Raw genomic sequence first — 124,382 nt, 5'->3', positions numbered from 1 at the left:
CTCCCGTCTGAGGTGTAAATTCATATTCATACGTAAGTGGTAATGATACAGTAACCTTCCAATTTCGGAATCATCAGGGTTGATACATTAAGTAGAAATATAAATTAATACATTAGTAGGCTAACTTGTAGGCATATCAACGTTCCGTGGGCTATTCAGCAGTTTAAAAAGCCAGCAGATGCAAATAAAAATGGAAGATTAACTTAATTGTTTATTGCGAAAAGTACAGAATATAGCTATTGTGATAATGCTATTTTATTTACAACAAACACTAACATTGCGGCACTTTGGAGTTGGTTGATATAAAACATATAAGGGACTACATTCTACAGTTAAAGTGCATAAATATTTAACATTTATGCTATAGCTCATCAACTGTAATGATCCCTATCCCAATTAGGCCTACTGCATATAAGTATCCATGCACAAGATACACTATTTACTAGTTATTTATACATACTACCACAGTTTTACACCACATATAGAAATACCATAGCACGTATAGAACACGAAAATACAATCACCATCAAGTTAATAAACAATTGCATAACGCTTACTTTTTTCCGATAATTAAAAACAATGTTTTGGTCCTAAGCAGTATTCGCCCTTCCTTTTTATTTGGTTAGGATAAATAAATAGCGTGAACTACTTCATAATAAATACAAGTGCTTTAAGCTAAAACTGTGGAAGCTTAGCCACCTCACAACTTGATTTCTCCAGTACCATTTTAAAATCGCATGCCCTATACATAAATAAGAGTTGTTAAAATAAAACAGAAAAACTATAAAAGTCATGAAATAGAATGAAGTGTCAAACGTGGTAGCCTACAGTCCAGACTGCAAAAATCAAATTTCACTGAGCGTTGAGTAGCTTCTCCAAAATGTTTAAAATGTATTCAACTTCGTTTGGCGTTAACTCCTCCAAATCCAGGAGATCCTCGGGAAGAAGCCTTCTGGTTCTAACTTTCTCCCCCCTCTCTGCATTTCGAAGCGAGGCTGTATGGATGTCCCTCAGCTTCATTTGGAGCCAGTCTTGCCTCTCTTGCACGTGCTTGTGTTCCCCAAGGTTGTGCATTAGTTGTACTTCACTAATGGATCTCTTTCTGTAAGAAACAATAAATACTAAGTTATATGTCTTATTTTAAACAGGACATTATTATCATTTGTAAGTAGGCTATAATATGGTATCATGTCATATCCAATCATATTACAATACAATATCATATAGTATATAATATAAAGTTATTTTCAGGTTCAAGGTTCCATCCTACATCACTGGTCGTCCTTCAGATTGCGTTGAATAGCATAAAATGCAGAGTGATATGAGTACCACTTTTACGTCCAAACCTCTGATGGGAAACATTTTGATAACCTGTCAAAGTAAGAAAATAGTTTAGAACATAAACTCATATCTGTAATACATTTGTCTTTGATAAGCAACCACTTTTACTACAAATAAAGTTAAATAGGCTATAGAATTCAACTTTGAACGTAGGATGTCATGCAGACAAAATAATGACAAATTTGATGAAGTTCAACTTGCCTCTTGTGCGATAGGCTTCTCTCTGGAAAGTTCTGATGTGGGGTGCAGAGGTGTAAACCCGGTTTGTAGATCAGCCTATCTGTTATGATTAGGGTAAGTCTCCCAAAGTTCCTTTTATAGCCCTCTGCCCATTGATGAGCCGCCTTCATTATTAGTGCTGATGTCACCCCTTGCCTTGATGGGTATAGGCATGCGCATGAAAACACCTCCGCAACTCCGAGCTTTCAGCACCTTTGCCCGGGGATAATTAATTGCGCTGCATTTGAAACTCTGCGCTACTGGGGATAACCCATTTTCAATAGCAAATATTTATAATAGACTACATGGATCAGACTTTCAGTGGTAATGTTTTGTTACTGACATAGGCCTATTGCAACTTTTGGGTGGATACCTAGTATACATTTTTATATTAAATTGGCTTAGTTGGCTTGTCAAATTGTGTACAGCCTAAAGTATATATTTATTTTGTATAGCTTTTAAAGTGGACTATACATTTATTGTATATTGTATTAAGTATATATTTTATATTTATTGTAGGCCTATATGACTTGTCAAATTGTGTATATATTGCTAATATTTTATATATGTATTGTATAGATTATCAATATTATGCAATACTTGTATTTCAGTCCTTGTGAGTCTAAATAGATGGATGTCGTCATCTCTTGATTTTTTCTGCCAAGACTCAAATGAGAAATTAACAGTAGACACATTATGACTATAGGGAATTATCAAGTTTCCCTGGGATACCAACTATCCACTCACTTTGAATCGCTTTTTTTTCTTCTCACTCCGACTATGACGTCAGAGTAACTTTCAGTGGGCCGAATGGTAATGAGTGAAATGTGACGGGAAAATACCAACGCACTTGGTTGATCATCCAAGGGGCTATGTTTTGGAAAGTTTGAAATGTACAGTTGGCGACTCTGTGTGTAACATATTTTCACAGTGGGACATCTAGTACGGGAGACCAGGGTTGGGTTGCAACACTTTTTTACCCACATGTATTTCTCAGCACCATCTTACAATAGTTTTTTTTAATATTATGAGAAAGAGCAAGGTCTTGGGTTGAAATGGGGACCCTTTTCTCCTCATATCTTCTTCCAACATAAGCCATCAAACACACTGTGTGACAACCAGCCTCATCACAGGGTTGGATGTCACACAGTATGGGTTTGGTTGTCTCAATGTTTGCTGGTAACCTATTCCTTTTGTAACAGGACATAAAGCAATATAGCAAACAATCTTTTAAAAAAGTCAATCCTTTCTTTGATCAAACAATATTCCTAACAAAATTCAGCATTTTATGCCTTGAGAATTACATTTTGCGTAAATTTGTGTGTATGCATGTGTTGGTGTGTGACAGAAAAAAATATGTTTGTGAGAGAGAGGCAACAAAGGGGGCTCTTTATAGCACAAGCACAAAATAACTTGGAATTTATTGTATACCGGCAGTGGCAATGTTTGGTAGTGACAACCAACCTGACATTTCATGTGACCACACTATAGCTCTCCATTTCCTCTTTTCAACAAACATCCCACTTGGCACAGACATCAATTCAATGTCTATTCCACGTTAATTCATTGAAATCACGTGGAAACAACGTTGATTCAACCAATGTGTGTGTGCCCAGTGGGATAATTTTTCATGGATACTCCCATTATTCAAACATTTACAAAGAAAATACCAATTTATTTTTTACTTTCACCTATGAAAAACACATACATTCCTCTCACCTCAATGTTTTATCATGCTGACATGAATTGACCAGGTGGATGAGCTCTTTCAAAGAATTCACACATATTAACCTTAAAATTAGTACACAGCGCCATTTAGATTGGAAGTAATTAGTACTGTGACAACCAACCGTTGAGACAACCAACCCCGGTCTCCCCTAATTCATGACTTAGCTCAGAGACATCGTTGCAGTGTTAAAGATTCAAATACAGCTCAGATGGAAACATAAACCATAAAGCCTAATAAAATGTTTCATGCTATATAGATTTTTTACATTTTTGTAATGCAAGTTCACTCAAATGCAAGCCTACACACCTCATTGATTCAACATCATTGCCTTATATGTCACATTTTCTGTAAGTCATGATAAAATAATACCAATAATTCATAAAAGTGGTTGAAAAATCATCTTCAAAGGTCAGTCTATCACATGCATCCCAAACCTGCAGAAACATTTTAAGAAGACCCCCCCACACCCACCCTGTCTGTCCAGTAATTTATGTGCAGTGTCAACTCCCTAACTAATATCAACTCTAGACCCCCTCCATCTTCCAGATGTATGGACAGAAGAAACCCCATTGGTCTTCATCTATCCAACTGATGAGCCACACATCAGCTCTATTGACACATGTTACGCCATATAATAGCCATAAGCCATTATAGCCATATGTCAAATCTCTCCCTTTCTGATGCCCCGGAGTCGAGATATCCTGCTGTAGCTACAGGTGTTTAGGATGATCCTTGGGACACGAGCAACCCTGTCCTACTTTTATTGGCGCTGGGCGGGCAATTGCACATTAGGTAACCATGAGGGAATCTTTCTAAATGTGGAAGAGGAATGGCTATGTCATGACACAGAGAATACATCCCAGAGAGGAACCAAACAGGTCCGACCTATAGATCTTCCCTCGTGGACTGGTTAGGGTTTCTGTCAAGGCTGCAGGCATGCATGCCCCCAAAAAGAACTTGCTGACAGAGAGTAGGCAGTCCTTGGCGTTATGTGAGGACATAAGCAACTTTCAGGTGCTTCTGGGCAAATAACATAATATTTGATATTGACTATGGGGGAGAAACAATGCAGCTTGGGTGTTGGAAAGTTCTGGAATATGTTTGAAGGTGCACTTTGGTTCATGCATAGTTGCACGCCTCAAGCAAGTTCAATGCACTCTTCCTTTTAAGAAAATTCTAATCCCTTTATTAGATTGGCATATCCATTTTAGTAAGTTGCTTTTTTGTTGACCAAATCAATGTCCTGAACTGCTAATATTGATAATGATGTTTCGAGACTGAAGCTCAATTTGCACAATGCACGTTTTTGATTTACTATCTAATCATTCTATAAAACAAACTTCCCAGGTGGTGGGCAATTAAAGTTGTTTACATACCAGTTCAACAAGATTGATGGCCAAGCTGACATGCACGTTAAAGATGTTGCCCTCTTACTGGTTTCTCTTGATACTATTATGGACCGCAGCAGGCATGTTTAGATGACACCCACCAAACAAAATGACCTTTGAACTTAGCATGAGATCCTAAACCATGTAGTTCTCATTACCTCATGTTGGTTCAATGCAAGCAATGTCACCGGTGGTATGTGACAGCATTGGGGTGCATGGAAATTCTACCGGGATTAAAGAGAAGGCATTGCTAACGACATCTACCCATACAATAATGACAATCATGACTAGCAGGTGCTTACTTATTAATAATTCAATCAATACAGTAAATAAAATCAGTAATTAGCATAGCAGTACTATTCATAGATTTCCTTTTGGTTTCATAGACTATTAAAAAAAAGCTGGAGGAGCCAGACTTAATGCATAACACCGCAGAGATACTCCTCACAAGTCATCAAAATAGTACATTATGGGTTAGTTTAAATTACACTTCATGATTTATGTTGTTTTAATTTTAAAGGATCTATAGATGGTCTATAGATCTATAGATGCATGTTTTGAAAGATGTATTGACATGAGATGATATTGATACCACAGGGAGTGACTATATGAGAATGTATACATGGAACGCACCTGTATGACTCAAAACGCGAAATGGTCATTTGTTAACTGTTTGTTGATTAGTATAGCCTACCTTTAGGATTTGCGGTGCAAGGCAAAAGTGTAACCAGGAGAACCTTTCAACGTGAAAATACAGTCACTTATCTCTGACACTACAGACACCACATTCGTCTTGCTCTAGTTAAGTCTGAATGGGCATCACTGTAACTCACGGCAAGCCAGCATCGACTTTGGTTGATGGTCTGCATTCCATCACCTTCTCGGATCCGGTGCTCTCTAGTACTAACTCTAGTCTGCAAACGCTTTGAAGCATGTAAAGCAGCCTCCAAAATTATTTTGTTGTGTGCAGTAGCATGTGGATAACCTTACACATTAGAGGATGCTTGCGGTTTCTCACCTTCATGGTGGGGGAGAAAGGTTTCATATCACGCATATAAATATAATTGATAGCTTTTTTCTTAAAAATAAATCTATTTCACCTTTATTTAACCAGGTAGGCAAGTTGAGAACAAGTTCTCATTTACAATTGCGCCCTGGCCAAGATAAAGCAAAGCAGTTCGACACATACAACAACACATGGAGTAAAACAAACATACAGTCAATAATACAGTAGAAAAAATAAGTCTACATACAATATGATGTGAGCAAATGAGGTGAGATAAGGGAGGTAAAGGCAAAAAAAAGGCCATGGTGGCAACACAGAGTATATTTGCAGTGGAAGCATGTGCAAAGTAGTAGAACATTTTTATATTTCACCTTTATTTAACCAGGTAGGCTAGTTGAGAACAAGTTCTCATTTACAACTGCGACCTCGCCAAGATAAAGCATAGCAGTGTGAACAGACAACACAGAGTTACACATGGAGGAAACAATAAACAAGTCAATAACACAGTAGAAAAAAAGAAAGAAAAAAATAGTCTATATACATTGTGTGCAAAAGGAATGAGGAGGTAGGCGAATAATTACAATTTAGCAGATTAACACTTGAGTGATAAATGATCAGATGGTCATGTGCAGGAAGATATACTGGTGTGCAAAAGAGCCGAAAAGTAAATAAATAAAAACAGTATGGGGATGAGGTAGGTGAATTGGGTGGGCTATTTACCGATAGACTATGTACAGCTGCCGCGATCGGTTAGCTGCTCAGATAGCAGATGTTTGAAGTTGGTGAGGGAGATAAAAGTCTCCAACTTCAGCGATTTTTGCAATTCGTTCCAGTCACAGGCAGCAGAGAACTGGAAGGAAATGCGGCCAAATGAGGTGTTGGCTTTAGGGATGATCAATGAGATACACCTGCTGGAGCGCGTGCTACGGGTGGTGGGTGTTGCCATCGTGACCTGTGAACTGAGATAAGGCGGAGCTTTACCTAGCATGGACTTGTAGATGACCTGGAGCCAGTGGGTCTGGCGACGAATATGTAGCGAGGACCAGCCGACTAGAGCATACAGGTCGCAGTGGTGGGTGGTATAAGGTGCTTTAGTAACAAAACGGATGGCACTGTGATAAACTGCATCCAGTTTGCTGAGTAGAGTATTGGAAGCTATCTTGTAGATGACATCGCCGAAGTCGAGGATCAGTAGGATAGTCAGTTTTACTAGGGTAAGTTTGGCGGTGTGAGTGAAGGAGGCTTTGTTGCGGAATAGAAAGCCGACTCTAGATTTGATTTTAGATTGGAGATGTTTGATATGAGTCTGGAAGGAGAGTTTACAGTCTAGCCAGACACCGAGGTACTTATAGATGTCCACATATTCTAGGTCGGAACCATCCAGGGTGGTGATGCTAGTCGGGCGTGCGGGTGCAGGCAGCGAACGGTTGAAAAGCATGCATAATGGGGTGAAATGGGGTGCAAAGGAGCAAAATAAATAAATAATTAAATACAGTAGGAGAAGAGGTTGTTGTTTCGGCTAAATTATAGATGGGCTATGTACAGGTGCAGTAATCTGTGAGCTGCTTTGACAGATGGTGCTTAAAGCTAGTGAGGGAGATAAGTGTTTCCAGTTTCAGAGATTTTTGTTGTTCGTTCCAGTCATTTGCAGCAGAGAACTGGAAGGAGAGGCGGCCAAAGGCGGAATTGGCTTTGGGGGTGACCAGAGAGATATACCTGCTGGAGCGCGTGCTACAGGTGGGTGTTGCTATGGTGACCAGCGAGCTGAGATAAGGGGGGACTTTACCTAGCAGGGTCTTGTAGATGACCTGGAGCCAGTGGGTTTGGCGACGAGTATGAAGCGAGGGCCAGCCAACGAGAGCGTACAGGTCACAGTGGAGGGTTGTATTTGGGGCTTTGGTGACAAAACGGATGGCACTGTGATAGACTGCATCCAATTTATTGAGTAGGGTATTGGAGGCTATTTTGTAAATGACATCGCCGAAGTCGAGGATCGGTAGGATGGTCAGTTTTACGAGGGTATGTTTGGCAGCATGAGTGAAGGATGCTTTGTTGCGAAATAGGAAGCCAATTCTAGATTTAACTCTGGATTGGAGATGTTTGATGTGAGTCTGGAAGGAGAGTTTACAGTCTAACCAGACACCAATATATTTGTAGTTGTCCACATATTCTAAGTCAGAACCATCCAGAGTAGTGATGCTGGATGGGCGGGCAGGTGCGGGCAGCAATCAGTTGAAGAGCATGCATTTAGTTTTACTTGTATATAAGAGCAGTTGGAGGCCATGGAAGGAGAGTTGTATGGCATTGACACTCGTCTGGAGGGTTGTTAACACAGTGTCCAAAGAAGGGCCAGAAGTATACAGAATGGTGTCGTCTGCGTAGAGGTGGATCAGAGACTCATCAGCAGCAAGAGCGACATCATTGATGTATACAGAGAAGAGAGTCGGTCCAAGAATTGAGCCCTGTGGAACCCCATAGAGACTGCCAGAGGCCCGGACAACAGGCCCTCCGATTTGACACACTGAACTCTATCAGAGAAGTAGTTGGTGAACCAGGGGAGGCAATCATTTGAGAAACCAAGGCTGTCGAGTCTGCTGATGAGGATGTGGTGATTGACAGATTCGAAAGCCTTGGCCAGGTGAATGAATACGGCGGCACAGTATTGTTTCTTATCGATGGCGGTTAAGATATTGTTTAGGACCTTGAGCGTGGCTGAGGTGCACCCATGACCAGCTCTGAAACCAGATTGCATAGCGGAGAAGGTGTGGTGGGATTCGAAATGGTCGGTAATCTGTTTGTTGACTTGGCTTTCGAAGACTTTAGAAAGTCAGGGTAGGATAGATATAGGTCTGTAGCAGTTTGGGTCAAGAGTGTTCCCCCCTTTGAAGAGGGGGATGACCGCGGCAGATTTCCAATCTTTGGGAATCTCAGACGACATAAAAGAGAGGTTGAACAGGCTAGTAATAGGGGTTGCAACAATTTCGGCAGATCATTTTAGAAAGAGGGGGTCCAGATTGTCTAGCCCGGCTGATTTGTAGGTGTACAGATTTTGCAGCTCTTTCAAAACATCAGCTGACTGGATTTGGGAGAAGGAGAAATTGGAAAGGCTTGGGCGAGTTGCTGTGGGGGGTGCAGTGCTGTTGACCGGGGTAGGGGTAGCCAGGTGGAAAGCATGGCCAGCCGTAGAAAAATGCTTATTAAAATTCTCAATTATAGTGGATTTATCGGTGGTGACAGTTTCCTATCCTCAGTGCAGTGGGCAGCTGGGAGGAGGTGCTCTTATTCTCCATGGACTTTACAGTGTCCCAGAACTTTTTTGAGTTTGTGTTGCAGGAAGAAAATTTCTGCTTGAAAAAGCTAGCCTTGGCTTTTCTAACTGCCTGTGTATATTGGTTTCTAACTTCCCTGAAAAGTTGCATATCACGGGGGCTGTTCGATGCTAATGCAGAACGCCACAGGATGTTTTTGTGTTGGTTAAGGGCAGTCAGGTCTGGAGAGAACCAAGGGCTATATCTGTTCCTCGTTCTAAATTTCTTGAATGGGGCATGCTTATTTAAGATGGTGAGGAAGGCATTTTAAAAAAATAACCAGGAATCCTCTACAGACGGGATGAGGTCAATATCCTTCCAGAATACCCGGGCCAGGTCGATTAGAAAGGCCTGCTCGCTGAAGTGTTTCAGGGAGCGTTTGACAGTGATGAGTGGAGATTGTTTGACCGCTGACCCATTACGGATGCAGGCAATGAAGCAGTGATCGCTGAGATCTTGGTTGAAAACAGCAGAGGTGTATTTAGAGGGCAAGTTGGTTAGGATGACATCTATGAGGTTGCCCGTGTTTACGGCTTTGGGCTGGTACCTGGTAGGTTCATTGATAATTTGTGTGAGATTGAGGGCATCAAGCTTAGATTGTAGGATGGCTGGGGTGTTAAGCATGCCCCAGTTTAGGTCACCTAGCAGCACAAGCTCTGAAGATAGATGGGGGGCAATCAGTTCACATATGGTGTCCAGAGCACAGCTGGGGGCAGAGGGTGGTCTATATGACGTACATATATATCTATGGTCAAAAGAAAATTGATGAGAAAAAACGTGTATGAGAATACTCCTTACAGAAGAAATCCAGATATATATGTACGTCATATCTGGATTTCTTCTGTTAGGAGTATTCTCATACACGTTTTTTCTCATCAATTCTCTTTTGACCAGACCTTTCCCACCAGCTTTGAAGACGCATGCAACTTGATTACATTAATACAGCAAGATAAAATAACATGTTTCCAAGTTACTTCAGAGCCACCAAAACAAATCTTGTATGCCTGACTCATTGACACTGTGTTGGTTGGAAGTGACCAATAAGCCAATCATACTAGCAGTAAAAAAAAAGCCTAAATATTCAAGACCTTATCTGTGGAAGCCATCTGAAATTAAAACAACAGCGTGCTGTGCAGATATCTGAATGACGGCAGAGACTTGCTGTGTTTCAGCAGGATTCACGTGTGACTGAGAAGGAAAAACGTTATTCTAAGCACAACATTAGACATTGAACATTTCCACTTCCTTTGACTCAGACTGGGGTTTGCGTCCAACAGCTGAGGGGAAGCCGGCATTTGTTCATTTAGAACGTCAGTACATGACCCTGAAGAAATCGACGGGGCCGGTCCGCACATCTTGGAGGAAAGGCATGGCATTATTGTATGAGATATAGTACAGTACTGTGTACTGGAACTCTGGGTCTCTGTGGTGCCATCTATTAAGGGCCTCATCCCAATTCATCACAACTGTGAAGCTGTTCGCCACACACTTTACTCTCACATGTCTGAATGATCTATGCGTGTACGACAACAGAAGCGTGTGCATTTTCAAAGGCTATCCCAGGGAAGCACGTGCGTCTCACGGTTCCGTTTGCAGCTGGTCACGGGTTGAGGGCTTTCATGCCAAGTGTTACGCAGAGAACAGGTAGTGGCCGCACCATTACAAGCACCTCCTCAGCAGTCAGCACCTTCACACCTGATGTAAGTTGCAGAAAGATCCCGCTGGGCTACCTTTGTACCCATAGGATTCCCATGGCAACACAACAGTCTTACCAGATGTGTTCGCAGAGCAAGCCAATGCATGCTTTTGATTCTGAAGACTCATTGAATGATGTCAAATATTTCCCACTGTTTCATCTCGTTTTTTAAATAATTGTCCCTGTCCTAAATTAGTCATGGATGGTCACCGACTGACCCATAGACCCAGACAGCGTGGGCACGTGGAACAAATGAATTGATGGAAGGCATCTGACAATAATGCAGCCCTGACCTTCCCTGTAATTCAGGGATCTAGGTAGAGCTGTAGCATCCGCTGCATATTTCACCACTACCTTGATAATGGCTCATGAGCACCACAATAAATAGCCTGGTTACTACTACTACTACTTAGACAGTAAGACAAACAGTCTGGTCACATTATATGCTATAGCATTAACAAGCTAGCATATTAGCACATCATTTTTTTTAAAGCAGGGGCCCACTTGTTTGGAGGATCTGATGCTATGAATTATATTATTCCATATCCGGAACCATTGCTGGAGTAGTGAAAAGGCTGTAGCTATATGCTGTGTTTTAACACTTAAGGGGTAAAGTTTGCTTCCAAAAATAAGCAAAGCCCATGGTTTTGACACATTCTTCATTGTACCTCCACAGATAAAGAGAATCCCTTGGGTGTGTTGAACATTTACAGGCAGAAGTAATGTAGCGCTCAGACGAATGGAGCATCAAGAGTGGAAAACAGATGAGAGTCTCTATCTGGAAGTCATCCACACATTAGTCAACCAATCATATGTGCAGTGTCTAAATATGTCAAATACATCCGATTCAAAACAGCCGTAAATGTGAATAACGTTACAAAGGCCTCAATGTCAGAAAATGAAATCCCATGTTGTTGACTAAGTGTTGATCTAGACACAGTGTGAAAAATACACAAATATTTCTAAACAGTAGCATAAAATCAACAGCAATCCTATCGATAAGAATATATCTCAACATTCAAGAAGATAAGGAATGTCATTTTCGGACAATGCTATGGCAGTCCTAACTAATAAAAACAGGCAGATTAATTTTGGCATTGCAATACCTAAATCAAACAAGGAGGTCATGGATAACTTAAAAACACAATTACATGTATTGCCATTCATACAATGTTGGCACTCTTCATGTCTACTACTTGTTAATGGCAGTCAATGGTCAGACACCGTAGCCGACGTGTTGTGTTTACAGAAACAGGGCCTTTAAATCACCCAAACGCCACCAACAAATCCTCGCTAGCAGGTCAGCCAACCGGACGTCAGTGTCAGCTGCCCTAGTGTAAAAACTGGAGCCATCGCTGCCTATTATCTAATCTATGCACCCATTAACACTTCAACAACTATGTTAGTTTCAGATATAAATACTTTCCTTCCATGTTATATTGCAGAGACGTTCCCATGTGTGACCAGGTGGTAGAAAGTCACAGTGTAAGCTGCAGTATTGTTTGTGTTCTAATTTGGGCAAGCAGGATATGAGGCAACAGTTTCAGAATATTTGTTCCACTGAACTTGGATCCTTTTCAAACCATAAATGTGGAGCAAACTCAAGAACCTTAATTATTTAATGTACCTCCATTATAATAAAACATGTATGGTAAATGTATGGTTTAATACAGTATCATTAGATGAATGATGCTAAACAAAATAGCGTAGTGGATGTAATGTTATTGCACCTGCTTTCCCCCCCCCTGGCTCTCTAACTACATCACAGGCACACCAAGTTGTCACCGGAAAGAGGAATTTCCTGAATAACAACCAAAAGCAGTTCTCAATGACTAAGCCTTGCGCCGTACAACGCTAGACGACTACTGTATCAATCTGATCCTACAAAGAGCACATTCTATTTTCACAGACAATATTCTCAATCACCCTTGATCATGACTTTTGTTGACTGACATCATCAAGGCCACAGGCAAGAGTTAAGAGCAACGTTTTTCCCACAATAAAAAGAGAAAGGAGTCCTCCCATTATTGTGAGCAAGGCATTCACCTCTCAGCCTGTGAAAACAGTAAGCACAGTAGGACTTGAAGGTGACTGACACTATGCTATGAGACTTGATGGAAGCTAGACTGGTGATTCATAAAGGACTGAATTGGTGCAAAAAGGTTACATCTGTATTTAACACCCTGCAGAACACCGAAGGGAAACTGGAAAGGTTGCCTATACAGTACACTGACCATATCAATTTGTAGGGTGATTCAGTATTTGGATATTGTATTAACTTATTATGAAATCTGCATTGAGATCTGCAGTGCATTCGGCAAGTATTCAGACCCCTTGACTTTTTCCACATTTTATTCCGTTACAGCCTTATTCTAAAATGAATTACATAGTTTTTTCCCCCTCATCAATCTACACACAATAATACTTAATGACAAAGCAAAAACTGGTTTGTAGAAATGTCAACAAATGTATAAAAAAATACAAACTGAAATATCACATTTACATAAGTAATCAGACCCTTTATTCAGTACTTGTTGAAGCACCTTTGGCAGCGATTACAGCCTCGAGTCTTCTTGGGGTTGACGCTACAAGCTTGACACACCTGTACTTGGGGAGTTTATCACATTTTTCTCTGCAGGTCCTCTCAAGCTCTGTCAGGTTGGATGGGGAGTGTCGCTGCACAGCTATTTTCAGGTCTCTCCAGAGATTCTGGCTGGGCCACTCAAGGACATTCAGAGACTTGTCACGAAGCCACTCCTGCGTTGTCTTGGCTGTGTGCTTAGGGTCATTGTCCTGTTGGAAGGTGAAACTTCGCCCCAGTCTGAGGTCCTGAGCGCTCGGGAGCAGGTTTTCATCAAGGATCTCTCAGTACTTTGCTCTGTTCATCAATCCCTCGATCCTGACTAGTCTCCCAGTCCCTGCCGCTGAAAAACATCCCAACAGCATGATGCTGCCACCACCATGCCTCACCGTAGGGATGGTATTGGCCAGGTGATGAGCGGTGCCTGGTTTCCTCCAGACATGACACTTGACATTCAGACCAGAGAATCTTGTTTCTCATGGTCTGAGAGTCCTGCTTTTTGGGAAACTCCAAGCGGACTGAGATGGTTGTCTTTCTAAAAGGTTCTCCCATTTCCACAGAGGAACTCTGGAGCTCTGTCAGTGTGACCATCGGGTTCTTGGTCACCTCCCTGGCCAAGGCCCTTCTCCCCCTGATTGCTCAGTTTGGCTGGCTCGCCAGCTCTAGGAAGAGTATTGGTGGTTCCAAACTGCTGATTGAGGCCACTGTGTTATTGGGGACCTTCAATGCTGCAGAAATTTGTTCGTACCCTACCCCAGATCTGTGCCTCTATACAATTCAGTCTCTGAGCTCAATGGACAATTCCTTCGACCTCATGGCTTGATTTTTGCTCTGACATGCACTGTCAAGTGTGGGACCTTATATAGACAGGTGAGTACCTTTCAAAATCATGTCCAATCAATTGAATTTACCACAGGTGGACTCCAATAAACTTGTAGAAACATCTCAAGGATGATCAATGGAAACAGGATGCACTTGAGCTTAATTTCAGGTCTCATAGTAAAGGGTCTGAATACTTATGGAAATAAGGTATTTATTTATATATTCTATTATACATTTGCAAATTTCTAAAAACCTGTTTACGCTTTGTCATTATGGGGTATTGTGTGTAAATTGATGAGGATTTGTATTAATTTAATCCATTTTAGAATAAGGCTGTAACATAACAAAATGTTACAGAATGCACTGTATATTGACATCTTCATTATTACAGGGTTTAGACATGGATTTAGAATTTTAGCTGTAACTTCATACCATGTCATCGTAATGCCAAACTGAGATTGCTTATGGTAGGCCTACTAGTTCCAAACACAGTTATATACAGACCAGTGTTGTGTAGTCATGGATGCCAAGGGAAGCCAGGCTTCCCCAAAACAATTACCAATATATATTTTTTTAAACATTCAATAATTGATCTTTCGTGTCTGTGTTTCATAATTTTCATTCAATTCGCAAGAGGCTGAATGTATATCAGTTGAGCTAAACTGAGCGAGCCCAACGGTGAATGGTCCTGGCGCACCAAAAAAAGTTGAGGGAAGTCAGCTTGGATTTGTCATCTCTTCTATAAAATCGCATTGAGAGCATATGTCATTGACAGAACAACTTGAATTGTTGCATATCGTTGTGTTGTTGTCCTCTGGTGGCTAGCTAGCTATCTAAAATAGTGGCTTTCCTAAATTAGCCATGGATGGAGATAGGGATTTGGACTTGTGGTTTTACTTAATTCTCCTTATAGAGGCGATCCTGATCCAAACATTAATTCATACATTGTTGTGCCTCTGGCCCGAGAGGATGGAAGTTCAATATGTAGCTAGATGTAGAAATCTAATGTTAACTAACGTTGCCCATGAATTGAAGTGAGGCTAGCGAGAAAGAATTTTAACCAGGTAGCCTAGGACAACAAAAAATAAAAGCGTGTACTTTATGACAGAGCGATAGACCGTTTCGTCAACATAAAAGAGAGGAGGATGGCATTGGCATTTCTCTACAAGTAGGGTGTGTCAACATGTTTTTCTAGAAGAAATCAGAACCATGGACAGCCTCATCATATTTAGCTTATGTTGATTGGACCAACTCGTTTTTGGTATATTTTCGTTGTCACTGTATTAGACTAAGCTCCTGTTTTCTTTGCGACTTGCAGTAACTCTCTGTGGTTCTAAATCAATTGTTGTTTAGTGGTCCAGAAAGTGTTTAGTGTCCGAAACATTCTCTTGCTTGACCATGGTGTAGGTCATGTTACATGTAGGTCTGTTACATGCTATGTTACATGCTATATGCTTTGCGGTCTTCAAAGGACAGAGGTTGCTGTCAGGTTTTGTGATAAAACAAAGGTGTGGTTGTTGGTGGTGGGGGGGTGCTTGGCTTCCCCAGTGATTTTACCCACGCACTGCTACTGAGACAAACCACCTTAAAATGAATCAGTTTGACACTTTAGATTGGCCGACATTATTCTTCAAATCTAATATTCTCGTTAGGTGACACTATTATTGAAACCTAATATTCTCGTTAGGTGAATTACCCTATAGCCAAATGTGCAGGTGAGTAATGGGCAAGATTCGCACACAGTAGGTGTGTCACGAGATCAGCCAGTAAGTCGCCTTGTCAAATGAAACAGCATGAGCACTAGAAAGAGGTGCTCTCTTTGAAGTTTCAAGTGGGCTGGTAGGAGTCTGACAATTCAAGTGTTGGGGCCGGAGGGTCACTTATGGAGGGGATTCATCGCCATGATTAATATCATTTCTGAAAACGTTGATTGGTATACATTTCAAAATTCATAATCTCAGTTTTCCATATTCCGGGCAATTTGGTGTATAGTAGCCTACATTTTTATAGCCTAAACAGTATATTTGTATAGCCTAAACAGCTCGTTGTGTCGTTGTAGTCAAATCAAATCAAATCAAATTTTATTTGTCACATACACATGGTTAGCAGATGTTAATGCGAGTGTAGCGAAATGCTTGTGCTTCTAGTTCCGACAATGCAGTAATAACCAACAAGTAATCTAACTAACAATTCCAAAACTACTGTCTTGTACACAGTGTAAGGGGATAAAGAATATGTACATAAGGATATATGAATGAGTGATGGTACAGAGCAGCATAGGCAAGATACAGTAGATGGTATCGAGTACAGTATATACATATGAGATGAGTATGTAAACAAAGTGGCATATTTAAAGTGGCTAGTGATACATGTATTACATAAGGATACAGTCGATGATATAGAGTACAGTATATACGTATGCATATGAGATGAATAATGTAGGGTAAGTAACATTATATAAGGTAGCATTGTTTAAAGTGGCTAGTGATATATTTACATCATTTCCCATCAATTCCCATTATTAAAGTGGCTGGAGTTGAGTCAGTGTCAGTGTGTTGGCAGCAGCCACTCAATGTTAGTGGTGGCTGTTTAACAGTCTGATGGCCTTGAGATAGAAGCTGTTTTTCAGTCTCTCGGTCCCAGCTTTGATGCACCTGTACTGACCTCGCCTTCTGGATGATAGCGGGGTGAACAGGCAGTGGCTCGGGTGGTTGATGTCCTTGATGATCTTTATGGCCTTCCTGTGACATCGGGTGGTGTAGGTGTCCTGGAGGGCAGGTAGTTTGCCCCCAGTGATGCGTTGTGCAGACCTCACTACCCTCTGGAGAGCCTTACGGTTGAGGGCGGAGCAGTTGCCGTATCAGGCGGTGATACAGCCCGCCAGGATGCTCTCGATTGTGCATCTGTAGAAGTTTGTGAGTGCTTTTGGTGACAAGCCAAATTTCTTCAGCCTCCTGAGGTTGAAGAGGCGCTGCTGCGCCTTCTTCACAATGCTGTCTGTGTGAGTGGACCAATTCAGTTTGTCTGTGATGTGTATGCCGAGGAACTTAAAACTTGCTACCCTCTCCACTACTGTTCCATCGATGTGGATAGGGGGGTGTTCCTTCTGCTGTTTCCTTAAGTCCACAATCATCTCCTTAGTTTTGTTGACGTTGAGTGTGAGGTTATTTTCCTGACACCACACTCAGTCAGTCTGTCTCCTTACTTTGTGAAGATCAAAGCCGATAATATTTTCGAAGTTAAGGCTACTGTTTTCTAAGTACTAGGCAACTGTAAGAAGTTCCATCATGAATACAAAAAATCTTTAATGTTTAATACGGGTGCTGTGTTACATTGTTTAAAGAAAGAATACTAGTAACAGCTCGCCAACATTGGAGGAATAGAAGGTGTCTTTAATATATGGTATTGTGGTAAACCGTGGGGTGTTGGGTTGAGCGTGCAGAGATTGACAGGGAGGCTTTAGTCCGAAAAACAACTTAAGACAGAAAATAAATATATCAAAGAAATAACTTAGGTTTAGCTTGGTCTCCCTTCCCTCCCGCGGTGTGCCATCGTGCTCCTTTTATTTAGCCTACACGGCTGGTTGGCACTTTCCTCTAATTACCTCCACATAGTTGTCCGTGTCCCAGCTCCCGTATTCCCAGCAGAGGGAGCCAAAGTTGCCTCACGTACCTCCCCTCTATGACCATTCCCCGGGGTAGACCTCCTGGGATACCACACTATAATAAAGTCAGAGAATTCTAATTTGACAAACAGCCTAAAAGCATATACAGTTGAAGTCTGAAGTTTACATACACCTTAGCAAAATACATTTAAACTCAGTTTTTCACAATTCCTGACATATAATCCTAGTAAAAATTCCCTGTTTTAGGTCAGTTAGGATCACCACTTTATTTTAAGAATAATAGTAGAGAGAAGGATTTATTTCAGCTTTTATTTATTTCATCACATTCCCAGAGGGTCAGAAGTTTACATACACTCAATTAGTATTTGGTAGCATTTCCTTTAAATTGTTTAAATTTGGTCAAACATTTTGGGTAGCCTTCCACAGTCTTCACACAATAAGTTGGGTGAATTTTGGCCCATTCCTCATGACAGAGCTGGTGTAACTGAGTCAGGTTTGTAGGTCTCTTTGCTCGCACACACTTTTTCAGTTCTGCCCACAAATTTTCTATAGGATTGAGGTCAGGGCTTTGTGATGGCCACTCCAATACCTTGACTTTGTTGTCCTTAAGCCATTTTGCCACAACTTTGGAAGTATGCTTGGGGTCATTGTACATTTGACCCATTTGGAACCAAGCTTTAACTTCCTGAATGATGTCTTGAGATGTTGCCTCAATATATCCACATAATTTTCCTTCCTCAGGATGCCATCTATTTTGTGAAGTGCACCAGTCCCTCCTGTAGCAAAGCACCCCCATAACATGATGCTGCCACCCCCGTGCTACACGGTTGAGATGGTGTTCTTCGGCTTGCAAGCATCCACCTTTTTCCTCCAAACATAACGATGGTCATTATGGCCAAAAAGTACGATCTTTGTCCCCATGTGCAGTTGCAAACCATAGTCTTGCTTTTTTATGGCGGTTTTAGAGCAGTGGCTTCTTCCTTGCTGAGCGGTCTTTCAGATGATGTCGATATAGGACTCGTTTTACTGTGGATATAGATACTTTTGTACCTGTTTCCTCCAGCATCTTCACAAGGTCCTTTGCTGTTGTTCTGGGATTGATTTGCACTTTTCGCACCAAAATACATTCACCTCTAGGAGACAGAACACGTCTCCTTCCTGAGCAGTATGACGGCTGCGTGGTCCCATAGTGTTTATACTTGCGTACTATTGTTTGTACAGATGAACGTGGTACCTTCAGGCGTTTGGAAATTGATCCCAAGGATGAATCAGACTTGAGGAGGTCGACAATTTCTTTCCTGAGGTCTTCAAGGTAGGCCTTGAAATACATCCACAGGTACACCTCCATTTGACTCAAATTATGTCAATTTAGCCTTTCAGAAGATTCTAAAGCCATGACATCATTTTCTGGAATTTTCCAAGCTGTTTAAAGGCACAGTCAACTTAGTGTATGTAAACTTCTGACCCACTGTAATTGTGATACAGTGAATTATATGTGAAATAATCTGTCTGTAACCAATTGTTGGAAAAATGACTTGTGTCATGCACAATGTAGATGTCCTAACCAACTCTACAATGAGATAGTTTGTTAACAAGAAATCTTTGGAGTGTTTGAAGAACGAGTTTTAATGACTCCAACCTAAGTGTCTGTAAACTTCCAACTTCAACTGTACAAATCCATTGTGAGAGGCTACCTCCAGCAGGCCTGGGGTCAATTCCATTTAAATTCCAGTCAATTCAGGAAATACACTGAAATGACACATTTCTTCAATGCTTTTCAAAGAGAAAAATGTGGAATTGGAATTTAGTTTACTTTCTGAATTGACTTGAAAAGGAATTGACCCCAACCCTGACCCCCTGACTATATACATGGGAGTTAGGTCTATGTAATGGAAATTAAATTATTGTATAATTATATTTTGATGTAAAAATATCACGAAGATCATTTACTCAAGACATTAATTCTCTTTTCCAGAGGGAGATGGCTGAAAGAGCGGAGACGGAGCACACAGAATCTGACACATTTTTTAATTTACCCAGGAGACAAAAAAATAAAAAAGACAAACATCTAAAAAAGGACGAAACCCAGAGGTGAAAGAGCCTGGGATTTAATAATTTTTTTAAAACCAAAAAGTCCAAAGGTAAGCACAAGAAGAACATTTCCCTGGGAAAGCCCTTAGGGTGACAGTGAGATACACTTTCCTGGGACTTTTGGGAGAGGGACAATACAATGGGACAGAGTATGGATAGGGACAAAAACAAACTCTCAAATGACTGCTGACGATGCCAACAGTGAAGATCTGTTCATAACTCAGAAGAAATTTAGAGTAGTACCATCTTCAGATCACTCTGGCAGTGGAGGCACGGGTGAAGCTATCGCCACATCAGTGCCCAGACATACCAAGTCACCTCTACAGCCAAAGAGGAGCCACTGTTCTGGAAGTCTACATATGAGGCAGCCACTCAAAGAGAGTACTTCTTTATCTCGGAGACCTCCACATTCCTCTGCTTTCACCAGTCGTGTGGAGCTGCCAAGTGCTCAGAGCAACCTACCGACCTGTCTGGCTAGAAGGATGAGAGCAAAGATTGGCCTACATTGCCCATCCTCACCTAGAAAGGTTAATGACAAGGAAACCAGGCTCCCACTTGGCCAAAAGTCAACAGACACAATATCCAGTAAGTAGAATGACCCATTCTGGTGGTGCAAGAGTCAGATTGAGACTGTATGAATCCTTCTTTAAGATGAAGGGCGAGGGGCAGTCTCCAAGACCACATTCTCCCTTGATGAAGCTAACACAGTCCAGTAGTGGGAAGAAAACAAAAAAGTAATGTGAAGATCACACCCACACATTCCTTTAGAGGGGACCCAAAGGTTCAACTAAAATGTAAAAAACAATCACATTGTATTAGTGATTGTAATCCACAAGAATACATTTGTTGATAGATGTTCTTGCTCATAGGTTTCCTCTCCAAAGGTTCAGTTCCATTAAAAACATTCATATGTATTGAATTTTATGGAAGAAATTGCATGTCACTCATCAAATAAAGTTTATTAATTTGTCATTGAATGTCATTCCATGTATTACTTACAGAATCATTTGCTGGTTTTGGTAGTGATAATATGCAACACATTCCAAAACATCCATGATATCCACTTTAGTACCAATAATCTAAAACGTTTATTTAATATTCACATTCTGCTGTAAAGGTATTAATGTAAAATGTACACTAGTTGTGCCTGAACAGCTCGATTCCCATCCATTTCCATAGATAGAAAAAGACAGACAGGAATGGTTAATGGTAACAGTAGACTGTAGAAACACACTGCTAGTGCTGGTGCAACCCTTTCAAAAATTATCATCTACTGTCACAGAATAGAAAAGTAAAAATAGGGAGACTATGCGAACCAGTACTGTAAGGGTAGACAGAGAAAACATCTCGACTTTTGGCTTACAAGTTATTTTATACACTGTTCATGGTCAATATCTTAAGTCTTTGGTGTTTTATGCTGGTTCCACTGGTGTTTCTGGATCGTTTTTAATCAATCTAGCATCTGTGGGGATCATGTTTGGAATTCCATCAATGATTGGGTATGCGATTCCAAGCTCCTCGTTGATGAGTTCATTGGTCTTTTCCTCGTACCTGAGTGAGTGAAGAGTATAACAATTAGCTAGCTTGTTGGCTGGCTATCTAGCTGATGCGTAGCTAACTCTGGCTGAAAAAAAGCTTTGTTTCTGTCTCAGCTAAGCCATGGCAAAACAATATTGTCGTTGGATGAAGTACATTAGTATTGAATTGGCTTTGTATAATAACTCACCTCAATTGCTTTTTGGATAGTGGACAAACCAGAAATTCGAGCAAGGAAGTGTCAAACGGTAGTGCGTCCTTCACATCTGTCAAATGCCTTGCCGATACAGGCAGAGGTCTTACGCCCCGTAAAAAAATCACATATTTGACAGACGTTTGAAAACGTAGAGTTTCATTACATAATCTTCTTAAAGCATTCTGAAACATGACTGAAGTAGCCCGTAGATGAGCCTTTTAGTGATGTTGTGAACGAAATGACCAACAGGTCAAGCGAATTTGGAAGAACACAGGTAGTAGTATTACTGTAGTGCATCCACAAATGCAGTCCTCAGTAACTCCGGTATTTGATTAAACTGTTCCGTCCTCTAGAAATACAACTGCCCATTTGAGACTTTCAACAGCAAATTGTGAAAATATTAAAAAGCATATTTTCAGAGACAGTGTCAAATTGTCAACAATATTAATTATTATTCACTACTGATACATGATAATATAGAACATTACAACGTTGACTTTTGACAAGTATTTTACTAACCACGAGATGGCAGCACGAACTCACGAAAGATTTTACTTATCACGCTGCCCAATTATATTGCGTGATTAATATCCCACAATATCTCCTTATACATTATATGGAAATGAGTCAAGTAGACACCATGTTTACTAACCACGAGATGGCAGCACGAACTCACAAAGGATTTTACTTATCACACTGCCCAACTATATTGTGCGATTAATATCCCACAATATCTCCTTATACATGATATGGAAATGAGTCAAGTAGACACCATGTTTACTAACCACGAGATGGCAGCACGAACTCACAAAGGATTTTACTTATCACACTGCCCAACTAACTATATTGTGTGATTAATATCCCACAATATCTCATTATATATACATGATATGGAAATGAGTCAAGAAGACACCATGTTTCATGCAAATAAATACATCATCACGGGCTTTATTGTTAAAATGCAGCTTTGACAGTTACACAGATGATATCCAAGATGGCGTAGCAGTCGGACTTGTGTTTTGTCTTGTCCCGTGTAAATAGTAGTTTTCCTCGCTTTTTCCGTATATATTTCTTATATATTTTAATTACTCTTTGCATCCTAAATATACTTTCCTGCAACCCGCCTCACCCAATGTGGCACGGATCTGCTATTTTTATACTTCAGAACCGGAACCCCCATCAGAGGTAGCCTGCCAACTAGCTACTAGCTTGTAGGCAGTTAGCCACTGCTAGCGGTCTTCACCGTTAACAAGGGCACCAGCCAGCTTCAGCTCGGGCAATACCTGCCAGTCTGCACAGCGCAATATCAACCCAGAGCATATTGTACTGCTTTTATTGCAAGCTCTGGACCAGTACACCGGATCATCGCAGCTAGCTAGCTGCAACCTGAGTGGCTACTGCTGGCTAACGCCTCTGTCCCGAAGCAAGCACCATTTAGCCTTGAGCTAGCCTCGAGCTAGGCCCATCTCGAAGAGATGAGGTCTACCAGCTAATTCTTGGGCTACAATACCTATTTTGCCAATTGGCCTGGATCCTTTTTGCCGACACGGAGCCCCGCGTATCCATCACGACTGGTCTGCCGACATAATCGTCCAAGGAGGTTTCAACAGGCCTTTCTGTTGTAACCGTGCTCCTACACCTGCATTGCTTGCTGTTTGGGGTTTTAGGCTGGGTTTCTGTACAGCACTTTGAGATATCAGCTTATGTACGAAGGGCTATATAAATACATTTGATTTGATTTGATTTAACATCGCCGTAGACACATCTGATATCCCCGGCCCGCTAGGTTTCTGAATCGCCATGTCTCCAGCTCGCCTAGCGTAGTAGCGAATACCGAACGGCTCCCTGACCCACCTATTGCTGCTCATTGGACCCTATGATCACTCGGCTACACATGCCTCTGCCTAATGTCAATATGCCTTGTCTCCTGCTGTTTAGGTTAGTTATTGTTTTATTTCACTGTAGAGCCCCCAGCCCCGCCCTACATGCCTTAGATAGCTCTTTTGTCCCACCCCCCACACATGCAGAGACCTCACCTGGCTTAACTGATGCCTCCAGAGACACTACCGCTCTCATCATAACTCAATGCCTATATTTACCTCCACTGTACTCACATCCTACCATACCCTTGTCTGTACGTTATGCCCTGAATCTATTCCACCACGCCCAGAAATCTGCTCCTTTTATTCTCTGTTCCCAACACACTAGACGACCAGTTATTATAGCCTTTAGCCGTACCCCTATCCTACTCTTACTATGTTCCTCTGGTGATGTAGAGGTTAGCCCAGGCCCTGTAGCCCCCAGCACCACACCTATTCCCAGGCCCCAGGCACTCTCATTTGTTGACTTCTGTAACCGTAAAAGCCGTGGTTTCATGCATGTTATCATCAGAAGCCACCTCCCTAAGTTTGTTTTATTCACTGCTTTAGCAAACTCCGCCAACCCTGATGTCCTAGCCGTGTCTGAATCCTGGCTTAGGAAGGCCACCAACAATTCTGAAATTTCCATCCCCAACTACAACATTTTCCGACAAGATAGAACTGCCAAAGGGGGCGGAGTTGCAATCTACTGCAGAATTCTGTCATACTATCCAGGTCTGTGCCCAAACAATTCAAGCTGCTACTTTTAAAAATCCACCTTTACAGAAATAAGTCTCTCACCATTGCCGCTTGATATAGACCCCCCTCAGCCCCAGCTGTGCCCTGGACACCATATGCGAATTGATTGCCCCGGATCTATCTTCAGAGTTTGTACTGTTAGGTGACCTAAACTGGGATATGCTTAACACCCCGGCCGTCCTACAATCTAAGCTAGACGCCCTCAATCTCATACAAATTATCAAGGAACCTACCAGGTACAACCCTAAATACATAACCATGGGCACCCTCATAGATATCATCCTGACCAATTTGCCCTCTAAATACACCTCTGCTGTCTTCAAACAGGATCTCAGCGATCACTGCCTCATTGCCTGCGTCCGTAATGGGTCCATGGTCAAACGACCACCCCTCATCACTGTCAAAAGCTCCATAAAACGAGCAGGCCTTTCTAATCGACCTGGCCTGGGTATCCTGGAAGGATATTGACCTCATCCCGTCAGTAGAGGATGCCTGGTTGCTCTTTAAAAGCACCATCTTAAATAAGCATGCCCCATTCAAAAAATGTAGAACTAAGAACAGATATAGCCCTTGGTTCACCCCAGACTTGACTGCCCTTGACCAGCACAAAAACATCCTGTGGCGTACTGAATTAGCATTGAATAGCCCCCGCAATATGCAACTTTTCAGGGAAGTCAGGAACCAATATACACAGTCCGTTAGGAAAGCTAAGGCTAGTTTTTTCAAACAGAAATTTGCATCCTGTAGCACTAATTCCAAAAGGTTTTGGGACACTGTAAAGTCCATGGAGAATAAGAGCACCTCCTCCCAGCTGCCCACTGCACTGAGGCTAGGAAACACTGTCACCACGATAAATCTACGAAAATCTATAATTTCAATAAGCATTTTTCTATGGCTGGCCATGCTTTCCACCTTGCTACCCCTACCCCGGTCAACAGCTCTGCACCCCCTGCAGAAACTTGTCCAGGTCCCCCACGCTTCTCCTTCACCCAAATCCAGAGAGCTGATGTTCTGAAAGAGCTGCAAAATCTGAATCCCTACAAATCAGCTGGGCTAGACAATCTGGACCCTCTCTTTCTAAAATTATCAGCCAAAATTGTTGCAACCCCTATTACTAGCCTGTTCAACCTCTCTTTCGTATCATCTGAGATCCCCAAAGATTGGGAATCTGCCGCGGTCATCCCCCTGTTCAAAGGGGGAGACAGTCTAGACCCAAACTGTTATAGACCTATATCCATCCTGACCTGCCATCCTGCCCTGCCTTAACAACAGATCACCGACCATTTCAAATCCCACCGTACCTTCTCCACTATGCAATCTGGTTTCCGAGCTGGTCATGGGTGCACCTCAGCCATGCTCAAGGTCCTAAACGATATCATAACCACCATCGATAAAAGACAGTACTGTGCAGCCGTCTTCATCGACCTGGCCAAGGCTTTCGACTCTGTTAACCACCACATTCTTATCGGCAGACTCAATAGCCTTGGTTTCTCAAATGACTGCCTCGTCTGGTTCACCAACTACTTCTCAGATAGAGAACTACGAATACTTAGGTGTCTGGTTATACTGTAAACTCTCCTTCTAGACTCACATTAAGCATCTACAATGCAAAATTAAATCTAGAATCGGCTTCCTATTTCGCAACAAAGCCTTCTTCACTCATGCTGCCAAACAAACCTTCGTAAAACTGACTATCCTACCGATCCTTGACTTCGGCGATGTCATTTACAAAATAGCCTCCAACACTCTACTCAGCAAACTGGATGTAGTCTATCACAGTACTGTATCACCCACTGGCTCCAGGTCATCTATAAGTCTTTGCTAGGTAAAGCCCGCCTTATCTCAGCTTACTGGTCACCATAGCAACACCCACCAATAGCACAAGCTCCAGCAGGGTATATTTCACTGGTCATCCCCAAAGCTAACACCTACCTTGGCCGCCTTTCCTTCCAGTTATCTGCTGCCAATGACTGGAACGAATTGCAAAAATCACTGAAGCTGGAGATTTATATCTCCCTCTCTAACTTTAAGCATCAGCTGTACACAGCCCATCTGTAAATAGCACACCCAACTACCTCATCCCCATATTGTTATAAAAATCAAAAAGTGTGACTGCACTGACTTCTTAATTGAAAATGTCTTAATAGTGTTTGTTTTGTGTAGAGATCTTCTTGGTCAATAAGCCCTTACACAGCCTGGAGGTCTGTTGGGTCATTGTCCTGTTGAAAAACAAATGATAGTCCCACTAAGCACAAACCAGATTGGATGGAGTATCGCTGCAGAATGAGGTGGTAGCCATGCTGGTTAAGTGTGCCTTGAATTCTAAAGAAATCACTGACAGTGTCCCCCGGAAAAGCACACCCACACCATCACTCCTCCTCCATGCTTCACGGTGGGAACCACACCTGCAGAGATCATCCATTCACCTACTCTGCGTCTCAAAAAGACATGGCGGTTGTAACAAAAAATCTCACATTTGGACTCATAAGACCAAAGGACGGATTTCCACTGGTCTAATGTCCATTGCTCGTGTTTCTTGGCACAAGCAAGTCTCTGCTTCTTATTGGTGTCCTTTAGTAGTGGTTTCTTTGCAGCAATTTGACCATGGAGGCCTGATTCCCGCAGTCTTCTCTGAACAGTTGATGTTGAGATGTGTCTGTTACTTGAACTCTGTGAAGCATTTATTTGGGCTGCAATCTGAGGTGCAGTTAACTCTAATGAACTTATCCTCTGCAGCAGAGGTAACTCTGGGTCTTCCTTTCTGGTGGCGGTCCTCATGAAAGCCAGTTTCATCATAGCGTTTTTTGCGACTGCTCTTTCAAAGTTCTTGACATTTTCCGGATTGACTGACATTCCCGTCTTAAAAAGTGATGATGGACTGTCATTTCACATTGCTTATTTGAGCTGTTCTTGCCATAATACGGACTTGTTTTTTTAAACCAAATAGTTTATCTTCTGTATACCAACCCTATCTTGTCACAACACAACTGATTGGCTCAAACGCATTAAGGAGGAAAGAAATTCCACAAATTAACCTTTAAGAAGGCACACCAGTTAATTGAAACACATTCCAGGTGACTACCTCATGAAGCTGCTTGAGAGAATGCCAAGTGTGTGCAAAGCTGTCATCAAGGCAAAGGGTGGCTACTTTGAAGAATCTCAAATATAAAATAATGTCTCCATTATTCTACAATGTAGAAAATAGTAAAATATAGAAAAACCCTTGAATGAGTAGGTGTGTCCAAACTTTTGACTGGTACTGTATATAATGGTGCGTATGGACAGTATATGTAAACATTCTTAAAGTGACCAGTGTTCGATGACTTCATGTACATAGGATAATGCATTCTGCAAGGTACAGGATAGAGTACCGGGTGGTAGCCGGCTAGTAACAGTGACTAAGGTTTAGGCCAGAGTATTGGGCAAAGTTAGAAACTTTGTATCAGTCAACTGTTTATCAGTCAAGGCAAAGGGTGGCTACTTTGATGCACCTTTACTGTATCCTCCTTGATGGTAGCAGGGTGCATAGCCCATATCTCGGGTGGCTGAGGCCCTTGATGATCTACTTGGCATTCCTGTGACACCAGGCAGTGTGCCCCCGATGATGAGTTGAGCAGACAACACCATCCTCTGGAGAGCCATGCGTTTGTGGACGGTGCAATTGCCGAACCAGGCGGTGATACAGCCAGACCATATCCTCTCAATGGTGCATCTGTAGATGTTTGTGAGGGTCTTAAGGGCCAAGCCAAATTTCTTTAGTCTCCTGAGATTGAAGACACGCTGTTGCAAGTTCGTCAACACTGTCTGTGTGAAGGGACCATTTCAGGTCATCAGTGATGTGAACGCAGAGGAACTTGAAGCTTGAGTAACAAGAGGACAAGTGTCTGCTTCAGGCAGGAACACCTAACTTGATGAGGCTGAGGCTCCTCTATGATTAAACTCTGTAAAGAAAATTCTGCTACCCAGTGGAATGGAGTCTGATGTCCTACTTCTGGTGAATTCGTGCATACCATAGCCTAGAGTTCATTGTGTGCAGATACAGGAGAAAAGGATCCATCTCTCAGCTAGCAGGCTATCAAAATCATTCGATATCTCTCACAAAATAGATAGATCAAGGGTCTTTAAAGTAAGTCTCTTTTAAAGTATGTTCACACAAAAAAAACAGATAGTGCCATTTTTGTCCCCTCCAATCAAGTCCCCTTAGCCTCTCTCTTGCAGAATAACATTTTGTCAGAACCTCCCTGCAACCTAAACATGTATTATGCTCCCAGAACAGGCAACGTTTTCACTTCTGTTCTCAGTACTTGAAAAAAAAAAGTTCAGTTTTAACGGTCAGGAAACTTATGGCTTTGTTCCCACAACCAATGTGCTGTTGAAATAACAGCAAATAAAAACTATGAGGCTTCCACAGAAAGTGTCTGGTTGAGAACAACATCCCTTCTCCACTTGAAATATTCAGGACATGAAGGCTCAAACATCAGTGCATTGAAGTCAATTTAATTAGAGTAGCTCAAAAGTGGATATTTCAGTGAGAACACAATAGAATTGTAAAAAATCTATCATACGGAAGCTACTATTACTGGACCTTTTAATCATGCTCCCTTTCCCAGCTGCTGCTATAAACAAGTCATTTATTTCTCTCAGCTTATACAGTGCATTAGGAAAGTATGCAGACCCCTTGACTTTTTCCACATTTTGTTACGTTACAGCCTTATTCTAAAATGGATTTTAAAAATCCTGATCAATCTACACACAATACCCCATAATGACAAAGCAAAAACACGTTTTTAGAAAGTTATGCAAATTTATAAAAATAAAAATCAGAAATGCGTTATTTACATAAGCGTTCAGATCCTTTGCTACGAGACTCAAATGAGCTCAGGTGCATCCTGTTTCCATTGATCATCCTTGAGATGTTTCTAAAACTTGGAGTCCACCTGTGGTAAATTCAATTGATTGGACATGATTTGGAAAGGCACACACCTTTCATTTGACAGTGCACGTCAGAGCAAAGAACCAAGCAATGAGGTCATTGGAATTGTCTGTAGAGCTCTGAGACAGGATTGTGTCAAGGCAAAGATCTGAGGAAGGGTACCAACACATTTCTGCAGCATTGAAGGTCCCCAATAACACAGTGGCCTCCATTATTCTTAAATGGAACAAGTTTGGAACTACCAAGACTCTTCCCAAACAAACTGAGCAATCGGCGGAAAAGGGCCTTGTGATGACCAAGAATCCAATGGTCTCTATGACAGAGCTCCAGAGTTCCTCTGTGGAGATTGGAGAACTTCCAGAAGAACAACCGTCCCTGCAGCACTCCACCAATCAGGTCTTTGTGGTAGTGGCCAGAAGTGGCACTTCTCAGTAAAAGGCACATGACAGCCGGCTTAGAGTTTGCCAAAAGACACCTAAAGGACTCTCAGACCATGAGAAACAAGATTCTCTGGTCTGATGAAACCAAGATTGAACTCTTTGGCCTGGTCCACTCACACAGACAGCATCGTGAAGAAGGCGCAGCAGCGCCTCTTCAACCTCAGGAGGCTGAAGAAATTCGGCTTGTCACCAAAAGCACTCACAAACTTCTACAGATGCACAATCGAGAGCATCCTGGCGGGCTGTATCACCGCCTGGTATGGCAACTGCACCGCCCTCAACCGTAAGGCTCTCCAGAGGGTAGTGAGGTCTGCACAACGCATCACCGGGGGCAAACTACCTGCCCTCCAGGACACCTACACCACCCGATGTCACAGGAAGGCCATAAAGATCATCAAGGACATCAACCACCCGAGCCACTGCCTGTTCACCCCGCTATCATCCAGAAGGCGAGGTCAGTACAGGTGCATCAAAGCTGGGACCGAGAGACTGAAAAACAGCTTCTATCTCAAGGCCATCAGACTGTTAAACAGCCACCACTAACACTGAGTGGCTGCTGCCAACACACTGACACTGACTCAACTCCAGCCACTTTAATAATGGGAATTGATGGGAATTGATGTAAATATATCACTAGCCACTTTAAACAATGCTACCTTATATAAATGTTACTTACCCTACATTATTCATCTCATACGCATACGTATATACTGTACTCTATATCATCGACGGTATCCTTATGTAATACATGTATCACTAGCCACTTTATACTATACTATGCCACTTTGTTTACATACTCATCTCATTTGTACATACTGTACCCGATACCATCTACTGTATCTTGCCTATGCTGCTCTGTACCATCACTCATTCATATATCCTTATGTACATATTCTTTATCCCCTTACACTGTGTACAAGACAGTAGTTTTGGAATTGTTAGTTAGATTACTTGTTATTACTGCATTGTCGGAACTAGAAGCACAAGCATTTCGCTACACTCGCATTAACATCTGCTAACCATGTGTATGTGACAAATAAAATTTGATTTGATTTGATTTGATTTGAATGCCAAGTGTCACGTCTGGAGGAAACCGGTCACCATCCCTACGGTGAAGCATGGTGGAGACCGCATCATGATGTGGGGATGTTTTCAGCAGTAGGGACTGGGAGACTTGTCAGGATCGAGGGAAAGATGAACGGAGCAAAGTACAAAAAAACCTGCTCCAAAGCCCTCAGGACCTCAGACTTGAGCAAAGGTTCCCCTTCCAACAGGATGACCCTAAGCAAACAGCCAAGACAATGCAGGAGTGGCTTTGGGACAAGTCTCTGAATGTCCTTGAGTGGCCCAGCCAGAACCCAGACTTAAACCCGATCAAACATCTCTGGAGAGACCTGAAAATAGCTGTGAAGCAACAATCCCCCTCCAACCAGACAGAGCTTGAGAGGATCTGCGCCAAGCTTGTAGTGTCATTTATTTAACTAGGAAAGTCAGTTAAGAACAAATTCTTATTTACAATGATGGGCCTACTGGAGAACAGTGGGTTAACTGCCTTGTTCAGGGGCAGAACGACAGATGTTTATATATGTTTTTACCTTGTCAGCTCAGGGATTTGATCCAGCAACCTTTCGGTTACTGACCCAACACTCTAACCACTAGGCTACCTGTCGCCTGTCATACCCTACACCCAAGGCTTTAAATCGCTGCCAAAGGTGCTTCAACAAAGTAATGAGTAAAGGGTCTGAATACTTATGTAAATATGACATTTCATATTTTTTGTTTCAAATTTGCCAAAATGGAGAAAAGTTTTTGCTTTGTCATAATGGGTTATTGTGTGTAGATTAACGAGGGGCGGAAAAAAACTATTTCATCCATTTTATAAGGCTGTAACGTAACAAAATTAGCAAAAAGTCTAGGGGTCTGTATACTTTCCGAATGCACTGTATGGGGGAAATAATTGCATTCCTTGCAAATAAAGCCTCACTATTTCTATGTGTTGTGAAAAATATATGTGGTATCAAATAAACTATTTGACTTCATCACCTACAGTATGATTTTATATTAAGGTGTCTTCACAAAAAACAAATCTGAGATGAACAATCTTGATCGACTTTAAATTAAGTATGAGGAATGATTCAGGAGATGGAAAACCACCCACACAAAATATGAATTGTCATCAGCATTTTTACTGTAGGTTTTTATAAATATCCAGTATACACTTATAAAATAGCTTGTATATTCTCCCAACATATTGGCAACAGTTCTTTGAAACCACCGACTTGATTTCATAATAACATTCAATCTACAAACCTGAGAAACAAACCAAACAAGAATAACAAAGGTTTTTCAAAAACATGCTACACAGTAGCATAAATTACAATGTATATTAGAGACAACGCAAGCCTGAATTCAGTGTGACAAAAGACAATCTGCTCAAAATACATTGAAACATGTAAGTCTCACTATAGACCCATTTATAGAGCCAGTTCAATCCCATATATTAACAAAGGACATTATTTACATTTATCAAATGATGTCTTTGAGTCTAAGAGACATCAAGGTACTAAAAGTGTCAGCATACTCATAATTCAATTTATGCCTCAATAAATAGATTTTTAAAGAAGCAAAGCTTCTATGTCTGTCAGTCACAGGTCCAGTGTTCACCATGGGCAGCTCTTTCCCCTGCAGGACTCAGGATCCCCTCATTGGAGAGTGTAGGTTGACAGTAGGTTGGTGATTGTCCATTTCTGACCAGAGCACTTCTGTATGGCCAGCTGGTAGCCAAACTCCGTTTCGCCGTTCTCTACCAGCTCCAGGCAACGTTTGGAATTCATGTTTTCTATGGAGCCTCCCTTTAGGACACAGAGCAAATACAAAATGTTGAGTTATGCAGTCATTTCCCTGTGCTGAAATGCATTGTGTCCAGTCATTTCCCTGTGATGAAATACATTGTGTCCAGTCATTTCCCTGTGATGAAATACATTTTGTCCATCAGGAGCTCCAACTTGTAATGGCAGGCCAATGAGGCCCTTTAAAATCAACATGATACATCTGTAATCACAGAGAGAAAATTCATGCAGATGGATCTTTTACATTTTAGTAATTTAGCAGACGCTTTTATCCAGTGCATAGATTTTCCAGTGCATAGATTTTCATACTTCTTCGTACTGGCCCTCCGTGGGAATCGAACTCACAACCCTGGCGTTTGCATGTGCCAAACTCCTCAGTCCCTGCAGGTGACAAAAGCATACCCATAAAATGATGCTGCCACCACATTACTTGAAATTGAAATTTGAACGGAACAAAACGTGACAATTGTGAAAGGGGTGTGTAGACTTTCTCTACCAACTGAGCCAGAAGGGAGGCCGTTTGATAATGTCACCTGGGGAATAACGAGAATCTATATAACTGAGGCTAGCCTACAATCACTAAGGATAACGATCTAAAAGCCTTCAACCCCAGGTTAATGTCTCTGTTAGGTCCTGCTTTTTCCTCGCCCTCTCTTGCACCCCAGTATCTCTACTTGCACATCATCATCTGCACATCTATCACTCCAGTGTTAATGCTAAATTGTAATGACATCGACTCTATGGCCTATTTATTGCCTCACCTCCCTAATCTTCTACATTTGCACACACTGTACATTGATTTTCCCATTGTGTTATTGACTGTACGTGTGTTTATGTGCAACTCTGTGTTGTTTTTGTCGCAAGGTTTTGCTTGATCTTGGCCAGGTCGCAGTTGTAAATGATAACTTGTTCTCAACTGGCCTACCTGCTTAAATAAATAAAGGTGAAATAAATAAGATATATATATATATATACACACACACATTACTGTAACAAAGTTAGACTTCTGCAGGTGCCAGTGGATGTGGAGGATTTGTCCATTGTAAAAAAATGGCTTGATTGTGTCTGCAGGAACCCTGAAGATCTCAGATTAAGTTAATCGAGGATGTTAAATGGCAACCACCAGATGAGAAAGAAACCACTTTAACAGCATCTGCAGTGGCATGCTACTCAAAGACAGATACAGTGCCTTGTGGAAGTCTACACACCCCTTTCACAATTGTCACATTTTGCTGCCTTCAAATGAAAATGCTTAGTAATGTGGTGGCAGCATAATTGTATGGTATGCTGGTCACCTGCAGAGACTGTAGAGTTTGTCAAGATCCAAAATAAATATGAAAAGAGCAAAGACCAGGTAAAAAAAAAAACTGCCTACGTCTTCTGAATGCCTAACCCTGGGATAGAGGTTTCTTTTTTGTGGGACAATTACACAAATTTGAATGCCAAAGACACCATAATGACTTTCCAATAGGTGTTGAGTGTTCCTGAAAAAGGTCCATTCTCAGGCGTGACAACCTTTTCATATGTGAGTTCCAAATATCTCTAATGGTCACCCCAGCGTGAGTCGTTTTACGCACGTGATGTCAGAAAGCACTCACTGTTCCAAAATGTGATTACTACGCAATAGGACAGTTAACACGGGCTGCCTGCTAATTATTTATAGGCTGTTTCAACATGTCAATTTCAAATGAATTTCCAACACGTATTTTCTAACAGTTTGAATTGAGGTGTGTTCCGCCTCCTCATTAATTCACATAGAAGTAGCCAATTTCAGCGTTGCAGACAATTATGTTTGATGCGTTACTGGGCCGGTGTTTGCGTAGACCAAGTATACAGATATTTGCGCAGTCTTGCACGAATTAGAACATTTTCTGAATTAATTAAATCGCTTTAGCCGTGATTGCAAAATTAATCAAGGCTCCCGTTATTTAGTTTAATAACTAAAATGCTTGACTGTATTTAAATACATTGATGACAAGTATGCTGTGTGATGCCGTGCACAAATTAATGAGTGATTGATTGATGTACTGTATATTGAAGTAGGCCTTTATGCCAATAAGTAAGTTATCCTATAACAGCTACAGTAAGAAATGCTTTTTCGTTTTTCTTGGAATAAAAAACATAATATTCATCAAATGAATTAGCTACATTTCTAAAAACCAATCCCCTATAGTCTGTTCAATTCAAGGCTCCCTTTGACTCTTAGGTCTACAGCTCCATGTCATTTCAATAACTTAGCTTCTCAAAGATGCCCTCTGGTGGGCAAACTAGCACTAACTACAATTAATAAACTGGTCTTGAACATCTCTAAAACGAAGAGAATTTTCTTTGGTACAAATAATTCCCTAAGTTCTAGACCTCAGCTGAATCTGGTAATGGATGGTGTGGCTGTTGAACAAGTTGAGCAGACTAAATTACTTGGTGTTACCTTAGATTGTAAAATGTCATGGTCAAAACATAGATTCAATGGTTGTAAACATGGGGAGAGGTCTGTCCGTAACAAAGAGATGCTCTGCTTCTTTGACACCACACTCCAAAAAGCAAGTTCTGCAGGCTCTAGTTTTGTCCAATCTTGATTATTGTCCAGTCGTGTGGTCGAGTGCTGGAAGGAAAGACCTAGTTAAGCTGTAGCTGGCCCAGAACAAAGGGGCACGTTTTGCTCTTAATTGTAATCAGAGGGCTGATATAAATACTATACATGCCAGTCTTTCTTGGCTAAGAGTTGAGGAGAGACTGACTATCGCTGTACATAACTACTGTAAATAAAAACAGCATCTACAGTGGTACAAATATAGTCTTGAATTTGATCAAATTAAAAACGCACATTATTTTCAATTTTTGTACTAACAAGTGGTTGCCATGGTGAATAATCCAATAATAATTGGTATGACACGGCTCTCGGAACTCATTAAGGAGGCGGCTTCTAAATGAAAATACCTGCAGATCAATAAAATGTCCCTGTAAATCTAATTCAATTTAGAGGATTGGAGGATTCTAAATTAATATCCAAGGGGATTTTATACAATTATAATGCAGGGTTAATAATAAATGTATATATATTTGTAGGGGTTGATGCATTCTTCTTCGGGAAAATCTGGTCTGTGATCTTGATTTAGAAATGTAAAACCTTACAGAGAATATCTAAAGGGGCTTTTATATAATTATAATGCAAGTTTAATAATAATAAAAAATGGTTGGATAACCGATAGAAGCTGCCTCTTATTGAGTAATATAATCATTAATTCAGAAGGTTTAACCCTGCAGTAGGTTATACATGCCCTCTGGGAATGTTAAAAAGTCCAAAAGGTTATGGGTTGAATTTTGGCTGTCAAAAGTATTCAAAATCAACCAATGTCAGCCTTTTAAATGCTTTATTATCCAAATGTTTGAAGTGCGTGTGGGCGATGGAGAGAAACAAAATGGTGCAGTTTGAGGCCATGAGGCGGAGAGTGATTTTTAAAATATATTTTACCTTATTTATACGGTTTTTTTTCTCATTGAGATAACATCTCTTTTCCAAGAGAGACCTGGTCCAATAGCAGCAGAGGGAACAACGTTTCAGACAAAACAAAAACAACTTACATACACTAACACAACATTAACAAAACGATAATCACACATACAGTACAACAAACATTTTACATTAAAAACACAAACGTCTCGACTAAAAACAGCTGGCCTAAAAACAACTACACTCTTCTATGATATATACATCGATCAAGTGATTAAACTCCACCAACGAAACTAGATCATTACATTTTAAAATGTTCAGGGGAGAATTCCAGGACCACGGAGCTAAGTAACTAAAACTATTTCTACCATGTCCTGTTCTAATTTTTGGTACTGTTAAAAGCAAATCAGAATGGGAACGTATTGATATTTATTTACTGACCTGACTAAAAAAGAACAGAGATAAAGTGGCATTTTACCCAATATGGCCTTATAAATCAGTGTATACCAGTGTTTAAGCCTACGCAAGGTCAATGACGAACAGCCAACAGCGCTGTAGAGATCACAATGATGTGTTAGACGTTTCTGATTTGTAAGGAACCTGAGGGCTGCATGATAAACTGAATCAAGTGCTCTCAGGGAAGTGGCTGAGGCCTGCATATATATAACATCACTAAAATCTAAAACCGACAGTAATGATGCGGGCGCTGGAGATGTGAGCAGGTGGGTCTGGGCAGGTGTGATGTAGTTGTCGTTTGTATGTGTAGGTGCCGAGGCTGCATAGAGCCTTGACTACATGAAACTCAATTCCACATCAAGTAACTGATGCAAGCAGTAAAATTTTATTTAAAAAAAAACAGATTAAAGAAACACCTTATAGAACCGCAGAGACTGTGAAGCAAAACAAACATAGGCACAGACACATGCATACACACATGATAATACACACACATATGGATTTAGTACTGTAGATATGTGGTAGTGGTGGAGTAAAGGCCTGACGGCACAGAGTGTGTTGTGAAATCTGTGAATGTATTGTAATGTTTTTAAAATTGTATAAACTGCCTTCATTTTGCTTGGCAGCTAATGGGGATCCATAATAAATACAAATATGACTGCACCATCAACTTGATTCTTTAGCAGACATCACTTGCTGATTATATTCAGTCAACACATATATCTTAAGAATATCATGGAATATAATTGAACATTTTTGTTTCTCTTAGAATAAAAACCTTTGTGTAACAACTGTTTTAGTAAGTAATATGCTAGTCTAGTTACAGCTTCTTCTGACCAAGTAGACAAAAACCAAGTGTCTTTTTTCGGGTGTGCGTGCAGGACAGAGGAATAGCAATTCTTACACTATTGTTCTAAATTCAATCTCCTTCATCATTCCATTTATTGAAATTCTATAATGAACAATTATAAGTTTCTAGCATTCATTCAGGGACATTCGCATTAGCGCCAAAAAGCATAATTATTGCTCTAACTCCCCCTTGTGGTGGTCTGGAGCAATGAAGCAGTTGCGCAGGGTAACGTAGTAAACCACAAATTACCTCTAAGTCCCGCAGCATCATCTCAAACCTTTTAATATTGAGGAACCACTGTATATGGTTGAATCATCAGCATACATGGACACACATGCTTTGTTTAATGCCAATGGCAGGTCATTGATAAAAATAGAAAAGAGTAGAGGGCCTAGAGAACTGCCCTGCAGTACACCACACTTTACATTTTTGACATTCGAGAAGCTTCCATTAAAGAAAACCCTTTGAGTTCTATTAGAGACTGTAGATAGCTCTGAATCCACGATATGGCAGAGATTGAAAAGCCATAACACATGTTTCCTCAACAACAGGTTATGGTCAATAATATCAAAGGCTGGACTGAAATCTAATAGTACATCTCCCACAATCTTTTTATTACCAATTTCTTTCAACCAATCATCAGTCATTTGTGTCAGTGCAGTACAGTGCAGTACATGTTGAGTGCCCTTCTCTGTAAGCATGCTGAAAGTCTGTTATTTTATTTACAGAGAAATAGCATTGTATTTGGTCAAACACAATTTTGTCCAACAGTTTGCTAAGAGCTGGCAGCAAGCTGATAAGTCTTCTGTTAGAACCAGTAAAGGCCGCTTTACCACTCTTGGCTAGCGGAATGACTTTAGCTTCTCTCCAGGCCTGAGGATAAAGACTTTCCTCTAAACTCAGATTAAAGATATGACGATAGGAGTGGCTAGAGAGTCAGCTACCATCCTCAGTAGCTTTCCATCTAAGTTGTCAATGCCAGAAGGTTTGTCCTTATTGACCAATAACAATTTTTTCCACCTCTCCAATAATAACTTTACAAAATTCAAATTGGAAATGTTTTTCTTTCATTATTATACTTTTTTTATACATGAGTACGATGGCTCACTGTTCGTTGTTGACATTTCCTGCATAAGTTTGCCCACTTTGACAATTAAATAATCATAAAAATAATTGCCAACATTAAATGGTTTTGTGATGAATAAGCCATCGATTTCAATGAAAGATGGAGTTGAATGTCTTTCTGCTCATAATTTAATTGAAAGTATTCCAAAGTATTTTCTCCATCATTCTTTATATCATTGATCTTGGCTTCATAATACCGTTTCTTCTTCTTTTTGTTGAGTTTAGTCACATAATTTCTCAATTTGCAGTAAGTCAGATGTGCAGCCAGACTTATAAGCCACTCTTTTTGCCCCATCTCTTTCAACCATACAGTTTTTCAATTCCTGATCAATCCAAGGAGCCTTAACAGTCAGTTTCTTAAAAGGTGCATGTTTATCAATAATTGGAAGAAGCAATTGCATACATTTATCAAGTTCAGCGCCTGGATGCTCCTTATTAATCACATCACACCAACAAATACTTTTTACATCATCCCCAGAAGAGTCACAGCAAAATATTTTGTATGATCTCTTATACACTATTTTAGGCCCAGCTTTTGGAACTTTGGCTTTCCTGGATATTGCCACTGTATTGTGAGCCAATACAGCTTTAGAACAAAGTTCTACAGTATTAGTAAAAATGTGATCGATACATGTGGATTATCTTGTTCCTGTAGTGTTTGTAAACACCCTGGTAGGTTGATCAATAACCTGAACCAGATTACAGGCTGGTTACAGTGAGAAGCTGCTTCTTGAGCAGACCGCTTGATGAAAACCAGTCAATATTCAGGTGTCCAAGAAAGTAGAGCTCTCTGTTTATATCACTTACACTATCAAGCATTTCACACATATTATTTAGATATTGACTGTTATACTAACTGTTAGCACTTGGTGGTCTAACACTCCAAAAGAAAAGGCTTTAGAACTGCCAAGTGAACATGCAACCACAACACAATAACAATTGAATAAGATGTTTTCAAAGCATTACAGGGATATGGCTCTGAATATATACAGCAACACCTCCCCCATTTCTGTCTCTTCTATAGGATGTTATATACTTGCATTGCTACTGCTGTATCATGAAATTAATTATTTTAGTGAGTCTCAGAAATGGCTAAAATATGAATGTTAGCAAGTTATTGATTTCATGAACCTTATTTCTAAGGCTACATATGTTAATATAGACTATTTTCAGCCCTTTCCTGGGTACTTCTTAGAGATAGACATAATATGGAAAAGAACAAACAAAGCAAGAGAAACAAATACACATTCAACAGTCCATTAATGAATTCAGCAGTCCATTAATTAACTTAAAGGGATACGGCGAGATTTCGAGATATAGGTCGTTTTTCTACTTACCCTGTCAGACGAACACATGGATACCATTTTTATGTCTCTACAAGTTTGGAGATTACTGAAGTTCGCATATAATTAGCCCAGCACAATTGCTGGAAGTAGATCGCTCCTCTCAAAATAGGGAAATAGACCTAACTACTCCAAAGCTGGGTGGTTGGTAATTTATAGTCTTACAAAGCTATACATATTAATCAATATTATAGCCTATATTCCCTTCTCTCTCCATTCGATTTGTATTTTTATTTTTTATTTCACCTTTATTTAACCAGGTAGGCTAGTTGAGAACAAGTTCTCATTTGCAACTGCGACCTGGCCAAGATAAAGCATAGCAGTGTGAACAGACAACACAGAGTTACACATGGAGTAAATAATAAACAAGTCAATAACACAGTAGAAAAAAAGAGAGTCTATATACATTGTGTGCAAAATGCATGAGGAGATAGGCAAATAATTACAATTTTGCAGATTAACACTGGAGTGATAAATGATCAGATGGTCATGTACAGGTAGAGATATTGGTGTGCAAAAGAGCAGAAAAGTAAATAAATAAAAACAGTATGGGGATGAGGTAGGTAAAATTGGGTGGGCTATTTACCGATAGACTATGTACAGCAGCAGCGATCGGTTAGCTGTTCAGATAGCAGATGTTTGAAGTTGGTGAGGGAGATAAAAGTCTCCAACTTCAGCGATTTTTGCAATTCGTTCCAGTCACATGCTGCAGAGAACTGGAACGAAAGGCGGCCAAATGAGGTGTTGGCTTTAGGGATGATCAGTGAGATACACCTGCTGGAGCGCGTGCTACGGGTGAGTGTTGCCATCGTGACCAGTGAACTGAGATAAGGCGGAGCTTTACCTAGCATGGACTTGTAGATGACCTGGAACCAGTGGGTCTGGCGACAAATATGCAGCGAGGGCCAGCCGACTAGATCATACAGGTCGCAGTGGTGGGTGGTATAAGGTGCTTTAGTGACAAAACGAATAGGCTATGAATACATGACTGAAGGGTACGCTTCATCATTTTATGCATGGCTTTCTCCCAATCAAACAATGAATGTAACAGACTTCCATCTCAAAAAGTTATTTGAATAGCCTAAAAACGTAAGGTAGCCAAGAGTACTAATAATGAGGGAGAACAAACAATATCAACAGCTTATAGAAAAATCTAATGACAAGTTTAATCAAGTTTAAGCTTATTAAGAAAGAAATTATCCATGCAGGCCGAAATGGGCAATAGCCTATCTTCCTACTAGGCATATCATAAAAGCTTCCAGACAAATTTAAAGTTATAAACAGGAGCTTATTTCCCAAATATTCTAGCCTATGAAGGTGTTGTCCTAAAGGTGTGGCTTTCAAAAATAACAAGAATAAAAGTCCATAGTTTAAGCCTAAGCATAGACTATTCTCAATAATAGCTTTATGAGAGATGGAACGATATTATTTATTTTTCTATTACTTTATGAGGCAAATAAAGCAATTATTATCCAGTTCTGAAGACAGTAGACTGCTTCTATCCAGCCCATGATGTAGGCCTATAAACTAGCTTACTACGTTAAGATGGCCCGTTCTTCATCAGACAATTAATTCTCCATCATGTGTGCGCCACACAGACAGACACAGACGCACACACAAACCTGTTTTGCTCCTCCACCAGAAAGGAATACTAGAATAGATCTGCCATTGCCTGCACTTAGCCTTTGTGCGGCGTTTAACAACATTATCTGTCATCATGATTCATCCAGTTGCATTCTATTATTGGGGTGGCCAATAGGGCGATAGCATGGTATATCTGCCCTTAAAACCTTGTTCTGAACATCTCCAAAACAAAGGTCATGTGGTTTGGTAAGAAGAATGCCCTTCTCCCCACAGGTGTGATTACTACCTCTGATGGTTTAGAGCTTGAGGTAGTCACCTCATACAAGTACTTGGGAGTATGGATAGACGGAACACTGTCCTTCTCTCAGCACATATCAAAGCTACAGGCTAAAGTTAAATCTAGACTTGGTTTCCTCTATTGTAATCGCTCCTCTTTCCCGCCACCTGCCAAACTAACCCTGATTCAGATGACCATCCTACCCATGCTAGATTACGGAGACATAATTTATATATAGGCAGGTAAGGGTGTACTCGAGCGGCTAGATGTGCTTTAACATACGGCCATCAGATTTGCCACCAATGCTCCTTATAGGACACATCACTGCACTCTATACTAATCTGTAAACTGCTCATCTCTGTATACCTGTGGCAAGAACCACTGGTTGATGCTGATTTACAAAATCCTCTTAGGCCTCACTCCCCCCTATCGGGTGCATCTACTGCAGCCCTCATCCTCCACATACAACACCCGTTCTGCCAGTCACATTCTGTTAAAGGTCACCAAAGCACACACATTCCTGGGTCGCTCCTCTTTTCAGTTCGCTGCAGCTAGCGACTGGAACGAGCTGCAACAAACACTCAAACTGGACAGTTTTATCTCCATCTCTTCATTCAAAGACACAATCATGGACACACTTACTGACAGTTGTGGCTGCTTTGCGTCATGTATCGTTGTCTCTACCTTCTTGCCCTTTGTGCTGTTGTCATTGCCCAATAACGTTTGTACCATGTTGTGCTGCTACCATGTTGTGCTGCTGCAATGCTGTGCTGCTGCAATGTTGTGCTGCTACCACGCTATGTTGTCGTCTTAGGTCTCTCTTTATGTAATGTTGTCGTGATGTGTGTTTTGTTCTATATTTTTATTACATTTATTTTTAATTCCAGGCCCCATCCATGCAGGAGTCCTTTGGCCTTTTGGTAGGCCGTCATTGTAAAAAATGTTTTATGGGTACATAATCATAATAGGACAAAGGTTGACATCGCCCAATCCTAGTTGCGATATCTAAACATCTATGCGACAAAGGGGACAGAGAATCTCTGTCTGCAACCACGTGCTCTCACTACTGGTGTCCCCCAGGGCTCAGTTCTAGGTCATCCTCTTTTCACCAAGTCACTAAGCTCAGTCATATCCTCACATGGTCTCTCCCATCATTGCTATGTGGATGACATTCAACTACTTTTCGCTTTCCCCCCTTCTGACATTCAGCTGGTGACATGCATCTCTGCATGCCTGGCAGACATCTCAGCTTGGATGTTGGCCCACCAACATAAAGCTTAATCTCAACTAGACCGAGCTACTCATCCTCCAATGGAAAGCCTGCCATCAAACCCCTGCAACTTGTCCAGAACGCCGCAGCCCACCTGGTGTTCAAACTTCCCAAGTTCTCCCACATCACCCCCCCTCCTCCACCCCACCCCACTCCACACTACACTGGCTTCCAGTCGAAGCTCACATCATCTTTAAGACCCTGGTGCTTGCCTTTGGAGCAGCAAGGGAACTGCCACTCCCTACCTTCAGGCTATGTTCAAACCCTACACCCCAAATCGAGTACTCTGAGGGCAGCTCCTGCTCAGCCCAGTCAAAGAGCTTCTCCGCCCTTGCACCCTAATGGTAGAATGAGCTTCCCCCTAACTTCAGGACAGTGGAGTCCCTGCCCATCTTCCGAAAACATCTGAAACTCTGCCTCTAAAGATTCTTAAATAAATCCCACAGCGTGGTTATGACGGAAGATTCAGCTGTTATAATCCAAATGATGTAAAAAATATCACTATTACATCATGTCAATGCCATTATGACATAATTTCGCTCCCAAGGCAAAGCCTATAAAACGTGAGTCCAGCCACTCAGTGGGTATAACAATAATCATGCCCAGTCCGCAGGAGGCGTAGAGCACCTTGGACCATGAGGCGCAAGAGGAGAGTTGGCAGGAGACGTTAGGTCCCTTAATAATCAATAGCTCCCTGTTAGATACAGTGCATTCAGAGAGTTTTCAGACCCCTTGACTTCTTCCACATTTTGTTACGTTACTGCATTATTCTGAAATTTATTAAATTGTATCAATCTACACACAATACCCCATAATGACAAAGCAAAAACAGCTTTTTAGGATCTTTTGCTAATTCCTTTAATAAAAAATACATTATTCTTGGGTATGACGCTACAAGCTTGGCACACCTGTACTTGGGGAGTTTATTCCATTCTTCTCTGCAGATCCGTTCAAGCTCTTTCAGGTTGGATGGGGAGTATCGTTGCACAGCTATTTTCAGGTCTCTCCAGAGATGTTCGATCAGGTTCAAGTCTGGGCCACTCAAGTACATTGAGACTTGTTCCGAAGTCACTCCTGCATTGTCTTGGCTGTATGCTTAGGGTCATTGCCCTGTTGGAAGGTGAACTGTCGCCCCAGTCTGAGGCCCTGAGCGCTGTGGAGCAGGTTTTCATCAAGGATCTCTGTACTTTGTACATCCCCACAGCATGAGGCTGCCACCTCCATGCTTCACCATAGGGATGTTGCCAGGTTTCCTCCAGACTTGACTCTTGGCATTCAGTCCAAAGAGTTCCATCTTATTTTCATCAGACCAGAGAATCTTGTTTCTCATGGTCGGAGTCCTTTAGGTACCCTTTGGCACTCCAAGCAGGCTGTCATGTGCCTTTTACTGAGGGGTGAGTTCTGTCTAGCCACTCTACCATAAAGGCCTGATTGGTGGCGTATGCAGAGATGGTTGTCCTTCTAGAAGGTTATCCCATCTCCACAGAGGAACTCTGGGGCTCTGTCAGAGTGACCATCAGGTTCTTGGTTACCTCCCTGAACAAGGTCCTTCTCTCTCGATTGCTCCGTTTGGTCAGGCGGCCAGCTCTAGGAAGTGTCTTTGTGGTTCCAAACGTATTCCATTTAAGAATGATGGAGGCCACTGTGTTCTTGGGAACCTTCAATGCTGCAGACATTTACCCTCCCTCAGATCTGTGCCTTGACACAATCCTATCTCGGAGCTCTATGGACAATTCCTTCAACCTCATGGCTTGGTTTTTTCTCTGACATGCACTGTCAACTGTGTGACCTTATATAAACGGGTGTGTGCCTTTCCAAATCATGTCCAATCAATTGAATTTACCACAGGTGGCCTCCAATTAAGTTGTAGAAACATCAAGGATCCATTTTAGAATAAGGCTGTAACGTAACAAAATGTGGAAAAAGTCAAGTGATCTGAACAATTTCTGAATGTACTGTAAGTGTCCTTTAGGCTGCAAAGCTCAATGGGCAAAAGTTCTTAATAATTTGGCTATATATTTAGCCTCCAAATATAGATTTAATATACATGTAGGCATAGATTATTCTCGGTTTAACAAACAATAGCCAAACTTCTAGGATTCTCTGCACTCCACACTCACTAATTTCAATTTAAATGTATGACTTAGGTCAATAGGCAAAACAACTTATGTTCACAGTTCAGATTTGCAAGCAGTGCTTCAGTGTCCTCAAATACAAACTGAACTGATCAGAATGAAATAGTTTTCTTTTCCGTTTGTAAGGTATTCTAATCAACTGCGCTGCTGCGCTTATAATCTATGGGCGGTGCGTAAAACTTCAACTGCATATCTCATGACTAAAGCCTTTCTGCCCCTAAACAAATTCAAAATCCTTTCAAATAATGCTGTAAAATAAAGTACATGAGTCAAATAAGTACTAGATCTAAAACATAGGCAACAAATGCGAGCTGGTAGATTAGTCAGCCAGGCAAGGTGGAAATGTAACTCCAAGCTTGAATGTGCGCCGTGCACAACGGACATGCAGGGACAGCCCTAGCCTATAATACCATAACTATTTAGTCGTATTTCACTACCCTTTGTTGTGACAGTTGGAAATAGGGTCTCAGCTTTCTGTAGGCACTGCATTTATCTCCAAACTCTCAATATTGACCGTTGTAGCGCCGCTTTTTATTTTTAACCAAATTATCTTTGATATATAGCCCCTATAGGCTACATAGCACGGGAAGCGCACAACTACTATTTGAGGTGATTGCATAGGCCGACATTGCCTTCAGAAAGTATTCACATCTAGGGCTGTTACGGTGACCGTAAAACCACACAGGCGATCACGGGTCATGACGGCAGTCAAATTCCACGTGACCGCTTAGTCATGGTAATTGGGCTTCTCCAAGCTCTGATGCTGCTGAAGTCCATTAGTAGTCTATCAAACTTGCTAACTGCCTGGTACTAAGCATTGTATTGACTGTTAAACAGCCATCACTAACATTGAGTAGCCACTTTAATAATGAAAAAATTGATGTAATAAATGTATCATTAGCCACTTTAAATAATGTTTACATACCCTACATTACTCATCTCATATGTATATACTGTACTCTATACCATCTTGCCTATGCCGTTCGGCCATCGCTCATTCATATATTTTTATGTACCTACTCTTATTCAGTCCTTTACACTTGTGTGTATAAGGTAGTTGTTGTGAAATTGTTAGGTTAGATTACTTGTTAGATATTACTGCATGGTCGGAACTAGAAGCGCAAGCATTTCTCTCCTCTAGCATTAACATCTGCTCACCATGTGTATATGACAAATATAATATTTTTTGATGTCACGGTGATTTGATAATCAATGAAATGCAAATGTAATGGAAAATCTAATCAAACAGTTCATGAAAGCCCATGAGCTCATGTTGCGCAACTTTTCTATAGGCAATGCAATTGCGTGAAAAAACAGTCATGGTCTCTATTAAAAAGAGGATCCCATCAGCTTTCTATAGGCTAGACCTACTACATTTATTTCTCAACTTTCCTAATATTAAGCACATTGCTTATAATTACAACAGGCCTATAGCCTACCTGGCTGGCATGAAAATGAACCTTGGGAAACGCGTCCTCCATTCGCTATTTAAGAGCATATATTACATGTATTTTTCAACCCTGTTTCAAGACAGGTGCATTATATGGTCCTTTCCAAAATCTAATCAAATTTCACACGTATATTATTTGATATATGTAAAGACAAGATTAAATCAAGAATAGTCTGATGGGTGACAATATTAGCCTAACACTTGTGAACTTCTACAGATGCACAATCGAGAGCATCCTGTCGGGCTGTATCACCGCCTGGTACGGCAACTGCTCCGCCCACAACCGTAAGGCTCTCCAGAGGGTAGTGAGGTCTGCACAACGCATCACCGGGGGCAAACTACCTGCCCTCCAGGACACCTACACCACCCGATGTCACAGGAAGGCCATAAAGATCATCAAGGACAACAACCACCCGAGCCACTGCCTGTTCACCCCGCTATCATCCAGAAGGCGAGGTCAGTACAGGTGCATCAAAGCTGGGACCGAGAGACTGAAAAACAGCTTCTATCTCAAGGCCATCAGACTGTTAAACAGCCACCATTAACATTGAATGGCTGCTGCCAACACACTGACTCAACTCCAGCCACTTTAATAATGGGAATTGATGGGAAATGATGTAAAATATATCACTAGCCACTTTAAACAATGCTACCTAATATAATGTTTACATACCCTACATTATTCATCTCATATGTATACGTATATACTGTACTCTATATCATCTACTGCATCTTTATATAATACATGTATCACTAGCCACTTTAACTATGCCACTTTGTTTACATACTCATCTCATATGTATATACTGTACTCAATACCATCTACTGTATCTTGCCTATGCCGCTCTGTACCATCACTCATTCATATATCTTTATGTACATATTCTTTATCCCCTTACACTTGTGTCTGTCTATAAGGTAGTAGTTTTGGAATTGTTAGCTAGATTACTTGTTGGTTATTACTGCATTGTCGGAACTAGAAGCACAAGCATTTCGCTACACTCGCATTAACATCTGCTAACCATGTGTATGTGACAAATAAAATTTGATTTGATTTGATGCCCAGCTTCAGTCAAGAAACAGCCATGCATTTTTTATGCAACTTTTTCAAATTCTAGCCCATACGCCTATATGTTTTGAAAAGGTTTGTATCACAACTAAAGCGGCCAAATAACTTACTAAAATTAAGCAAATTAATTTGCTTTACAACGGGTGTAGAGCCTAACTGGCATAGATAGACACGTGTGTTTCAAGTTTGGGGAAGATAATTTTTCACCATATAAATGCACCTTTATAATGAAAGCATTACATGCATAATCACATTTGCGGTCCCTTTTGAGAATGGTGTTTTCCTGCTAATGGAACATTTGCGTTTATAGCCTACGGCCGTGTGCGCATTGCTGCGCTTATAATGTGAAAATATAGCCTAATAATTTATAAACAGTTTAAGCTAAATGTTTGGATCTGTTGAGTCAGGCTCATTGCTGAATACAGGTTTTTTGATGCTGGTGGTTGTATTAATTTAGGATCTACCGCATCCCACAACTGTCCCAGACTATGTTTGGAATATTTATTTCTAGCTTTTAATATAATAGGTCAACTTTTGTACTATGGGGGATAGTATATTGACAAAAGGCTAGTGATGTTTCTGTTCATTAGGCCTATTCATCTTTTTGGCTGACAAAAAATAAATGACAGTTCTTCCTATAACTTCAATATTCGCCTCGGAATTGGATAAGGAAGCGCGCAGTTGCGTCCCTGATGTGTCCGTCTTCACTTGTAGCCTGTGAGAAAGACCTGTGTGAGAGGTGCTTCGGCACGCAGCCGGGAGAAGGGAATTATAATTGTTATATTCAGTCCAAGGCATGGATTTTTTTTATGGGGCATTACAGCCACACAAAGGGGATGCAGCCGGGAAAATCGAGGAATTATTAAATGTTTTTCAAATTGTGAATGAGAGAGAGTGATGAAGTGTTTACCACCTTCGTATTAAACTAAGCAGAGCTCATGACTTTCATGCAACTTTTTTCATATCATTATTAGAGTCGCATCATGCAGCCTTAGCAGCCATCATGCAGCCTTATCACCGCCTGGTACGGAAACTGCACAGCACGCAACAGCAGGGCTCTCCAGAGGGTGGTGCTGTCTGCCCAATGCATCACCGGGGGCAAACTACCTGCCCTCCAGGACACTTACAGCACCCGATGTCACAGGAAGGCCAAAAAGATCATCAAGGACAACAACCACCCGAGCCACTGCCTGTTCACCCCGCTATCATCCAGAAGGCGAGGTCAGTACAGGTGCATCAAAGATGGGACCGAGAGACTGAAAAACAGCTTCTATCTCAAGGCCATCAGATTGTTAAATACTGTTAAAATAGCCATCACTAGCACATTAGAGGCTGCTGCCCTAAATACATAGACTTGGAATCATTGGCCACTTTAATAATGGAACACTAGTCACTTTAATAATGTTTACATATTTTGCATTACTCATCTCATATGTATATACTGTATTATATCCTATTCTACTGTATCTTAGACTATGCCACTCTGACATTGCTCGCCCAAATATGTATATATTCTTAATTCCATTCCTTTACATTAGTGTTAGATATTACTGTTAGATATTACTGCACTGTTAGACCTAGAAACACAAGCATTTCACTACACCCGCAATAACATCTGCTAAACACGTGTATGTGCAAATCAGTTTTGATTGATGTCAAAGTGGAATTATGTTTTTCAGCATTTTTACAAATTAATTAATAATGATAAGCTGAAATGTCTTGATTCACTAAGTATTAGTGCCAGCGTGGCCTAGTGGGCAGCAGCGTAGCCTAGTGGTTAGAGCGTTGGACTAATAAACAAAAGGTTGCAAGTTTGAATCCCTGAGCGGACAAGGTACAAATCTGTCGTTCTGCCCCTGAACAAGGCAGTTAATCCACTGTTCCTAGGCCGTCATTGAAAGTAAGATTTTGTTCTTAACTAGTTAAATAAAGGTAAAATAAAAATAAAAATTCAACCCCTTTGTTGTGGCTAGTCGAAATAAGTTCAGGAGTAAAAATGTGCTTAACAAGTCACATAATGAGTTGCATGGACTCATTCTGTGTGCAATAATAGTGTTCATCTCTGTACCCGACACATCCAGATAATTGTAAGGTTCCTCAGTCGAGCAGTGAATTTCAAGCACAGATTCAACCACAAAGACCAGGTAGGATTTCCAATCCCTCGCAAAGAAGGGCACCTATTGGTAGATTTTTTATTTTAAAGCAGACATTGAAAATCCCTTTGATCATGGCGAACTTATTAATTACACTTTGGATGGTGTATCAATAGAAATATAAAAGTATCCTTCCTAACTCAGTTGCCAGAGGGGAAGGATATCACTCAGGGATTTCACCATAAGGCCAATGATGACTTTAAAACAGTTAAGAGTTTAATGGCTTTAACAGGAGAAAACTGACAATGGATCAAAAACATTGTATTGTAGTTACTCCACAATACTAACCTAATTGAGAGAGTAAAAAGAGTAAAAAGAAGGAAGCCTGTACAAAATATAAATATTCCAAAACATGCATCCTGTTTGCAACAAGGAATTAAAGTAACACTGCAAATAATGTGCCAAAGCATTTCACTTTTTGTCCTGAATACAAAGTGGTGTCAAATCCAATACAATCATATTACTGAGTACCACTCTCCAAATTTCAAGCATGGTGGTGGCTGCATCGTGTTATGGGTATGCGTTACGGACTGAGGAGTAAAAAAAAATGTGAAGGGAGCTAAGCACAGGCAAAATCCTAGTGGAAAACCTAGTTCAGTCTGCTTTCCACCAGACACAGAGAATAATTCACCTTTCAATGACCTAAAACTCAAGGCCAAAGTTTTACTTAAAGCTTCTTTAACCGCAACGAGATCGGTGTACCTATACCGGGATGGTTGATGCGAACGTGTGCTAGTGTGACTAGAATGACGTAAGTAACAGCAAACTATGGGGAAAAAGTTTACATTCTTGTTAATCTAACTGCACTCTACCATTTACAGTAGCTATTACAGCGAAAACATACCATGCTATTGTTTAAGGAGAGTGCACAAGAACAAAAACGTATCACAGCAACTGGTTTGATACATTCACCTCTGAAGGTAAATAATGTACTTGCATTCAGTAATCTTGCTCTGATTTGTCATCCTGAGAGTCCCAGAGATAAAATGTGACAGTTTTGTTTGATAAAATCCATTTTTATATTCAAATGTAGGAACTGGGTTATACAGTTTGAACTCGTGCAGCCTCTGGCTCCACACCCACCTCACCCAGCCATCTAGATGTGTGAAAGTTAGTGTATAAGCTAATGATCCATCATGTATGACATTCCTGGAAGTGTGTCAACTAAAATGTTGTATCATATAATTTCTGTATGTTCTTTATAGTTAGAAAATGTATAGAAAATGTATCAATTGCAGTATTGCAATGCTTCACTGGAACAATCTGAAACGTTGCACACACTGCTGCCATCGAGTGGGCAAAATCTAAATTGCGCCTAAACTGCAATATTATATTATGGCCTTTCTCTTACATTTCAAAGATGATTGAACAATTTTTGGGGGGAATATGCATGTTTTTTTGTTTGTATTATCTTTTACCAGATCTAATGTGTTATATTCTCCTATATTAATTTCCACAAACTTCAAAGTGTTTCCTTTCAAATTGTATCAATAATATGCATGTCCTTGCTTCAGGTCCTGAGCTACAGGCAGTTACATTTGGGTATGTCATGTTAGGTGAAAATTTTAAAAAGGGTCAGATCCTTAAAAGGTTTTAAAATCTATGGAAAGACAAATGCTTGTCTAGCAATGATCAACAACGAATTTGACAGAGCTTGAAGAATTTGTAAAAAAATATATATATTTTTTTAAATGGGCAAATATTGTACAATCCAGGTATAGAAACCTCTTAAAGAACCTACCCAGAAAGACTCAAAGCTGTAATCGCTGTCAAAAGGTGTTTCTAACATGTATGGACTTATGTATGAATACTTATGTACATGAGATATTTCTGGATTTAATTTTAAATAAATGTGCAAACGTTTCTAGACATGTTTTCACTTTCTCATTATTGGGTATTGTGGATGGGGGAGAAAAAAACATGTTGAATTCAGGCTGTAACACAACACAATGTGAAATAAGTCAAGGGGTATGAATACTTTCTGAAGGCACTGTATATAAAGGCGGCATCATTGGTAGTAGGCCTATGTTGGAATGTTTAAGACATTAAATGTACTATTAGAATAATAAATTAGGCATATACAGCTAGCTAGCCCCTATTGATCTAGCAAGGTTTTGAGTTTCCACTGTCCTCAGATGTTGATTAGCCTCAAGTGAAACCTTAACAGAAACAAAACATTTTATTTGCAGGAGGGGAAATTGCATTGATCAAATGATTTGTTTCCAATTATTAACCGGCAGTAGGTACGAGGTAACACTATCCCATATTCTGTGGCTAAGTTTAGTTTAGTTTATTAATTTGACCATTTAAAAAAAACAAGCACACATACAACTTGAAAAAGCCATACATGCACATGATTAAAATCATTGAGGATAACACACAAAGTCTGGGAATTATTTCCATTGTGGTCCTCTTGAGACAAGATGGCTAGGCAAGACCGAACACAGTATGGCAGTGAAATAATAAAACAAAAACAGAGAAGAAAAACATCTAATCGATCCAGTTACATCATAGGAGTTATTCATATGGGCACAGAAGACATCAAACATATTTTTACTTTATTTTTAAAGCTGCCCAGAGAGGACGTTGTTTTTAATGGGCAGAGTCAACTCATTCCATTCTGAGGCTCCAGTATACAAGAAAGTACCTTTCCCAGCATTACTCCGGAACCTGTATAAGCACACATCAGCAACACCTGATCTGGTGCTATGATTGTGTGCATTCCTAACACGAGGAAAGTAATCAGTTAGATATCTGAGCGCAGGACCATAAATACTCCTGTAAACCAAACCTAGTCTAATCTGGGACACCCAAGCCTCAACAGGCAGAGAGTTTAGTTCCTGAAACAAGCTCTTGCCTATGTGAGTACGTGAACTCACCTTCAATACTACCCTGATCAGATTATTCTGGGCAATCTGGACCGTCCCCTTCATAAATTTAGATAAACCCCCAAACCAGGAAGTACTAGCATAGTCAAAATGGCATTGAATGAGGGCAGTAGCTAGCACATTCATGGAGTCCTTATCAAGCAGCTTGGACTTTCTAGCCAAAAACGTAGTCCTGGCATTAACCTTCCCTAGCACTTTATTGGCCATGCTCACACCTCCCAAGCTTCCATCAAGGATACATCCCAAGTAGCTAACAGAGGTTTTAGTAGTCAGCACCTCGCCCCTTAACTCCACACTGATTTCAGAGGACCTACTCAATTTAGGTCTGGATCCAAAAACAATTGATCAGTTTTCCCTAAGTGCAGAGATAGCTTATTATCTCCAAGCCATTTGCGAATGTTAGTAAACTCTGCGCTAAGTATGCTCCCCAACATAGTTTTACTTTTGTGAGACACCAGAAGTGTAGAGTCATCCGCATAAAGAAAAAGAAGGCAAGAACAAGCATCTTTCATTTCGTTAATATACATAAAAACAGCAGAGGCCCAAGCACGCTCCCCTGCAGAACGCCACAACTCATTGTTTCTGCCTGAGACAGTGAAACATTAACCTCTACTACTTGCTCCCTACCTGATAAATAGGACTTTACCCAGCCTAGAGGGATACTGCTTAACCCCAGTGCCTCCAGTTTGGAGATTAAGACAGTGGTTAACTGTATCAAAGGCCTTCTGTAGGTCAAGCAGTACCCCTCCACACAGATTTACCTCATCAATCTCTTTCCTGAGGAAGTCAGTCAAGTAAAGTTGACATGAATCAGTGGAGTATGTTTTTCTAAAAACCCGACTTAAAATCATACATCAGACCCTGTTTGTTAACATGTTCCTACATTTGCTCATGTACAACTCTCTCCAGGATCTTTGATGTTACACAGAGGATAGATACAGGCCTATAATTCCCAGGGTCAGACTTTATCCCCCTCTTATACAGAGGTATAACTTTAGCTTGTTTCATGTTCCTGGGAAAGGTACCTTGTTCAAGAGAGAGATTAACGATATGCGTAATACAAGGGCCAATTTGAACAGCAGAATCTATAAGAAACCTTGCAGGAATATTATCCAGGCCTGTGGCTTTGGAGCGTTTAAGCTCTGCCAGCATACTGACTAGTTTGGCTGTTGCTACCTTTGCAAAAGGAAGAGAGTTTGGCTGAACCCCTAACTCTACATAATACTTCTGGACTTGGTTGCTTCCATACAAACCAGAACTGGTGGGCAGCTTGCTAACCAGCTTGCTGGCAACAGAAGTAAAAAAAATAAAAAAATAAAAAGAGTTGAATTCATTGGCAACCTCTACTTTTTCATATACCATCTCCCCCCTGATGTTCAGTCCAATACTGTTTAGTTTGTTTTTGGTAGTACTACCACAGCCTAGTTCCTTAAATGATTTGCAAAGCTTTTTAGGGTCATTTTTGTTCTCAATTATTTTCTCAAAGTAAACCCTCTTAGCTTCATCCATCCTGCTCGATTCTTCATTTCTGTTCAAGGCAATCAGGCTAGTTTGTTACTTGGTTGATTCCACCTACTATGACATCATCTTGGTTGGTTGTCCCTACTATTACATAATCTTTGACATAATGACATCGATGATTTCCCAGACCTGGAACAAACTTTAAAACTGTTCTTGAGCTGTGTTTATCAGATCATCTGCAGAGATATAGCTCGTCAACGATTGTATTGGTGTGTATTCTCCCAAAAATGGTTATTCTACGGAGAATGTTATATAAATACCAGAATTCGTACAGTGCCTTGCGAAAGTATTCGGCCCCCTTGAACTTTGCGACCTTTTGCCACATTTCTGGCTTCAAACAAAGATATAAAACTGTATTTTTTTGTGAAGAATCAACAACAAGTGGGACACAATCATGAAGTGGAACGACATTTATTGGATATTTCAAACCTTTTTTAACAAATCAAAAACTGAAAAATTGGGCGTGCAAAATTATTCAGCCCCCTTAAGTTAATACTTTGTAGCGCCACCTTTTGCTGCGATTACAGCTGTAAGTCGCTTGGGGTATGTCTATCAGTTTTGCACATCGAGAGACTGACATTCTTTCCCATTCCTCCTTGCAAAACAGCTCGAGCTCAGTGAGGTTGGATGGAGAGCATTTGTGAACAGCAGTTTTCAGTTCTTTCCACAGATTCTCGATTGGATTCAGGTCTGGACTTTGACCTGGCCATTCTAACACCTGGATATGTTTATTTTTTGAACCATTCCATTGTAGATTTTGCTTTATGTTTTGGATCATTGTCTTGTTGGAAGACAAATCTCCGTCCCAGTCTCAGGTCTTTTGCAGACTCCATCAGGTTTTCTTCCAGAATGGTCCTGTATTTGGCTCCATCCATCTTCCCATCAATTTTAACCATCTTCCCTGTCCCTGCTGAAGAAAAGCAGGCCCAAACCATGATGCTGCCACCACCATGTTTGACAGTGGGGATGGTGTGTTCAGGGTGTTGCTTTTACGCCAAACATAACGTTTTGCATGGTTGCCAAAAAGTTCAATTTTGGTTTCATCTGACCAGAGCACCTTCTTCCACATGTTTGGTGTGTCTCCCAGGTGGCTTGTGGCAAACTTTAAACAACACTTTTTATGGATATCTTTAAGAAATGGCTTTCTTCTTGCCACTCTTCCATAAAGGCCAGATTTGTGCAATATACGACTGATTGTTGTCCTTTGGACAGAGTCTCCCACCTCAGCTGTAGATCTCTGCAGTTCATCCAGAGTGATCATGGGCCTCTTGGCTGCATCTCTGATCAGTCTTCTCCTTGTATGAGCTGAAAGTTTAGAGGGACGGCCAGGTCTTGGTAGATTTGCAGTGGTCTGATACTCCTTCCATTTCAATATTATCGCTTGCACAGTGCTCCTTGGGATGTTTAAAGCTTGGGAAATCTTTTTGTATCCAAATCCGACTTTAAACTTCTTCACAACAGTATCTCGGACCTGCCTGGTGTGTTCCTTGTTCTTCATGATGCTCTCTGCGCTTTTAACGGACCTCTGGGACTATCACAGTGCAGGTGCATTTATACGGAGACTTGATTACACACAGGTGGATTGTATTTATCATCATTAGTCATTTAGGTCAACATTGGATCATTCAGAGATCCTCACTGAACTTCTGGAGAGAGTTTGCTGCACTGAAAGTAAAGGGGCTGAATAATTTTGCACGCCCAATTTTTAAGTTTTTGTTTGTTAAAAAAGTTTGAAATATCCAATAAATGTCGTTCCACTTCATAATTGTGTCCCACTTGTTGTTGATTCTTCACAAAAAAAATACAGTTTTATATCTTTATGTTTGAAGCCTGAAATGTGGCAAAAGGTCGCAAAGTTCAAGGGGGCCGAATACTTTCGCAAGGCACTGTATAATACCCTCCAATATTCTATATGTGCATCTTATGATGGTATTTTGGTTGCTATAACATTTGGTTTGAAGTGACATTGGGCATGATTATTGAAGCATCCTGCCATGGGCCCTACCACTCCCATTGTTTCACTAGTAGCGATGCTAACGCTGGCTAAGTGTTTTCAACTTGAATGTGAAAAGATTGATCCGCTAAAGGTTCCTTAATGAGATACCAAATAAAACAGATTTTAGCATTGAAAGTAGAGTTTTGTTGTGATCATCTTACGAGAATACTATAGTACACTGTTTCTATGTCTTTTTCAATGTGCTATGGGAAGGGTTTCTATAAATAACCCATTGATGATCAAGTTGTCACTTGCAAAACATAAGGCAAGTTCACAACGGTTAACCCACAGTTTCCCAAACTCAGTCCCCGGGACCCCAAGGGGTGCATATTTCGTTTTTGCCCTAGCACTACACAGCTGATTCAAATAATTAAATCTTGATGATTAGTTGATTCATCTGAGCACCCCTTGGGGTCCCCGAGGACCGAATCTGGGAAACACTGGGTTAGCCCCTTTTAACAATTGATCAAATGCAAAACAGTCCAATGATTGCATATTGCTGTAAGTCTCAAACAAATTACATTAGATTTTCATCTCTCAGCAGTGCATCTCGTAATTTATGCTGCTACAAACCATTGTGCCCAGACAGGAACTATTGAACTCCAATACCAGAGGGCCCTAAACCTAAATCCCTTAAATAATTCATTTAATTTGATAATTAAATCTCTTCACTCAGATAGGAATGATTTATTGCAGACTGTTTACCCTGCACACATTTTTGCCTTTGTGCAGTGTGCTCAGGAGTGTGGGTCAAATAGGCTGTGAGGCCTATGTGACCTGTGCTCGGATTCTGTAAAGGTACTTCAGGGAGCGTTCACAATGTGTTTTACCTGCTGCTGGTTTGAAAGTAGAATCAAAACTTTCCCAAAGTCACAAGTATCAATATTGTCCACACACTGTTTGTAATGAAATAGCCATTTATTTTACATTACAACAAAGTGTGAAACTTTTAGATAGGATTGATCATTTTCAATTCCATGCACAGAAGGTATCCAATATAAAAAAATGGACATTGGTACGTGTTAGACATTTCATGGGTCTTTATTTGGTAGAATTATATCCGTAAGAGTTCTCAGCAGAAAGCATTGGATATGAATATAGGTAAAAACAACACATTCTTCTAAAAACATCTGTTTTTGAACCGTCTGTGTAGGGTAGACGGAGGCTGAAGCAGCTGTGGTAGTAAATTATTATGTATAGCTGAGTATCCTTGCTGACTTGTCTCCAGCTAAGCAGCTCTGGCATGTGAGGCCTGGCTCAGTGTGCTGTAGTAAGGACAAGCACTCTAACCTGACAGAACAGCTCACACTCCGCGTTGCCTGTCCCACCTCCCTTGGGGCATCTTCCCGGTAATATTCACTCCACCCTCCCAACTGAATTAAACATGTGTTTACAGCAAGTGCGCATCATGCCTTGGTTATTGTGCTTAACATTTCTGTAATTCCCGTTTTATTGCGGATTTGAAGTGGTGTCTATAAAGGGGCAAATCAAATGGACCAATAAAATAAGAAGCTGATAAAAATCGATGTGGCTTCTCATAGATTTACGACGCAACATTTCCCTCAGGGTCAAACACAGTTCAATATCTCGAAAGATCCCTTATAAATAATTCTCAGCTCCTGACTGTCCGTTTCAGATTAAATCTCTCTCTCGTCATAAAGGACCCCTGGCTTCAAAAACACACACTAAGCTTTCCACTGGATGTTAAAGCAGGAGTCCTTGTGCCCTCCCAAGAGGCAGTCCCACAACTTTTGATCAAACAGCCACCGGCAGCATTACTTTGGTGGTCCACTACTCCACAGTGACAGTTATTCATGGGATTGTAGGTTGAATACTAACTAACCACTCTCTGTTCTTCAGTTACCATCACTACCTTCTTGAAACAAAGCTTGGTAGATCATTATTTGGGTTCCTGGATCCTTTCACAGCATTATAAGGCTGCGTTGAGACAATGACTTATCAATGATCCAAGCCCAGCTCAGTTAATCCTTACCATTATGTCCCGGAGTTGTCATGATGCTTCAACAAAATGTACATTATCCCAGGTGCGTTGGTAGACACAATGTAAGTAACCTAATTTATGTCCCTCTAACTGCCCTGAATGCCTCTGCTGATCCTACAGCTATTGTATGCAGTTATCATGTGCATATGAGCAAGAGTTATACTGAGGTGGTGTGCCCTAGTAGGAAGTCCACTTTGTGCAGCTCACCCTGCACTAACATAAATAACAAGAGCATGTCTACTTCTGCTAAGCTTCCCAGTAAAGAAATTGAAATAATCAAACATCCCAGAAAAGTGCTAAAAATAGCCCATGTTAAAATATGTAGCTTAAAACCTCAAGGATCCGCCCCTTTTTTAAATTCTTGCCTAAAATGACATACCCAAATCTAACTGCCTGTAGCTCAGGACCTGAAGCAAGGATATGCATTTGAAAATAAACACTTGTACATCTGTGGAAATGTGAAATTAATGTAGGAGAATATAACACATTAGATATGATAAAAAGATAAAACCTGCGTTTTTTGTACCATCATCTTTGAAATGCAAGAGAAAGGCCCTAATGCATTATTCCAGCCCAGGCGCAGGGGAAATCAATAATGTGCTGGTAACAGATGACATTCATATTTGTACGATCTCTGAAACTCACTTAGAACACCTTTGGTGATACAGTGGTAGCAATACAGTGGTTCCTCCAATAAAGGTTTTGTGATTGTGCTGCGGGACTTAGAGGTAGTTTGTGGTTTAGTACGGTACCCTGCATCACCAATTCATTGCTCCAGACCAGCACAAGGGGGAGTTAGAGCACTGATTATGCTTTTGGGTCCTACTGTGTCTCTAACTGACAATGAATGGGCGACATAAACCTAAATAGAAAGGGATAATTTTGCACGACTTCAGTATTACTTAAATTGTTGTTACACTAAGGTTTTTATTATTTTATTTTGTTAGGACTTTTTTCTCTCTTACTGTAGTACTGTAGCCCACTCCCGACCAGTTACATTGTACAGCGCCTGAGTGGTGCAACAGTCTAAGCGGTGTTGCTATATATATGCAGGTTCGATACCCACCACCCGGAGACCCGTGAGGCGGCTTTTGGTTTAAATTTAGAATCCTCAAATCCTCTAAAATGTAATTATTGGCGGTGAGTAATGTTATATTTTTCGATATGCTGTAGGCCTACTGTAGGCGACATGAGTCTCACTAGTGTTGAGTAATGTGCTGTTAAAAGTGGTGTAGGTCTTATTTATTTAGAGAGCATATTGAAGTTAGAAGCAATAGGATTTGAAGCAATAGCCTACAACTATTTTAGCACTGTTTCCCGCTGCTCTAAGACAAGCATGGGGACTGGTCTTGATAAATCAATGAGATTTTATTCTGACTAAATCTCTGTTTGGGTATTGGTTAGACTACAATTATACAATTAGGGTGTTGAAATGTTATGCTCTTAGTGTAACCTTTAACTAGGCAAGTCAGTTAAGAACAAATTCTTATTTACAAGGACAGCCTACTCCTCCTCCATCCCCACCTTGGAATTGAACCCCGGTCTCCCGCACGACACGGGGATTCTTTAGCTAAATAGTCAAGTACTGAAGCCTACTCCCAAACCTTACGTTGTACAGTGCCATATTTTCCGTTCCATCCTAACAGAAACCCAGAGGGTTTTACGTTTTTCTTGGAATAGAAACACTATAATATGAATCAAAATAATTAAGCAAAATTTCTTAAAATCAGTCCCATATACTATGTTCTTCCAATTTTTAAAATGTTATTCTCTTGTACAGCCACTAATGAAAGGCTATTAAATGTTTCTCAAAAGATGCCCGATGGTGGTCAAACTAGATTTAATGGCACCAGTGGTTCACACTTAAATAACGTATCATAGAATTGTGCGGCACCATGCAAGCTGCGCAGCAGTACGCTGCAACTTTTAAAGGACAAACCGCTGTACATGGTTATAACAGAAAATACAGAAATGCCAATGGTGGAGGTGTTCCTGTAAAGCTTAGAGATGGCTACAGCTTTATCTGCCTCATCTAAAGGCCATTCTTGACAGAAGCTCCTATGGACCACCAAGTGCTAACAGTCAGTATTTGGATAAGTTGTGTGAAATGCTTGATAATGTATGTGATATCAACAGACCGGTATATTTTCTGGGTGATTTAGATATTGACTGGCTTTCATCAAGCTGCCCACTCAAGAAAATGCAACCAGTGCCTGCAACCTGACTCAGGTTATCACTCAACCTACCAGGGTATTTACAAAGAGCACAGGAATGAAATCATATATATGTATTAATGCTGCAGAAATTTGGTTGAAAGCCGTATCCAAATCCATCGGATATAGTTGACTTATCTAGGAAACCAAAGTTCCAAAGGCTGGGCCTTATATCGTGTATAAGAGGTCTTATAAGTTCTGTAGTGAACCCTACAGCATGTTGTTGATGTACTTATGAAATTGCTTAGTCCAGTTACTAATAAACATGCACCTATTAACAAAATGACTGTAAAAAATTAAATTCCTGTATATTGATGAGGAATTTAAAAATGGTATGGTTAAGAGGGATGAGGCAAAAGTAATCGCAAATAAGTCTGGCTGCACAACCAATTGGCGGCAGGTAGCCCAGCGGTTAGAGTGTTGGACCGAAAGGTTGGAAGATCGAATCCCTGAGCTGACAAGGTAAAAATAAATCTGTCGTTCTGCCCCCGAACAAGGCAGTTAACCCACTGTTCCTAGGCCGTCATTGAAAATAAGAATTTGTTCTTAACTGAATTGCCTAGTTAAATAAAAAGGAAAAAAAATAATGATGCCCATCATAAGACTTGTTCTAATCATAGTCACACACCTCATGTAACCTAGCTCATAATGTGTTAATAAGTTTTGTATCACAACTAAAGTGGCCAAATAACTTCCTAAAATTAAGCAGAATCCGCTTTACAATGGTGTAGAATCTAACTGGCATACATGAGCAGCCCGTGAGTTTCAAGTTTGGGGAAGATCATTTTCACCATAAAAATGCACCTTTATCATAAAAGCATTACATGCATAATCACATTTGTGGTCACATTTGATAATGGTGTTTTCCTGCTAATGGAACATTCAAGCTTATAGCCTACTGCCATGTGCGCATTGCTGAAATAGCCTAATAGATTATCAACATTTAAAGCTAAACGTTCTCATCCGTTGTGTCATCTACATTGAGTACATTTTTGGGGGGAATGCTAGTGGTTGTATTAATTTGAGATCTTTCGCATCCCACAACTGTCCCAGACAATGTTTGGAATATTTATTTTATCACACAGAATATATAAACTTTTGTACTATGGGGGATAGTAGATTGAACAGCTTTTGCTGTTCAGTAGCCTACTCATCTTGTTGGCTGACGAAAAGTAGATGCGGACAGTTCTTCTAACAGCTTCAACGTGCACTTCGGAATTGGCTATGGACGAATAAAGTTGTGTCCCTGATGTGTCTGGCAGGTTGCATAAAGTTTAATGACACTTTTTTATTTTCAAGTCCTCCTACTGTATTAATCCAGATGTTCCTACCACGATAACGCATCACTCATTTGACTGTCTTTGAATCTAAACATTCCTCTCACTATTAAAAATGAGGGGCCCTTATTTGAACCTTGAGGAACACCTAATTGTGATGCTCTCAACATTACAAAAGGCCAAAGAAGTACATTTTCAGTGTGATCATGAGGGTGACATTAGGCCTAATTAGAGAGATTTAATGCCAGCGTCTGCAGTGGAGAACAAGGAGAGTCGTTAGGCGATGTTCATTTTTCTCGCCTAACGTGTTTAATGAGACCGGGTTCAATGACCTACTATGGCTTTTCATTTGGCGCTGACGCTTTTTGGCAACACTCCGTAATGAGAATCAAGGCCACTTGAATGCAGGCCGGTGAACCACACTTTTAACCCACTAACAGGCCAATCTCTTCACATCTGCTCCTCTTCTCGAAATGCTCAACAGCCCAATGCAGTGTCTTATTAGCCTGGTTCATCTACCACATTTGTAACTTTGCTAGTGACCAGTGTTGGAGGTAACAAGTTACAAAGTAACGCTTTACAGTAGTATTACTTTTTCCTCTAATAAGTAACATAATAGAGTACTGTTCCAATTTGAGTAATAGTACTACAGTTACTGATCAAAGATATGCAGTCATTATTTCATTACTTTTGTTTTCATTCCCTTCCTAATCTAATGAAAGTTAATGATCCAAATAAATATTTGTGCTGGGTTGACGGTAGCTGGGTGGTACTAAAAACAAATTTAAAAAAAGATGACCATGGTAAAATATACGGTGTCCGATAAATATATATAGCATGTACAGTGCCTACGGAAAGTAATCTGATCCCTTAATATTTTCCACATTTTGTAACATTAAAGCCTTATTCTAAAATGGATTAAATGTTTTTTTTCTCAGAAATCTTCACAATATACCCCATAATGACAAAGCGAAAACAGGTTTAGACATTTTTGCAAATTTATTAAAAAAACAACAGAAATACCTTATTTACATAAGTATTCAGGCCCTTTGCTAGGAGATTGGAAATTGAGCTCAGGTGCATTCTGTTTTTATTTGCTATTTGGTATTTTATTAGGATCCCCATTAGCTGTTACAAAAGCAGCAGCTAACCTTCCTGGGGGCCACACAAAACATGAAACATAATACAGAATTACATAATGCAGAACATCATTAGACAAGAACAACAAGGACAGAACTACATTCATTTGTATAAAGGCACACATAGCCTACATATCAATGCATACACAAAACTATCCAGGTCAAATAAGGGAGAGGCGTTGTGCCGCGAGGTGTTTCTTTATCTGTTTTTTTTTAAACAATGTTTGCTGTTTATTTGAGCAATATGAAATGGAAATGGAAGGCTCCATATAATACCGTACGTTTTCTTGAATTTGTTCTGGATTTGGGGACTATGAAAAGAACCCTGGTGGCATAAGCGTGTGTGTCAGAGCTGTGTGTAAGTTGACTAAGCAAACAATTTGGGATTTTCAAAAGTGATGCAGTCAACTCTTAGCTAAGAGAGACTGGCATGCATAGTATTAATATTAGCCCCTTGATTACAATTAAGAGGAAAATGTGCCGCTCTGTTCTGGGCCAGCTGCAGCTTAACTAGGTCTTTCCTTGCAGCACTGGATCACACGACTGGACAATAATCAAGATTAGACAAAACTAGAGCCTGCAGAACTTGCTTTTTGGAGTGTGGTGTCAAAAAAGCAGAGCATCTCTTTATTATGGACAGACCTCTCCCCATCTTTAAAACCACTGAATCTATATGTTTTGACAGTTTACAATCTAAGGTAACGCCAAGTAATTTAGTCTCCTCAACTTGTTCAACAGCCACACCATTCATTACCAGATTCAGTTGAGGTCTAGCACTTAATGAATGATTTGTACCAAATACAATGCTCTTAGTTTTAGAGATGTTCAGGACAAGTTTATTACTGGCCACCCATTCCAAAACAGACTGCAACTCTTTGTTAAGGGTTTCAGTGACTTCATTGGCTGTGGCTGCTGATGCGTATATGGTTGAATCATCAGCATACATGGACACACACACTTTGTTTAATGCCAATGGCAGGTCATTGGTAAAAATATAAAAGAGTAGAGGGCCAAGAGAGCTGCCCTGCGGTACACCACACTTTACATGTTTGACATTAGAGACACTTCCATTAAAGAAAACCCTTTGAGTTCTATTAGATACTGTAGATAGCTCTGATATGGCAGAGGTTGAAAAGCCATAACATGTTTTCTCAACAACAGGTTATGGTCAATAATATCAAAGGCTGCACTGAAAACTAATAGTACAGCTCCCACAATCTTATTATTATAAATTTCTTTCAACCAATCATCAGTCATTTGAATCAGTGCAGTACATGTTGAGTGCCCTTCTCTATAAGCATGCTGAAAGTATGTTGTTAATTTGTATACAGAGAAATAGCATTGTATTTGGTCAAACACAATTTTATACAACCGTTTGCTAAGAGCTGGCAGCAAGCTTATAGGTTTGCTGTTAGAACCAGTGAAGGCCGCTTTACCACTCTTGGGTAGCGGAATTACTTTGGCTTCCCTCCAGGCCTGAGGACAAACTTTCCTCTAGGCTCAGATTTAAAATATGACAGATAGGAGTGGCTAGAGAGTCAGCTACAATCCTCAGTAGCTTTCCATCTAAGTTGTCAATACCAGGAGGTTTGTCATTATTGATTGTTAACAATAATTTTTGCATCTCCCACACTAACTTTACAAAATTCAAACTTGCACTGCTTTTCTTTCATTATTTTTGTAATTTTTTATACATTAAACATAATTGCTCATTGTTTGTCGTGGGCATTTCCTGCATAAGTTTGCCCACTTTCCCAATGAAATAATCATAAATATAATTGCCAACATCAAATGGTTGTGATTAGTAAGCCATCTGATTCAATGAAAGGTGGAGTTAAATGTCTTTCTGCTTATAATTTTCTGCCCATAAGTACAAAGTTTTTTTCCATCATTCTTTATATCATTGATCTCGGTTCATAATAAAGTTTCTTCCTCTTTTTGTTGAGTTTAGTCACATACCTTCTCAATTTGCAGTAAGTAAGTCAGTCAGATGTACAACCAGACATATTAGCCACTCCTTTTGCACCATCTTTTCTCAAATCCTCATCAATCCATGGAGCCTTAACAGTTCTAACAGTCAGTTTCTTATTGATCATCCTTGAGATGTTTCTACAACTTGGAGTCCACCTGTGGTAAATTCAATTGATTGGACATTTTTTGGAAAAGGCAAGCACCTGTCTATATAAGGCCCCACACTTGACAGTGCATGTCAGAGCAAAGCCAAGCCATGAGGTCTTTGGAATTGTCTGTAGTGCTACGAGACAGGATTGTGTCGAGGCACAGATCTGGGGAAGGGTACCAAAACATTTCTGCAGCATTGAAGGTCTCCAAGAACACAGTGGCCTCCATCATTCTTCAAAAAATGGAAGAAGTTTGGAACCACCAAGATTTTTCCTAGAAATGGTCGCCCGGCCAAACTGAGCAATCGGGGGAGAAGGGCCTTGGTCAGCGAGGTGACCGAGAATCCATAGAGTTCCTCTATGGAGATGGAAGAACCTTCCAGAAGGACAACCATCTCTGCAACACTCCACCAATCAAGCCTTTATGGTAGAGTGGCCAGACGGAAGCCACTCCTCAGTAAAAAGGCACATGACAGCCATCTTGGAGTTTGCCAAAAGGCACCTAAAGACTCAGACCACGAGAAACACATTTCTCTGGTCTGATGAAACCAAGATTGAACTCTTTGGCCTGAATGCCAAGTGTCACGTCTGGAGGAAACCAAGCACCATCCCTACGGGGAAGCATGGTGGTGGCAGCATCATACTGTGGGATGTTTTTCAGTGGCAAGAACTGGGAGACTAGTCAAAATCGAGGGAAAGATGAACGGAGCTAAGTACAGAGAGATCCGTGATGAAAACCTGCTCCAGAGCGCTCTGGACCTCAGATTGGATGAAGGTTCACCTTCCAACAGGACAACAACCTAAGCACACAGACAAGACAACGCAGGAGTGGCTTCGGGACAAGTCTCAATGTCCTTGAGAGGCCCAGCCAGAGCCCGGACTTGAACCCGATCGAACATCTCTGGAGAGACCTGAAAAAAGATGCTCAGCTACCCATCCAACCTGACAGAGCTTGAGAGGATCTGCAGAAAAGAATGGGAGAAACTCCCCAAATACAGGTGTGCCAAGCTTGTAGCGTCATACCCAAGAAGACTTGATGCTGTAATCGCTACCAAAGGTGCTTCAACTAAGTCCTGAGTAAAGGGTATGAATACTTATGTAAATGTCATATTTCTGTTTTTATTTTAATCAATTTTCAAAATATTCTTAAAACATGTTTTTGCTTTGTCATTATGGGGTATTGTGTGTAGATTGATGAGTGGGGGGGAACTTTTTCATAAGTTTTACAATAAGGCTGTAAAGTAACAAAAATGTGGAAAAATGTGGAAATACTTGTGAATACTTTCCGAAGGCACTGTATAAACTGGAAGTAGAAGCCTAAATATTGTTGTCCATTCGTTTAATCCATTTAGGAGAGGAATGGTAAGAGAAGACAGGAGTAGCCGTTACCTGAGTAAACAGCCAGGCGAGCTTCATGCGCTTGGCTGTGGCGTAGCTGCACTCCAGGAGCCGCGGCCGGTTATTCACATCCACCAGGCACTTGTTGTCATCGTCATCGATGGTGGGGCTCAGGACCCCCAGGTGAAGCTGATGTGAGTTTGTGTAGTACACGTTCTGGAGAAGGAAAATACAAAAAAGGACAAGTACCAGATGAGTGTCAAGCAAACAGAATGGAACAAGGAACAGAAATGGCATCTGAATGGAGGCATTGAAGGCAAGCATCATGGAGGTAATTGGGTGGGATTATGTTTGTCTGTCACAAACAAGACATTTAGAGAAGCAATTATCCAAATGTAAAGCAACGTTTGAGCCTTTAATCTGTGATCTCGTATCCTGGAAGCGTATAGCGGACGTGGGATACGGTGATAAGTGGTTATTAAACAGGAGTCGGTCTATAGATTGACATTCCTTTCCAACAGAAGGCTTAATGGTGTTTCCTCACCATTCAGAGCTGGTGACAGAATCTCATTAGTCTGAATCCCTGTGAAGAGAGGACTCTGTCCTGCGTTACCTGCCAGGTCCTTTGATGGGTCCTAATGGTGTTTATTGTAATAAAGCCACAGCTTGAAGTGTTTACACACTTTACAAAACAACTTGTAATTCAAAAGAGCAAGTAGTAGAAAGGAATTCATAAAAATGCATACATTGGACATTTTTCCAATACAATTTGTGGTTTCACTTTACAATAAGTGTCCCTAATATCATCCAATTACATGGTACATCGGTAAAGTGAAATTACAATGTAGGTACTGCACTTGTTGGTACATAGCAAACCTGTTATTCCTGTACAACGGTTTGTGGCATGCACTCATTCAAGGATTGACAAATACAATTATGATATACTGGGTGAGTGTAGGTTTAGCCACAATTAAATATAGTTTGCTGTGCAATCTAATGCACAAAAATGACAAATACCATTCAAATTCGTCGCTGACCATGACAGTGGCCATCTCTTTCACACAGCCAGCCACATTAAAATGCTTTCCGATAAGAAAGAGGAATCTAGTGGAGTGATTATTTACAGAGGCTTAATTGTAGTGGGACATCCTAATTGCTGGTGTTTGGCAGCCCCACCTGTTCTAACAGTGAAGAGGTGGTGGCAGGACAGAGACAACAGCTGTGCTGAATAAAATAGCCATGTTATCTGCATATGTGATGAAGAGGTTTCTCAATGTGGGCTGAGCAAGGAGGTTAACCCTAGCAGCTGGGATGGGGAGTGAAGAGAGAGGGGACATCACTATAGTTAGCAACATGGCTCAGAAATACAGATATGCATCTGTTGGTCACAGAGACCTTAAACTAGTAGCCAGCTTATCTTCATGATGTGTTGTTCCTTCTCTCTTTCTAGAAGCAATCAGTTACAAGGCAAAAATACAGATTGAGGCCTTCAATCAAACTGAGGACTGAGAAATATATGTGCACCAGACAGGTCAAGGTTTCTTGCATGCATGGCTTTGAGATGTAAGTTGGGTTGTTTGGATGACCCAATTGCTGGGTTGCAGGCATTGGGTCAATAGTTGTGTTGTGTAACTACATCAAGTTTGGGTTGTTGGTGCTGGGTCATTAAGGTTGGGCAATGGATATTTGACCCAGCCAGTGGGTTAATTATCCTGCCACAAGTGCATGAAGTCCACAGAATACTTGCAAGTATTCTAGTTCTAATGCGATTCAGTGACTGACGAGTGGAAACCGGCATTGTTATTTCGACAGACTAAGGGTGTTTTGGCTGAATTAAATCCTTGAAAACGGTATGCAACAAAATGTTACGAATTATACATTTGATGGTAATTCAGGTTATAGGTTGTCCTATCACAATCAGGTAGGTAGCGTTACCTAGCTAGCCATTTTCTGTGCTAATAGCTGACACTTCTTCTGGACTGTCTCGGACATTGTTTCACATGTTAGCTGGCTAGCTAGCTAAGTTAACATGGTTAGATTTGACATATTCTAATTTAACCAAGCTATTTGCTGGCTTGTCTCATGCTCGCATGGTTATTGATTGAGTTAGCTAGTGTTACTGTACTGGTTTTCAATGGTCTCTGACAGTGGGAGTATTAGTCGAACTTGTGAAGTTGAGGAAGATGGATGCAAATTCTGTTAGCTAGCTAGCTATGTTTCTAATATTTCTGTACTTAAATGCAGAGGTCAAGGCCAATGAATGGACAACAATGTAAAAATAAACTGAATGAGTGGAACCTGGCCTCTGATTCCAAAGTAAGTAAAAGTGAGAAATTTATTTTTGAAAGTGGGGACAGAGCTTTGGGAAGGAAAGAAACACTGATTTTCATTGACCCTGTGGAAAAACAGCATCTACGTCTTCCACATTGTCATTGATAACCAATAGTACAGCCTTAATGGAAACATAAAACATTAAAACTTCACCAGAGCCTCTTAACAACCATGCAGCCACTTTGGGACTAGTTACAGTACATGCACAGCTACCATAGATTGTCTGGCATTCATTTCACCATACTTGCTTTATTGGTAATTTCACAGACATTCTGTCACAGTGACCAACCTGACACACAATACACACATATTACAGGCTGGGAGCAGCTCATGGGCACTTCGGGACAAAGAGCCTTGCTTAAAAGGCACAACGGCAGTAGTTAGTATCCAGAGATATTGTAGCTGGTAAACCTTTGGCTGACGGATCACTCTTTGCCAATTTCCCTGCAGGCAGCTTGGGGGTTCGAATATCAGCCTGCCTTTCTAACCTCGAAACTACTAACGCCTCTATTAATTTTGCGCTTTCCTCACTCCCTTGCCTTTGTACAACTATTTGATCTGGCTTATCAACCCTTCCCTCAAAGTATTTAATTTAGAAATGTGGTTGAAACTTTCCCTTAAAATCTCCCCCCTAGCAGTTAAGCCTAGCGGTTAAGAGTGTTGGGCCAGTTACGGATAGGTCGCTGGTTTGAATCCCCGAGCTAGCAAGGTGGACAAATCTGCCATTCTGCCCTTGAGCAAGGCAGTTAACCCCCAACAACAGCTACTGCTGCCCGGGTGCCAAAGACGTGGCGGTCAATTAAGGGGACCCCCCCCCCGATTTAGAGGGGTTGGGTTAAATGCGGAAGACACATTTTGGTTTACTACATTCAGTTGTGCAACTGATTAAGTACCCGCTTTCCCTTTTACCCTCTCATTTGGAACGGAAGAGATGGACCAGGAAACGCTCTTGCTTTTGGACGACTCGACTATAGCCTGAAGTTAAAGAAGAACATAAAAATCTTACATGCAGTGAGTGTTCTGTAAATTACACCTTTTTTTTAATACACGAGGGGAAGTCCTCGAGACATAGACATGAATACTCAGGACTGTGGACACACCAAGCTTGAGCAGTAGCTGGCTCTTGCCAGGTACATGTTGAAAGATTTATGTATTTTGAAAACTGATTGTTAAAAGGAATTTATAATTCATTGAATACTTTGTGCTCACAACAGAGTCAAATGTGAGAGGGTAGCCCAGATGACCAAGTGGCTGAACATCTGGCCGGCAAACCAGGTTGCAGAGTACACAAAGGAGGCCGTGATCCAGAGGGCTCAGTGGACCAGACAGAATGGGGCCAAGACAGTCGAGATAGTCAGAGAGTATCCGTGTCTGCTTGATACTCCAGGCATGGTGGGTCATTTTCACAAAAACAGACTTTAATTTGATTCTGTTTTCTAGGATTAACTAGCCTGGGCTGGCAAAGCAACGTTTGACCTTGAAGACTGATCCAGTTACCTTTTATTTAAATCTGAAGCCTAATAAACTGCATGCTTCCCGAGTCGTAGTGGGAGGACAACAACATATTATCGCGTGAGTTTCCGCCGCCATTTCTCGCACAATTCATTTAAAATTACACAAAAATATCCCACCATGTCAAAACATGAAAAAAAAAATCTTTAGCCATTTATAGAATTGTACCGGGATTTTATGTTTCCATCAGCCCAGTCGTGACTTTTTTCATGCGTCAGAATTCATCTGCATGAAATGGTTGACTGGAAACGTGGTTAGTGTTGTGTAAATTAACCTTTGAGCCCCAGCCTCAAATGAATGAAAGATGTAGGCATCAAACAGAGATTGGATGTTGATGTAAATGGCTATAAGATATACTAAATTAATTGTGTGTGGTGGCATTGTCAGTGTGCCTCGATGGTTTGCACAAGTCCTTATATTCTAAAAATCACATGATTTCACTAAGGTGGAGGTGACCAGACCATACCCATTTGCGTTGGCTCTTGGGAACTGCTCACAGGTGTTTACAGTCATTAGTGGACTGGCATTGGAGCAAGATGCACTGCTTGGGGCACTGGATGTGTCCTATTATGTGTTTGATTTTATAGTTAGCTTTTCTATGCCTTTGTTCCTGCTTTTTGCCTATTGTACAGATTGTGGCTCGTTTTCCTTTAGTTCAATTACTGAAGCGCATTCTGGTATGCTTTTATTCTTTCACACCAATTTACTTTTAATACAAATGGTAGATTTTGGAGATTGTGAAGTGCTTTATGAACAAAATACACTTATTAAGTAATGAGTCATTAGTCCATGTCCTTAGTAGAGTGACATTCAAATGTAATATTTTACACTTGTTCTGTGTAACAATGTTTTAACTCTATCCAAATGTAGACCATTATTGTATGGCAAAACAGCATGGTGTGTGTGTGTGCTGTCACCTAAGATATCCGAAGTGTGCCAAAGAATGTGATTATCTATTGATTAGCTCTGGCATCAGAGCTATCAGACAGATTTGTGTTAATACCACTTAAGACAGACAATGTCACACACACGCATGCTTTGTTTTTCTCCGATTGCAATCTGTGTGTGCACACCAAGTTCAACTGAGGCATTAGTCTGATGTTTGGACCTTAGAGAATATGAATAAATTCTAATAAGCATTCCTAGCTTATTAAATATTATCTTGTGAAATATACTGAACAAAAAAACGAAACGCAACATGTAAAGTATTGGTCCCATGTTTCATGAATTGAAATAAAAGATCCCAAAATATTTTACGTCTAGTTCCTCATTTAGACCTCTTGAAGACATAGTGTTGAGGAAATGTATCCAAAAGGACTCGTCTAAGGAGGAAATTGTCAATATCCCCCCCCCCCCATATGGCATTTTCACATGTTCAATGCCCAGATAGGGGAGAAAGGACAAGTTGTGCTTTGCCTGGGAAAAATGCAGCGCAAGAGGACTTTTGATATCATTATGTCTAATGCAACTCCTGTCTTCCGTGGTTCATGTTTTAAGCACTCTAGTCTTTCCCCACATATGACAATCTGCATGGACACCAGATCAAATAAATGACATTTGTGGTGTTGCAGGATATTTTGCCTTTGATATCTCTTTGTCAGTCTCTGGGTGATAAAAAAAAGCATTTATTTGATTATTATAATGATATCAAAAGTCCTCTTGCTGTGCATTTAGTTGGATGTGCATATTTTTCTCTCCTTTCAACTAAACTCTGGGTGCCATAAATGAGATCAAGCTCTGCATCTCGTTTTTCACAATAATGTGAATATTATGTACAGCTGCATCCCATGATTGTAAGATATTTGTGCTGTAAACATTCACTGGTTTCAATGGATTTTTCTAGGGAGAGATACAGTAACTCCATATCTCGATGCAAGGTTCAGAGACCTTGTGATTATGTTAATCTGTTGTTGATAAGATTGCACCCAGTCTTAATGGGCCTCAATGGAGGTGTCTTTGAAATGAGCTTGACTTAATGAAATGACAACCATTTTCATGTCTTAATTTCACATTCCCCTTTCACAATACCTCAGAATACTAAAAAATAGTGTTATTTTCACACGTTTGACTTAGTTGATGCACCATCTCCTTCTGAGCAGAAAACAAGTTCAATGAAAACTGCTTGGGGATACAATTTATTAGCTCTGGGAAAAAAAGATGTGACATTTTTCAATAAGAAAGTTAATATTTTGATCCCAGTTGTGATCAATTATTTGCTTTTCGAATACGTGTGAAGTTGTTCTGGAAGAATAGTTTGTTTATATGTAAAATAACTCAGATTTTTGTTTTAATCATTTCTATTCCAATGTCAGACGAAAACATAAATCATTGTCTTCAGTGCTTTAAAGCGAGGTTTTTCTAAAGTATAAGGGCTGCTTAAATAAATATTTTCTCTGTCTCCAAAGACAGACTGTTTTTCATTCAGATGGTTGACATACTGTACAAGTCAAAAGTTTGGACACCTACTCATTCCAGGGTTTTTATTTATTTTTTACTATTTTCTACATTGTAGAATTTTGGTGAAGACATCAAAACTATGAAATAACACATATGGAATCATGTAGTAACCAAAAAAGTTTTAAAAATGTATTTGAGATTCTTGAAAGTAGCCACCCTTTGCCTTGATGACAACTTTGCCAATTCTTGGCATTCTCTCAACCAGTTTCATGAGGTAGTCACCTGGAACACATTTCAATTAGCAGGTGTGCCTTTTTTATAGAAAATATAGGTCATTTGTGGAATTTCTTTCCTTTTTAATGCACTTGAGCCAATCAGTTGTGTTGTGACAAGGTAGGAGTGATATACAGAAGATAGGGCTATTTGGTAAAAGACCAAATCCATATTATGGTAAGAACAGCTCAAATAAGCAAAGAGAAACAACAGTCCATCATTCCTTTGGCATGAATGTCAGTCAATACAGAACATTTCAAGAAGTTTCTTCAAGTGCAATCGCAAAAACATCAAGCTCTATGATATAACTGGCTCTCACGAGGACCGCCACAGGAAAGGAAGACTGAGTTACCTCTGCTGCAGAGGATAAGTTCATTAGTTACCAGCCTCAGAAATTGCCGCCCAAATAAATGCTTCAGAGAGTTCAATTAATTAACAGACAAATCTCAACATCAACTGTTCAGAGGAGACTGCGTGAATCAGGCCTTCATGGTCGAATTTCTGCAAAGAAACCACTACTAAAGGACACCAATAAGAAGAGACTTGCTTGTGCCAAGAAACACAGCAATGGACATTAGACCGGAAATCTGTGTCTGTTGTGTGTAGAGTGATGAGGATAAAACAAAAACAAAAAATGTCATCCATTTTAGAATAAAGGCTGTAACGTAAACATTTTTGAAAAAAGTGAAGGGCTCTGAATATATTGTCCGAATGCACTGCACAATATTGCGGAGACGACTCTATTACAGAAGCATATATGATATCCATTATCTTTAAGATTTCAATACACTTATTCTGGCCTACACTCATATTGTTACCGATACCACAGCATTTCAGTCTCTTTAAGATTCATCGAAAATAACTTCTACATTTTTTATACTGAGCCGTGTGGAACAAAGGCCTCTCTGTACGAGGAATAGAAAGGGAGCATGTCAATCCCTAACATATAAAAATCTCATTGCGTATTCATTGCGAGAAGAGACTCAATCCCGATGGAACGTTTCTGTTAAATGTAACAATTCTGGAATAACAGACAGACGGAAAGTAATTCAGAGCGATGGGCTAGAACAAAAGGCCCTTGTGTTAGCAGAGAGCTCTTTATTAATGTTCCTCTTTGTTTTTCAGCAAGCTGAAGTTGATGGCACAGGAGCTCCTGCTTTCTATTACTGAGCTACTGTACATATGATGCTTCATTAGGTTAAATGTCAAGAATTGTGTGCGTGTTGGTTCTTATATCCTTGCGGGGACCGAAAATCCCCCAAACGTCCCATAAGGGTGGTAAAACAAGTAAAATTCTCCCTCATGGGAACATTTCCCACATCCCAATAATGACAAAGGCTATTTTAAACTTAGGGGTTGGGTTTATGGTTAGGAGTTAAGTTGAGGGTTTGGGTTAAAGGGATTTTGGAAATCTACTTCCCCAGAGTCAGATGAACTCGTGGATACCATTTTTATGTCTCTGCGTGCAGTTTGAAGGAAGTTGCTAGCGCAATTGCTAACTAGTGTAAGCGCAATGACTGGAAGTCATTATGCTAACGCTAGTTAGTTTTGCCAGCCAGTACTATCTTTAACTTCCTTCATACTGGACACAGAGACATAACAATTGTATCCACGAGTTCATCTGACTCTGGGGAAGTAGATCAAAGGGTCTAATTGCCAAAACCCCAAAGTATGGTTCATGGTTAAGGAAAAGAATATTTTGAATGGAAACAAATTTTAGGTCCCCACAAGTATAGAAGAACAAAACATGTTGTTTGTAGCACTCCAGTAACTGTCAGGATTTGTACATTACACAGCCAACATGTACTAATCCCTCTTCAATTAACTCAGCAAGGACTTCATTGCAAATATGTATATATATATATCTTTCTCCTCCTGAGTCACTTTTCTGTTCGTATGCAAGGAAGAGATGGTGCTGTCAATTATCCGAGCCAACTCTCAATCCTTCATTATGAAACTAATTTCACACAGATATATCATATCAATGCATCTAAAGTTAATTAGCAAAGATGCCAAAGTAACTTTCAACAAGTGTGTAACAGACGACTGAAAACAACCACCCCTTTGGATTAATAAACATTGTAAGACTCCAACCATCTGCCTCCTGTGTCTGCATTTGGGTCTCGCCTTGTGCCTTGATACCACCTTTGGTAGTACTACAGTATAGATCAAACCAGTCAAGGCAGAATTACACATTTCTTTCAGTGTTTTTTCTGTAGTTCGGTCTCCCTTTCACTCTCTGCAGTAACCTGTAGAGTGCTCTTTGATAAGATCCTTTGATAAGAAATATGGATCCCTAAAAGGTTTCTCCCACCCAGTGCAGTGCCAATTGGGATTTTCTCCATATCTCCACACAGTCTAGTCTGGTCTCCTAGGTAACACCAGTTCTAATGGGGCGATTCCAAGCCAACTGGAGCGAAAAATATTTTTGGTATCTCAGATTGTTGTTTTAGCAATTTACACATATAAACTTAATTGGGTGGAAGGATGTTCGACATGCTTTTTACATTTGCATCACAAACCATACATTAGAATTTTTTTTAAGCGGCCATTTTAGGTATTTTTTATACCTACAGTATACATGCCTCCTATAAGACCCTATAATCTGTGAACCGCGCATTATACAGACAACATCTTGGTATCAATATACTCCTTATAATGTTCTCTCAAATATGTATTATGTCTAGATTCTGAAATAAAAACGTTGACATTCATTTATTCAATAAAAAAGATCATAAAATGACCCTTTTTGATATTTCTTACTTAAAAGAAATTATATTTGGAACAATATACCATTCAAACATCACATTTCCTGGGGGAGCTCTGGTACTTTTATTGATATAACCCATTTTATACATAGATTTACATAATAGGTAACTAACCAAATCACAAGCCTCCTTTAGGATTGCACATTCAGCAAATCACCAGCAGAGAGACTTCACTTTGAATATGTTTACCATTCACTGTGTTGGTAGTGCTAATATAATGTTTCATAACTTCAGAATTAGCACAGAGCCCATTCTGGAAATGTGATGTACATGTAGAGTACGTTGTTCCAAACAATAGGTCTTAAAATGAACTAAATCAAAAGGTTGTATTTCAGGGAGTAACATTAACTTGCTTGACCAAGCTGAAGGTCAAGTAACTTTGTTAAAAGCTAATTGCTTTGTGGACTTCACTGAACATAGGTTGCCCTCTGGCTTTGTGATGAAACAAAAGGTGTGGTTGAATTTATTCTGCCACTGTCATCTTCTTGTATGGGCCTTAGTTCATATGCCTTGCCACCATGATATAGGCCTAAAAGGTTACAGAGCAAACAACGCAATTTTCACAACACATATGTTGTAATATGGCTTTTCTTCTGGCTTGGCTTCCCTAGAGATTTTACCCACACATCGCTTCTGGAGGCGAGACATTTCCTAGTGGCATGGCAGACCATCCGTTCCCACAGGAAATACTCTTCTACCTCCTCCATAGTAGACAAGCCATCACTCTGATTGGTTGCTGGTTCATGGTCAATGACATTCACCGCTGTCATAACTCTCCTGTGAAGATCTGAAGGATCAGGTTGCAGTGGGTCCGCTCTACAGTGCCCTCTCTCTCTCTCCCGCTTTATGGCGGTCGTAAAATACACTGCCTCTGGGCTCAGTAGTAATGAAGATTGGAATGTAACTGTGGAACACAGAGAGACACTTGGACATCAAAAAGGTTGAATAATTGAACAGTATTTCTGTATTCCAAGCAGTTGGAGTAGTCCGTGGACACTTAAGGGACAATCATGTTGAGTTTGTTTCATTTGGTGACCTCATGAAGGACAGGAGACACACATTACTGTTCCTTTCTTTGTATACACTTCTCAATTATGGGGATTGCATCTGAATGTTGTATAAAATAAATGATTGAGTATAGGAATACTTTTGAAAATATGAAATGTGATGTTAGCCTTCTAAATGAGAGTTTGGGTTTTCATATAAAGTTATAACTAGTCAGTGACCACACCCCGTGAGCACAGACATTTACACCGGTGTCATGGAACGCCCCCTTTTCTACTCCAGAATAAAAGGAAGTGTGACAAAATGTACATTTAGTTAAGTTAACGACGGGACCGGGTCCCCATGTTGAAATGGCTACTACTCTCTGGAGACCAAAACATTATAAATATGTTTACCTTTATTTAAGTAGGCAAGTCAGTCAAGAACAAATTCTTACCTTCAATGACAGCCTACCGGGGAACAATGGGTTAACTGCCTTGTTCAGGGACAGAATGACAGATTTTTACCTTGTCAGCTCGGGGATTCGATCCAGCAGCCTTTCGGTTACTGACCCAACGCTCTAACCACTGTGCTGGGTGACGCTGGTGTGTGAAGTGATTCAAACTACTCTAGAGACCAGAAATGGTTGGCAACTCTAACAAAGGACATGACCAGAAAAAGTGGAGATCATCCCCACGCTGAAATGGTGAAATAATCTACAAACTAAAGATATTTACAAGTGTAAATATGTAAAAATGTGTAAATTGCTATTTATTTTCGAATGAGTGGCTGTTCATGTTAAAAGTATTAGCATTGTTTAGCTATCAACTGTATTACAGTGGGCCCACTGAGTTTCCCCGCTCTTGAGCTGTCCCCAACCCTTTCCTTTTTCTACCAAGCCGTCATATCGATTTCGTCCACGAGGGACTTGAATTTGTGTCATGTTAGTAACCAATGTATAACCTATTGTGTGTGTGTGTTTATGTAATTCTGCGATTGATTAGTTAGCTTGTAAATAAATAATTAAGCCAATTTGTATATCGCTGATTCATGATTTGATGCTAAGGTTATTGCAGATAAAGGGTTTGCGACGTTTAGGAATGATGAGGTAATAATACATTTTTTAAATTATTTTACCCCTTTTTCTCCCCAATTTCGTGGTATCCAATTGGTAGTAGTTATAGTCTTGTCTCATCGCTGCAACTCCCGTACGGACTCGGGAACGGCGAAGGTCGAGAGCCATGCGTCCTCCGATACACAACCCAACCTAGCCGCACTGCTTCTTGACACAATGCACATCCAACCCGGAAGCCAGCCGCACCAATGTGTCGGAGGAAACACTGTACACCTGGCAACCTGGTCAGCGTGTACTGCGCCCAGGCCCGCCACAGGAGTCGCTAGTGCACGATGAGACAAGGATATCCCTGCCGGCCAAACCATCCCTAACCCGGACGACGCTGGGCCAATTGTGTGCCGCCCCATGGGCCTCCCGGTCGCGGCCGGCTGCGAAAGACCACTGCCCCGGTAATAATACATTAATAGAAGACTGTAATCGATAAGATAAAATATCTGAAGAGTTCTATTCGGGAAATTTAGACTCAAACATTTTCCCAAGGAGCCCCAACTTCCTAGTTAATTACTATTCAGTGATTTGTTTAATTACGGAATAATTACACAGAGAATTGGTTTGATAATTGAACAGCCTTCACTTTTAATGATAGTCAACGCTACAACACCACCTTTCACCTCCATCCATACCCAGATAATGCTCTGATAGAGTTTGTATAGGCTTACACACTGATGGAGTGCAATGGTATTTTATCCTAACCCCTAACACTCCATCATAGTACAGAGGCAGGATTCAGCCTGAATACCCAATGTAAAACATAATCTCTGTTTGTATTCTACAGTCATTCCTGTAGAGTTACTGTCTAGAACTAAACTGCATTTTGGACTTCAGCACCTTCGCAATTGATAATCTCATATTTTGGGTTTCAGCAACAAACAAAAAAATCACATGAAAGTGTTATACATAATAATTCAGTTATCTATCATGAGCCAAATGTACTCAGTCTCAGGGAAAAAATGAAAAATGTATAACGACAGCGAGACAGAATAGTGAAAGTGCAGCAGTTTGGAGAGCTACAGTAGCCGTGTAGATTGATTTCCATCTATGGTTTAACATTTCAGGCACCAGTCGATTATATTGACTTCCCCGGCAATAGTGGAACATAGTGTCCTCAGAAAAACTCAAGATGCCGTACCAGACTGTCTTGTTGCAATTATGAATTATGCAATGTGACTATGTAGACGGCCAGACATTCATGGTTTATGTTGCGTTAAAATCCAGCACATTACCAAAGAGGTAAAAGGAACAAGTCGTATAAAAGCACAAGGCATTGAGAAACACCTTTTCCAAGAGCTTTTACATTCAACGGACAAGGAAACATGGATGAATAGCTCGAGTCATAGTTAGAGCAACAATCTTATTTTGTAAGTGGGGAAAAGACCCAGGAATAATTGCTGTGGTGTTTGCGTTAGGACCAGGACAGAGTTGGGAGTGACCTTACAGATAGAGGGGTTAGAGGGCACTCGCCTGTGGTGTCATCCCATGACAGAGGTACAGGATGGGGATGTTGTCCGAGTCAGGCCCCTGGTCTAGACACAGGTCATTCCTCAGCATGTTCTTTACCTGGAAGAGACAGACAGAGAGGAGGAAAATAATGCAATAACCAGGAAAGAGGGACTGAGACGGATTAAGACCGCAGAAGCTCGTTAATGGACAATCTGTTTTCTGAAAAGCCGTTAAAGCTCGGCCTTCTTCCATCTGGCAAACGCCAATGGATAATTAGTCCTTTAACAATAGAATGATACAGCACAAAACTGGTTTGTGTGACGAACAGTTTGACAAATGGAAGCACTTTAGGCTAATTACGGTTAGCCTCGAAAAAGACAAAACACAATAGTGTAAACAATTGGCTTCCATTATCCTCACATCAACAAGGGAAGAAATAGGTTTTTCCACTAAATAATTGCGACAAAAATAGTCCTGCAGCATCTGTTTGACCACAAATTGAGAGTCGGGAGAAATGTGCAGTTTGGAGCAGGGTTTTAGAGCTACAGCTACAAAAAGAAATAACAAATACACTTTTCTACTACTATTTATTTTTCTATATTCTGTCATTTTTTCAATAAATGACTGTGGAATAATGTCCTTGTTATGTTAATGTCATTCTCAACAGTGCACTTCAGATTATCATGTTCATTTTTCAGAAAACAATCATGTGAGATTTAGTGGTCACATCCTTGTCAAATATGTATTCATATGCGTTTCACCAAGTTGTTTTGATAGCTGCCAACATAATCACATGCACAGCTTGACTCCCACACATGCTCAGTAGTGTCATGGTTTGGCATCAAACAATTCAAACACAGTTGTGATGTGAAGTGCTCATCAAACAACCAAGCAAAGCGTTGAGAGGGGCGGGCAGCTTATTCTTGGACAATGTCATTACTCATACTTCAATAAAACTGACCTATTTTTTGATTTCAGGCATCTTCAAACTTTCTTTGCTTCAGTAGAGGTATTGTCCACAAGCTGTGGCTTGAAATGGACTCCTAGGATAGTAATGTTTTATGTTCTCGCTAAGATATTGCAAAAGACTGTATCAGCATTTACAGTACGCACGCCTCACACTACATGCACACTATAGCATCACGTTTTATGACTGACATTGTCAGTATACCGATGATAAACTAGTCCTCACGTGACATTTTTTCTTAATTACAAAATGCCCCGAGATTTCGCAAGTGGAAAAGGGACTTTAATACATGAAAATGTCATAACATACTCACCACTCCATAAGCAACAGTGTCACTATAGGTTCTCATCTCAGAGTAGATGTTGGCCAAGAACCACCTGAAAGATTTACACTGCAGTCTGTTCCTCAAAGCCTTCCTCTCCGTGAGGTCCCCTATGTCAATCCCCGAGTCCTAGAAAGAGACACATGGATACCCACGACAACTTATTATTATTATATGTATTTTTTTTTTACATAGAACATTTATGGAATACACATTTAGACTGAAATGACTCGGGCCTGGAGTTTTCCTGGCCAGGCCGCATTTTCAGGAATAACTCAGGAGGCTATGGTCTTTACCTGTGGAGGAATGTTCCAGGCCATGTAAACGTGGTTCTTGTATTCGTCCATCCACACCTCGGCCACCCTCAGCGCATTCCGCCGCACATGAGCAGTCAGATCTTGAGTGTAGGGCTTGTGAGCACGCTCGATATGGGCTATCCGAGAACAGGGTAGGACCTCCACACTGCCCCCACACTGCCATACCTGAAGTTACACACAAAAATGGTCCAAATAAAATATATATTTTTTTAAATAGGTAGGAAGCTGAGTTCTAGCCCTGGAAGTGTTTAGAGCTCAGTAGTACACATAGGGTTAGAAACAAGGAGGAAGTCAGTATCCAGATTTCCATCCTTTTTATGCAAGTACATGTCGGATAAAAATATGTTACGACAGGCCTGATGGAAACAGCGAATTTGTCGGTAAACTCTTTGTGTCATTAAAATGTATTATGTAAATGCCTTTATGCGCAAATATTGATATAATAACCATATCAAAGTAAACTTGGAGTCACGTGATATGTTGTGTAGTCCTCCCACTACGACTCGGGAAAGAATGCAGTTTATTAAGCTACAGATGAAATAAGTTATGATAAACTTCACAGGGTGAGAAAATGCGCATATTGTTTTCATGCAGACTTTAGAATATTTCGCTTGGAAATTTGTCGCCAAATGGATAGAAACCTAGCTAGTGTCAGTAAATGACCTGTGACATATTGACTGTCTGCCACGTCTCACTCAAATCATCAGACAACTGTGGTGCTACCACACTCATAGTATGAACGCTTTTAAGTGCACAACCATCTCCAAATGGCTTTTACAAATCACCATATTTTGTAAAGCGACTTACTATACAGCGTTATGAGGAGCTTTTATTTAGCATACAATGTACAGTGAGGGACAAAAGTATTTGATCCCCTGCTGATTTTGTATGTTTGCCCACTGACAAAGAAATGATCAGTCTATAATTTTAATGGTTGGTTAATTTGAACAGTGAGAGACAGAATAACAACAAAATAATCAGAAAAACACATGTCAAAAATGTTATAAATTGATTTGCATTTTAATGAGGGAAATAAGTATTTGACCACTCTGCAGAACATGACTTACAGTACTTGGTGGCAAAACCCTTGTTGGCAATCACATATGTCAGACGTTTCTTGTAGTTGGCCACCAGGTTTGCACACATCTCAGGAGGGATTTTGTCCCACTCCTCTTTGCAGATCTTCTCCAAGTCATTAAGGTTTCGAGGCTGACGTTTGGCAACTCGAACCTTCAGCTCCCTCCACAGATTTTCTATGGGATTAAGGTCTGGAGACTGGCTAGGCCACTCCAGGACCTTAATGTGCTTCTTCTTGAGCCACTCCTTTGTTGCCTTGGCCGTGTGTTTGGGGTCATTGTCATGCTGGAATACCCATCCATGACCCATTTTCAATGCCCTGGCTGAGGGAAGGAGGTTCTCACCCAAGATTTGACGGTACATGGCCCCGTCCATTTGATGCTGTGAAGTTGTCCTGTCCCCTTAGCATAAAAACACCCCCAAAGCATAATGTTTCCACCTCCATGTTTGACGGTGGGGATGGTGTTCTTGGGGACATAGGCAGCATTCCTCCTCCTCCAAACACGGCGAGTTGAGTTGATGCCAAAGAGCTCCATTTTGGTCTCATCTGACCACAACACTTTCACCCAGTTGTCCTCTGAATCAATCAGATGTTTATTGGCAAACTTCAGACGGGCATGTATAGGTGCTTTCTTGAGCAGGGGGACCTTGCGGGCGCTGCAGGATCATGTAGTTCTGGGCTGATTCCTCACAGTTCTCATGATTATTGCAACTCCACAAGGTGAGATCTTGCATGGAGCCCCAGGCCGAGGGAGATTGACAGTTATTTTGTGTTTCTTCCATTTGCGAATAATCGCACCAACTGTTGTCACCTTCTCACCAAGCTGCTTGGCGATGGTCTTGTAGCCCATTCCAGCCATGTGTAGGTCTACAATCTTGTTCCTGACATCCTTGGAGAGCTCTTTGGTCTTGGCCATGGTGGAGGGTTTGGAATCTGATTGATTGATTGCTTCTGTGGACAGGTGAGATTAGGAGCACTCCCTTTAAGAGTGTGCACCTGGGAGCCAGAAATCTTTCTGATTGAGAGGGGGTCAAATACTTATTTCCCTCATTAACATGCATTTTTCTGGATTTTTTTGTTGTTATTCTGGCTCGCACTGTTCAAATAAACCTACCATTAAAATTATAGACTGATCATTTTTTTTGTCAGTGGGCAAAAGTACAAAATCAGCAGGGGATCAAATACTTTTTCCCCCTCACTGTATACTGTGTAATATCAGCCTTCGTGTGTTTGTATGTTTATTTCGTCCACCCACAGTACTCTTGCTGAGTAGAGCCCTCAAGAACTCTCCCTTTTCTTCTCTCAGAGAAATCCTTCTTATGGGGATTATAATGGGGCACCACATGCCTACAATTTTGGACTGGAGACAACTATCTGCAGACAACATTACACCTGGCTGTAGAAGGTATGACGAATAGTGGCTGAGACTAGAAATATATCAGTTATGAGTGCTGACTGGTTTTTCCCTGACGTTCATTGTCAAACTAAACACACAACCTGGTCAGGAGCTCAAAGGAAAAATGTGCTAATTGAGATGTTGAGTGGGGCCTAACTAACAAATGCATTGTAAATTGTGAAGTCTGCCTGCTGAGATAAAATGCTAAAATAATCAAATGGCAGTAAATAAAACACAAACATAATGAAGATAGATCTATAAATAAAGTATTTCTTAAAGCACAGCATGTGGTTATTGGGTACCAGGGAGGAAGAATCTGTAGAAAAACAGAAAAATCCCATCCCTTGTTTTGGCAGGCCTAAATACAACTATTCATTAAGGTGGATGTAATGCCCAGATGTGCAGTTCCTGATTCTGTCAAGAAAATGCCTCATTTACATAATAACTGACAACGGACGATCCATGACTGGATGTCTGTTATCTGCAACATTAGAGGTGATTATGTAAGCACTTGCACGCATAGATTCTGTTAAGAGAGCGCAGATAAGCCATTCCATAGAGGATTTCAAGTTAGCCATACACTCAACACAACAATAAAATCGGTCGGTCCCTGAACTTTTGCCGTACTGTATTGAAAAGTCACTCCAGCATACTTGTGATCTTTATGCTCCTCCGATTCAATGGATTTCTATACCATAATTTCAGTCAATAGGATTATATAGAGAGTCCTCAAACTTTTTCCATATTTCCACACAATAAGTATTTCCCATTCAGCCAGGTCCCTAATGCAATATAGTTGCTAGAGAGCACATTTCACCCTCCGGCAGGATGAAGTTAGGCAATCAGAAAAGCTACTGTATGATACAGTCTATGGAGTGACAGGTTGAACCACAGCTGATATGACCCATTATCATTATATTAACACCCAGTCTTCAAGGGATTTTTGACACCTACCAAAGATAAGGCTGTTCCCTTCCCACTTGATGCCACAGGACCACAAAGCTGCAAGGGAAAGGAGGCACAAATACCCACACAAGACGCACTGTGTGGGTCTCACTAATGTGGAGTGTGCATGTACAGTGGGGAGAACAAGTATTTGATAACCTGCAAAATCGGCAGTGTTTCCTACTTACAAAGCATGTAGAGGTCTGTAATTTTTATCATAGGTACACTTCAACTGTGAGAGACGGAATCATCTCAAGGTCCTGGAGTGGCCTAGCCAGTCTCCAGACCTGAACCCAATAGAAAATCTTTGGAGGGAGCTGAAAGTCCGTATTGCCCAGCGACAGCCCGAAACCTGAAGGATCTGGAGAAGGTCTGTATGGAGGAGTGGGCCAAAATCCCTGCTGCAGTGTGTGCAAACCTGGTCAAGAACTACAGGAAACGTATGATCTCTGTAATTGCAAACAAAGGTTTCTGTACCAAATATTAAGTTCTGCTTTTCTGATGTATCAAATACTTATGTCATGCAATAAAATGCAAATTAATTACTTAAAAATCATACAATGTGATTTTCTGGATTTTTGTTTTAGATTCCGTCTCTCACAGTTGAAGTGTACCTATGAAAAAATTACAGACCTCTACATGCTTTGTAAGTAGGGAAACCTGCTAAATCGGCAGTGTATCAAATACACTTGTTCTCCCCACTGTATGTCCCATAGTCATTTCTAAGGGTTCGTTTGATGTACTTTTAGCTCTTTGGAAGTGTGCAAGTTGCTGAGCTGGTTGAGTTTCAGCTCGCTATGTGGCGGGGAGGGGCTGAGCTGAGCTGACTGGCTGTATCGTCCAGCAACAGACAGCAGTGCAGCAGGGACTCACATACAGCAGCAGCAGATTGTTACACACACTAATGAGTCCAAGAGTCCTCAATATAGGCCAAATCCTAAATTGATATTCCGGGTTTGTACGTAACTCAGGTTGTGTAAATTATTGTTACAGGTTTTGGTTTTTCCATTTATATTTCCATTTATATTTCGAGGTTGGACCTGTGCGGGCTTGTCATCTCGTTAGTCAGAAGGCATTTCACCTGTGCTGGCACAGGGGATATTTAAGAGCAGGTGGCACATGGCTCCAGTTGGCTAAGAGATGTAGAGGGTTAACACCGTTAATTGGCTCGCTCTATTTAGATTTATTTTTTTTTATAAAAAAAATGTATTTTCTTCCCTGTATTTTGCTCAACTTTTTGGTTTGCTTCCTGTTTTTAAGTTTTGGTTGCTGGTATTGACTCTTAGCATAGATGTGGGGATCTCAAGTTAGGATTTGGCATATTACTGAGCGGATTATAATTTTGCACTCCACTCACCCTGATGCCAAGCTCCACATTTTCTCCACCATAGACCTCCATTCCCTCATCCAATAGGCCAATCTCCTCAAAGTACTTCCTGTCCACCACAAAACAGCCAATAAGAGCTGGGCTCCTGGTACAAAGAAATCAAAAGAGAGATAACAGTCAATTATGCAGTTCTATGAACTACTTCCTAGTACTTTCTAGCGTATTTGTAACACCTCTGAGCTCAGCTGGAGATTTTCCACATTTGATTTCTTGATATGTTTTCAATAATAAACCTGTTTATTTTTTGTTGTTGTCAAGAATGAGGATTACCCACATGTTACTAAGTAACATCTGTCTAAAAACAACCAGGAGAAAGAAAACAAGAGCTTTGATCTACATCAAACTGATGCAACAGGTTTACACACATTGTTCTTACTGGTTCTGTCATTAAGATGAGAAAAAAGAAGGAACCCGCACGCACACTGCTCGATATTAAAGAGCATTGATACTAAGCTTTACGTATGGGCCTCACGGCCTTCATCAGAGCTTTTCTGTTATTAAAATAAAATAAGCCACAGACACAACATTGTGAGGGTTTCTCAATGCAACACAGTGCCTGTGAAATAGCACAAGACAACTGTTGATTCCTAAGTCTTTGCTGACAATGACCTGATAGGGGCGGTGTGGTTGTACTGGGTCCACCAGGCTTTGGGCGGGTTCAGGTAGCGACACCACAGCTCCCAGTCAAAGCCCTGAGCAGACAGCGGATACTCCTCGATCTCAAACGTATCATACTTGATGTTGTCAAACGACGGCGAGACGATGCGCGTTCTGTCTTCCTTGATCCTGAGAAGAATGGGCTCGGCCCTGCAGGGAAGACAAGGCATAGTGGGACATTGTGTTGCTGTGAGATACATTTGGTGTCTTTTTCAATGAAAACAATATGAGGGTGAACACAAGCACTTCCTTAACATCACAGGAGATATGGGGAAACAGCGGGAATGAGGGTCTTTCATTCTGGCCACTAATTGTTAAATGGCTCATTACGGAATCTCGGCCTATGGCTATAGCTTCCAGTATCCTGGGCCACACACAGAATATTAAGCTGATTCGGAGTTTGAGACGTGTTGATTTGGTGAGGGAAACAAATGAGGTTGGATAAATATGGCCATGTATTGTATGTCAGATCACAATCCAGACATGAGTAAAAGCTACAGCTAAGGAAATACACTTCTTATCACAACATTGAGTGCCTAGTGAAAGTTTGGGCTGCCTTCAATAAAACATTTTTTTTTTAAATGGATTCAATTCGATTTTTTCCCCTACAGATCTACACAACCTACTCCATATTTTCAAAGTGAAAGAAAATTGTACAACACCCCACCTCCCATGTCCTGATTGCACATGTCTTTTGGCAGCCATTACAGCTGTGAATAATTTATACTGAATAAAAATAAAACGCAAACATGCAACAATTAACATAAAAGGAAATCAGTCAATTGAAATAAATTCACTAGGCCCTAATCTATGGATTTCACATGACTGGGCAGGGCCACAGCTAATCAGAAAGAGTTTTTCTACACAAAAGCCTTTATTAAAGACAGAAATACTCCAGTTTCATCAGCTGTCTGGGTGGCTGGCTTCAGACAATCCCGCCGGTAAAGAAGCCGGAAGTGGAGGACCTGGGCTGGCATGGTTACACATGGTCTGTGTGTGAGGCTGGTTGGACGTACTGCCAAATTCTCTAAAACGACATTGGAGGCGGCTTATGGTATAGAAAGAAACAATCCAGTTCTCTGAAAAACAGCTCTGGTGGATATTCCTGCAGTCAGCATGCCAACTGCATGCTCCCTCAAAACTTGAGACATCTGTGGCATTGTGTTGTCTTTACAAACCTGCATATTTCAGTGGCATTTCATTGTCCCCAGCACAAGGTGCACCTGTGTAGTGATCATGTTGTTTAATCAGCTCCTTGATATTCCACAACCGGAAGGTTGCGAGTTCAAACCCCCGAGCTGACAAGGTACAAATCTGTCGTTCTGCCCCTGAACAGGCAGTTAACCCACTGTTCCCAGGCCGTCATTGAAAATAAGAATTTGTTCTTAACTGACTTGCCTGGCTAAATAAAGGTAAAATAAAATAAAATAAATAAACTGTCAGGTGGATGGATTGTCTTGGCAAAGGAGAAATGCTCACTAACAGGGATGTAAACATATTTGTGAACTAAATTTGAAAGAAATAAGCTTTTGTGCATGAAGAACATTTCTGGGATCTTTTATTTCAGCTCATGAAACCAACACTTTACGTTGAGTTTATATTTTTGTTCAGTATATATTTTTGTTCAGTATATAAGATTCTACCAACTTTGCACAACACTTATGGCAACATACTGTATTATCCATTGTTTTTGGTAAAATTGCTCAAGATCAGTAAATTTGGTTGGGAATCTATTGTGGTGGCAGCATCATGTTACGGGTATGCTTGTCACCGGGAGGGACTGGGGAGTTTGTCAGGATCAAAATAAATATGAAAGGAGCAGAGCCCAGGTAAAAAGTTAGAGCTAAACCCACCATTGTCTTCTGAAAACCTAACACTGGCTTAGTTTTATTTTTTTTAAACGGGACAATTACACACATTTTAACACCAAAGACAAACCAGAATGGTTTCCAAGAGGTGGTGAGTGTTCTTGAATGGTCCAGTCTCAGTCCTGACTTAAACCCGCTTGAAAATCAGAGACAAGGTTTGAATTTTCTTGTCCATACATTTTTACATTTAATCCAGAGTGACAAAGTAGTGAGTGCATACATTTTCATAGTTCTGGTATATATCCCAATCAAATTTACTGAGCTTGAGTAATGTTGAATACAATCTATGGATCCTTATAAGAGTTGTGCAAGGTTGGTAAAATTAGATTCAAAATGATTCACAGTTGTGGTCATGGATGCCAAAGGTGCTTCACCAATTAACTCTGGAGACTCTAGGATGTGAAGACATTCGCAATCAATACATATTTGTTTTTTTTATTCATTTACAAAATTTTCTATAAAATGTTTATTAGTTTGAAAATCTAATTTAATCTGTGAACAACAGATGCATATATCTATTCCCAGTCATGTGAAATCAATAGTGTCAGGCCTAATTTATTTATTTAATTTGACTGATTTCCTTACATGAACTGTAACTCAGTAAAATCTTGGAAATTGTCGCGTTTATATTTTTGTTCAGTGTCGTTCTACTCACTAAAAAGTCATTTGAAGTCTTCTACATGGGTGTTTTGAGTTATCCATTATAGACAAGATAGACAGAAAATCTGTTGCTGACTGGCACTTAACTGGTATTAGACAAAATGTGCGCAGTTTCTGATAATTTAATGTAGAATAGAGTGATGTGATAAATAAATATAGCAGTCAGTCACCCTCTCGTTTAATGACAGACATTTTTCAATCAATCATTCAAAATTAAAAAGTTAGCGCTCCACAAAAACGTATGGAGGTCATCAGCAGACAGCACAAATAGCATCAGACTTGTTCTATATAAAAGGCCTCAGATCAACGTTAAAATGAATAGTCAACATGTTTGTCTGCATAAAAGACCGGCTGAGAGCCTCATGCGCTCTCCTTTTCAAGCACTGCCGTTGCATTGAGCCAAATTATTTCATTAGTCGAAGACACAATATCTGGTAGCTCAGAAGAGTGAGGCCTCTGAAATGTCTGTTCCGAGAGCTGTGCCAAAGCACCTCGAGTTTTTTGGGATTGAGCCCAGGCTCTTCAGAGATATATGTGTCGGTCGGTCGACCTGTCAAGCTGTGAAGAGAATGATTAACAGGCACATAAACTGTCAGACGACAGAAAGCCCTGTTTCACTACATTGCCATGAACAACACCTTGATGAAAAACACATCTCAACTCCAGTCAGCAGTACGTCAACCCTTTGAGCACTCCAGCGCTGAGGGCAGTCACATATATTATTCTGACAACCCTCTCATCTAATCAGTTATGTAATAGCTCTATTAAGTAATTACTGAGAAAATGCAGCACATATCAATTATACCGCACATACAGCAAAGATCATAACTAGACATGAAATGTTTTAAGCTGTTGGATAGACTGGAACATTCACGCGGCATTCCAGTCCCTTACCATCCAATGTTGAACTCCACGTGGGCATCGAACAGGGCCACGACGGGGGCGCTGGCGGCCCTCCACCCACTGACCCGGGAGCGGATCAGCCCCTCCTGCTTGTCGTGGCGGACCACCTTGATGAAGTCTGGCCGCTGGGAGTTGGTTTCCTTCACAAAGTTCTGCAGGTTCTCCTTCAGCTCAGCTACAGAAAACATTCATAGACAGTACAGAAAGAGAAAAATGGAGAGACATTTTACAGAGTCTGTCTGACCTTAACAAGAACCACAGTGGCTGAAACATTGTTGACTGCAACAATGGGAAGCCTTGAAACCGCGTGCAGGTATTTCTCATTATGTCAAATCAAATGTTATTGGTCACATGCACGTGTTTAGCAGATGTTATAGCAAGTGTAGCGAAATGCTTGTGTTAATACACACACATCTAAGTAAAGGAATGGAATTAAGAACTATTTGGACGAGCAATGTCAGAGACTCAGACTAAGATATAGTAGAATATAATATCCTGCACCTGTGAAATCTGCTGAAGGCATGTACCTTGGACTATTGACTAACCACACAATTGAAAAGTGCTTTACAGTCCCAAATTCTATTTATTCCACGGTGTAAAGGGGATTTCAAATAATATTGCGGTTGTGATTATTGATGTCTATCAGCATCGTCTGGTTGAAGGAAGTCAATTCTGCCTTCCCACAAGCTCCATCTGCCACCTGTTTGTTTTAATTTGCTAGGTGGACGTGTCGGCAGTGTCTCACCATGGCAACCAGATGGAGTGATTGGGACATGAAGGGCGAGGACCGGACATCAATGTCTGTTTTCATTACAGTGGTGTTGGAGTTCATGGGAAAATGGCTTTCAGACATGTTTTGGATGGCAATATTGATCATACAACCATGGCTATTAAGTTATATCCAGTGATAGTTAGCGGTAAAAATACAGTAATTAAACTTTTTTATGCCTTTTTCTCCCCAATTTCGTGGTATCCAATTGGTAGTTACAGTCTTGTCTGTATGGGAGAAGCAGCGATGAGACTTGGGAGAGGCGAAGGTTGAGAGCCGTGCATCCTCCGAAACACAACCAAGCCGCACTGCTTCTTGACACAATGACCACTTAAACCAGGAGCCAGCCGCAACCGTGTCAGCGTGCACTGCGCCCAGCCCGCCACAGGAGTCGCTAGTGCGCGATGGGACAAGGACATCCCTGCCAGCCGAACCCTCCCCTAACCCGGGCGACGCTGGGCCAAATTGTACGCCGCCCGATGGGTCTCCAGGTCTCGACCGGCTGCAACAGAGCCTGGACTCGAACCCAGAATGTCTAGTGGCACAGCTAGCACTGCGATGCACTACCTTAGACCACTGCGCCACTCGGGAGGCCCACAGTCATTTAACTTGTTAAGAAATGAAAAGGACAAATAAAAGGACTAAGGTCGATTTGGTTACTGGGATTGTCATGGGAAGTAATCCCAGCTGACCCTATGAGACACCCCACTCAGGATGGAGAGCCGTTAGCCAGACTCCTGAAACTGTACAGAACGGGAAGAGTCACATTGTTCAAAGTGAGCCAACTGCCAAGGAATTAATTAGAATACCAATGGCCACAAAGGAAACTTTTACAGATTAATTTCCTGCATCTCAGCTATTCAGCTCCGTTTTCAGACAATTTACATTACAGAAGCGCCTCTCTTTTTAATGTAATGATTCAACATTTACATCCTGAAATAGGAGTCCTCAATAAAAATATACATTCAAAAGAAAGTTGTTGTTTTTTTATCCCTCTGCCGGACTCTTTTGACCCTCATCTGTCATCTCAACAGATATGTTCAGTAAAGTACGCAGCTAAAAACACCTTCATATGAAATGATCAGTCTAGGTCAAATGGAGCCTTTAAAATCTTCTCACTTCCCTCTGGCTCTATAGCTGATCAACATGCAGGTCTGTCCTGCTGAAATAACTAGGCTAACAAATAACTTAATTCGGAGCCGTGTGAAAGTAATCCATTAAATTGGCAGGCAACACCAGCGCATTTTTTAAAAGATATTGTAAATGTGTATGGAGTAAGATACGTTTCATGAGTTTATTACCAGTAATAAGATTATAGAGAAACTCCTGATGCACTGTCGGTCCTCAAGAATGTCAAGTGTGAATTGATATACAGTGCTTTCAGAAAGTATTCACACCCCTTGACTTTTTCCACATTTTGTGTTACTTCCTGGATTTAGAAGTGGTTTAATTTAAGATAGTAAGCAGTCTGAATGGATTCCTGTATACAATGCAGTGTGTATACTTTGTAAGCTACATTTAGTAGGAATATAGGAGTTACCAGTTACCCGACTTGCCTAGTTAAATAAAGGTTAAATAAAACAAATATATAGGAGTTACCATTGTTGCTGTTGTCGTCGACCAGGATGATCTCCTTGAGGAGGTGGGAGGGAGTCCTGTTCATGGCTGTGTGGATGGAGCGCAGGATGACCGACAGGGCCTCATTCACAAAGATAAATATGATACTTACTTGTGGGAGATTGGTGGGGTACGACATGTTTCTGCACCTGAGGAGAAACAGCAAACAGACAAGATATGAACAAGAAAACGTGTTTTTTAATGGACAATAAAAAAGGAACCAACAAAAGAGTCAAAAGGTCATGTACCCATCGGGTCTGAGGTCGGGGATGGGTCTGGCCAGAGAGAGGCGGTCACTGAGGTAACCGTTGTAGCCGTAGTACTGGAACTTCTTCAGCGCCACACGGCGACTCTCAGGACCAAGGTCATGACCCCAGCGGACAAACAGGGAGGATTCGGAGAGGGACTCCACTTTTTCATCACTACCCTTCTGGGGCACCTCTGTAGGCGAGAGTGAGAGAAAGGAGAGTGGTGAAATGGTGTGTGCCTGGGATATAGAAATAATAATGTTTACATTCATGCCGCATACTGCAGCTTACATGAAAAAGATTTATACCAGTGGGGAAAAAGTCACTGTATTCAGCACGATCACATACTGTAGCAGGCACACTTCCTGGAATGCATTAGCATTTGAATTGATCCATCTAAAACGCTGCAATGTGTTACTGCAGCCTTGGACTACTGATACCAGTCTTGGACTACTGATACCAGTCTTGGACTACTGATACCAGTCTTGGACTACTGCTACCAGTCTTGCATATTCCTACTTTTCCTGTGGTCTACTGAAAGCAGCAAAACAAAAACCGGTTAGTCCTACTAGATCACATTGTCTGGACAAGACAACTGTTTCTTCTTCACTCAATACCAGTATTGCGAGCTGAAAGAACGTAACGCAATGGAATTTATGATGCCGGGAAACGTCCTCACAAACCACAGCGAGTGATGAAGGACTCGGTGCAGGTAAATACTGAATGCTAATTGTCGGCGGAGTTATTTAATTATAACCACTGCATTGCATTCTCTCTCAGCACCAACTCGATCTCTGCCACCACTGGGATCCCAGAATTTGCTACTCTGAGGGTACAACTTCATCCGAGGGGGAGGATGTTGACATGAAGGGGTCCTCACAGCACCACAACACTCAGATTCTGATCAAATGTATATTTCTATGGATAGGTGTGGTTTCTGAGTTAATATTCAATGACAATGTCTCTGACAGAATTGGAGCCTGAATCAACAATCTTTCGCACACAGTGTTAAATTAATTTAAATGGAGTCAGATCATCAGTATTTACAGGCTTTATGGATAACATAAAATCAAGAGTTGCAAAGAAAGAGCCATATCTCATACTGGCCAATAAAAAGAAAACATTAAGATGGGCAAAAGAACACAGACACTTGACAGAGGAACTCTGCCCAGAAGGCCAGCATCCCGAAGTCGCCTCTTCACTGTTGATGTTGAGACTGTTTTTTTGCAAGTACTATTTAATGAAGCTGCCAGTTGAGGACTTGTCTGTTTCTCAAACTAGACACTAATGTAATGTCCTTTTTCTCAGTTGTGCACCAGGGCCTCCCACTCTTTCTATTCTGGTTAGAGCCAGTTTGCTCCGTTCTGTGAAGGGAGTAGTACACAGCGTTGTACGAGAACTTCAATTTCTTGCATGGAATAGCCTTAATTTCTCACAACAAGAATAGACTGACGAGTTTCAGAAGAAAGTTCTTCGTTTGTGGCCATTTTGATCCTGTAATCGAACCCACAAATTCTGATGGTCCAGATACTCAAGTAGTCTAAAGAAGTTGTATTGCCTCTAATCATCACAACAGTTTTCAGCTGTGCTAACATAATTGTAAAAGGGTTTTCTAATGATCAATTAGCTAATACAAGCTAATCATTTTAAAAAGGCTAACAACATGCAATTGGAACACAGGAGTGATGGTTGCTGATAAATGGGACTCTGTAGCCTATGTACAGTTGAAGTCGGAAGTTTACATACACCTTAGCCAAATACATTTAAACTCAGTTTTTCACAATTCCTGACATTTAATCCTGGTAAAAATTCCCTGTCTTAAGTGAGTTAGGATCACCACTTTACTTTAAGAATGTGAAAAGGAGAAAGAATGATTCATTTCAGCTTTTATTTCTTTCATCATATTTCCAGTGGGTCAGAAGTTTACATAGGTCAAATGTTTTGGGTAGCCTTCCACAAGCTTCCAAAAATAAGTTGGGTAAATTTGGCCCATTCCTCCTGACAGAGCTGGTGTAACTGAGTCAGGTTTGTAGGGCTCCTTGCTCACACACGCCTTTTCAGTTCTCAATCACAGAAAATTTGTGGGCAGGTCAGGGCTTTGTGATGGCCACTCCAATACCTTGACTTTGTTGTCCTTAAGCCATTTTGCACAACATCGTAAGTTGACTGATGTCTTGAGATGTTGCTTCAATATATCCACCTAATTTTCCATGCTCATGATGCCATCTATTTTGTGAAGTGCACCAGTCCCTCCTGCAGCAAAGCACCCCCACAACATGATGCTGCCACCCCCGTGCTTCACAGTTGGGATGGTGTTCTTCGGCTTGCAAGCCTCCCCCTTTTTCCTCCAAATATATCGATGTTCATTACAGCCAAACAGTTCTATTTTTGTTTCATCAGACCAGAGGACATTTCTCCAAAAAGTATGATTTTTGTCCCCATGTGCAGTTGCAAACCGTAGTCTGGCTTTTATATGGCAGTTTTGGAGCAGTGGCTTCTTCCTTGCTGAGCGGCCTCTCAGGTTGTGTCGATATAGGACTCGTTTTGCTGTGGATATAAATAATTGTGTACCCGTTTCCTCCAGCATCTTCACAAGGTCCTTTGCTGTTGTTCTGGGATTGATTTGCACTTTTCGCACCAAAGTACGTTCATCTCCACGCGGCAGAACGCGCCTCCTTCGTGAGCGGTATGACGGCTGCATGGTCCCATGGTGTTCACACTTGCGTACTATTGTTTGTACAGATGAACGTGATACCTTCAGGTGTTTGGAAATTGCTCCCAAGGATGAACCAGACTTGTGGTCAACAGTTTTTTTTTCTGAGGTCTTGGCTGGTTTCTTTGGATTTTCTCATGGAGGTCAAGCAAAGAGGCAATGAGTTTGAAGGTAGGCCTTGAAATACATCCACAGGTATACCTCCAATTGATGCAAATTATGTCAATTAGCCTATCAGAAGCTTCTAAAGCCATGACATAATTTCTGGAATTTTCCAAGCTGTTTAAAGGCACAGTCAACTTAGTGTATGTAAACTTCTGACCCACAGTAATTGTGATAGTGAATTATAACTGAAATAATCTGTCTGTAAACAATTGTTGGAAAAATTGTGTCATGCACAAAGTAGCTGTCCTAACCGACTTGCCAAAACTATAGTTTGTTAACAAGAAATTTGTGGAGTGGTTGAAAAACGAGTTAATGACTCCAACCTAAGTGTATGTAAACTTCTACTGTACTGTAGATATACCATAAAATAAGAAAATCTGCCGTTTCCAGCTACAATAGTCATTTACAACATTAACAATGTCTACACTGTATTTCTGATCAATTTGATGTTATTTTTAAACAAAAAAAATCAAAAGCAAGGACATTTCTAAGTGACCCCAAACTTTTGCACAGTAGTGTACTAATATATATATTTTAGGGGGTAGATCAGCTTTAATACCGCAGATGGATTGTAGCTTCCATCAATATAATTGTCTGCATTTCCAATCCCCCATATTTTTTATTGAATATTGTTAGTAAAAGCCTATTTCTCAACTTGAGACCATTATTACCGATAGCATGCTGTGGAAATTACACCATGACATTTAAACTGAGGCAAAATAAAATATGCAGGCACCTATAGTAATTATTTCCTATTATCCATTTGTGCAATAAGCAGTTTCTCCCGGAGTCTTGAAAACAGAAAAATTATCAGTGTCGTAAAGTCCTTGCGGCACAGAGAACAATATTTGCCCACAACAGAAAACATGATTGTAGCTTTGTGAAATAGTGAGTGCAATATGTGCATCTAGTCTTGTGTAGAACACAAATACCACAAGAAATCAAAAACAGAATGTTTCTACGGCATGCATTCAAGTCTTTTTCTCCATACTGTCAACAACAGTACGTCTATGGGAAATGGACTAGATTCCGTAGCTTTTCAATGCTCAAATGAAGGTAAAGGAGATGTGTGCATTCCACATGATGAGTTTCAGTATTCAATTATACAATCTGCTCAATGTACGAGATGAAATCATTTGACACAATCCTATTTCCAGTAAATTTGTGTAATAATGTAAAGCTCAGAAAAAGTAATTGCCTCTCCACTTTGGTAATGGCATTCACTGTGTACTTGGGGGGGGGAACACAGTTCAGTGTCTTTTTTCACCTCAAATTTATTAGCAGCCGTAATAACAGGGTAAATGTTTACCCTGCGTTCTGGCCTGGCCTAGGCCCCCCCAACACAACACACCTCTGGGCCATAGTGGACCTCTGGTTAATCATGTGGAAAAAGAGGAGCCGTCTAGGCACGTGTGAAGGTTTCAATAGACAGGAGTGTTTTGGACTGGGAAAAGTAGCCACTTCGCGTGAGTCTTAAGTAATTTAGTAATGAAGTACAAATACAGTAATGGGATTATAGCTTGTCTCGGAGGCCTACTACGTAGGAGTCGGATTATCGTACTGCCTTAAAGTTGTGGGGGTAGATATCCTCCCTCTGAACCTTGTACAGTACCCCTAACCCCTTAGATCACTGAGAGGCTAGAGTCTTTCATATACAGTGCCTTGCGAAAGTATTCGGCCCCCTTGAACTTTGCGACCTTTTGCCACATTTCAGGCTTCAAACATAAAGATATAAAACTGTATTTTTTTGTGAGGAATCAACAACAAGTGGGACACAATCATGAAGTGGAATGACATTTATTGGATATTTCTAACTTTTTTAACAAATCAAAAACTGAAAAATTGGGCGTGCAAAATTATTCAGCCCCTTTACTTTCAGTGCAGCAAACTCTCTCCAGAAGTTCAGCGAGGATCTCTGAATGATCCAATGTTGACCTAAATGACTAATGATGATAAATACAATCCACCTGTGTGTAATCAAGTCTCCGTATAAATGCACCTGTACTGTGATAGTCTCAGAGGTCCGTTAAAAGCGCAGAGAGCATCATGAAGAACAAGGAACACACCAGGCAGGTCCGAGATACTGTTGTGAAGACGTTTAAGGCCGGATTTGGATACAAAAATATTTCCCAAGCTTTAAACATCCCAAGGAGCACTGTGCAAGCGATAATATTGAAATGGAAGGAGTATCAGACCACTGCAAATCTACCAAGACCTGGCCGTCCCTCTAAACTTTCAGCTCCTACAAGGAGAAGACTGATCAGAGATGCAGCCAAGAGGCCCATGATCACTCTGGATGAACTGCAGAGATCTACAGCTGAGGTGGGAGACTCTGTCCATAGGACAACAATCAGTCGTATATTGCACAAATCTGGCCTTTTATGGAAGAGTGGCAAGAAGAAAGCCATTTCTTAAAGATATCCATAAAAAGTGTTGTTTAAAGTTTGCCACAAGCCACCTGGGAGACACACCAAACATGTGGAAGAAGGTGCTCTGGTCAGATGAAACCAAAATTGAACTTTTTGGCAACAATGCAAAACGTTATGTTTGGCGTAAAAGCAACACAGCTCATCACCCTGAGCTCATCACCCTGAACACATCATCCCCACTGTCAAACATGGTGGTGGCAGCATCATGGTTTGGGCCTGCTTTTCTTCAGCAGGGACAGGGAAGATGGTTAAAATTGATGGGAAGATGGATGGAGCCAAATACAGGACCATTCTGGAAGAAAACCTGATGGAGTCTGTAAAAGACCTTAGACTGGGATGGAGATTTGTCTTCCAACAAGACAATGATCCAAAACATAAAGCAAAATCTACAATGGAATGGTTCAAAAATAAACATATCCAGGTGTAAGAATGGCCAAGTCAAAGTCCAGACCTGAATCCAATCGAGAATCTGTGGAAAGAACTGAGAACTGCTGTTCACAAATGCTCTCCATCCAACCTCACTGAGCTCGAGCTGTTTTGCAAGGAGGAATGGGAAAAAAAATCAGTCTCTTGATGTGCAAAACTAATAGACATACCCCAAGCGACTTACAGCTGTAATCGCAGCAAAAGGTGGCGCTACAAAGTATTAACTTAAGGGGGCTGAATAATTTTGCACGCCCAATTTTTCAGTTTTTGATTTGTTAAAAAAGTTTGAAATATCCAATAAATGTCGTTCCACTTCATGATTGTGTCGCACTTGTTGTTGATTCTTCACAAAAAAATACAGTTTTATATCTTTATGTTTGAAGCCTGAAATGTGGCAAAAGGTCGCAAAGTTCAAGGGGGCCGAATACTTTCGCAAGGCACTGTATAGTGTCATTTGTTTAGGGTTGGGAGGTGGTGGGGGTTTGTGAGCTCCGGGGTACAGCCCAACGAGCTACTGCCACACTGATGTCATCATGGCAAACAGCAGGCTGAAGTGACCTTGCTGAGAAAACACTGGCTTGTTTTCAATGGTTTGCTCAGCTGGAGTAACACAATATAGACACACTCACAGTCTGTAGAGCTTCCTCCCACAGAGAGCAGCGAGGATGAACATGAATATTATTAGTGTAGGTAGAATTTATAGCTACAGCATCATGAAACTCAGACAAATGTAAAAACATTTGTTTTTATCTATTCATGGGAACACAGCACGTCACAAGGACTTAGATTATCATCAGATCAAATTTTGTGCCGCTTGTAATGGCAAGCGGGGAGTATTTTTACCATCATTTTGTTACCATAACCAATGGCAATATCTTGATCCACCACAAGAAAACTACATTATGCAGATGGTCTTGGACAACTGAGTTGCCAGAGAAATGTAGGAGGTGAGTTCCAGGTTGGTCATTTTACGAGGTCACTCTCTCATTAGAACACAACACTGGCTGACAGACCGACAGAGCAGTCTGGAGGGCATGTCTGTCTGTCTTTGTGTGTATGTGTGTGTGTATGAATCTACATTACCCCGATGAATTAAACAGTTGAATTCATGCTGCATTACATCAGAGCAAATACATCACTTCTGGGTTTGATGAGAGTCACAGATTGTAGTACAACTTTTATGTTAACATTTATTGGAGGCTTACATTGTCAGCCCTGAGTATAAAGGTTTAAAAAAAGGTCACATTTTGGGGGGGATAACTATACGTTTCCAAGTCAATGGGCCTAGGGCAATTCCACAGGTGCTCAGTGGGTGAGGATGCTGGTTACAGTAAATGGAAAGAACGGGGACTTATGGGTTGTCCAGAACTCAAAAAGAGAAAGAAATCAGTCATGAGCTGAACAGCAGGTGACCCAACTGGGGTTGGTGACTATTAGGATTTCCTATTGTAGCCAATTCAGTTGCAGTAATAAGTGTACTGTATAGAAATACACTGTGTACAAAACATTAAAAACACCTTCCTAATATTGAGTTGCATTCCCCTCCCCCTTCTCTTTGCCTTAATGTCCTTTGGGCGGTGGATCATTCTTGATACACAAGGGAAACTGTTGAGCGTGCAAAACCCAGTAGGGTTGCAGTTCGAGGCACACTGAAATCAGTGCGCCTGACACCTACTACCATACGCGGTTCAAAGGCAAATCTTTTGTCTTGCCCATTCACCCTCTGAATGGCACGCATACACAATCCATATCTCAATTGTATCAAGGCTTAACAATCCTTCTTTAACCTGTCTCCTCCCCTTCATCTACACTGATTGAAGTGGATTTAACAAGTCACATCAATAAGGGATCATGGCGTTCACCTGGTCAGTCTGTCATGGAAAGAGCTGGTGTTCCTAATGTTTTGTACACTCAGTGTGTACTGTAAGTGTTGATTATTAGGTGGCAGGGGTCTTTATGTCGACACTGTGTTTTGATGCATTTCTGATACCTTTCAAGACTTTTTCTGGTAGATGTTTTCTAAGACTAATTTTCCATCTGTTTATCTAGAAATCAAAGCCTTTACTTATGCCTCATTTTTAAGATGAAAATGGTAAACAAATGTTTACCTATGCCTTCATTTCCCAAAAATATAGAATTGTATCTTTAATTTGATAAGCGGCTATGAACTTCACACGTTGGTGCTCATGGGACTTTTTCTATGGAAATGCACCCTACAATTATCTACAATGCATTCGGAAAGTATTCAAACCCCTGGACTTTTTCCACATTTTGTAACAGCCTTACTCTAAAATGAATCAATCTACACACCCCATAATGACAAAGTGAAAACAGATTTTTAGAATTGTTTGCAAATTTATAAAACAAAATACTTATTTACATAACTATTCAGACCCTTTCTGCTGAGACTCGAAATTGAGATCAGGTGCATCTCGTTTCCATTGATCATCCTTGGAAATGTTTCTAAACTTCATTGGAGACCACCTGTGGTAAATTCAATTGACTGCACATGATTTGGAAAGGCACACACCTGTTTATATAAAAAGGTCCCACAGTTGACCGTGCATGTCAGAGCAAAAACCAAGCCATGAGGTTGAAGGAATTGTCCATAGAGCGCCGAGACAGGATTGCGTCGAGAGACAAAATCTTGGGAAAGAGTACAAAAACCATTTCTGCAGCATTGAAGGTCCCAAAGAACACAGTGGCCTCCATCATTCTTAAATGGAAGAAGTTTGGAACCACCAAGACTTCCTAGAACTGTCCGCCTGGCCAAACTGAGCAATCGGGGGAGAAGTGCTTTGGGAGGTGACCAAGAACCCTGACAGAGCTCCTCTGTGGAGATGGGAGAACCTTCCAGAAGGACAACCATCTCTGCAGCACTACACCAATCAGGCCTTCCTAGTAGAGTGGGCAGATGGAAGCCACTCCTCAGTAAAATGCACATGACCGCCCGCTCGGAGTTTGCCAAAAGGCACCTAAGAATCTCAGACCATGAAAAACAAGATTATCTTGAATGATGAAACCAAGGTTGAACTCTTTGGCCTGCATGCCAAGTGTCACATCTGGAGGAAACCTGGCACCATCCCTACGGTGAAGTATCATGTTGTGGGGATGTTTTTCAGCGGCAGGGACTGGAAGACTAGCCAGGATTGAGGAAAAGATGAACGGAGCAAAGTACAGAGAGATACTTGTAACCTGCTCTGGACCTCAGACTGGGGTGAAGGTTCACCTTCCAACAGGACAACGACCCTAAGCACACAGACAAGACAACGCAGGAGTGGCTTCGGGACAAGTCTCTGAATGTCCTTGAGTGGCCCAGCCAGAGCCCAGACTTGAACATCCCTGGAGAGACCTAAAAATAGCTGTGCAGTGACACTCTCCATCCAACCTGACAGAGCTTGAGAGGATCTGCAGAGACGAATGGGATAAACTCCCCAAATACAGGTGTGCCAAGTTTGAAGTGTCACCCCCAAGAAGACTCGAGGCTGTAATCACTGCCAAAGGTGCTTCAACAAATTACTGAGTAAAGGGTCTGAATACTTATGTAAATGTGTAACTTCCTGGTTTTATATTGTTATAAATTTGCACAAAAAAAATCATGTTTCTTTGTCATTATGGGGTATTGTGTGTAGATTGATGAGGGGAAAAAACATTTTACAATATATTAAGGCTGTAACGTAACAAAATGTGGAAAAAGTCAAGGGGTCTAAATACTTTCCGAATGCACTGTACATTTCCTGTTGAAGTTATTTTCCTGATTTGTACTTCTCTCCAACATTGTAACGGGGGATCCTACTGGCTAAGAGGTAAAGTTACATTCCCCTTGACAACATCAGTTCAACAAGCCTCCTGCTGTTAAAGGGACCATCTGCAGTTGCTACATCCATCTTTGGTACCCATTGATCCTTGAAAAATATAACTTACAAATGCCTCATGGCCTTAATTCAACTGTCGTATAGCATCAGAACCCAAAATATAAGCTTATTTTACTCTAATGTTTCTAAAAGTAAACACTACAGCATTCAAAAACTGTAAAAACTATAATTTTGATATCATGGATGGTCAGTCCTTGGACCCATAGCTCCAACTATGAATTTGAAAGTGGTAAAAAAATAAGAAATGTACAAAGCCATCCCTCAGCTTTTTAGCGAAAGTGGCGGGGAAAACACTTTGTTATTGTTTTAACTGCTGATTGTCGCTTTAAGGCTTCGGAGACTCCCCCAATAGCTGTGAGACTCCCCCTAAAATAATGTCATTTGGTTTTTAAAAAGAGAATCTCATTTGCTCTCAAAGCTATTGAAATTCTCTCTTGCCAAAGCCTTTGTTTTATCTGTTTGTTTACAGAACTTGAATAAATCACACAGAGAAAGTTCCCTCTTTTACACTAAGGCTTGTGGAACAGTGGTGCTGAAGTGCTGCCGTGCCTGCAGCGCTGTGCCTCGGCTCTGAAATGATTAATTTCATCATCATTTAAACAGATGGTCTTCCCACCTATTTCCTCAACCGTGAATAATGATCAGCCATTTGCAATGCATCGCTTTCAAGAGCTTTAGTTTTGTTTGCCAAACTGTTCTTTTCAACTATCAGTCACCATTTGTAGCACATCCTGATGTGCTTACATAGTGTGACGGCCTACTGAATCTGTCCAAATGGGCATCGTTTTTCACTCTGTTCATCTGTCCTAAATCCCTCTCTGTGGGATTTGGATCACCTCCCTCTGCAGTCAAGGCACTATCAGTATCCATCATGTCTGCGGATTACCCACAAGGCCTGTCGGGAGACTCTTACATGCACACACACTTCGCTTGCACGTGCGCACACTAGGCTTGGGCGGTATCCAGATGGTCGAGACGAAGGTATGACATTGTGCCATACTGGAATATTCGGTAATACCGGAACAGAACACAAGGGGCGGCATTTTTAAACTCCACTGAGCCTTTGTAAATCCAAGATTAGCAATGCTAACAAGTACATGTAAAATCCCATAGAGAATGTAACTAAAATGCCAACAAGCTAATTGAACATTTTATACAGTCTGACCTAAAGCATTTGCAGGACAGACATCCCAACCCAAAAGTTATTGTAGTAACTAAAAATAATAATAATTCTAATCACAGTTTGCTGCACACACAAAACATTAAACAGCAACGCTCTTGATCCAGGAGGGGATTCTCTTCTGTTACCAAGCGAAGCTTGATTTTGCAAGAAGCTAACCACTTAGCTAAATAGTTAGTAAATGCACAACCGCAGAGCATTTAGCACATCTTAGACAGTTGACTTAATAGGTTATAAGATGTTATAAGCTGGCAAACATGAAGTTGTGAATTCCATACTGTAACTAGATCACCTGGCGTGTGCTGCACAACAGTGAGTGACTCACAAGCAATTTTCCCTCTAAACGTCACGCAGCTACCCCTGGACTCCGGGCACAGAATAAATACAGTATCAGCCCACTGCGAGAAGCATGAGATTGAACTTCACCTAACATTCTAGAGTTTTCCCTGTTTTCCCCTGATCGAATCAATGCAATATTAACCACTTTCAATGCAACATACCGAAACAAAACAAACTATGCATAATTTAGTATGCAAAACTAACTAAGCAAGAAATTGTTGTAGGTAGAACACATCGGTGTAGGAATAGCACTACTCAGCCAGTACTCTACACAGGCCGGTGCGGCATAACCAATCAGAGCTGCAGTAGGCCTATATGCAAATATCCATATATGGCAATGGTCTCTCTGTCATTTACTTTGAACTGGACTGTGTTAACAGCACGAGTGGCCATGAGTAGATGCACTTGGTTTGAGATCAAAGCAAGAGCTGCATGTAGCCACAGGTGCACATTTTGTTAATATCCTTTGCTAGTTAGTGAGTTATTAGCCCAGTTATAGATAATTTGCACTTAATAGGGGAGTGATTACTTCTTACAAGACATGTACATTTCTAGACATCTTTGAAAAGCAGTGGTCTAGGGCACTGCACCGCAGTGCTAGCTGTGCCACCAGAGACTCTGGGTTCGCGCCCAGATTCTGTCGCAGCTGGCCGTGACCGGGGGGTCTGAGGGGAAACGCACAATTGGCCTAGCGTTGTCTGGGTTAGGGAGGGTTTGGCCGGTAGGGATATCCTTGTCTCATTGCGCACTAACGACTCCTGTGGCAGGCCGGGAGCAGTGCACGCTAACCAGGTCGCCAGGTGCACGGTGTTTCCTCCGACACATTGGTGCGGCTGGCTTCCGGGTTGGATGCACGCTGTGTTAAGAAGCAGTGCGACTTGGCTTGGTTGGGTTGTGTTTCGGAGGATGCATGGCTTTCGACCTTCGTCTCTTTCGGACCCGGTAGTAACTACTAATAATTGGATACCACGAAATTGGGGGTAAAAAAGAAAGAAAAAAGAAAAGCAAGTCAGGTAAAGAGGCATTTTTTGTCAGTGTTGTATTTTGAGACCGGCTTGAATAAGCCAATATGTAGAGGGTACCATCATTTTGTTTGATACTCTGTAATAATGGTATGGGAATAATAATGCATTTTTAAAAAAATGTGTAAAGTGGTTTCTTGCATCAAACACCACAACATTTCCAGTCACCGTCTTGTCTGAAGGACAAGTGGATAAACAGGTTAATGTCAAGCCCTGCATGTTTTTTTTTTTAAACATCTCATGGAATGTAGGCCTACATTGATCATCACACACGGGCTGCTACCACACACAGGCTGAATGGCAGAACAGCTATTCCCATGTTAAAATGTTATGGGACACATTTTCTCCATTGTTTTTGATATAGACCACACTGGTAGGCCTACATTATGATCAAATAGCCACAGTAGCCTACTTGGCCATTGTTAAAACGGTAACTTAAAGTGGGTATAGCCTAAGTGTTCACAGTAAACGCATGTGGGAAGTTGCACAGAATGTTCACAACATTCAAGTTTGAGCTCAGCAGTCCTGAAATTTGCTCAGTGCCAGAATTTTTTTTGAGGGAACATTGCTCACAAAGCTCCATCCACTCGGTCTTCATTTATGTGACAGGTGAAATGAAGAACGAGCTCTTCTTTATCTCCTAACATATTGTACAAGTTGACTGCAGGCGTTACCTTAAAAAGTAGCTACAAATATTCAAATGTATAACAAAAACTTCAAAATAAATAAAGTTTCAAGTTACAGCATTGTAACTTAGCATTTACTTTCTCCTACACAATATATCAGGAGAATGTAATTGCTCAGAGAGTAACATTATATAGCTACATTTTTAGGTATTACATGTTTCTAATTTTGACAGAAAGTGGTTTCATTTCAAGCTCAATTGTACTGTTAGCTAAATGGCTAACGTTACTGTTTCCCAACGCCATTTTCTTTTCTAAATAGAGCCTGGTGGCATTGTTGACACTTTGTTCATTGTTGTTTAGCTAGCTAACGATAGCTGGCTGGCTCGTTAGCTAACATTACGTGGCGTGTGTACAACACCCGTTGAATATGGTTGGTGTCTGCAAAAAAAGCATAATGAAATGGTTGCCAGCAGAGCTGGTTAAGCTGTTTTCATGTTATCACGAGGTAAACAAATCATCGACCAGAGCGTCAAGTGTGCGCTATGAACGCTCCGAGAGCGAAACGAGATGGGTGGGGCTAAAGCTTAAGAGGGTGTGAACGATGCTGAATGGGTGTAGACAAAGAAGAGCTCTCTCATAATATACCAAAACATTCAAAAGGCCATTTTCTCAACTGTCAAAGCAGAATTACTTTTCCATTGTTCCTCAAATACAGTTGTATGATAGACCATTTGGTAGATCTCCACTTTTATCCAATGTAAAAAAAACACAATTTCACATTTTGCTACACAAGACCGAATCCAGATGGTGAGTCACAAATTTATGAAAATAAAAACAAGTATTACATTTAAAAATTCATATATCAGACCCATTACTCAGTCATTTGTTGAAGCATCTTTGGCAGCGATTACAGCCTCGAGTCTTCTTGGGTACAAGCTTGGCACACCTGTGTAATATTTGTGTTGTGGAGAAATGACCAGGCAGGAGACGGGAGTACAGTTAGTTTTCGTTTAGTCAAAACTACTCGTGCTCTACAGTTCCCGGCACCCCAGTACGCATGTGCATTTCCTATTAGGTGTAGTAACGTAACACTGCCGTAATGCATTACTGCTTAGTAAGAGCACAGTAACTAATATAAACAGATGTAGATCCCAGATACTACAACCTGTATTTGGAGAGTTTCTCCCATTCTTCTTTGCAGCAACTCTCAAGCTCTGTCAGGTTGGATAGGGAGCGTTGCTGCACAGCTATTTTCAGTCCTCTCCAGAGATGTTCGGGTTCAAGTCTGGGCTCTTGCTGGGCCACTCAAGGACAAGTCTGGGCTCTTGCTGGGCCACTCAAGGACATTCACTTTCCTGCATTACCTTTGCGGTGTGCTTAGGGTCGTTGTCCTGTTGGAATGTGAACCTTCGCCACAGTCTGAGGTCCTGAGCGTTCTGGAGCAGGTTTTCATCACGGATCTCTGTACATAGCTCCATTCATCTTTCCCTCGATTCTGCCTAGTCTCCCAGTCCTTGCCACTGAAAAACATCCCCACTGCATGATGCTGCCACCACCATGCTTTACCGGAAGGATAGTGCCAGGTTTCCTCCAGACGTGACCCTTGGCATTCAGGCCAAAGAGTTCAATCTTGGTTTCATCAGTCCAGAGAATCTTGTTTCTCATGGTCTGAGATTCTTAGGAGCCTTTTCTTAAGGATCTTGAATGCTGCAGAATATTTTGGTACCTTTCCCCAGATCTGTGCCTCGACACAATCCTGTCGCTGAGCTTTACGGACAATTCCTTTGACCTCATGACTTGGTTTTTAGCTCCTACATGCACTGTCAACTGTGGGACCTTATATAGATAGGTGTGTACCTTGTCAAATCATGTCCGATCAATTGAATTTACCACAGGTGGACTCCAATCAAGTAGAAACAGCAAGGATGATCAATGGAAACAGGATGCACCAGACCTCAATTTCGAGTCTCATAGCAATGGGTGTGAATACTTGAATCTGTTTGAAATTCACTGCTTGACTGAGAGACCTTACAGATAATTGTATGTGTTGGGTACAGAGGTGAGATAGTGATTCAAACTATTATTGCACAGTGTGTGTCCATTCAACTTAATGTGGCACACTTTTATTCCTGAATGTTTTTAAGCTTGCCATAACAAAAAAGGGGTTGAATACTGATTTACTAAAGACATTCTTTTATATTTCACACTTGGACAAATTTCTATTCCCATTTTACATTATGGGGTATTGTGTGTGTAGGCCAGTGACAAATCTATATTTCATCCATTTTAAATTCAGGCTCTAACAACAAAATGTGAAAAAGTCAAGGTGTGTGAATACTTTCTGAATGCACTAAACATGTAAACAGGGCTGAAAATGGACTTGTAGCAGGAATATATAAATACTTAAAATGGTAACATACTAATGGTAATTTATACATGTAAAACAGGAGCAAGTGACCAGAAGCAGGATAGATAGATACTAAATGGTAATGGAAATCAATATTTAATTAACAGCAGCATAGTGGTAGTAATAAATCTAATCAATAATCATTTTAGCAGCAGCGTAGGTGTGAGGGGGTGTAAGTGTGAGGCATCAGTAATGAGTATGTGACTGAGGGTGTGGTGAGTGTGTGTGTGTGTGCACGTGTGAGTAAGCGTGACCGAGGATAGTCTGAGGGAGAGCAGTAGTTGTTAGCCATTTAACAGTCTTATGACCAAGAGATAGAAGCTGTTTAGGAGAATGTCGGTCTGAGCATTGATGCACTGGTACCGCCTGCCAGACGGGAGCATGGACAATTGTGACAAATTCGGGAAAAAAAACGAAAACGATTCAAAATTATCTCGATGATACAGACCGGACTGCACAGATTAAACTGCTGTAATATATCGAGAGACAATCAAGTTGAGAGGTTTTATAAAACGATAGGACTAATGCATGTCGTCACGTGACCTTTCATTACAGTCATTCTGATAGAAATGCAGGGTCAATGGAGATGGTATTCACTTGTCAGGACCAACCTATATCCTTCAAAATGAAATCTTAAATCGTAGTGTTGTGGAGTTTAAATATTCAGTGATCGAGATTTAAAATATTTTCCTGAGAACAAGGCAGTTGCAGCACACTCCTGCCCACAATATGCTAGACTTACGCTCCCAATCAGGAAAACAGGGCCCAAGTTTAGGAAGCACATGGCCCCTGAGTGAGAAGAAAACTAAGTCTTCAAAAGACCAATTACTCCACAGCTGGAGGTCAATGCTGATGCCTTTGTTCAAACCACTCCCAGTCAAATCTGCACCTGATTGCATCTTCTACTGTACAATTACCACCACTGCATTTAACACAGTCAAATGAGCTAGAAACCAATCAAGAAAAAAAGATCTACTATAATAAAAATAATGGACTTAGTTTGGCTTGGTTTGAAAGTGAGGTAGCGTCTACAATTCTTTCTTTCAAATGAAGTTAATATTCATTCCATAACACAACCAGAATGCCTAAATGAAGATGTTTTTCTTTAGACTTAAATTACAGCCTCCAGATTTTCAAAAGATCAAACTAACCATAGCTAAGCCTGTAGCTTTTCCTTCATTATAGCTTTCAAAGCCCACTAATTAACGTGATAAAAGTTCATAACTGGTTCACTCCAACTCGGATTTCCCTCCGCCACACTGAGCTTGCAAATGGCCTTGTAAAATGTGAGCAACCAATAGTTTTTCCAACAGTGGCAGTCTCGCCTCCTCGATTTGTACGGACACTGGCAAAACTGATTTGTACTTTTAGCTGCGAGTGATGAGGCACCACTGCTGTACGGAGTATGGCACTATTCCAACAAGCACAAAGCAGATCATGAACTGCGATAATAGACGAGGCCTAATATGTGATCTGAATTCATTTGTTGTTGCTGGCGGTGGAGTGACTTAGCAAATGCCAATGAGACTGCTTATCAAAAGAAACAGCTCAATAAGAGATAATTGTCCCCATTACTGTTTTAGCTTATTTTCAAGGTAACAGTCATCTTGAATGGCTATTTTGCAATGCAAGTAATTATGACTATATAATACATGCATTACATTTAGCATATGCTTTGAATAATTTCCCATCCCATTTTGCAACAAAGTGTTTATGTGTTGATGTAGAGTTCGTATAATTTCCCCTCTGCAGGTCCACATCGAAGAAAGTGTGAATGAAATGGATCAAAATGCTAAGTGTGCTTCCTCAAACTAAAACAGACAGGGTCTCTCGAGGCCCCGTGGGCCTGAAGGGAAACGAAAAAGGTTTGAAAGAAGAAAAAAAGGCCTCGCTCTCAAGTCCTACCCATCACATCAGGGACAGAGGTTGACTGAGGGAATAGTAAGAGCTAATGTGAGTGAAATCAAGGGCTACACAAGCTCCATGTTGAGTTTTGAACATGTGGCACAGTACGGGTGCACGGTTACCCTTGCAACGTAATGACACGCAGGGTCAAGACAACTGCAATGATATTAAATCATTCAATAATATGCCAAACTGAAAGAGGGCAGCCAGTGGCAAACCTCTGTTCTGCCGAGGCCATTGAGGAAAACCTGACCTGACAGACTAAATACAACATTTGCACGTATTCGCCCTGCCACCTCCCCCCCAGAGAGACTAAAAGGAACAGACAGCCCACTCACATATACATGTATTAATTTCTTGCAGACACACAATTACTGAAGCTGAAGGGCCCTTACCTAAGACGCTGGGATGGGCAGGGCTGTGGTATGCTGGGCGGGGGGGGGGGGGGGGGGGGGGGGGGGGGGGACTATGCGCGGGAGATTCAGACGTAGGACTGAATGGGATTCTTGCTGACCATCTGCCTGACCAGCCAGGGCAGAGTCCTCACATCTGTGGGCTGGGAGGGCAGTTGTAATTCTTTGTGCCCTTTAAGCACTACAATAACCAATCTGTTTACCATGCATTTATGTAAACAGAGCCCAGGACTTCAAAAACTCACAGCAAGAGGTAATTAACTACTTTAAAAGACAACCTATTTAAAATGGTTGTTGAGGAAATTGACCCACTACTGTTGTTTACTTCGAGCATCTATGTCATCGCGAGTCTACTATTAAAGCCTTTATGGGTTAATACACCCAGAGTGTCCTCCTCATCTCTGTCACAGATGCGTGTCACCCTGTATAGTGTATGCACAGCCTTCAGTATCAGTCTGACTTGATGAGTCGGATTCTAAATCTGACAGAGTAGAGAAAGCCACATCCAAATCAGCTCAGTCAGAGATGTTTAGTATGCATCTGCCTGCTGTCCATGACCTCCGGGTGGCGCCACCCGCAGCAGCGGGCAGGAACACATCCCAGCCACCATTATCATGCACCTCATTTAAAGAGAGAGTCGGGACAGCTGACAGAGGCTGGTGGCAATATCTCTTGCACCATTACCTACTGTTTAGGGCCCGTTTTAACTAAGTGTTCGGAAGAAAACTTTTATTTTGAACCTTTCCCTACACAAGCAAAAAAGCCAATAAATAATAAAGTCATTGTGTCAGGTGAGGGTTATAGATAGATATCATGTAAAGGTCAGAGCAGAGGAGCCTATAGGTCAGCGGACCTCTTGACCTTCAGTCCACCCTACTGTTTTGGAGGCTGTTTGAGATCCATTAACTAGAGTGGAATATTCAAGAGGTGCCTGAAACCCAGGAAGTTCTCATCTGATGTGCGGGTGTCACCGTGTCACTGATGAAATCAAAATGCAACGCCCCCACACTTCAAAGAGGATTGGAAATGCATCTGAACTTCACACTTGTGAGCGTGCTCCAGTCCTCTCAGTGACAACCCGAAAAATAACAAGAGGCGTTAGATCCACAAAAGCTCCCATTCCGTCAATCATCTGTTGGTGTCAAATATGTACGGTCTCTCTCGCCAAATCGCAACCATTAGCTCACTAAACCCAGCGAGAGTCATCTGGCAAAACTGGCAAGGGCACTCCAACTCTACAGACCCTCTCAGAAAAACACACACACTCAGATGCCCACCGCTGCTTCTATGCCCATTGCACAGTCATGCCCCAGGTCAGCTGGCACAGCTAGGCCAGTATGTGGGTGGATCATGTTGTGGAAGAATCAGAATTTGTTGGTAACATATGTAAGATGTTTTATATTCATCATATGTTTGTAAGTTACTTCTCATCAAGAATGGTATTTTTGTATAATACTGTGGCGAGGTTGCAGTTCTGTTCTATGTCAAGACTAAGTTACTAAGACTAGGCCGCAGAGAGGGGAGAGGTCAAAGTGTCATCATGTGTAAACATATCTTTTGCTCCACTGTGTGTGTGCCAGTTCACTCCCTATTTTTCCCATCGGGGAAAGGAGGATGGCAGTGTCTGGAATCATTCTATCCTCTCCGTGAGCTTGTCCAGGATTGGTTGTATTTAGAATTGGTTGTATCTAAATGACAATTTGATATATGCCTGTTGATATGGAGTATTGGTTTATGGTTCTGGGGTTTGAGTAAGGAGACAAAGCTGAACGATTTATTATGTCTATGCTGTCTGACTATGTGTGTTTTTTGCTATTAAAAGGAACTCAGCTGCAATGAAGGGGGGCTCTCAGAGAATTCAGGAATAGACACTGAATTGATTTCTCTGAGAGTCACAGGGTTGTGATAAAGCTCATATAATTAAAGATGGACTTTGACAACTAACTCTGACTTGTGTTGTGGTTTGCTCCCATGATTTGGTAAATAGAGGAAATTTCCACGACAATCAGTAGGTCAACGTGGGGTTTAGGGTGATTCATCAGACTAGTGCAAATGCAGGTTACTGGAATATAATCAATCACAACCATGGTGGTTTACATAGGAGGGTGTATATGGTGGTGTTGTCTGTGGTTGATTTATGCTACAGTCTAGCCTACAACAGCTGTTTCAAAGCACAGTGTACTCGCTTTAAAACAGCCAATTCATAACGTTGATTAATCCACTGCTTCGTTCACACGGCGGCGTTAGTGAGACAGGATAAAAAGCAGCGACATTCAGATGGCGATGAGAAGTGTGCTCGCAGAACAGATGCCCAATTAACCTCCATCGCATGGCTCCGTGGAGGGGCCCCGGAGTTATAATAAGCCCACCGGAGAGCAGCCTGTGCTGGGCAGATGGCAGCTCACAAACCCCTGAGGAGGACGGAGGGGGATGCAGGTGCTACATGTTTCTACTGAACACTTTACAGAGAAGCCACAGGTGCTTTTATGCACATTGAATCTTAAGTCTCAGAAATTGGAATACACCTCCTGTTGCTACAGCATATTTCGCATATGCATAATGTAAAGCTAATTAGATAGCATTCATTTTCTTGTGGTTAGAGGGATCTTTTCCTTGACATGGTAAAAGGCAGACTCAAGCCACTCCAGGGACAAATGACAATTTTGCAGCAATTCAAAACATGTCAAAAGGAAATTATTTCTTAAATTTGGGCAACTAGGGTGTCTTGAAGGCATCTCCAGAATTCGATTTGAATTTGGGCAACTAGGGTGTCTTGAAGGCATCTCCGGAATTCGATTTAAATTTGGGCAACTAGGGTGTCTTGAAGGCATCTCCGGAATTCAATTTGAATTTGAGTAAGACAAACTCAATTAACTTCCAATGAATTATTTTGAGCTCAAATTATTTCCAATACACTGTATCCTTTCATGGGAGCAGTATAGAATACAGTATTCTGCATGTTGTGGCTATGAAGTGCTGTCCCTATTCCATACGTCTCTCCCCTTTGGGATTCTCTCTGTAGCACAGCGCTCCACAAATCCAAAACGGCACAATCTTGTGATGCACTGCTGAAAATCTAAAATGGTCAAATGCAAAAAGAATACTTCTCAGGCTATCTAGCCTATAGTACAGGTCATCCGACTTGACCAAGGACATCCCTCTCTCTCTCTCTGTGCTATATCCTGTGTTGAACAGAGTAGCTCTCTGATTATTGATTGACAGCTCTACTAACCCGGTTCCATTTCCATCTGTTACGGAAACATCATTCGCCGACATGCTTAAAACTGTTACAGGTTTCAAAAGCTGCCTCATAATATATTGATTGTATTTAGGTTCATAAAAGAAGAACTATCCACACAAAAGGCAGCTGGAATTTCTGCATGACTCGAGGTTGAAAAGGAAATGTGCAAGAGTGGCACTGAACTGTGTCTTCTTCCTGCCCTGGCAGCGTCATGCAATCGGCTGACCAATCATGGGTTACCATGGTAATTGTGGGAATGGACAAAGATAAGTATGGTGGAAAGAGAATGTAAGGGGGTTCAAGCATATAGTGATGCATTTCTGGTAAAATAGCGTAGGACATGATGCATTGTGAGCATGTTTATGCATGCAGGCAATGCTTGGGAGTCACAAAGCAAGATGGTGGGAGAGAGAGAGAGTGTGTGTGTGTGTGACACACACACACACAGCCAAATTAAAGGACGCGCGAACGAGCAAAGAGCATGTACACACTGGAATTAGAATGCACGGTAGTGAATGACTGAAAACAGACGGGCCGCCAGCGTCAATGCCGTCAAAAGCGTTGTGCGCTTCAAATTAGAAAGCAAGTCGGTTTCTCGCATCTACGCGAAGCAGTGCTCGTTCGCGTTTGATTTGGCCTACAAGAGTGTGTGAGTGTGAGTGAGTGAGTGAGTGAGTGCAAGCGAGCGTTTGAGGGAGACAGAGAGAGTCCGTGTGTGGGTGAGAGAGAGCGAGAGCGTTTGTGTAGTTGTTTGCTTTGTTTCTCATCCTCTTAACTTTATCCCAGTCTGTATGCTGCTACTTATCTCTGATGAGTTTTAGAGATGAGAACACTCCGCTCGCTCTGGTTTATCCAGCACTCTACGCAGGTTCTCTGTTTGCCTAATTAATCTGGAGTTACATCCCATTGCCTCTAATTACAACATTCATCCCATAATCCAGGAGAGAAGATGGTAATTATTATTGCCCTGTGCCGCTTGGGCTTCATCTGGAGCCGTATCACCCTCAGTCTGTGGTAGTACTCATGACAGCAGGAGGAGAACTGTCTGTTCGTGAGACTCAGATGATTCATCTGGCGGTCTCAGAATAATTGGCTTTTTCTTTTCTTACACAGACATGAAATATCCACAAAAAAAAAATTCAACCAAGCAACTTCACTTATGGTGGGATGCTGAGTGAGCCAAGAGAGATCTCTCCACCTCCTGTGTGGTCACTCTGTCACAGCCTGATAGTCACAGGCTGGTTTGTCAGTAGAGACCTGACAAACAGGAATAAGTGGCAAGCACCATTCAACATTGCTCGTGTCATATGGAAGGCACAACTGACCACCTAAGATCAATAAAAAAGGTACATATTTAAAAGAGGGATATTCACACCTAAAAAAGGAACCTTGAGCTATACACAATTTCAGTTTTGTAGCAGATCTTTGGATGTACAGTCCTACCATCATCATCATAATAATAATCTTCTAATTCCACAAGTGGTGAAAGGGCAGGAATGTTATTATCACACAGCACAGTCAGCCACAGCAGCCTGAGAAGACCGGAACCCCAGAGAAGAGGTTCAGAACAAGGAAAGGTGATCGTCAAGGAGTGGTCATGGGGCAATAGATAATGAGACAACCTCGTCACCAGTTCTAGACAGTAAATGCTTACCTGCTATTACCTTTCTGTATAAACAATTGTCTTGTTAAATTGTAGAATATGTATTGTGTACAGTATGAAAATAAGAGATCCTCTGAATTCTTAAAAAAAAAGTCAGAATCTAAGTTACATAATTTAGCTTTGTATTGTATGTGTTGCCCTGCAAAGTGAGTGAATACTTCCTCTCCGGTGTCACTGGGTAGTTTGGGGGCATAGACAAATGCTTCCTCGTTGCCAATGGAAAATGACAAACTATTTCATTAAGCGGAGAGAAAGACTGCTATAAACATGGTCTGTTGAGCTGGAAATTTGGATTCTTCACAACTTACAGAATGTCTCAGAAAACTCAATATATTTGGACAAAACCAACCACCTACTGTCTCTGGATGCAAAACATCAATATCGAGTGAAGGCTGGGGCCCAGAAATGTTTTTCCTTTTCTACAGGGGAGATTAAGGTCAATAAGCAGTACACTACAGCACAGATGGGTGGACGGGCAGATTTATCCACTACCCAGCAGAGAGAAAAGCCTCAGCAGCTACAGAGAGAGAGTGTTAGCAATTGATGTTATTCTTCAATAACACAAACTCCAAAGCATATCAGGGGGAGAAAAATATGTTTATTTGAGAAGGACAAATCAAGAGGTTATGCTGGGAGGTAGATGTTCAGTCTCCCCTGTCCTCAGCTTTTCTCCACTGAACAAAGGAACAGGATACCATTTATACCCCCCCCCCCCCACCCCACAACAGCCTGGGGTTGACCAATCAGAAGTCCTTGCAGTACAACTGGCCAAATAACAAGCATGCTGCTCCCGACTCAATGTACAGAACGTAGCACAAGTAGGTCTGAGTTCAGGAGTGACATTCCACAGATTCTAAACAGCGGTTGAACTGAAACCCAGCTCCTATTTACAATTCACGATTGAGCATTAGTACTAGATTTGGTTTAGTACTCTCGTCCTTTCAAACCCTCCGTTGTGTATTTATCTTCAAGATATTATTGTGAGAGCTTACAGCAGAAGCTTAACTAGAGAACACCCAATAAAAACCTCATTCTGGTTCATTTGCCATTTTACAGTTAGTATATAATAAAACGGTGGAGTTTTTGAACTGAAATCAGCTTCCGAACCTCAAAAAAAGGTTCAACGGCGTTCACTGTCAAAAGCTGTGTGGTGTTCTTTCATTCAAGCAACAACTTCACCGTTGACAGGATGGGGGCATCTATATCTATAGCACCCCTGTTGTGCTCATCTACACCGTATGACCAGGATTACGCCAACATACTCTACTGTGAAAACCATCTAGCCAAAAAGGAGACTTGTGTTAAGATCCTTTGACTCTAAATATTTAGCAGAAATCCGAGTTTGAGCACTGACCTCAAGGAGAAAGGTACTGTAATGTACACATCAATGGAGGAAATGAACATTCCCAATATAACCTTGGAATATCAAATCCCAAAGTATTTGATATATGTAATGAGAGAAAAACATTGTTTGAGACAAGATTGTACATTTCACCTAGCTGTTTGTAAATCACTGGATTCAGTGGGATCGGTGTCGGTCTAACTTGTGGAAGGATGCATTCACATCATAATCTTTTTTATATCATAGATCATAATCTATTTTATATCATAGAGTATAATCTTATTTTACATTCTGACAAACCCCGTTTCCTCATCAACAGCTGTGAATGAGGTAATCAGAGTCCCAGCTCAATATGGATTACAGATATATATTGATTCACAGATATCAGCAAACGTGTGAAGCTCGAGACATCAGACAAGGGTTTTGATTAGACAGATGAAAAATGACAAATTATGATTTTGCAGCATTGATCTAAATATAGAGCATTTTTCAAAACTTTAAGAAGTACCTTCTGTACAGCCAATAAAAGACCTTTCAAAACATCTGATTGAAGAAAATAACATTGTCAATTCAAACGAAGGCAGCCTACTATTTAAAGTCCCACAGCTTTCTTTTGACATATTAAATCTCCTTTGTGATGTTGTGAAAGAGTGCGGTGGGTCATCAGACAGCAACCATACAAAAACATGGGCAAAGTAGCACAAATCTTCCTCAGGCAAAAAAGGGAGCAATTCATTGTCAAGCAAAAACATAATGAGCTGACCCAAATAAATAAATAAATTACTGCCACTGCTGTGCACTTGAAAGTGGTGATTGTAAAAATCCAAGATGAAATAGTATAACAATTTTGACACCCTTCTAGGAGTCAGAGTGAGGATATGGCATGAAAATTAATGTTATTTCTGCTCGATGCAGCACTATTCTTCCTGAAGACACAAAACACATCAGCATTTTTTCATTTTGGTGAATGGGGTGGTGTACCTAATAAACTGGCCACAGTGTATATTCCACCAAAACGATTCACTAGCAATTTTAGCAAAAAAAATAGTAGTTAGATACTAACACCAGAAAAAAATATGTACACTCTGCACAGCTGTATATTCTACAGAGTAGTCTGTATGATAGAAAGCGTGTTAACTGTGAGGCAGGTTGGATGACCTGAGAGAAAGTGGGAAGAATCATTTTTCTTATCTTGCCAAAGGACTGTCAGTCAAGTAAATAGCCGCAGGGCAGGAGCACAGACGCCTTTCCTCTGCTGCTATGGGGAGCACCAAAAGGGTAGTGACAAAGTCCCAAATGATAGTGAACGACAGTGACAGAGTCATCCAGTATTGGATTCCAAGTCAAACAGATCATGTGTGAAATGTCAACGGATCCTCAGCGCAACCCATCATGCAAAGTGTATTTTTTTTATTTGACAAACTTGGTGACACACTGCTTAGGTAAGAGTGAGACAGGTGTACTTTATGCATGACTTACCCACACACACACCCCCCTCTAGAGGAGGTGGGTGTGGAGCGGGTCATAGCTCCAAACCGCTCCTGACTGTCCCCTATGGAGGTTAAGTCCATTATGAACCTCCCGAGGAGGGTTTTGGACCGACTGCAGTGTGGCAGTCCCTCTTAAGTTTAATTAAAGCTCAGCGTTATAGGCCTAGTGAGGGCCTAGCGAGGGCCGATCGAGCTGCTGAGAGAGCACCCTGCTGAGAGAGCATTTTAATTGTGTGAGAGGGTGTCAGTTTGTGTTACCTGTCAGTCTGTAATACCTTCATGTTTCAAGCAGACCACCATAGTCCCTGTGCCCAAGAACGCCAAGGTAACCAGTCTAAATGACTATAGCATTCACATCTGTGGCCATGAAATGCTTTGAAAGGCTGGTCATGGCTCACGTCAACGCCCCCAACAGATCCATAGATGACGCAATTTTATTGCACACCACACTGCCCTCTCCCACCTGGACAAGAGGATCACCTATGTGAGAACAATACATCCGCCACGCTGACCCTGAACACGGGGGCCCCTCCTGTTCCCCCGGTTCACCCACGAATGTGTGGCCGCGCACGACTCCAACACCATCACCGACAACGGTGTTAGGCCTGATCACCGACGACGAGACCGCCTATAGAGAGGTGGTCAGTGACCTGGCAGTGTGGTGCCAGGACAACCTCTCCCTCAACGTCAGCAAGACAAAGGAGCTGATCGTGGACTACAGAAAATGGAAAGCCGAGCACGCCCCCATCCACAGGGCTGTATTGGAGTGGGTCGAGAGCTTCAAGTTCATTAGTGTCGACATCACTAAGGAATTAACATGGTCCACACCAGTTGAGGTTCCACAGTGAATTTCATTATTTTTTTTAAAGTCAGACATTACATTTTTTTAATTAAACATTTTTGACTCATCACATGCTGCTGCTTCTGATTATTATCTAGCCTAGTCACTATACCCCTACTTATATGTACACACACTACATGAAAAAGGTATGTGGACACGTGCTCGTCGAACATCTCATTCCAAAATCATGGGGATTAATATGGAGTTGGTCCCACCTTTGCTGCCATTACAACCTCCACTCTTCTGGGAAGGCTTTCTACTAGTTGCTGGAACATTGCTGCAGGGATTTGCTTCCATTCAGCCACAAGAGCATTAGTGAGATCGGGCACGGATGTTGGGTGATTACGCCTGGCTCGCAATCGGCATTCCAATTCATCCCAAAGGTGTTCAATGGGGTTGAGGTCAGGGCTCTATGCGGGCCAGTCAGTTCTTCCACACAGATCTCGACAAACCATGCGTGTATGGACCTCGCTTTGTGCATGGGGGCATCGCCATGCTGAAACAGGAAACGGCCTTCCTCAAACTGTTGCCACAAAGTTGGAAGCACAGAATAGTCTAGAATGTCATTGTACACTATAGCATTAAGACTTCCCTTCACTGGAACTGAAGGGCCAATCCCGAACCATGAAAAAACAGCATTATTCCTCCTCAACCAAACTTTTGAGTTGGCACTATGCATTGGGGCAGGTAGTGTTCTCCTGGCATCCACAAAACCCAGATTCGTCTGTCGGACTGCCAGACGGTGAAGCTTGATTCATCACTCCAGAGAACGCGTTTCCACTGCTCCAGAGTCCAATGTCGGCAAGCGTTACACCACTCCAGCCGACACTTGGCATTGCGCATGGTGATCTTAGGCCTGTGCTTAGCCATGGAAACCCATTTACAAAGCTCCCGATGAACAGTTATTGTGCTGATGTTGCTTCCAGAGGCAGTTTGGAACTTGGTAGTGAGTGTTGCAACTGAGGACAGACATTTGTTATGCACTTCAGCGATCCTGTTCTGTGAGCTTGTGTGGTATACCACCTTGTGGCTGAGCCGTTGTTGCTCATAGACATTTGCACTTCAAAATAACAGCATTTACCGTTGACCGGGGCAGGTCTAGCAGGGCAGAAATTTGACAAACTGACTTGTCGGAAAGGTGGCATCGTATGACAGTGCCACTTTGAAAGTCACTTAGCTCTTCAGTAAGGCCATTCTACTGCCCATGTTTCCCTATGGAGATTGCATGGCGGTGTGCTCAATTTTATACACCTGTGAACAACGGGTGTGGCTGAAATAGCCGAATCCACTAATTTGAAGGGGTGTCCACATACTTCTGTATATATATAGTGTATATACCTCCATTCTCATACCCCTGCACATCGACTCTGTTATGTGACCCGTGTATGTAGCCAAGTTATCATTACTCATTGTGTATTTATTCCTTGCGTTATCATTTATCTCTGAATTTCTGGGAAAGGCCAGTAAGTAATAATTTCACTGTTATTCTACACCTGTTATTCACAAAGCATGTGACAAATAAAATTGTATTTGATGGTAGCAGGGCTGGGTGGTAACTAATGGGAAACAAGACCTGACATGTCTTCTACTGTACACATGCAGCACAAACTGCTGCCATGTACTCTATATTTGAAGAAGTAGCACTTACACATGAGTATCTGACACCCTATGGTCCACTGCAAAGATGTGAAACTCCATGCTATCCCTCATTTCATCATAAAAGGGCTAAATTGAACAGACAGACATTTGAGAGAATTAGGCTAGGTGTTAAAGGTCTTTTGAGGTCTGACAGTTTGTCAAGTGATCTCCTCAGCTCCCTCCATGCTAACAGATATCATTGACAACATAAACAGATCCACAGTAATGTAATACGGCACCAGCTACAGGAGTGCATCTATGTGACACTGAGTACTTGGCCAAATGCATGCTCCAAGTGCTAAATTTACTCATCAGTTCACCCCAGCATCGGCACTACTCTGCATTCTGACCGCCAGTGTGAAGTGCACAGCACTAATTCATATTTCCTATTTGTCCATCATATTGTAACACATGCCCGCAAGTTCTTTTTTTTTTTGCCCCAGGATTTTTGTTTTTGATACAACATATTTACAATAAAACCACAAAGATTTCATCTCAAATGCGTTAATTTAGGAAATCTGTTCCCAAGTATTCCAACAAATACAAGGTATGAAATGATTGTATTGGAAAATAACAATCTATTTTTAGGCTTCGTTGTTGTCAATTTGCAGTGTACACATTATTTTAATTATGTTCCGGCCCCAACCATCCCCCCGGCAAAAATCTGCCTGCGGCTGAATCTAGTTACCTACCCCTGTTGTAACCTATTATTGAAAAAATATTAAGCCTCTATCAGCATGGTGTTAAAACCACTGCTTAGTTCGTTTTACGGTACTTGGACTACACAATGTGGTTGATATTGATAACCGCATTTCAGGGAAGAGTTTTGGTTATATTTTATTTTACATTAGGCCTACATTATTTTCCAATTTACTTGGCATTTATTTAATATAATATTCTAAATATGTAACGTTACTTGCTCAAACAGAACTGTGGACATATCCTATGCATTGTCCCTAGAACGGTAAATCCGCATGTAGCCTACCTTGGATGTGTTGGTTGACCACATTTTCCAGTCGGTCCAGTCTCTCTATAATCTTCAGAGTTTCTCCCTTGTTGTCATCTTCAAACTTTCTCTCCGGTTCTGTCTCTGAGACTTTGGTGTTCACATTGGCCACATAATTAGTGATCCAGCCGACGTAGAGAAGACAGACAATATTGGTCATGCCACTCAAAATTACGCATGTCGACACCAAAGTTTTGGTTCTCCTAGAGCAGACCATCATCGCGACATCCCTCCATACGGTCCAATGCGTATACAAACGCAATATAAAAAAAACTCACAAAACTAAATGACAGTACCGTAGTTTCAGATCATCCAGGATTATAGCCTGCTGAGATTGACAGCAACGCAAACACAGAAACGTAAATTCGTAGATGCGCTATACTATACCGTACCGGGCACCAGCTGAAATCCGCTGCTACAAAGTAATCGTAGAGCTGGCGGCCAATGAAATCCTCCGGAAATGTACAGTGCATATCCGATCATTACACTATCCAATTGTAGCATGGGAGGCGTGTTCTCCACAATTCTCTCGTCCTTCGAATGGGACAGACTTTTCACGTAGGTTAGGGGAGCATTTTGCTAACTCTAACCATTTTCCTAACCTTAACCTCATTCTCCTAACCAGGGCCCCCTTTCCCAAAAGTATCTATAAGGCTAAATTCGTCGTTAGAACCTTCGTAGGAGCATCATTAAATCTCCGAGCTGTTTCCCAAAACCATCGTTGTTAACGTTGCACTTGAAAACGCTAATAATCTAACGCCTCATAGAACAGCTAAATGCGTCATTAGATGTTTTTTCCCCATCCCTCGTCACTTTATACACAGAAGAACTCCGCTAAACATAGAATCACAGTGTTTATCAGTCTCTCTGTGACCGCCAATAACTTCACAACAAAGTTGACTACAAATACAAAGTTACTAAATTCTTTGCAATTGTTACAAACAAGCGAAGGATAAAACGATGCTTCAAATGAAAACAGATTACTGCATTCATATAGCCTACCAACAGTATGGGCCTGTATATTTAAACAATATTCAAATACATTTCATGTTCATTCAATTTAGTTTTATTTTTCCATTTGGCTACTGTCAAAATTTTGCCATCAATATATTTAATGATGTGTAGCTTAACATGAAAGCAATGATGTTATCACGTTTAAGGTAGGACCCAAATGCAAACAGTCAAAGTAACTCCTGGAAACAGGAGACAAAGGGCTGTGACACATGGTTTTAATTCTAGACACAGGAAAGGTAGGAAGTATACGGAGGGTACGGGGCAACAGAGGACAAACAGCAGAGGGGCAAATGATCTTGGGTGCCAGCGCATCTGGCTTGACCTTCTTGGATACCGGTCGGTGCTGCGGAAGCAAAGTGGCCCGGGCCTTACTGAACCCCTCCCGGTGGTCCTGGTACTCCGCGGGGCTGGCGGAGCTCCGGGGCAATTGCCAAGCCCCCAGGAAGATGTCCCGGGGCAGGCAGAACTGACTTCAGGCAATGAGTGTGGCAGGACGGGCTCCAGCCCACGATGACACCAGTAGCCCAGTCAATAGAATCCCAATACCAAGGGGACCTGTGGAGACTCAACTAGCATGAATTGGATCGTCTCGCTGTGGTTCCCTGACACTCATAGGTTGATGGGGGTGGTATGGTGGGTGACCCGGCCTATAGAGCACCCGACCAGCGCTCTTAACATCCATGGGAATGGAGTAGGGTTGTGCTGGGATGCCCAGCTCGGGTGCTAGGGTAACATCCATAAAAGACTCACATCGGCCCCCGAGTCGATGAGTACATGGAGAGACTTGGACTGGTCGCCCCACAGCAGGACGAGTAGGGGGAGAAGAAAAATGATCAATAAGACCCACCAGAGTACTCACTCCAACGAGTGATCTAGGTCTCTTGAAGGGACAGGTAGACACATAATGACCGGCAGTACCTCAATACAGACAACTCTGGGTGTCAAGTCTGCGTATGCGTTCGGCTGGAGACAGCCTCACCGCGCTGCGTCTGCTCGGGATAAGGTGAATCGGCAGTCTTCGTAGGCTCTTGGAGGAACTCGGCTAAGCTCGGATTCTCTCAGGGATGTAGACACCGGGGACTTCCAGAGTTCATCAGATGCAAGGTGGGATCCTTGAGTGAGCGAATGGAACAACAATCAGACCTCTTCTCCCTCCTACATTCCTGTAGGCTACCATCGATCCGGATGGTTAAAGCAATGAGTGTGTGTGCTATTGTACGGAATTCAACAGCATAGTCTGCCACACTGAGGGAGTCCTGCCACAGCTGGAATAACTTCCGGGCAGCCCCTCTCCCGGACACCGGAGCCTCAAACTTATTTCACCTCCACCAGGAATCCCTCCAGACTGAAGCATACGGCCAACTGTTGTTCACAAATGTCTGTACACCAGGCGAGGGCCCTCTCGGACATCAGCGTGATGAGGTACGCTATCTTAGAGCAGTCCGAGGAGAAGGAGGAAGGCTGCAGCTCCATGACGAGGGAACACTGAGCGAGAAGCGCCCAACAGATGCCCAACTCTCCATCGAAGCACTCCGGGGAGGTAAGCAGGGTTCCCGGGAAACTGGGGTGATGGCACTGCTACCATCCGGGTTACTGAGGGGCTGGGAGGTTACTGTCACTGGTAGGCTGCATAGTAGACAACCCACGTAATTGCTCCCACAATGTGTCCAATGCTAGGTTGTGACGATCAGCCACGGCCTGGAACCCTTCCATCAGGCTGCGAAGCAACTCCTCTTGCCTACCAATGGTGGCTCCTTGGGAGGAGATGGCATTGCGGAGCTGGTCCAAGTATGCTGGGTCAGTCATGGCCAGTTCGTACTATCACGTTTAACAATGTTTATTACAACAGGGGCAGGCAAACAACTGGTCAAGGCAGACAGGGCTCAATAATCCAGAGAGGGTGTAAGGCACCGGAACAGCAGGTGGCCTCAGGTCAGGCAGAGGTCGGTAATCCAGAGTAGTGGGGCAAAGGTACAGGATGGCAGTCAGGGTCAGGGCAGGCAGAATGGTCAATACCGGGAATACTAGGAAACAGGAACAAATCGAGAGACAGGAGCAGAAGGAAAAACGCTGGTAGGCCTGATGAAACAAAATTAACTGGCAACAGATAAACAGAGAACACAGGTATAAATACACAGGGGATAATGGGGAAGATGGGCGACACCTGGAGGGGGGTCGAGACAAACACAAAGACAGGTGAAACAAATCAGGGTGTGACAGATGTGCCTAATCTTGATTTAGTGCATTGTTATAGGTTAAGCATTAGAATAAAATACCTCAATATTTGCAGCCATAGGTGATAAACTCCCTAGGAGCTGATCCGTCGTCAGTATTGTGGAATAATTCTAATGTTAAGGTAAGATTTGAATGGAGAAAGCTGACCCGAGAGCACCGCTGCCTTTCATTCGATCCTATCGGCCTCAACGACGAGCTTAACAAACGTTCTCTACGCAGTGTTTTGAGAAATGAACGTTACATCTTTGGCAGTTGTAGGATAGATGCATCGTTAAAACACTCGTAAGCCTAAATTCTGTCTCCTTATCGATAAAATTGGAAATTATGATGCAGTACTCAACGAGCCCACAGGGGGCCTCCTTTCATAGACTTTATTGTTAGGCTACCCAAGAGGTTATTCATG

At 41.3% G+C, this 124,382-nt stretch overlaps 1 protein-coding gene across 1 annotated transcript; it reads right to left on the bottom strand.

The window, feature by feature from the left end:
* Window positions 1–31,695: 31,695 nt before the first annotated feature.
* On the bottom strand, window positions 31,696–121,136 carry LOC139416292 (UDP-N-acetyl-alpha-D-galactosamine:polypeptide N-acetylgalactosaminyltransferase 18a). The gene is made up of 11 exons (XM_071164782.1): window positions 120,710–121,136; window positions 92,010–92,202; window positions 91,744–91,910; window positions 89,367–89,550; window positions 85,897–86,094; window positions 85,258–85,372; window positions 80,461–80,646; window positions 80,156–80,293; window positions 78,897–78,992; window positions 66,087–66,251; window positions 31,696–32,381 (listed from the first exon to the last, which is right to left on the bottom strand). Exons 1-11 carry the CDS (start codon window positions 120,948–120,950, stop codon window positions 32,232–32,234), a joined length of 1,833 nt encoding a protein of 610 aa, XP_071020883.1. The 5' UTR covers window positions 120,951–121,136; the 3' UTR covers window positions 31,696–32,231.
* Window positions 121,137–124,382: the final 3,246 nt, after the last annotated feature.

This window comes from Oncorhynchus clarkii, chromosome 1 (assembly GCF_045791955.1).
Source record: "Oncorhynchus clarkii lewisi isolate Uvic-CL-2024 chromosome 1, UVic_Ocla_1.0, whole genome shotgun sequence".
NCBI classification, from domain to species: Eukaryota; Metazoa; Chordata; class Actinopteri; order Salmoniformes; family Salmonidae; genus Oncorhynchus; species Oncorhynchus clarkii.
Note: the sequence above shows the minus strand (reverse complement) of the source record. Positions and strands in the feature narration are given on the sequence as shown.

Excerpts from the sequence above, each read along its gene's own strand:
- LOC139416292 (XM_071164782.1), bottom strand. The coding sequence starts at position 120,950 with ATGATGGTCTGCTCTAGGAGAACCAAAACTTTGGTGTCGACATGCGTA. Across the intron at positions 91,911-92,009 it reads CCCGACCTCAGACCCGATGG|GTGCAGAAACATGTCGTACC; the intron begins GTACATGACCTT and ends GTTTCTCCTCAG. Across the intron at positions 80,294-80,460 it reads CCTGGAACATTCCTCCACAG|GACTCGGGGATTGACATAGG; the intron begins GTAAAGACCATA and ends GTCTCTTTCTAG.